Genomic DNA, 121,896 nt, shown 5'->3' on the forward strand with positions numbered 1-121,896 from the left:
TGGATTCCTTAGAGTTGCAGGCTAATTGTCTGGATTCCTTAGAGTTGCAGGTCATGTGGCTTCAGAACAGTGCAAATCCGTCCTGAGGTCTTCTCCAGCAGTTGAACAGGGACCTTGATGCTACTTTTGACTGAGGATAAAAATGGAGTCTCACCAATAAGGGTCATCTCCCTGAGGACACTCATGGGTTTGGTAGACTGTATTGAGGCTCAGATGCTACATTTCTAATCTCTTCCAGACCACCTCACATTTATAGTTATTGTGCCAGGCAAGTCCTCCTATGGCTGATTTGGGTTTGAAACAGTTCATGCCTGCAAGGCTTTGTGCATGATCGTAAATATGAAGGAGGATATGGTGGCCTGGACCCAAGTTATAGACAAAGGTGTTGTGATTTCCCTTTGATGGTCCACTAGATGGTGTCACTAGACCTTTGATATTACTTGGATATGCATCATTTTTGGTGTTTATTTCACTAGTGAGTGTTGTATAAAACTGTACCCCTGCCCAGCATTAGGAAATGAGATCATGTAGGACATAACATTTTTTGGACTATTTTCCTTTTTAGGTGGGATGTCTTTTTGTAGGTCAAACCAGCAAGATACAAAAAGCTGGTGTTTCTGTGTTATTGACACTCAGATGGTGAATCATGAAATAACCTAAACAGAAGGCTGGATGGCATGCATCTTTTTCTTATATTGCTTGTGTCTCATTGATCTTGACTAGGTCTTCTAGGTGCTACTCTAATGCAAATAAGAATGTAGTTGAGATTCTCCCCCGCCCAAGTTTTCTATTTGAAATCCTCCTTTCATGGTTTATATATCTAGCGACATCTTTAAATAAAATTACTTGTGGTGAAATTTGGCATGCCAAATCCCGGCTGGCGTGGGTGAGACTGGGAGTGGGGCAGAGAAAGTGGCAGAACTTAAAGTGTAAATAAATAGGAATGATTGAAACTGCCTTCTGAACAAGAGATGGGGTTTGTGATACTGAAAGGAATTATTCTCATTTAATTCCAAAGGTGTTTCTGGTTTGTTGTTGTCAGGTGTGTTTGTTTTTATACCTTGCAAGGGGTCACACAACTCGCCTGTACCTGACTGAGAGCTTTGCTTGTTCACCTGAGATCTGATTGCAGCCCCTGTCAACGAAGTGCTCTCATTGTGTGTTAGGGCAGGGAGTCTCAACCTTTTTCTTTCTGAGGCAGTGGGCCTTTGGCTTTCTGTCCTGGGCCCGAGCGAGTCTAATGCTGGCCCTGATTGGTGGACCCCCGGAAACCTGCTCATGACCCCCTAGGAGGCCCCAGACCCCTCGTTTACAACCACTGTGCTAAGGCATAGTACCAACATCTACAATTGTGAGTCACGCAATCAAGGTTATAGGGAACGCAATTCATGTTAAAAGAATTCAAGGCACATCATTTCGAAGCTCTTTTTTTACTGTGACCCTCTTACTGTGTCTGTTCACAAATTTTAATACCCATTGCTTTTGATGTGGTTGTGTGTTCATCACACATTTTATATAACATATGTGGGTGCTGAAAAGCCAAGAATGTCATGGGTAATTAAGCCATAATGAGAATCAGAACCGTCTCCTGGCTTGTTTTGGAGACACGAAATGTGCGATGCCCAAGAAGAACAATTTCTGAACAACCAGAAAGTTCTTTCTATATTATCATTTAGCTGCTTTTTTTCCTTTCCCCTCCCTACATCCAGAATTGCTCCTTGACTGTTCCAAACAACCATGTTGTGATAGCATTTGTTTTACAGTGACACCTAGCGGCTCCATTGTGGTAAGTGCTTAGGTGTATTACGGATGCAAAGTAACAGACAATCTAGTCCCCAAACAGCTAACAATCTACAGATGCAAGGGGGAGGAAATGACATACCCCCATCAGCTGCAGAGCCAGGAATGGAACCAAGGTCTATTGATCCCAGACCAGTTGCTCCAGCCATGAGCCCCCTGTATCTCTCCATGACCATCTCTTTCTGTCCTAGACATGGCATGACACTGAGTTTCTTTGTTCTTGTCCTTGTCTATCCAGACCATCAGCTGGAAAAATGACAGACAATGGGTTCTATGCCTCTCGTCACCATACGGCTCAGGACGGAGCAGCCGCATGCAAACACTGTCCGAATGTGACGTAAGGGCCCAGACTGGAGTAGCAGTCACATGATGCGCTCCCACAGCAAGGATCTGGCAGTGGCCTCCACATGCAAGCAACACACCATTGTGTCTCCACCCAGGGACAGGGCAGGCAAGAGGGAGACAGAGCCACTCTTAATGCTGTGCAAAGTAGCTTTAACCTCTGATCTGTGATGACTTCTAACTCCCCGCTGAACATTCATCCAGACACTGTGAGACCACTGGTAGCCCAGACACCACATCAACCTGGTTTCCAGAGATGGAGGGATGGGAGCACTGCCAAGGGACAAACACGCCATATCGCTGCTCTGAGAGCTGTAGCGTTGTGGCCAGGTTTTCCCTATGGTCTCCGGGGAGTCCCATAATTAGGGAAGCCCTTCCACATGCTCAATCTCATCACCACCTCGGGGAGGGCAAAAATGAGTTGGGGTTTCATCAGCCTTGTGCATTTTTTAATGTAACATTTCCCCTATTTGAGATCATTCTCCTACTTATTCTGTCCATTGGTGGTGGTTGCGGATGTCAGCAGGGTTATGGGTGAGGATTGATTCCAGATGTTCTTTCCACATTACAGTAGAACCTCATCGTTACGACCTAGGGAACGGAGGTTGTTCGTAACTCTGAAATGGTCATACCTCTGAACAAACTGTTCTGGTTGTTCTTTCAAAAGTTTGCAACTGAACATTGACTTAATACAGCTTTGAAACTTTACTATGCAGAAGAAAAATGCTGATTTTAATCATCTTAATTTAAATGAAACAAGCACAGAAACAGTATCCTTGCTTTGTCAAAAATGTTTTTTAACTTTCTCTTTCTTTCTTTCTTTCTGGGTAGTTTACGTTTAACACGGTACTTTACTGTATTTACTTTTTTTCCCCTTTGTCTCTGTTGCTGCCTCATTGGGTACTTCTGGTTCCAAATGAGGTGTGAGGTTGACTGGTCAGTTCGTAGCTGTGTTGTTCGTAACTCTGAGGTGCTACTGTATTTGTTTTCTTATATTTGAAAGATCCATTTTAAAAAGAAAAAATATGTAATTTCCCCCCTTCTGTGGGCTTTTCTACAGAAGGAGATGGATTCGGAGATGTTAGGTCAGAAGGACCCACAATGATCATGGCCTGCTGCATATCACAGGCCCTAGTGAAAGTATTGTGATTGGGGGATTAGGCTAGTACTTAAGAGAGCTAGGTTTCAACCCTTAATCTGCTATTGACTTCCTGTATGACTTTAGCTTAGTCACTTAGCGTGGCTGAAAAATGGGGATATTAGCAATTCTCTATTGTGTGGGATTGTTGTGAGGATAAATGCATTAAAGATTGTGCGGCGCTTAGATACTATGACGATACAGGCCACCTTACTACTTCATGCAGAATTTCACCATGTTGTTCGTGCCATGGAAGGAGTTATTCTTCCTTGAACATTCTGAAACCCAATAACTCACTGTTGAACTGTTTTAGAAAAACATTGTAGATACCTCGATTGTAAACTCTTGGGGGCAGAGACCATCTTTTTGTTCTGTGTTTGTACAGTGCCTAGCGCACCACAGGTTCTCGGTCTATGACTGTGGCCCCTTGGTGCTATCCAATAAAAATAATAAATAATAACATCCAATCGCTATTTAAATATTCCTTTCCATGTTTTGAGCCCATGCATTGTCTGTTGCCTGAGTGCTTTCCACCCATTTAAAAATATTACATTTATTACAGTTGTCATGCTGTCATGTTTGGGGAATGTAGCGAGGTGACGACTTCACCGGCGCGGTGCCTCCTGCTGGTCGTCTTGGGAATTAGCTCTCCAGCGTATGGAGTGCCCTCTGCAGGCTGGTGTCTTGCCTGCCGCTGGCCTTGTGTCCCTCCCGGAACCTGGTGGCCTTTACCTCAGGGTTCTGCCCCAGCAGTACCCCCACACTCTGGGTCTCCCCTCCCAGGAGATCCCCCACCCCGCTATACCCACCTTGCCTCAGTGACTACTGCCAGTCGTCATCTAGCCCCCGCTCACTGGGGCAGGCTGAACAAAGCTGCTCAACTTCAATCCATAAATGTTTCCACTTAGCGGAGTGACCTTTGATAGATCATGATAGAGTCTTCCAATAAATCAGTTATGCAACTGCTACAAAACCCTTAATTGGATCACTCTCTAACCATATATACTAACTCCGGGCAAAGGTTTTCTTTGGGCAAATATGAAATTTATGACCTTCCTGGTCATGGGAGTTCCACGCTAACTGCAGATGTAAGAGTGCAAACTACGAGTTCATGTTTTGTATGCGTGAGTGTTTCATTAAAGTACCTCATAAATTCATCCAGACTTTAATGTGTTTGTCTTTGCTTCTATGTTATACTGGGGTGGGTGTTGTTGGTTTTTGTCTTTCCAAAGCACCTCATTTTGATTGTCCATTTAAGCTCTGTTCCACGGCGATGGATACACAATATTTATGCTTGTGTGTGTTAAATAAGGGTAATTTCTTGTCATATAAGATGAGAAAAAATGCTCAGTGATGTGATATCCCTCACAGTAACATGATGGCCTATATCTTCAAAGGTGATGGGTGATTTTGCATGCCCCAGTCTTCAAAAAAAGTAAGGTTCTGGCACAGCCTTCCAATAAGCATGGGGGGGGGGGCGGGGGCAAAGAACCTACCTAGTTTTAAGATGGAATTGTGTCTCTGGCAGGCCAGGTGCCAGTTCATGCCAATGTCCCCATTTCTCAACTGGACACTAACAGAAACATTGCTGGAATCTGTCTGGCTCACTTGTGGGTTGATACTTATATTTCTAATCTGTATTTTATCAATAAGTGTTTAGTGTTAAGATGCTACTGCATGCTTGCGAGTTGCTTCCTGCATCAATCTTACTCACAATATCTGTGTTCTATACTGTAATGTGCTATTTGAGCAGTTGTATTGTGAGCCTCTGTGACCCAAAGGGTACGTCTACACTTACCGGAGGGTCCGGCGGCAGGCAATCGATGTTCTGGGATCGATTTATCGTGTCTGGTTAAGACGCGATAAATCGATCCCGGATCGATCCCGGAAGTGCTCGCCGTCAACGCTGGTACTCCAGCTCGGCGAGAGGAGTACGCGGCATCGACGGGGGAGCCTCCCTGCCGCGTCTGGACCCGCAGTAAGTTCGGACTAAGGTACTTCGAATTCAGCTACATTATTAACGTAGCTGAATTTGCGTACCTTAGTCCGAAGTGGGGGCTTAGTGGGGACCAGGCCTATTATGACTCACCCTACAGAAGAGGGACATTAATTAGCGTGAAGAACTGCTCTTCTACAGAAATTGTTATGCCCCTCCCAAAAGAGGAGACCCATCAATGCCAGAAGAGTTCTGGTTGGATCTTACAACTGGAAACGCTCTACATCTGGATTGAGGAATCGTCAACAAAAGGGCTACATACTTTTACTGTTCTGCTCTCCTCCCTGTGAAGATGAGTCATGCAAATGAACTCCTCCCAATATCTGAGTTTGCAGCTCAGAGCACATGGCAGGAGGGGGATAAAAAACCCGAAACAAGAGGAATTATGTGGCTGTATGATGCTTTGACACTGGAGGAGTAAGGTGTTTCTAGGCATAAGCAAAAGATTCTCCTCTGCTTAGCATGGGTTAGCCCTCAAGGACAAATGGAGCTTGCTGATTATAGAGGCCTATATTCACTTTTGAAACCTAAGACTGTAATTCATAGAATCATAGAAATGTAGGACTAGAAGGGACCTCGATAGGTCATATAGTCCAGTCCCGTGCACTGAGGCAGAACTAAGTATTATCTAGACCCTCCCTGGGAGATGTTTGTCTAAACGGTTCTTAAAAACCTCCAGTGACAGAAATTCCACAACCTCCCTAGGTACTGTATTTTCTGGCGTATAAGACTACTTTTTAACCCAGGAAAATCTTCTCAAAAGTCGGGGGTCGTCTTATACGCCGGGTGTCGTCTTATAGGGCGGGTGCTGAAACTTCCGAGCCGGACTGGAGAATCTGTGGTCGCCGCATATGGTGGGGGGAGCTCAAAAACGGCCGCGGCCGCATCCCCGCCCGATGACGAGGTGAGGGGGCGCCTCACCGGGAAGGTGTAAGTGAAGGGCGGAGCAAGCTGCAGGCGTCCAGGACGCCCGGGGTATGGAAAAAAGAGATAGAGCGGCGCTGTGCCCAGAAAAACACGCCTCTTTCACCCGTCTGGCCCGCCCTTGTATCCTATTACCGTACCTCCTTCTCTGCCTCTCAGATCTCGCTCCTGAGGACTGCAGTGAAGCGGCGCAGGCACGCATGTGCGAGATCTGAGAGGCAGAGAAGGAGGTAATAGGATACAAGGGCGGGCCAGATGGGTGAAAGAGGTGTGTTTGCGCTACCGCTCTGATAGTCTTGGAGACAGGGAGGGCTGGGCAGGCAGGGAGAGCTGACCAATCCAAGCAGGCTTTGTATACAACAACCAGCCAATCGCCGGTAAGGTACATCGCTTGCCGTGATTGGCTGATTGTTGTATACTGGGTACCACATACAGTACAGCACCAGTATCTGTACCTGTTCATATAGTATAGCACCAGTACATACAGTACAGTATACAAATGTCCAACAGTCAAAACCCCATCATGGCTCCACCAGCAAGAAGAAAGAAATATGAAGCCAGTTTCAAACTTAAAGTTGTAAACTTTGCCATGGAACATAATAACTGCGCTGCTGCAAGACAATATGGAGTAACAGAAAAGATGGTTCGGGACTGGAAAGCAAATGAAAAAGCATTAAAGAGTGTGCCAAGGGGTAAGTTTGCATTAAGAAGAGGCACTCCACATTGGCCAGAACTCGAAAAACATGTAGCAGACATGGTGAATGAGCATCGCCAAAACGGTTATGTAGTGACACGAAATAAAATACATTTGTTTGCACTTCAGTGGGCCAAATCTAACCCAGATCACAGCAACAGATTTAAGGCCACTGTATCCTGGTGTACTAGATTCATGGGAAGGCATAATATGGTACTGAGGCAAAAGATGAAAATTGCCCCAAAATTACCTGCAGATCTTGATAGCAAAGTAAATAGTTTCCATCGATACGTAATACAACAGCGCACTAAACATGGCTATGCGTTAAGTAGTATTGGAAATATGGATGAAACTCCAATGAATTTTGATATGGTTGGAAATAAAACTGTCCATCAAAAAGGTGAAAAAACAATTTTAATTAAAACAACAGGACATGAGAAGTCCAGTTTTACAGTGGTACTAGGATGCACAGCTGATGGCGCCAAACTGAGACCAATGATTATTTTTAAAAGAAAAACAATGCTGAAATTCAAGTTCCCTGTTGGTTGTTTTGTACATGTGAATGAAAAAGGCTGGATGGATGAAGAAGGGGTAAAGCTATGGCTTGATAATGTATGGAGCAGGCGACCAGGTGGACTTATTCAAAAATGTAGTCTACTGGTGTGGGATATGTTCAGGGCTCATTTAACTCCCAGCACCAAGCAAATGCTTGCAAGACTAAACACAGATGCGGCAGTTATTCCTGCAGGATTGACATCGTTGGTACAGCCACTGGATGTGTGCCTAAACAAGCCATTTAAAGATCGCATTCAAGAACAGTGGAATGAATGGATGGTTAGCGGCGAAAAGTCATTCACAAAAGGAGGAAACATGCGTGCTCCACAGTTGGATGTTTTGTGCAAGTTTGTCATAAAAGCCTGGAATGATATTGATGCAGAAACAGTAATCAAGTCTTTCAAGAAGTGTGGCATACCAAATTCATTAGATGGTATGGAGGACGACTACTTGTGGCAAGATGAAGAGGAAGCCGAAGCTGAGACCACACCATCTGATACGGAATTCGATCCATACGATGACTGCCTTACAAATGTATCACAAGATGTCATTGATGTACTTATGATATCAGATGACGAACAGGAGGATTTTGAAGGCTTTTAAAGGGAAACTGTCACGCCAGCAAAACCTGTAAAAATACCGTAGCTTGCAGTTATGATGGGCGTTGCTAACTCGCCAGGGACTTGCCCGGCACTTGCTCTCTCTCTCTTGTTTGTTATCTTCCTCCTATCATCATCAGTTCCAGTTTGGTTGACAGCTTAGAAAACAAACAGCATGGCAGCTCCCATGGGTTTATTGTCTTATCCTTCCTTTCAGCTTTAGAGTGAATTAGGAAAAGTTTAATCCACTTGCACTGTTTTATGTTTACATGTTTGATGACAAACAGCCTTATGTTTATAAGTGACAGTTTTCCTGCTAAGTACCTGCATGTCATAAGCATTTGAATTAAAATTACCATATTGAAATCAAATCTGATTTTTTTAAATTTTTTTTTGGTGTGCGTTGGAAGAGGGGTAGTCTTATACGGCGAGTATATCCCAAACTCTATATTTTAACTGGAAAAGTTGGGGGTCGTCTTATACGCCCAGTCGTCTTATACGCCGGAAAATACGGTAATTTGTTTCAATGCTTAACTACACTTCCAGTTAGGAAGTTTTTCCTAATGTCTAACCTAAATCTTCCTTGCTGCAATTTAAGCCCATTGCTTCTTGTCTTGTCGGCAATGGATAAGAACAACTTATCACCTTCTTCTTTATAACAACCTTTTATTGTCTCCCCTCAGTCTTCTCTTTTCCAGACTAAACAAACCCACTTTTTTCAATCTTTCCTCGTAGGTCATGTTTTCTAGACCTTTTATCATTTTTGTTGCTCTCCTTTGTACTTTCTCCAATTTGTCCACATCTTTCCCAAAGCGTGGTGCTCAGAACTGGACACAATACTCCAGTTCAGGCCTTACCAGCGCTGAGTAGAGTGACCTGTTTTCATCACTCCTTCTAATACATCCCAGAATGATGCTAGGTTTTTTTTTTTTGCAACAGTCTTACATTGTTGACTCATATTTTGTTTGTGACCCACTATAACCCCCACGCCCTTTTCTACAGTACTCCTTCCTAGGCAGTCATTTTCCATTTTGTATTTGTGCAACTGATTATTTCTTTCTAAGTGTAGTACTTTGCATTTGTCCTTATTGAATTTCATCCTGTTTATTTCAGACCATTTCTCCAGCTTGTCCAGATCATTTTGAATTCTAATCCAGTCTTCCAAAGCACTTGCAACCCCTCACAGCTTGGTATCATCCGCACACTTTATAAGTGTGGTTTCTATGCCATTGTCCAAATAATTTCTGAAGCTATTGAATAGAAGTAGGCCCAGGACAGATCCCTGCAGGATCACATTCAATATGCCCTTCCAGTTCAATTGTGAACCATTGAGAACTACTCTCTGAGTATGCTTGTCCAACCAGTTGTGCACCCACCTTACAGTAAGTCCATGTAGGGTAGGCTATATTTTTCTAGTTTGTTTATGAGATAGTCACGTGAGACTGTAACAAAAGCCTTACTAAAGTCAAGATATATCACATCTACCGCTTCCCCCCATCCACAAGGCTTGTTACCCTGTCAAAGAAGATATTTGGTTGGTTTGACATGATTGGTCCTTGACAAATCCATGCTGACTGTTACTTATCACCTTATTTTCTGCTAGATGCTTACCAGCTGAATGATTATTTGCACCATTATCTTTCCGGTTACCGAAGTTAACCTGACTGGCCTATAATTCTCTGGATTGTCCTTATTCCCATTTTTATAAATGGGCATTATATTTGCCCTTTTCCAGACCTCTGGGATCTCCCTTGTCCTCCACAAGTTCTCAGTGATACTTGCTAATGGCTCAGAGAACTCTTTAGCTAATTCCCTTGAAGACACCTAACATCTCTTTTAGGCTCCCTGGAAAATCCCACCTTAAACAAGCACTAGATGTTGTTATTATGACTAATTTTTATGATTAAAAATATCATTATAATTGACTATGAAATAGGAGGCTAAAACTGGAGAGCTACTCAGGAGACTGGATTTATCACATTGCATAAAACATTCATCAGCATGATAGAGCTTCCTGTTACCTCTTTACGGCTTGTTGGGTGAGCGCTGAGAGCAGACTTTGCCCGGGCTCTGAAACCCACAGAGGTAAAGGTGCTCCTGATTGTTATCGCTGTTCTCTAGACTTTAAGGAGTTAATTCCTGACTTGACTCTGTCTCCATCTCTCCCCTAGTGAATTTTATGGGCTCCTTTAACTCACAGCACAGAGATCTGACACTCTGGCCTTTTGTAATAATCCTCTCACTCATGTTATTTCTTCTGGAAACGTCTCTTGCTTGCCTGTGCCATAAAGCCCACATTCCAGTCCTCCCGGGCCAAGGTGGTTTGATCTGAGCCCTGTTTCCTTTTACTCTTAACTCTTAGCAAGAATGAGAGAGAGAAAAGAACTCTGGATTTTGTACCATGGTTTTCCACGTTTATTTTCCTAATACCCCTTCTCTCATCCCTCACCAACGTCTTTGATTATAGCCTAGCAGCAGGGCCCCAGCAGGAATAAACTGACATCACTCCAGGCCCAGACATTTTTATCTGTAACTTCAGTTTCCCACACACTCTTCTTGGAAGTAGCCACCAAGCCACGAGGGTTCATCAGCGGTTTGATCACACAGCATAATGGTGCTGGTGAGCCCTGTACTCTGATGAAGCATTTAGGTCCCCAGCCCAGTAAATACTTAAGCACATGTTTAACTTCATGCACATCAGTAATGCCATTGAAACCAATGAGACTACTTCATATGCTCAAAAACAAGCACACGGTTCACGACCTTAGTTCAGAAGAGGGTAGGATTGATGAAAAACACCTAGCTCTTATATAGACCTTTTCATCAGTAGATCTCAAAGCACTGCACATAGGAGGTCAGTGTCATTATCTCCATTTTACAGATAGGAAAACTGAGGCCCAGATCAGGGAAAGTAACTTGCCCACAGTCACTCAGCAGGCCAATGACAGAGGGAGAATAGAACCCCTGATCAGCACCTTATCCCACCATACCACACTGGCCACCTCTATTTCAGATCAAGCTATGTGTGTTTTAAGTGCACGAGAGCACGTTGCTTTAAATAAAACAAAATGTGTGGCTGAAATCAACTATTTCGGAACATTTTGATAGCTAGCTGCACACAGGCGTGCATGTGTTTTGCAGAGAATGTACCACCCGCCTAGAGTTTTAGAGAGGCTCTTTTCATTATATCAAAATAAATGAAGTCATTTAGTTCATCGATTAAATGGGAGCGTCATGAAAAGAAAAGATTAACTCCAACTTTTAGATCACTTGATTGTTGTGGCCGATTAGAAAAAAAAAAACACCTCAAGTTATTTTGACGGTTTCCTTTTAACTGCAAATAAAAGCAGTTTGCAAGAACAGAGTGCTGCATGGTAAATAAATACAAACCTTTCCCCTCCCCACTTTTGCAATCTTACAAACCCTTCCTCCACCACTGTAATTGAGCCCTGGCTTGGAGAGGGAAGCAAATGATAAGAGATATTTGACCAGTGTGCCTCAGTTCAGTTTTAATCAGAGACTGCCCCCTCCTGGACTCGGAAGGGAATTCATGTCCCACACTCTTGCAATCTCTCCAAATTCTTGGTTGTATCACCCTAAACCTCTCTCAGACAATGGAGAATTCACCAGCCTTATTGATAGTTTACCTTCCCTAGATGTGACCTGGGAAGAGATCACCCTCTGCTGGACTGAGAGGGTCCCCTACGGTCACATTTTACACTTGAGAACTGTGTTAAACCAAAAGTCCATTAGAGTCAGCCAGCGACACTGATCTTATGGAACTATTGATTACAATGAGATTGATGATACTCACATATGTCTCTGTCTTTGCCTCTGCCTCTCCCTCTCTGGCATTGTCTGCGCTAGAGATATTTAACACGTTAGCCACTGTTTAGTTGCCCTAGCACATTTGTAGCACACATTCAAAAGTTTGAAGCACATAGACGGTCCAACCACCACCATGCTGTGCTTACCAGCATGTGATTCTCCAGCATGCCAGTTTTCCACCACTCCAGTGCCAGCATCGATGGAGATCTCCGGTGCAATGGTCCCAACAGTGTGACTAGTCCTACAACAACAGTCTCACAGCCTCCTGGTGGCTGGTCTGAATTATGCTGATTATGATTCCTTCCTGGCTGTGCCACTAACTTGCTCCGTGCCTCAGTTTCCCCACCTGAATAGTGGAGGAGAGTAACATTTACCTACTTCACAGGGGGATTGTTAGGTGTGAATGAAGGTTCTTAACGTGATTTGAGCCCATCCATTGAAAGAGGCTATAGAAATGCAAAATGATATTCTTTAGGTGTTTGTTTATTATACTAGAAGCTGAAATCTCCATTTGGCCAGTGCCCTGGTGCCCTAGAGAGCTATTCTGATATGAAACAGATTTTTTAAATGTTGTTAGTTGTATATGGGCACCATCAGGAGAGATAGCCCATTTCTCTGCCTAATGGTGCTTCAAACACTCCTGTGACGTTGAATTAACACCACTAAAGGGAAAGATTAGAAGTCTCTTTAAAATGGCTCTTGGGAAAGTTTTCAACCCAATCTATCTGCACCCATGACACAGTATAAAGAGCCAGATAATGTGAGTGCAATAAAGCCGTAAACACAAGCAGCCTTGGTTTTAAATTAACAGGAGTGTTATTTACATCTGGGCAATTGGATACAATAGGGCTATTGCATAATTTCCATTATTTTAGAGAGGTGTTTTTTTTTTCCATGTGTGCAGGGAATGTTCAGGTTCGTTAATTAAAAAGGCAATCTAGAAACTTTAGTGGGGGAGGGGGCGATTTCCCCCTTTTCCTCTTTTTTTAATTGAGTGCTTCATTTTTATTAAGGTTGGTTGGTTTCTGTCTAGGTCAATACATAATACCAGCATTTAATTCTCAAAGGAGCAGCTGGATAGGAAGCTAATAACATTAAAATGATAATAAATCAGACCCATGGTAGGTTTTATCATCTCGTTTTGGTTCAATTTTCTTAATGAACAAGTCAGGCTTTCCACCCACCCAATAGCTTTTCAGTCAGAGGTTTCTTTACTGAAAGCTCTTTTGCCTTTTTTTGGCCTTTCTGGCCCAAATCCTCAGGTATTTAGGCTCCTAACTGCTACCAAAATCAGGGGCAGTTAGGAGCCTAAATATGTCTGAGGATCTGGGCCTTTCTCCTCTCTCCCCAGCTGCAGCCTGATCCAAACCCCATTGATGGCAATCGGAGTCTTTCCACTGACTTCAATAGACTTTGTATCAGGTCCTATATTAATTTCTCCTTCATGCCATATAGGAAATGTATCTGCCTGGATTAGTGCTTCATGTGAAGGAAGGGGTTAGTAGGAACATAGGAACTTCCATACAGTTCTCAACATTTTTCCTATTGGGGACCCCACTCCTGGCATCATCCTCCCACATAGCCGGGATTTAGCTGGGCCTGCCCTCCCATTAGCCATATGGGAAGGGAAGTGTGTGTTTGCAAGGCCCTGACACCTGTCTGTGACTCACCCATTGTTGCGGAGTATTGGGGGACTCAGGGCCCTGCACCCCCGGCTTCCTGCGATTCACCATGACTCTCAGCCAGCCAGTAAAGCAGAAGGTTTATTTGGATGACAGGAATACAGTTTAAGACAGGTCTTGCAGGCACAGACAACAGGGCCCCCCTCAGTTAGGTCCAGCTTGGGGTCCCAGGGCATGCCAGCCCACCCCCCTTTGGGGGGTCAGAGCCATCTCTGCCCCCCAGCCATCTCTCCAGCCTCCTTCTAGCCTGCTTTCAGCACTCTCCTTTTGCGACCCCTCCCACAGCCTTTGTTCAGTTTCCCGGGCTAAGGAGTCACCTCACCTTCAACCCCTTCCTGGGTTCTTATGTTACACACTCAGGTATGCGCCCTCGGGCGCCCTCGGGCAGATCCCATCCTGCAATGCAGACTATCCCAGCACACTCCCCTGTCAGCATTCACAGACCACCGTGAGAACAGGCCCAGTTCGTCACACCCATGTCATGTGCGCTACATCTACAGTGGGACCCATGTAGACCAGCCTCTTGCCACCAACCGTGACCAATGCCACTTACTTCACTGAAAGCTGCAAGAGGGCAACTATGGCATAACCTGTCCTTTAGGGAAGTTTCTTCCCAACAGACTAACTTGTTTTAGGGATTGGCTTATGCCCTGTGTCACTTACGGGGTTGGCTTATGCCCTGAAACAACTGACGAGCCAACTGATGAAAACAAATGACTGGGTCTACCTGCATTGCATTGCATATGAGGCTGGACCAAAACCCTTGCATTCCATTTTGGGGTGTTCTTTTATCATATTTATTAGTGGCTGGCAATTTCAAAAGTATACACAAGTTGATCTGGGACCTAACACCTGTAGCATCCCCCATAATGAGCCAGGGTAAACCTGCTATTACACACTATCTATTCACTCAGACCCAGTTCAGCAAAGGACTTATTATGCACTTTCCAAGGGATTTAAGCCTTTGCTTAAAGTTAAGCACATTCTTAGGCCATTTGCAAAACGGGGGCCTAAAAAAGGATGTGAAGGTAGATGGCCAGACCTAATAATGTGTTTGTGAAAGGCCTGGTGAACTACAACAAAATCTTGCCACTCACCTTGGGCCGTATATTTTTCCTGAAGTCTTCCCATTTACTTCAATGGGCTTGGGGTCTGGCCCAGACAGAGAGGTTAGACCACAAGGAATTTTTTGCATATACATTGTGGCAGGTGTGTGTATTCACTACTACGCCTGCTTATGCCTGTGTCATAGTTAATGGTTCTGTTGTGAAATGTTTGTTAGATCTCTTGCTTTCTTTTCTTTCATAGACACATTCCTCCAGAGACATTACAAATACATTTTGAAAGCCAATTTATGGGCCATTATTTTATCTGAATGCATCAAAGCAAAGAATCAAAAACGAGGCAGAGAAAAAAAATGGTTTTTGTGCCAGCCACTTAAACCAAATTGCCTTGACTAAGATTACAAGTGCACCGGGACATGGCCTTTGGAGTCCTTGGATTACTGTCGTTTGGATCCTATTGCTGCACAATCTTTTCATGTAAATCAAGATAAATTCAGCATGAAATCCTGATGAAAGCACTAGTAATCTTTTAGCTCTGATTTGTTTCCTTGCTCCAGGTTTGCGCTCTGGACTGGGAAACCTTTCTTATTAATTAAACTGAAACCAGGGCGCCCTCTAGCGTCGCCTCGCTCTCAATCTGCAGTTAGCAAAGACTTTGAACGCACTCAAGTTTTTGCATCCCCTTTCCACCCAATGGAAACCCGAGCCATAAAATGAAAGAAAATTATGGACCTAGTGTTAGGGAAACAGCTGAAAGGTGCCGCATTTCAGCAAAGGCAGCAATATGTATTTTTGGCTCTCACTGTTTACCACAGTCCAAAGAATTCAGTAACTGTTGGACCTGTCATGATTTGAGATGTACTGTGGCCAAAAGTTGTCTTTGTTTGCTTTCTGGTGTCACGTGTATGGTGGTACCCTTTCCCATGCACAAATCTTTATACCCAGACCCCAGCTGAAAGGGTCTCACTAGTAACTGCCCTGTAATGATAATAACTGGAACATACTTGCCTCTCCAAAGGATATAAGTAGGATTGGAAGGATTAGATTTTTGTAGGTAAATGTTTCATCGTACATACACAAACTGATGAATTTTTTCACCCCTCACTAAGGATCAAAATGTACAAGTGGTCAAAGTAAGAAAAATGTGGCTTGAGAGCGTATTAGAATTTGATTTAAGGCTATTACCTTAATATATTTTGACATGTGACATTGGCAATTTGTCTTTAAGTTATAAGCCTTTAACTCTTTGAATTTCAGTGTCTACTGTCATTGAGTAACTATTGTCTGATCCCTGGTGCAGGACGCCTGCCCCGTAATTTCCCACAATTCTGAAAATTTAAACTGATAAAAATTGGGGGGAAATGCTCAAAACCCATAATTTTGTGCAGCTGTGAAAATTTAAATAAATACAAATAAAAATTAAAAAAAATAAACATAAGCATTAGCCACTGAAATGATATATATATAAAAATAAACATTGGATTCTGACAAGCCTATATATAAAAGGTAAAGGAAAGAGAGAGACCAGAGGCTGACTACAAGAATTCTAAACAGACAAAGGAATAACAGGGTAATAGCAAAGCAGAAGATTGCCTGCAAATGTAGCAATAATTCACACAACATTTTGCACTGTGTAAATAATAAACACGGACAAAAATTCTCCTTACACGTATTTTCCTCCAGTTGTATCTGTAAAATCAATTTCTCCGAACAATAAAGAGAAGTAGAGGGACTGTGTGCTTGTATGCATGACTATATCTTTGTGTATCTAGGATGTATGTGCATCACTTAATACTTCATCGGGTCTCATTGCAGGGAGGCTGGACTAGATGACCTCTTGAGGTCCCTTCCAGCTATACATTTCTATGATTTCTGTGACTCTGTGTGTACGTAGGAACATAGGAATCGCCCTCCTGGCCAGACCAGTGACCTATTTTGCCCAGTAGCCTGTCCCCAAAGGGCCCAGTGCTAGATGCGTCAGAGGAAGGTGTAAAAACCCACAGTAGGCGGTTGTGGGGTAATCCTAAGGGTGGTGGAACCAAGGACAGTGCGGGCTGGCACCCTCACAATGGAAATACTATGAGGGGATGATCTATGTTTTCACCCCCACATGAGTTGTTTCAGAGGATCAGGCGAGGCGGGACTCTGCAGCTGCCGGGGGCAGAGGTGAGAGTGGGACCTGGATGGGTAGGGTGACTATACGTCCCATTTGGGCCAGGACAGTCCCCTTTTTAAGCTCTGTGCCAGACATCCTAAATTCTCTGGCAAAACTGGACATTTGTCCCATTTTCTCTTGCCTAGTGGGGGCACAGAGGAATTTTTCAGGCAAGAGCAAATGCGATAAATTCCCAGTTTTGCCAAAAAAAAGTCATGACAGCCATCCGTGATGTCAGCTCAGGCAAGCAGTGACGCCAGACGGCTCGGGCCAGCCCCGCGTGGCGGGGCTCAGGCTGTCAGCGATGCCAGGGGGGCCGAGGCTAGCCCTGTGTGGGGCTGGGCTGGCGTCGCCGCTTACCCAGTGTCCCGTTTTCAGTTGAGGGAAATATGATCACCCTACGGATGGGCTGAATCTAACCCCACAGCGTCCGGGAACAGGTAGGCACCAGGCTGACTAGGCCGAGCCTGGGAGCAGCTACCCGCAGTGTGAATCACTCGGAGCCTCTCTGCCACCCCTCGGCCCATACCTCCCCCTCCCAAGTGTCAGTGGTGGCTTCCCTCATTTCCCATGCTGAGCCCCCACTGCACTCCCCTTCCTATCCCTGACAGCCCTCCCTCTCGACCCCTGACTCACCCTGGTTCCCACTCCAACTTCCCCCAACACCCTGTCTTCCCCCCTCTGCCCCTGACTCACCCTGGTTCCCACCTCAATTTCCCCCAACACCCTGTCTTCCCCCCTCTATCCCTGACTCACCCTGGTTCCCACCCCAACTTCCCCCAACACCCTGTCTTCCCCCCTCTGCCCCTGACTTTTGGTCCTGCCATGCGGGCAGGGGACTGGACTCGATGACCTCTCGAGGTCCCTTCCAGTCCTATAATCTATGAATCTATGAATCTATGACTCACCCTGGTTCCCACCCCAACTTCCCCCTACACCCTGTTTTCCCCCCTCTATCCCTGACTCACCCTGGTTCCCACCCCAACTTCCCCCAACACCCTGTCTTCCTCCCTCTACCCCTGACTCACCCTGGTTCCCACCTCAATTTCCCCCAACAGCCTGTCTTCCCCCCTCTGCCCCGACTCACCCTGGTTCCCACCTCAACTTCCCGTCTTCCCCCTTCTGCCCCTCACTCTCCCTGCTCCTCATACTTCATACAGAACTTTAGCATGTTTAGGCTTCAGTATGCACCTCTGCCCCTCACATCCCCCATTCAAAGCGAGTTTCGTTAGGCCCCTAATAGAGATTGGTTTAAACCATAAAGCACATGCAGTTTAATAGCCGACTCAAAGAGTTTTTGTTAGCTGTAGCCGCGATAGCCCTGGATATACTTGTTATCCATACAGATGTCCAATCCCATTTTTAGACGTGCTAAATTCTTTCCTCATGTGTATGGATGACTACATGTGTGTGTGTGTGCGTGTAGCATGTGTATGCATGACATGATTTTGTGTGTGTGTGTTGCTGACTGTCTGCCTTCACCGGTCTAATCTCTGGAGGTCACAGCTACCAGGGCGTCCTTCAAAAGAAAGGAGAGTGACATTAACTTTTTCAAATATTTTTCCTCAGTTGATACCTGTAAGTAACCAGCTGTAGTGTTCTGAATGATCTTTGGAAGCATAGTTCCTAGCGTTCCTCTCCTTGCCTTGATAAACTCCTTGGTCAACCCAGTGATGTCAATGGAGCTACCCTGATTTACATCATCTGAGGGACTGGCCAAGTCAGTTCTGGTTTACTGCAATTTTCAGGTGTACTGAACGCCCGTCCTCTGAAAGCAGCATATTATCTGTCGCTAAACAAGAAGCAAACCCACCATTTCTTCTTCAAATAATCCAGTGTGCAGTGTGAATAAAGGTGAGTGCACAGTGCCAGTTAGCATCTGCTGCCGTTAAAGATCTGACAATAGCTACCTCAGATATTTATACCTCAATATCTACCTGCACTTATGTTGAAATACAGGGAGACAGTTCTATGCAATTCATCAGGCCCCTAGTTCTTCAAATATGTATGCATGTGTTTAATTTTAATGCAGTTGAACACAGTGGGAATACTCGCCTGCATAAAATTAAGCAGCTACTTAACTAATTGCAGGACTGGGGCCAAATGGCTTGATTTTCAAATGTGCTGAGATTCGGCAGCTCCCAGGGACTTTAGTGATATACACTGGTGCTCAGCTCTCCTGAAAATCAGACCATAACATTATAAAATTACTTGTTTTTCAAAGAGTACATTAAGGCCCTGGTCCTGCATGCACTCAAGCACCCGAGTAACTTCAGCTTATGTGAGTAGCCCCATTGAACTTGATAGAACTCCTCACCTGTACAAAGCTAAGCATATGTGTAACAGTCTATAGGACAGGGGTCGGCAACCTTTCAGAAGTGCTGTGCCGAGTCTTCATTTATTCACTCTAATTTAAGGTTTCGCGGGCCAGTCACACATTTTAACGTTTTTAGAAGGTCTCTTTCTCTAAGTCTATAATATATAACTAAACTATTGTTGTATGTAAAGTAAAGAAGGTTTTTAAAATGTTGAAGAAGCTTCTTTTAAAATTAGATTAAAATGCAGAGCCCCCCGGACCAGTGGCCAGGACCCGGGCACTGTGAGTGCCACTGAAAATCAGCTCATGTACCGCCTTTGGCACGCGTGCCATAGGTTGCCTACCCCTGGTATAGGATGTGGACTTGGTGAACGGTGCCTAATTAAACAACCCTGGAGAGTGAAGTCCTCTTTGTCCTCAAACTGGTACCATTCAGATGACTCAGCCATTAAATATATTCCATTCCTGATTTGGAGGGACCATCTCTAGGGATGCCTATAGAGAATTCAGGTTTCAGAGTAGTGTTAGTCTGTATCCGCAAAAAGAACAGGAGGACTTGTGGCACCTTAGAGACTAACAAATTTATTTGAGCACAAGCTTTCGTGGGCTACAGCCCACTTCTTCGGATGCATAGAATGGACATTGGCCCACTCACTCCCTTGGCCTCTTTGCTGAGACAACATAAGAACAGTAATTTCTAATTGTGATTTGTACACAAGAATTCCTCTCCAAACTGGACTGGCATTGCCAGTTCATTTTCACATAAACAACCTACCAATCATGAACTGGTATCAATTTTTGGTCCTATATGTTTCATGTCTCTGTAACTCTTACCAGTCACCTAAACCATTGGAACTCATGGAAAGGTCATCACTGCTGAATGAAGTAGTTTTGTGTTGTTTAATATAGGGCTTTAATCATTGAATATCTGTGACATCCACCTCTCTCCACTTGGGAATGTTTATGATACTTGTAATACTTCCATATACAGACCTAGCATCATTTGCAAACATGAATGAAGTTTCACAAGAATGCTATAAAGGAGGCATGTATTATTATCATCATTTCACAGGTGAGGAAACTGAGGCACAGAATGGTGATGTGATTTGCCTAGGGCAGCACAATAATCCCATAGTCCAATGAGAAGAGAAGAAACGTGTTTGTGTACTGAGGCCATTGGACAGGGATTTAGGAGGCATGGACTCCGCTCCTGGCTCTGCCACAAACTTCCCGTGGGATCTTGGGTGCATCACTTCATCTTTCTTGCCCTCTATAAAATGGGGATAATGATGCTTCCTTTCCCTTAGCAGTGTATTTAGAATAAAATCCATGTCAGTTAGGCACCTCAATATCTTTGAGGATCTGGGCCTAAACTCTGTGGGCAGAATTCTCTTTCTCTGTGTTTGTACCTAACCCAATGAGACCCTCTTCTCAGCTGTAGCCACTGGGCCCTCCCAGAACACAAATAATAAATAATAAGATCTTGTGGCTCCAGCCTTCTTTCCCTTTCCCCTCGCACCCCCCAGCAAATGTGTCAACATGTTTATTTTGCTTTATCTGCAGGTATCTGATCACCTTGAGGAGGTCCATAATTCTTGAGGGAGGAGTCTGGTTCTAGTTCCAAACAAAAGGCGTTCTTTTTGTTGGACGCCTGACTTGTCCAACTTAGTCTTCTGTAAGAGTCTGTTCCTTATTCAAGACCATGACCTGTGACCTCCAAGGTCAGACATTTCTAATCCCCAAAACAACTATCCTTGGTCAACTGGGGATTCTGTCTCCAAATTCCTAGCAATGGAAGGAGCTGCCTATACAAATCCCACCCCCTACACCAGAGAGAACAACCTCAGATTAGCCCAAATAATATATGAGAGCCAGTGGCGTTTGGGGAGAGAGGAGGGGGGGGGAAGAGTCTTTTAAAAGACCCCATTTCAGAGGGATGCTTGTTAAATAGTTTCAGGGTGATGTAGTGGATTGAAGGAGACAACCAGGCAGCGTGGAACTCTTGGAGGTTCTTTGTGCCTATTGATTTTTGGGTCCGCCTTTTTATTTTATTTTATTTTATTTTATGTTTAATGGAGGAAAAGAGGAAATCCATACGCCTTCCTGAACTAGAGAGCGGAAGAGATTGAGAAACTAGATATGGCCAAGTTTAGCCGCCTGTCTGCTCCGTACGCAGCTCTGAAGTAACAAGGGCCCATCACAACGAGGAATCATAAAAACTCCCAGGGAAGGTCCTCAGACGAAGGGGAGGGGGGCAAAAGAGGGCTCAAATCTCTTCACTTTAAAGTGGACTTTAGCTATGACTTTTTTTTTTATGGCATGGGCCTTAAAGGGAAGGATCAAAGACACCTTTTGCAGAAGTCATGGCGTCTGAGCCACAGGAGGAAAAAAAAAATCTGATTACTTTCCTGCTCGAGGTGTTGAAACTGTTGCTGGTTGAGGTGTTCTTCTGGTTATTATTTTCCTCCTCCTTTTCCCTGCCTTGAGGTGATTCGAGTGGCAAGTTAAAGGCTGAAAATCCACCCAGCTGAGAGCAGATTCAACGCCAGACGTGCTGACAATACTGCGGTTTCAGACCAAGTCGCGAGTCAACTCCCGTTGCAAGGTTTGAGTGTTTAAATTCATGCTAAATCCCTAGGCATCTGAGTGAAAAAAAATCAAACGCACAAAGAGAGAAAAAGTTAAATGAACGAGTGATATGAAACTGGGTCCTGTAACTTGGGTCATAAAATAATTGTTACCTTGTAGTTTTCGGGGTAAAACTCAGGTAACGTGACTTTTTACAAGAAAGATGTGTGAGTTTGTTTTTTTTGTTTTTTGTTTTTTTTTAAATAGGCCTCTATCTTTAAAGAGTACACCCCTTTAGTGAAAGCAGTGGCTATGATAGATAGATAGATAGATAGATAGATAGATAGATAGTGGGGTGTGTATGTGGATAGATAGATAGATAGATAGATAGATAGGATATTTCCAATATAGGCAAGATATTTTAATACTTTAGTTACCGTCATTGTTTGCCAATGAAAGCAGTCTAAGGACTTACATTTTAGGCTGGGAATGAAGTCTTTGTCAGAAGCAACTTCGTCAACATCTGTTTTCTGATTATCATGTGGCATCATTTTCAAAACCCTGCATTTTCCATGGCTTCAGAGCAGCTTAGCAGACCGTTGGAAAGGGGGGCGGGGAAGGGTTTACTTAAAAAAAACACCAAAGAAAATCAAGGAGGATATTTAAAATGTTACCTAAACAACGTCAAACAAATAGTTTCAACATATCATATACGATATAATCTCCTGTGCTTGATCAAGTAACAAGTCTAGCATGGGAGATAATATAATATAATCCGGATCACATGAATATCTGTCGATTCTCAGAAGTGTGAAGCCATGGTGTGTGGGGGGGGGGGAGAGGGAGATTAAAGACTATGGAATTAATGGGTGATTAAATGGCCGGGTGCAATCGGAATACGGCCCATTGTGTATTGTACAGTGTGTAGATTTAGCAATGGCCATCACGTGACTAGACTCTACAGTCTGCTTCACTGAATGTTACTCGGTAGATTTGCCAAGGTTTCGATTTTCGTCGTCAAATGCTTAGTTTAAAAGGGGAGGGGAAGACTGCTTTTAAAATAAAATTACCTCTCTCTCTCCTTCTACTACTGAAATACATGCCTTTTTAGTAATATTGATCCGCCCCCACGTCTTTCAAATTATAGATTTTTTGGTGAACTTGAAGGGGATAACTAAATTATAAGGCGAGATGGTTTTCTTCTTCTAATAAGGCCAATAACAATGCTATGTTATAGATTTCCCCATGCTAGCCCCTTTCCTGGATCTTATCCAATTACCTTCCTCTCTCCCCCTCCAGAAAAATTAACTGCTGAAAATGTTTGCAACAGTAACAGTTTTGTACGGGTCATTCGGAAAACACATCGAGTTGAATACGCTATGAAAAATTGGCAACACTTATCCACCACGTATAAACATATCTGGTGGCACCAGTGTACTTAATGCTGAGGGATACTCTAATTCTCTTGATCATCTTGCTACCCTTCAACCAGATTGAGATGATATTTTGAAACACAAAGTAAGCCTGCAAAGTAACTCAAAACTTTGTTAGCAGCAAAGGCCCGATCCCGAAGGCAAAACTCTCACTGAACTAGAGTCCAGCATCCGAGTGTTCTGATGGGGATGGGTGTTTGGCAAGGTCCGACCATTAGAAAAAATGTTTTCTATATGTTTGCAAAATCCCATATAGACAGCAAAGGCGGAGATATTTTTGACACAGGAACGCCTAAAAAGTAAACACTGTAGTGGGCGCGGGGGGGGGGGGGACGGGGACTTCGACGGGGAGTGTATATTTTGCAGCCACGATTTAAATATATTTATCAGAGACAGTTACTAATTATCCTTAATTTAAGACTATTTTAAATTCTTCTGATTGCCAGAGGTCTGTTATCTAAGTAGGAATGTCTCACCCACGAATGCCTTCTCCACATTCCATGTCCAATGTATTAATACAACATTCAGTGTCGATATTAACAAAATATCTCATATGCAATCTGGTCAGTTTGAAACATTTAAAAATTACACTTTAGAGACGAAAGACGACTAGAGGTTTCTATGCAGAGGCACGGCTAGTTTATAACCAGTGCTTTGTTTCTCTGGGAAGTTTTGTTAAACAGTTTTTAGCGTTCTCAAACAGCTGTGAAGATTGTCTTTCTTTGAGTGAATTAGCCACTGTGGTTTACTAATCTGTTACTTTTTAAAAGACTCAAATAAAATAACACTATGTGTGTGTGTGGGAGAGAGAGAAAGTAAGACATCACATGTTATCGCAAGATTAGCTGCAATCAATCTGTGGCGAAATATCTTCCCTGCCTGCTTATTCCTTAGAGGGCGGCTGTATTTCAAGACGAAATTGGATACGCAGTTTCCAAAGATTGCCTCCATCCTGCAGTTTATAACTCTCTGATCCAAACTGCTGCGTTGGGAAAGTGGCCATTCAACCACCTGAAAACCTAAAGGTTTTTCAATGAGAGGATTTTGTCACAGATAACATCTTTTTTTTTTCTCAATAGCAGAGTTAGGATTCATTCCGAATGTTTTTAAAAATGTCCTGTGCGGCCCCTCGTCGAAACCTGCATATAATTCATTCCAAAAAAATGCACATGTATAATACATACTGAGGTGGGAAGTGCAGAACTTGGCTTCTTTGTTCTTCCAAAGGAAGATTTTCTATTTTTTTTTTAAGGAAAGGTGCAATCTAAAACAGTTTATGCAATAAATGCGTTTCTCACAGGGGCTGGTTCTGATCCAGTGTTAGTGGGTTTACACCTCCATGACTCCATTTATTTCATCGGGGTTATTGCTGATTTACACACATCGGAGGTCAGAATCAGGCCCGCAGCGTTTGCCGTTGCTAGAGCATTGAACTTTTCTTATGAAGACAATGTTCTTATTCCGCTATGTGTTGGACAATCGGCCAAGACCTTGAATTTCTGTGGGGGGAAGTTAATTAAGAAAGTTAGCCTATTACAAAAACCAATGGGAACAAATATATGTACATACCAAGTGAGACCATTTCTCTGTGGGACTAAAATCTACGTACTGTCACCACAAATATTTATACTGGAATTTAACACTTGTTTCATTTCACAGTCCAGAGATCGTAAATACATAATGGCCTGCCCCAAAAGTATTAGTGTTGTTTTTTTTTTTTGCTGACATGCTCAATTCCAGCTGCTCATGACTAACAACGGTGGAAAAACCAGCGAGGTGATCCAGAAAAAAGGCAACATCATGGAATGCCGGACGAGTCACCCCGCCTTTTCTACAGTGAAAAACTTTCCGAAGGGGAATTAGTTTTTAAAATACAATTATTTACTTATTGGTTCATGTATATAGTCCCCATCAGTATGAAAATTGAAAAAATAGAAGACAAATTCAGAGTAGGAGGCCAGGTCATCTTGTCTTTAATGTGCTAGGTACCGTTTGTATGTGCCATATGAGTATATATTTAATGTATGTTCCAGTTGTATATATATTTTAATAGCTATACCATAGGTGTATGTATATTTGTCTCTTTGTATGTGTGGATAAAGCTAATGGATTGGTTAGGTTACCTTCTCCATTCAGTTCCTTTAACCCTAAACTTCCAAAGGCAGGGTTAAAAACGTGTAATTGTGAAATCAACTTCTTGTTAAGATTTAGTTCTGTGTACAGGGAAGAGGTCTGCTGTCCATGATCATATACATCCCCGCCCTCTTCACGGCTCAGATCCCTTCTCCCTTGCCCATCAAAGATTTCACGCAGTAAGCCTTTCCTAAAAAACCCTCACTAACATCCCATAATATTATTGGGGAGGTTAATAATAATGGTATTGGAGTCACGGGCTTGGAGGGAGAGACAAGGAGAAGCTCAACTTTAGCTACAAATGTTTGCTTTTGGGGAGGGGAAACACCCCAGTCCTCTGAAAAAAACCCAGTAAAGTTTCCCATTAAAATTGACACCATGGGGATGGCCCTAGCGGTCATGTCCACCTCGGATTGGCTCGCTCACCGGAAGTTGCTCGCAGACGCCTTTTCTAACAGATAAGTCAACTGCCAGAGACCCTTTTCCCCTTCCCCCAAAAGTATATTTTGTCACAGCTTCAGCCCCACAGCTCCCGGTGCAGCTCCTGGTGCAGGCTACCCTCCCCTCGGTGCTAGTCCCCATAGCAATCAGTGACAGCTGGTTCTCGGCCCCCATCTTCCCCCCCTCCACCCTCCCCTTCTTCCCATTGCAAACTGGGGGGAAACATTTCCCTTACCTCCTTTGGGAGTGAGATGAGTCACCACCAGCCAGGACTGCTGCGGTACCTTCCTCCTCCCTTCCACCCAGGTTGGGGGGACCCGGCAGGGCACGGTGGTCCCCAGCACAGAGATCCTTGTGGGTGCGCACCCAGAGGCAAAGACGAGGCGTCCAGTTTGGGATTTGATGCTAAAAACTATCCAGCCCCCCAGCCAGAGCGGTCCACCTTCTCCAGGCTTGAGTCCACCACCAGCCCCGGGACTGGACCTTGTCAAAGCATCGACAGCTCGTCACAGCCTCAGGTAGGCATCAAGCCGGCAGGTTCCCAGGTGCTTTCGTTGCCTACTGATTTCACCCCCCCTGCTGCTCATGGGCGAGAAAGTAGCCCTGCGTCATCTTGCTCGGACACTGTCAAGGGGGATTATGAAGCGTCCATTAGACTGAAACCCGGCTCTGGGTCATCTGGGAAGGATAAAACGGAAGAGCAGCGTTTTTTTCTTCAGGAGGCTCCACTGTTACACAGGCCTACAGACAACCAAACGTCGCAAGAAATACAAGGTGGGTACGGAAAGAAAAGAAAAGCAACTGTATAGGTAAAAAGCAGGTTTGCAGTCAAAACAAGGTGATTTTTAGCCAGACTTCCAAGGAGCTGGGGGTGGGGTGGGGGAAGGGGGGCGGGGTGGGGGAAGGGGGGCGCCCCCCCTCACTAACACAATGACCCTTTAGTTAAAAATTAATTTACAGCACCCAAGCATGCATGCCAGACTCAATTACAGCCCTCATTCCTGAGTGGGCCCATAGGAAAGATTTAAAAATAAAATAACCCAGAGCTTGGAAAGATTAATTTTTTTCGCGATGGCTAAGAGGTACCTGAACGAAAAAAAAAAATTCTTTTTAGCTATTCTTCTAGCTAAGAGGTCCAAAGTCATAGACAGACAGGTAAGTCAGTTTGGAATAAAGGTGGGTAGGCGACCGGAGAACTAATTTGGAGAATTTCTTTCATAACCTGCTGAGCGCTGGTCATTTCCCATGTGTAGAGTCCAAAAAATGTTGCATTCTTCTCATCAGACTTTCAGACACCTGTGTAGGAAACTCCAAGGCAGTTTAGCCACGTGCTCTGTCAGATAGACCTGTTTTTTTTTAATTATCATTTCATTCCAATCCTCTGAAATATTTACCTAAAGCCAGCCTTGCCTTCCTTTCCCGCCAATGTCAGGATCTGAGGCAAAATCCCCACCCCATGTTTGTCTCCCTTAGCGCGTCTGTATTTGGGGGAAAGGGAGGTTATCGTTCCAGTCCATAATCAAACATGGCTTTAAAAAAAAAACACAACTATCTCTTTCGACCCTAGAAATCGAATTAAAATGAAATAACCAAGGCTATGCAAAAATGTGGACTCGTCCCAACTATTTAAATGCCACTTTTCTACGGCGGGGTGTATGTGAGGGTGGGGATTTCTTAAACTGTAACCAGGATCTTCAGAATAAAAATACCAAATTAGAAATTGTGAGGTTGCACTTTTAATGAGGTACCTAGCTTTAACGAAGTTACCTTTTTTATTTTCACAAAGCCATCCTAATATCTTTGCTTCCTGATATATTTTTAACGACGCTATTTATAGTGGTTATTTAATTGCTATCATTTTAGTGGTCAAGAAGGGCTGTCTCTTAGTTTAGACTTGAAACTGTGCGGTCATTTCAACAGGACTGCCAAGTCCACTTACTTCGGGAGAACTAGTCCGGTTTATGTTCCTCTCCACGTCTATAGTGCCGCTTCTCCATAAAGCTTAGATAGATCGATATACATTTGCTTCATAATTATTGTAACTTTAAATTCAATTTCCTGGCAGTTCCCTACTTTTTATAGTTTTCTACTAAGTGTTGAAAACCGTGAAAAAGACCTATTAGTGCAACCGGTTTATTTAAACACATTAATCTATGAATTTTTAACTGTATTCCCCTCTGAAACTAACCTGATATGGGCAATTTGAATGTTTTATTGAAATCAGAGCATAGTTTTGTATGTTTCCTTGACTGCCTTTGCCAGTCAGCATTTCTAATTCTTGACAACGGGGAATTATTAGAAAGATTTAAACCTCTTTAAAAAATATCCCTGGAATCAATGTAACTGGATGAAAGTAATAGAAGCAAAAAACCCAACCCTGAAAATAGGTAATGCTGTGATCTTTCGAAAAAAAAATTTGTTTTGGTAGGTGAATGCCTGGAAAAAAAGGGTCTACACTATGATCCCTTGAGGCTATATGTGAAGCAACTAGACTAAAAGTTTAATTTGGTAAAGTTAAATGTGCATATACAGATTGACTGCTCATTGGATCATAAAATAAGTTTGTTTAAAACATTTTGGTAATTTCCATTATTTAATGGCAATCAACCTAATGTTTCCTATATTATGCTGTACCTGCTGCTAAATTACTTTTTAAGGCTTAGCCACTCTGCCAAAATACTCTACTACTAATTAAAGAACATTTCAATTGACTGAGTCAGTAACTTTGCAGCATCTGCAGAGACCAATAAAGATTTAAAAATAAAGTTTGGTTGCTTTTTTTTTTCCACACTGAGAGCTCGATCCTGCCAAGCACATGAAAGACTTTACTCACTTGAGTTGTCTAAGGGATTGTTCATGCGACTAAAGTTAGGTGCTGAATTTAAGGATTGGAGTTCATATGATAATCCATTTAACCCCAACTGTATTTAAAACTCAATTATTGTGTTTAAATATGTCCATATTAGCCACAGAAGCAAGGCTATTGACCTCTAATACATTAAAAAGAAAGCAGCAAACAAAACCTGAAGTTTAGTGTTTGTGCCTTGCTACAGAGGAATATTTTTGGTTTTTTATCTTCCTTACAAAGCGTTCACTTATATTTAGCGTCTGCAGACAGTAAGAGATGTATTTTGAGAAAACTTTTAACTGTAATGGAACCACGTCCATAGTTTTTTTTTATATATTTCTTAGTGTCTGAAAAATTCCCCTCCGCAGTTGGGAGACTTGATTCTGCTCTTAAGTACAAGGCTCTATATCACGGAGAGCAGAATTTGCTCCTACATTTCGATTTGCTTAATTCTTTAGATACTGGGGGGACGTGATCATGCTATCGTGACATATAAAGTATGGGTCGGATTCTAGGATTTTCTATCCAGAAAATGACTCAGTCTAGAAATGATTTTAGTCCCTGGAAAGATATTTACTGACAGCTGTTTTTCAATATGTTCAGGTGTATGCCGGACGGACCAAAATGGCGTGTCGAATGGCTTCCTATTGAGTTCTTTGACTCACTTAAATGGACACCGTCGATTTTGTTTTTTAAATCACTCTTTTCTCTGAATCATGTTGACTTTCTATTGTTGCACCTATCTCCTAAAATGACTGAAAGAGATTAGACTGAGAATTTTTTTTTTTAACTGGGCGCATTTGACAGCACCAACTTGTGTCTAGTCAGGTTCACTTTTCATAGTCAATTTCTCCTTTGCTTTGTGGGAAACTTTCCCACCACAGGAGGGATATTACAAATATTATTATTGTTAATACTAATACTAAATAATAAATTGTTAACATGTAATTGTAAAACCACAAAAAAATTGGCAGGGGAATTCAGGAGTAGGTCTAATACCTGAAGCTACCTTTAGCTTTTTTAAAAAAAAATTGACCATAAATTACAAATTGATGGTGTCTCTTTCATATGATGATATTGTATCTTTTTCCCCCTTAATTTTTTTCCACCACTCTTTTATTCTGGTACATGCTCACATAAAGGTGGGATATGACATTTTATACTGGATATGATTTTCACTGGTCCTTGGAGTCTTACATAGCCTGTGGACATTTCCAGCCAATCGCTTTCTCTTCTAAATTTCGGAGATGAAGGCTGTGTCGCGTCATTATCTCTGATCATGGTTATTTCACTGCGCACCTTGTATTCATTTGCTAATCGCCATTTGTGATGCTGCGGCGTTAGTCTTTGAGTCTGTTTTTTAAGCCTGGCCCTCGCAAAATGTGATGCATGTGCTTACTTTATGTACGTCTGAACATCAGTGAATAATAATATAATAAAGTGGGTTGCGCTGGTAATAAGAACAAGGTAAAACTATGCAGTTGTGTAATATAAAGGCTTCTGGTTTTAATGTCATTCCTGGGTTGCTGTCTCATGTAAAACTGCTCGTGACTGGAAAATCTTGGTTATTCCATGCCTTACAGAAACTTTTTTTAAAAGCATAATTCAATTTCGTTTATCTTGGATTTACAACAGATACCTGAGTTCAGTGAAAAAGGAGCGAACAGACTGTTACTGGCAGTCTAAATTCAAGAACCTTCCTCTGAATTAGGTCCACAGAGAACTAGTTTTGATTTTTAAGTGGACAAATTAGTTGCTTTTTCTGTTTTTTTTTTAATGAATAGAAAATTAATCTAATTTTGTCCAATTCTTTCTTTCTTTCTTTCTTTCTTTCCATCAAAACACAGTTACAAATGTTTGTCTTATCCTTGGCAGAGGATACAAAAGCTGAACCTATAACTGGCAGCTGGCTGACTGCAAAGGGTGGAAAGAAAAAACAGAAGCCCTTATACTAAATACCAGACGCTAGAGCTGGGAAAGAAATTCTTCTTTATGTATTTAACCAGAGAGCGCCGCCTAGAGGTCAGACGAAGTGTCAACTTCACAGATTAGGCAAATCAAAATCTGGTTCCAAAACCGCAGGATGAAACTGAAAAAAAACGACTAGAGATAATAGGGTACTACCAGAATTTAACTGCTCAGTTCTCATTGTGACAAGTGACTAAATAAAACCAACGCAAATCAATTTGGGGGGGAAGAAAAGGAGGGGTAATATTTATTTTGTTCTTTGTTACCGCGGCTGTAACAATGTTAAGGGGTTTCAAATATATATTTTATTATCTTCTAAACCACGTGGTTCAGAAATATTCCGACGTAGGGTTTTTTTGTTTGTGATATATCCTTTAGGCTCAAACAGAGTTAAAAAGAATTCACTCTAAAGTAATAGCCCCGCTGACATTTCTTTGGAATGGAGCTCGTGCAACGCTAGACTGTAAGGGTTTTTTAAGCCAACTTTTTAATCTTATCCATATAAATGCGATAAGCGCCTTCCATATGTAACACATTCTGGTTGAAAATATTTCACCACTCTTACGGAACTGATGACAAATACTCCCAGAGGCTATTTCTGATGGATGGGAACCCTGACAAACAGCTGTTATAACAATATTTTAATAAAAACATAGCGTTGTGAAGGTCTAAATAAAGCACAAGGAAACCCATAATGAGAACTTGAGAGTCAAAAGCATATATATATAATAGATACATACACAGATATACATATATTGATATATACGCAGACACTTTCATTTCCCCTTGCCTATTAATTTTACCACGTATCTCTTGATGAGTGGAAGTTGTCCTATAGCTAAGATATCCATTAACTATATAAGAGCACTAGCTGGTCTGTGACGCCTAAATTTAAAACATTTTGAAGACCTTTCGCAACAGCCAGAAAGGGGGGAGGGGAGAGTCCCATTACTGTAAAATGTTATTGCAGATCAAGGATTAAACCCAATATATAGTTTATGTAGCTTTATTATGATTATTATTAAACTCTGCCTTATTTATTTTAAACCTGGCCTTGAAATTATATGGCACACGAAGCTTTGTATTTCACACTTATCTAGGTCGTCTAATTAATGTTTCAGTCTGTCATTTAATGGGGGGGGTCTTTAATTTCCAAATGTGAGCAGCGAAAGCTCAATTATAAACATATTCTTCCAGTTTGTTGTTTTGTATAAGTGGATGAGCTCTCAATACCAAAGTCACTCTAGTGCTGGAAGCTCCGAAGAAGGGGAATGAAAATGTCTGACCTCGTGGTTTCAATTTTTAAAAAGTCTGTGTAGCAGATAGAATTCAATATAAGACGTTTTGACACGTGTGGGGTGTGGATTATTTGTCAATGAAACGCAAATAAAGTTTGATAGTAATATAGCCTTTTGATTTTGTTCCCCCAGAGTTTGATTTAAACTTGAACCTGCCCCTTCTCTGGTGCACAGTCATGACTGTGGTCAAAAGTGAAATGATGCATTTGAAATAAAAAAAGTACATCTTGATTTTAAATCGCAGTCGCCCCAAACAAAGATGTTTACTAATATTTGTTCCTCTGTCTTGTAATTTTCAAAAAGAGGTCTAATATTACACAAAAATAAAAACCTAGCATGCTTGATATTCGGATCCTAAGTTATTTCTCCTTTTATAATGTATGGTTGGATGGTGGTGGTGTGGTGTTTTCTTTTAAATCTGTGTTTTCTTTCTCTTCACCGCCTGATGTGATGTAAACTGTTTGAAGTTCAACAACAGGGCTAAGTTTTATTGTATTTCCGGTACAATCGATTTATATGCCATCCCGTCCAGTCTTTTAAAGGCTTTGCTAATGAAATCAAACTAAGTTATAGTCAAGTTTCAGGCTCCTCCCTGCGTCTCTTGAACTCGGACTCGTTGTTGTGGTGCGTTTGGTTTGTTTGGTTTTTCTTCTAATGAACTTTTAAACGCTAGGAAACTTGCCCTTTAGAAACACGGCTATCTTTGCTTTATTGCCTTTCGAGTGAGTTGATTTATTTAATCCACTTATAAAAGTATACAGCACACGAGGTAAGACATTTAATTTATATTTTATGACATTTCAAAATGATGGCAGCGGGAAAACTGAAGTAGAAAATCTCAGTGTTATATATTTTTAAAGGAATCTAAATTTAAATCGTTTCATGTGCTTGAAAAGTTCTAAAAGTCTTCTAAGAATTAAGGAAATCTCACAGAACCTTGAACCTCAGCAAAAACTCCGTTTGGGGCTGTTATCCAACCATCTTTCCTCACCCTCTCCTCAGCTTGCTAGGTTTAATACTTCCCCTTTATAAAATTGGTAATTATTTTATATTAACACATCATTTATATATTCAATGCAAAAAAGGGACGAGTTCCTTAGAGTTGCTAAATTATAGCGATAGAATAGATGTGGCGGTGCTTTTCCTATTGTTCCCATCGATTCAAACTTTGAAAAGCTTGGATCAAGTTATACTTACTTTTTTTGGGGGGGGGTGAGAGAGAAATTAATTATGATTTTCTGATTTCCAGAATTCACTGGTTTTATTTTAATGTTATTGTCAAAAGGAAGTTATCCAAATACTTGGGTTTTTTTAAACAAAAATCAGATTATTCAAAAAAACATTTTCACATGGAAAAAGATGCTTTCAATTGCTTTTATTAAAAGCTTGAGAAATTTTTGTGCTCTATTTATAGCTGAGATAATCGTTTGTTTCTCAAAATCAATAGTATTTTACTGTTTCCTCTAGTCTATTTGTAAACTATTTGTAAACTCCTGCAGGAGAGATCCGTTCTAGACACTGTACATAGGAAATAATCTGAATAGATATTTCGTGAAATCGTAGGGGTTTTTTGTCTTTGAAAAGATCCTTTTGTTGCTTTTGTTTCCTAGCAACTGTTTTCTTTTATAAAAGTTCAGATTGCAAGTGATGTCAAACAAAATGGCCGCCCAGGCGCCTTTCTTGGTAATTTTAGCCTTTGACCCAGGAATGAACTAGAACTGCTTTGTGAATTAGGTAGTTTCATGTTGTTGGGGTTTTATTTTTAAACACAAGAACATAAAACTACCTGATTTACTCCAGTTATTCTCCTCGATTTTGTTTATTCAGGGCAGTTGGATCAGAGGAAAATGATAGGTACGTTTGTTTGTTTGTTTGTTTGTTTATTTATTTATTTTCAGCTCAAGCCATATTAACGAATTTTTAGCACCTAGGGGCTAAGCAAGTTGGCAAGGATCCCTATTAGTTTTGCAAAAAATAATAATAAAAACCAGAGATTATGTATGTAGGGTTGTTGTTTTTTCCCCAAAAATTCTATTTTATCAGTGCCATTTTGCAAGAATGTATAACGACGCACAAAACAATTAACAACTTATGAAGGGTTCCATCCTGCTCCTGCTAAATTCAATGGGATCAGGATCAGTTCCCGACGGGAGACTTCTTACAAAGATATTCTCTAATTCCTTTATGTATATAAAGGGAAGGAAGTTTTTTATTTTTGGAATAAGAAATCCACACCTATGCTTAAATTATAAAATATTAGTTCAGGGAACACACTAAAATTCCTTCCAGGTTTTTTCAGTTGCCCCATATTATTAAGTTATGTCCATTATAAACCCTATTGCAAAAATGCATACAACTATAACTTTCTATTTCAGTTATTTCACTATGATCATACATAGTTCGAATGATAACGTGCAGTCGGTTGTCTGTGAGTTCTCCTGTTTCTTCTCTACCTAAATTCGAAATAGACATGATAGCTACTATATCAGTTTAACACAATATGGAATATATAAGATGCTACTTATGTACTCCAGATGCTATACAACACACTGGTGTTTTCGATACTGGTAAATGAAAAATATTGATACAGGTGGGTACACACGCGCCTCCATGTGTGGCTGTAGATAATTTGCTTTCATTTTAGTAGTAAAACAAAAGTTTATCGTTTAACTTAAAACATGTGATCTTCAAATGAAGCCCACCAAGAACAATGCATGCAAAAGTCTGTAAATACAAGCCTTCCACTGGGGTAGAAATATTGATCAAAGTTATTTCTCGGTAACCTAAGATATTCCACGTTAGTAGGCTCCTAAAAACTATATCTATACTATGTAATGATATCAAAGAAGGGAAATACCTTTCTGCATGTCAGATTATGAAATGAGCATAAAAGTAAATATTATATCGTCTGGGACGAGATTTATTTTTTAGTTGTGCTTGCTTCACACTTTGAGTTTCGAATGACTAAAGATAGAGGTGATATCCAAGCTTAGAATATCCTCTGCTATTTCTTCTGTAGCTGAGGGATTGCTGTGAATTCAGTTTATTCTAGGGTCGGAATGGTAAAAAACTGTTTTATAGCCTTTAACCGGGGGCATGCTTTATCCCTGCAACTAGTGATTGTTGTAGGCAATGTGCCCATCTTCCCTATTAAACCAGCAGCCATTGAGAGAAAAAAAAAAGGGGGGGGGGGGAGTCAGCATAAAACGATCTGCAGTCCATACTTTTAACAAGTTCTGTGAGTCTTTATAATAGAAACAAGGTGATATTTATATTATCACCAGAACATCGCGCCGGAAATGAACAATCTTGCAAAGTTAATAATCAACGATTAGGTAATAGTATCCCCATAAGGCGAACACTAACCTGTCTTGTAAACGCATGGCCTCCAGATTTTGATCTCACTTGTACCAATGTAAAGACAGCAGCAAGTTTCATTGCAGCTGATGCAGTTACAGTGCTGTAACTGAGATCAGAATCTGCTCTCCCCCCCCCCCACCCCAACTTGGTTGAAAACAGAACTGAGTCTATTTTCCAAAGGGCGGTGGGAAGGAAAAAGGGGAAACATCCTATTTGTGAATTAAAAACTAGTTGCCATGATGCATCTGATTTGCCTGGCTTATATCTGAAGCGATTTGTTTTCTTTTCATTCCAAATCAGAAGGATAAGAGCGACTTCACCTGAAGAAGCAGCGATGTTGGGATTGCTACAGAAAGCTCCGTATAATAACTGATTCGTTTCCAAAATAACATCAACTCCTGCTCTCCACCTCCCACCCACCCCGCCACAAACACGAATGACAATGAACAACTCTTGTTTAAATGCAACAATAAACCCCAACTTCTTATTCTTTCGCAGCGTTCCAGCCTGCCTAAAATTCTCTCAACTCCATTCACTATGAGTCTAAGCTGTTGGCAAAGTGCTGTAAAAATAGCTATTTGAAAGACGCCCCCCCCTTTTTTTTTTTTTTTGCAAGGTCTCATGCCATAGATTTTATTGAAGCAATTATTTAACGACCTAATTCTAGTGTGCTTTTCTTTTCCTTCTGTCCCTGGGTGGAAGCCACCGGCCTTCTCTCACTACCACGGCTTGTTAATTCCATTTCCCTCTTCCCCTCCAATAATATGTCTGGGTCCCAATTATATCCCAAGACCCAATTCGGATCCCACTAACCCAGCAGCCACTCTACTGAAGTCAATGGAGTTCCATGCGTGTGAAAATCCGTATGCAACCAGAGGAGACGCAGACCCCCACTTATTTCAAACAATTTATAATATTATTTCAAAGGGCGAAAGACTCTAGCATCCACACTACTGGTTCAAAGCAACAATGCCACTTTATTTTAATTTTCTTTCCCACAGCTTGTCCTTTAAAAGGCACACAAGGTTTTACTGTACCCGGGGTCTAAATGCGTTATTAACTGCTAAGATTACAAACCTCATTTCGGATTGTGTTTTTAGCCAGAGTAAAGTTTCGTTTCTTGGAAAATTGCCCACATGTGTAAGTTGTTTTGCTTCTCTTCAGACCAGGAATTTTTTCCCCCCCTCTCACCACTTGCGGATTTTGAACAGACGGCGGTATTCAGACTCAGAGGCAGCACAGGAAATGGTAAAGGTAGATCCTTCTGCTTTTAGGCTACAGAAACTTATTTCACTTTTTTAAAGAAACGTTTTACTCTTCGGGACCTTTTTGATGATGATGATGATGATGGTTATTCGCCCTCCTCATCAGTTTTGCAAGCACCCCTGACTGAATTTCCTTTCATAACCTCTTAGACTTGTGTAAATGTAAACATCCTGTTTGTTTCATGCTGAGTTTTGATTTCTGTTTCCTGTCTCTTTTTATGCCTTTTCAATCAGTCATTAGCTTGGTTATTATTATTTAATGCTGAATGTTCTTCACAGCTGCAGAATGAACGCTAGGATATTTGGGATTTGGGCTTATCTTGGAATCTCGCCCTTCAATCTCTCGATAGCTATGAAGTTCACTCCCAACTTTTTATTCACTCTAGATTGCCCTTATCTATTGAAAAGAAAAACTGCATGGCACAGTGAATTTCTCTTAAATGACAATATAGGATACATATTGTGCACAGACGCCATATTGGCCTCTTGGCTCAGAAATCCTGGATCAAATCCTACAATCCTTACTCAATTCTGGCTTAAGATAAAACTGCTATTGAGGTCAATGTTTTTTTTTTTTCTTTTTTTTGCCGGAGAAAGGAATACCGGATCAGAGCTTTTGTGTTCGCAAAACTTTTCCATCTTCTTCAAGTGGATGATAAGGAAGAAAAATCTCATGGAAAAAGGTGCCATTTCTAATAAATGACAACAATAGTTTTTTTTCTTTAAAAAAAAAAGTGGTTAAATATGTTTCCGGTAAGCAATGGATCATCTGTTTTTTCTTGTGCCAGATCTTATAAATCAGTAAAATGTGACTGTTACACAGAGTTACAATCTGCGTATTTAAAACACACTTTATATGTGCCTGTTTTCAGCATAGAACTTTCTGCCCAAGTAGCTGATTGTTCAGGGTGAAATTTGGCAAATGTGTATTTCAATGGGAAGAGCTATTTAGAAATTATTTCTTCCCCTCCCGCAAACAATAAATATTATTTATAAATAGCATCTGGGTTCAAAAAGCTTTGGCTTTCCAGTTCAAGCACAAAATATTTCGCATTTTTCCTCACAGCCAAAAGTATTTGGAAAGTTTGGCAGGGATGCTGAAAACAAAACAAAACAAACAAAAAAAAAAGCTACTCTTCTAGATTTCTGGGAAATAACTGTTCCCAGTTCCGCTTCCTGTATCCAGTTCATAAATGCAGAGCTCTAAAATGAATCCAACTAGTACATAAATCAAGCAGAACTTGTACGTCATCTGTGCAAATATACCAAAGTTGCACCCATGCAATTTACATTGAGAATCTCGAATGAGGTCAATTTCTTTTTTGCTTTGCCTGGTCCAAGTTATTTGCAAAGCACTTAACTTTTCGTGCTGTTTCTGGTGTATGTCGTTATTATTATTCAATTCTCTCAAATGTACACCAAACAAAACAGTACACACATAAAAGTGCATCCTCACAACAGATAGATCTGGTATTAAAATATAGCTGTGAAGAAGACCTCAGACCATCCTCCAACCCTCCTGCCCCCAAAAAAGGATACAAGAAGATGAAATATGGTGGTGTAAATTAAAAATAAACCACTGGACAAACAGAAACCTCCAAAGTAGCCAAAATAGATTAATTCTGCAGATCTCCTTGTGTGGTTTCCATTCACTAGGGATCGCAAGACCTTTGGATTCTGTTTCAGAGTTACACTCTTGCAGTCTTTTGGGTTTTAATTTATATACTACAGAAAAGTATCTACTCAGCAGCTGACATGCGTCATAATTATTTATAGGAGGTGCACTAGGATTTTTCCAAGAATATATTTATTACAGGTAAGACATGTCCAATTTATCTTGCAAACCCAGAACAGGTGTTTGGCTTCAATTAATGTTCAATAGTTCCATACACACTTATTCACCATCACCACCACCGCCGTGGCTGTTTATCCATCATTTATATCATAAACACACTCCCACCAGCCAACCAAGTTTGAGCGCCACAATGCACTTAAATCTGCTCACTCCTTTTCAAGCTATCATAACATTTGGAGAGTTCCTCCGAATCCGTTATGAGAGAGACTGAGTTTTGGAAATCATTCCTGGAAGGCAATAAAGCTGAGAAAGATGACAAGTACGCAGCAAGCTCCTATTTCACTTTTAATAACATGGGGGTATTTTCATGTCGGAGCCTCTTCGACTCTTAGGGAAGTTTAAAAAAAAGTTAGAAAACGCAAGGATTACCCAAGGCGTTTCACACAAACCCTTTTTGTTACTGGTACACACTGGGGATTGTTCCTGAAGGAGTCGGTCCCCCACACTTACCCAAGAGAATAACTATGATTAGATGAGTAGCCCCATGGAACTCAGTGGATCAGAATTCTGTTCTTCCATCGATTTATATCCAATTGGAAATGGAGTTACTTTGGATTCACCCTGATGTGAGGGCAGAATCCGAACCAGTGGGACTCCTCACCTGTGTAAATGTATTCAGGGCACTATTTCAAGATCCCAGACCGGTAGATATGAAAATATTATAAAAGGGTCTGCAAACCGTGAAAGAAATTGCGCTTTTGTTGTTATCGCCAGATGTATGTATCGATGTGATTAAAAATATGAAATACAGGATTGAATATTTACTATCCTTACACACCCACCAGCCCGATTTATTTTAGAGAAGAGCCTATTTACTAACAAGAACTCATCTAGAAGAAGACACATCCAGGAGATTTAGACATATGTCATTCTACACATTCTGTAGCTGACTTGCTTGCATACGACACATTTTGTAGGAATTAAGGGAAAATGTAAAGGCTTGGAGGTTGGTTTTTAAGTGCCTTTAACATTTTCCACTAGTAAAATGCCTTTGTCTTAGGGATATTTCACGCACATCTATAGCTATATCTCTATCAATATAGTAAGAGAGAGAGAGGAGAAAGATTTGTTTTGTTTTCTCTTAATTTGAAGATGGTCACTTAATACCCAATATCTGATGATTAGTCCGCTCCTAAAGACATATCAAATATACATCAGAGCCAATTTAGAAAATATTCTTAATGGGTAATATTAGCCAGTTATAGTCTATTAACTTTAAAAATAATTCTGTGTTAGGAGAAGAACTCTAGCGAGATACAAGGAGGCAAATCCAGCCAGATTGTAGCTCACATGAAGCCCGGGGATAATTTAGCACATAGTCACAGTAGAATTTAACCGACATTTAAAATCTTAGTGTAACCCTCTTGGAAAGAATGCATCTCACATAATTTGGCTGGACGGTCGCTGTTTCCTCTGCGCTCCAGACTAGTTAGTAGCTGTTTCTCGTTAAAGCCTGTTACTCATTTCCTGAGCTATTAGCAAAAAGAAATGCACCCCATTTTAAAAAATCATGTTTACATACAAGTGGGATATTTTTTCATATATGTGCATGTAGGAGTGGGGTAGGGTGGCGAGCCATAAACTGCAGCCTAAAATGTGAAAGACTCCTTCCCCTACCCCCCCCCCCCCCCGTTTCTTTTCCACAGGCAATAAATTCGAGGCTATAAAAATCAAAGAAAGCTAATGTAAGTGTTATTAAACTATTTAACCGTCACAAGTATAACGCGTTCTGTAACAAAGCAGGATCCGTGCCACACTGTATTTTACTAGCCTTGTAAAGTTAAAGGAAGGCTTCTAGTTTCAAGCGGCGTATGCGACCATTTCAGCCCTAGCAACGCAATCCTAGGCTTATACTGGGGAAGTCCAGAGACATGCATTCTGACTTTTTCCATCTTAGACAAACCCAGCTATAGACAATGGAGGTATTATGGTCCGCCCGACAAAGTTATGATGTCAGAGACATGACAATGACATTTGAAATTTCAAATATACTCCGGTTAGTTTCCTGTGTTAAGAATCCAATTTTTGACCCATTCCAGGAGGGTTAGTGCTTTATAACCAGCCCCTTCCCTAGTTTAACAGCGCATGAATCTCTCTGGCTAATAACTAACTTTTTGGGCGAATTGTACATATTCTCCGGCTTGTTACAATTGCACATGGATAATTGAATGGCAAAGAATTGCTTCCCCCTCTCTCTCTCTTCCCCGCCACACGGCGGTTATTAAAGCCAGAGAGATCCGCGAGTTGTGCTTTTCCCCCCTTTATGTTTCAGAAGCAAATGTATGAAGGCGTATTAGCCCCACACTGTATGTTTCGTGGCTTTCTAAACTACTGACGTTTTGCAACATTGCATAAACATAAAACAATCCATCCTTGATATGGAATGCAAGGGCGAATGACAGCGCTGTTCAGCCCCCCTCGCTTTCGATTGATTTACGCCTCTACTGACGCTTTATCAGGCGCACGAAAAAAGTTTGACCAATCATTTTGCTAGGAGCTCACAACACAGCAGCCCAACTGTACTTTGTTGGCTAGGAAGTTGGAGAAGGGGGTAGAGTACAAATCCTAGATCTGTCCTATATATATATATATCTATATATATTTATATATATTATTTTTTTCCCTTCATTGAACCGTGCTTTGTATGATGTCTGAGAATGTCCATTTCTGGGACGCTTAGCAATTATTATGTCGACTCTATTATAAGTCATGACAGTGAAGATTCGCCTTCAGCTAAATTTTCAACTGGGCAATATACAAGTTCCAGGCAAGCTGGACATAATGATCATCTAGAATTCCCCTCTTGTAGTTTCCAGCCAAAACCTCCAGTTTTCAGCGCCTCCTGGACTCCTTTGAATCCACATTCTTCTGGTACCCTTCCTTCGGTCTATCATCCATATATTCAACATCAAAGCGTCCCTTCTGATAGCAGGTATCTACGAAGCTGGCTGGATCCAGTGCCCAGAACAGAGAACATACCCGGGCAGGGATCAGTTAAATCAGAGCCTCTGCTGGGGCACCCCGGGGAAGTCCATAAACCAGGAGCACAGGAGTACAATTTAGAAACTTCTGCTGGAAGGGAAGCGATCGTTTCCAATCAAAGGCCCAGCTTCGAGGACAATAAAGTTTGTGAAGGAAGCGAGGACAAAGACAGGACAGATCAAAGTAAGTTATAAAAGTGAGGAAGTAAACAGCATAAAAGCTGAGGCGGTACAATAAAACGGGACAATGCAAAGGAAAGTTAAAAATCATGTCTGAAAGAAAACGCTCAGATTACTGGTGCCAACCTAAAGGACAGGAGAGGGTGGCGGTGGAAAGAGGTGGTGGTGGTGGGGAAGAGAATGGCATTGCTTTGATTAAATCTCCTTAAGCAGTGTAGAGCCCAGAGCAAATGCAAAAGGCTTCATCAAACCTTCCTCTTTGCTGGCATGCATTCTTCCCTGACTTATTCAAAACTCCAAAACCGTCGCTTTCCTAGCAAAGGGTGATGTTTGTGGGGAGGGGGTGGGGAACGTAAATATTGGGAGGAAAGGGAATGGAGGCTGAAAAGTGGAATAAAGTCGAGGGAGGGGGTGAGAAAAGAAAAAGGTGGAAGAGTTCACGTGGAGAAGTAAACAGCAACAATGTCTATTTCATGCTAGCTGCTCTTATTTACCTTGAGAGATCCGAAGTTGACGGTCTGCCTCGTTGTTTCATCTGTCACGTTGCCTCTTTTTTTGTTTGTTTATGAAATGTAACGGTAGGGTCTGGATACTTCAGAACCACGCTTCCAAACAGGAAAGGGGGTCTGAACTTAATTAGGTCTTTATTTGTACTGTAGCAGATTGGTGAACTGTTAAACCTAATCATGTGCCTCTTTCGTGAATTGTTTTCGGAAAAGTGGAGCAAACGCTTGCATTTCTAATACATGCATATCCATATATATATATAAAGCTGTGCCTTTATATGCCTACACACACACAGCTTTAGATACAAAACAAGGACATTCGAGCAAAATATCACGCGTGTTAGCTTCTCGTTAGCTCCTGCTTCTTTATTGTACCTGAAAGGTAAAACAGGGCTCTTCTCAGTCTAGAAAGAGGAGGGTGAACCAGTCAAGATTCAGCACCGTTATTAATATTTTGTATGGAATGCACAAGTTTTTAAAAACGAACTTGACAGCCCAATTCATAGTGTATCCAGGACCAATATTCGCCGAAGGAATATCTCTCCAGCACGTTTAGCATGTGTAATTACACATTGATTTCTCCCCTCTCTTAAATTATCGTTATTATTATTATTATTATTTTGCAACGTGTAACACATTTTGCAATTGCAACTACGTGATTACAAATAAAACTATACGTTTTCCCGGTGTGCAGTGGTGGCGTTATGTCTATCATTTAACTTACCCAGTGCACAAAAAGAAAGTCCTATTCTATTGTACTGGGCAGAGATCCAGAACAAACTGCGGGTGAGGTGAATGATTTGGGAGAATTACAGAGCCAGGCTCGGTGCTCAATGTCCCTGAAACGGACTAAATACAAATCTTGTCTAGGACAGCGTTATGAAGGTGCAGGTATTCACGCTAATACTCTGTGGTTTCTACGGTACGTGGTTAAGACGCAAAATTTGTTTCAAAGAACCGTTTGATTTTGGTGGAGGTTGATAGAATGCCAGCAAAAAAATCTGTAACAGGACTGGAAGAGGGAGCTGTTTTTCAGAGGGCATTCCCACCACTCCCACGGGCTGTTTCGCTTTTTTGAAAATATTACATAATAAGGAAGCTAGTGCCGCCACAAGATTTTCGTGCATTTGTTGGATTTTAAAAGAACGACCTGCCCCAAAAATCATTTCTCATTGGCTTTCCTGGTTAAAGGGTAGTATAGAGTCACTAGATCAACCTCTTTTCCTGTATAAAATGTCATGTTTTTTCCAAGAAGATCTTTTATGAAGAAGAGCCTCTTCGTTGCCATTAAAAGATAGGTAGCAGGACTAACGGTATCAATTATTAACAGCTTTCTTCCTCTTTAATATTTAATTCTGCATATTAGATCAAGTCAATTACATTAAGGAAATAGCCGTGCAAATTTGTAAGATGCAGTACTTACATTGGAAGATTAACAGGATTATTTTTAAAATATTCAATACATTTCCTTTTACGTAGAGGAAACATTCTGTTGGGGTGTTGTTGTTTTTTTAATATAATACTCCATTTAATTTATGTTAAGGTTTATGGCTTTATCTATAATTTCAGAAGAGGCAAAGGAAGTAAAACAGAAGAATGTGATCTGGTCATAATCTTTTCATTTTATTCCCCCAAGTTAACTAGCGGTCAGTCAGTTTAATGTTTATATGTAATTAGTAGAAGTGTGCAAAGCATTTCTCCCCCCAAAAAATGTTCAGCACACCTTCTTGGTGACAAATTCACCAGCATACCTTTGGCACCTAAAGCTAGTGTTCATCCTTTTTTGCTGATCTTTGTTTCAAAGTCTTTTTGTCTCCACCTGGATTAGATGAAATTATTGGAACGTGTTTATAGAATGTTCTTATTTCCAATGCCATGTTAAACGGGGAGGGGGATTATGCGTATGGAACTTTGCTCTTTTCTATTGCATTACTTACATTTATAATACAACAGCAAATGCAATTGTATTTCTGGAGAACATTGACCAGAGCCCACCGAAGTGATGTTTATTGTATTACGACTATTGCTTGGCACTTAGCAAAAAATAGGCATGATTTATTGATGCCTTATTCAGAAGTAATCTATATATTTTCTTAAGTACAATGCAGATGGGAATGGATATAGTCATATGTATACACACATATCTGCAAAATATGCCTATAGATGCTTAAAGTACTCTCTGTCCATCTACAGACACACGTGTGTGTGGATTTATGCACATGTACACATACATGCATCTATACACGTATAGGTCCCGATCCTGCAAACACTTTAGCGCGTGCTTAATTGTACTACCTTGGAAAACAATGGGGCCACTCCAGGTGGTCAAGTTAAGCACGTGCGTAATTGTTTCCAGGATCGGGGTCCTATACATCAACCATACGCACAGGTGTGTGGATATACTTTTGTGAACATATAATCTTTTCACGTAGCCTTTTCCCGGTAACTCATAACTCAGTGGACATTTATTCATATATATATACATTTGATGGTATTATTGATTAAGACCATTCTGAGAAACGAACAGGATACAGAGTATTGATTTTGCTGCTTGTCTTTCAGCCAACCCAGCGGCCAACTGGCTCCATGCCCGCTCCTCCAGAAAAAAAAGATGCCCTTACACCAAATACCAGACCCTGGAGCTAGAGAAGGAGTTTTTGTTCAATATGTACCTCACCAGGGACCGTAGACACGAAGTGGCCAGACTCCTCAACCTGAGTGAAAGACAAGTCAAAATCTGGTTTCAGAACCGAAGGATGAAAATGAAGAAAATGAACAAGGAACAGGGCAAAGAATAAGATACAGAAGGCAAATGCCATGCTCTGTCTCGCAGTTTACTCTATATTTATGGGTGATAGCTTCCGAACTATAAAACATGGGAGGGGGGGGGGAGTTGGTTCCATCTTCACAAGCCGGAAGTTTGTAATTTTTTTCTTATTGATGCCAGTTAGAAAGCTACTTATGTGAAGGTGCAAATCCTGATTTAGGACATATGCTGGGTTTTGTTTTTATTCCTTGTTTTTTTTGTTTTCATACAGTGTAGACATAGGAGGTCCATAGGCTGTGTTGCCATCAGGATATGATGCCTCTATTTTTTAAATGAAAGACAAACAAAAAATCCAATAACAACCACCACCTTGTCACAAATAAACATAGTCCATGCCCACGACACATCCCATTGTCTTTCTGTAACCACGTTAAGGAGAATGACTGTGTCGCTTAACTGATCCCCACCGCACACCCACATACATAAGTTGAAGTGGCAAAGAAACCAGACCATTTACTAGACGACAGACACATTCTTAAGATTTGAGTTTAGTTGAATACAACAAACCATTTTCAATTCACCAACTTTATAGCAGTGTATTCGGATTAATGACAGTCAAATATCCCACTGTGCCTCTGTTTTTATTTTTGTATTTTTTATTGTTTTAATCGCTCTGTGGTGGATCAGTGACGTTGACCAGAGAATTTAGTATAATCTTAGAAATAATCCTCCCAACCTGGTAGTTTTATATGGGATCATTTGAAAAGTCTATCAGAACAAAAGTGTTAATTGTTTAGCAAAAAACCCCAAACAAACAAAAAAAACAAAACAAAACCCACAAACAAATAAAAATAAAAAAGAAAAACAAAAAAGAACCCCCTTCCAACTTATTCCTAACTTTTAGAGGAGAAAAAATGACATTTTTCTAGTTAAAAACAAACAAAAAACAAAAAAAAACCTACCTAAGTAGATCTATAAGAGAAGGTAAACTTGTGTTCTTAGTGTTAGAGTATTTATAATTTATTGTGAAATGAATTTTCCTAAAGAATTAGATTGTTTCAGAGGTAAAGTGCCAAGGCTGTTGGTTGTACATTGCTTTCCCCTGATATTTCAGATGAGAAGTTTATACTTGAATATTTCCTTCTGATCTGTTAGAAATGAGTTTTACATTTATACCGTGTTTACATTACATTATAATACGTGCTGTTGCATTTTAACACGAAAAAGAACACTGTTACTGGTTGTGTGACATAAAAGAATTGTGATTGTCTTGTGGTTGCCTTTTTTTGGGGGGAGGGTGTTGCATTTAATGTAACAAATATGTATCCTAATTGTTTACAAAAGAGGTCTCATTTCATGCTGGAAGGAATTGAATTCTCATCTGAAAGATCTCCTGGAAGTTTCTCTATACCAGTCCAACCAGGACGGTGATTCCCTTATCTCTCTGTAAGATTTAACTTTTTTGGGGGGGAGGGGGGAGGGGATAAGGGTGGGAGAGGAGAGGGAGGGAGATAGGGAGGTGGGGGAGTAACTTTAGTACAAGTTGACTATATGGTGGGTATTGTAAAATGTGTCTGTGATTGTGTTTCTGTGAACGTTGACGCTTGTTTTATGTTTCCAGTGTGGCTTTTTGAGTATACGTTGAGATCTTAAATTGTTACTTTTCAAAGAATGATGACGAATATCAAAATAAACCTATCTTTTTTTTTCCCCGTGTGCACATTTGTATGCCGAGCTACCAAAAGTCTTTCTAGGAATAACAGAGTGTATGGTGGCAAGTTTTAATAGAGAAAAAAAAAGTAAAAGAAAGAAAAAGAAATATATTTCTGGTGATGTGTGAGCAAAACAGTACAAATCTAATTTCATAGACAAGAAAACTGCTTGTACTTTTAGGAGAAGATTTTTATACTACTTTTATCTGCTGATAAGCGATTGCTCTGTAGAGATTCCAGAGTGATATTTTCATTTTCGGAGAGTGCGCCTGCTTTTCAGATTATCCGAAGATCAGAGGCAATGGCGGTGATTTTCTGCACACTGCAATTTACACAAGTTTAGTTTTCCCCCATTAAAAAAAAAACCTTTCAGTCGACTAGAAACCAGATCTGAAAATGTTTAAGCCCAAATCTTCAAACGCTTTTTAAGCCTAGACTTTCTCACGTAAAACTTTCCAACTTTAACTGCTGGGGAGCTACAGTGGGTTAAATCTAACCTAACTTCACGTTGTATGGAAATTTGCCTTCTCAAAAGAAATTCCAAAAACCAGGATTTCCCCCTATTTTGAACTGAAAAAAGGGGGAAAGGATCATTATTCTAAATATGGGTTTACTTTCAAAATCATCTGAAATGAAAAGCAACGATTGGGCCTGTTAAAGTTTGGGGTTCTGTATTTTATATTTTGTTTTCTGTCTCTCTCTTCATTTAATGAATGACAAATGAATCTAACGTCTAGTTTTAACGAACTGAATATACCGCCTAAATCTAACATATGGCTCCAAACTGATCCGAAACAGGCTTATCTAAACACTTACCATTTAAAAACAAACAAACGATCAAATACTACCCATAACTTAATTCACTTGTTCAACCTACTGGACTCTAGGATATAACATCCCTTTTCATTTTCCTTAGCATTGTGGTAATGAGCGGATATCTTTAAGGCAACCATGAAATAAGCTTTTTAAATATGGTAAAAAATGTTACTTCGTTTTAGTAGAGGATTTGGTTTTTTTAAAGAACAAATTGTTGGAAAACCTGTTTTCTGTTGCACAAGCCCAAATGTATTTTCCACAGATGTTTAATGCTCCAGAATAAAAATCGATTTTAGAACAACAATACCTATATCTCATTGTGTTATACTGCTTCAACTAAAATTTCAGAAATATTTTCAGTGTGTTTCCCTGAGTTCTACAGTGGCTCGTTAAGTGTATTATAAAGATCAATTTGTTGCCTTTGTTGGGAAAAAAAGTGTCCATGGAAGAAATGAAATGAATTAATTTCCATGGTATTAAGTGTTTCCTGCCTTCCACTTTAACCTACTCCGTTTCTAACTCAATTTTGTAAAGTATTTCTGAGACCTCCCTTCTTGGGTTAGATGCACCGTTATTTTAAATCCAGATAGGCTACAATGGCCGTAAGGTGAGTGGGGAGTCAAAAAAAATCTTTGCAAACGAAATAAAATATTCCCACCTTTAGTAGGAATGATCAGAATATATATAACATAGGATTCCTTTCCCCTAGGACTTGATAAGTAACTCCCGATTTAGAAGTCGTTTTACACTTTATGTCTCGTGCAGAAACATATGTGCCTGGAAAGTAAAACAAACAAACAAAAAATTAGACCCTAAAGTTCAGATCAGCAGGAAACAATGAGAAATACAGCCAAGATTCTCTTTCCCCTAATTTTGTTAGCATAAAGAAAGAGTGCTCTAAAAGGCAACATTTTGCTTTAAAAAGCTGGAGGAAAAAATCCTCTTTCTATGGGGTAGCCCAAAGAAAACAAAAGAAGTTAAAAGATTTTTGGAGCTTACTGGAGAAAGAGAGGAAGGGAAGTAACTTGTCATAAAAAAAAATACGTGCAGTGCGCTGCAATAAAAGAATATGACCGCTATAAAACTTTACAGGGTATAAATTTCTGAAGGTTAAAGAACTAAACGGCTGTAAAGCAAACAGTGCAAGAAAACTTTCAGGAGCTCCTAAATTACTACAACGACTTGGGGATGTGGGGAAACCCAACACGTAAATACTCTTTTTTCAGCCTCAATCACATACAAAGTTTTTGTTTAAGGGTTGTTTTTTTTAAAGGGGTGGAGGTGGGGGGAAGGGAGTATGGTAATTTATTCTTCTTTATTCTTTTCTTGCAGATGCCGTGAAAATCCAGCATTCTGGATGCTTCCCTTTGTTCTTTCTTTCTTAGCAATTCCAGGCTGCCAGAATCCCGAGCCATAAACTCACAACAACAACAACACACATACACACACACACATATACACAGAAGTTCTGGCGAGACGTCTGGGCTTGGGAAGCTCTTTATCTGTTTACAGCCCTAGCCTTCCTCCTCCAGAGGAGAATGCCCAATTGTTTAGTCTCGGAATTTGAAACAATAGAGGTTTTCAGAAGCAAAATCATTTCCCCTACTTTATTGCTACTAAAACGACTGGATGGTAGGGATACTTTGCAGAAAACTCTGGGGCTTGCTTTTACTTTTTTATAACCATCTATCCGCAAAATTTCATGAACCGTTTCCTGATTTCCATGCTTCACCCCTCCCCCAACAAATAAGTTTTCTCTCCCCCTTCCTCCCCCTCCCGCCCCATCCCTCCACCTTTCCCCTAGTCTATTTTTATTGGATTCATCTGTTTGTGTGGCTAGGGGGATTTTTAATTCGGATGGTCGCTAGATGGCGCTGTTGCTCCATGTTAAAAATCAAAGGCGAGCCAATGCCTTAGCATTAAGGTTATTTAATAACACCTTGATTTCATTAGAAACAACAAACTGGGTATTGCAGAAGAGTATGAATAATCCTGAGAGATAAAATATAGGGTTAATTATAGCTATTTTGCCGATTTTATAGGCTACATCTATTTTTTCCCTGCCTGTGTAAATTATATGAGATTTAAAAGAAGGTAAATCTGGGAATCTGGTTGCTAGGAGGATTTGGGATGAAACACGCATCTATTTTAAACGTTCATCTGAAAAAACAGCTATTTTGTCTTCTACGCGGTTAGTTCGGTTTGTTAGATGACAATATTTTAATTATGCTAAAATCTAAGATGTACATTTTCAGAAATGAAAAAGAATGAATCAAAGATTGGGGGGGCGTGTTTTTTCCTTTTAAAAATGCTTCTACGTGTACTTTCTCATTTGTTTATTTAAAATTGTTTACAGTCATAGACATTAAATTATTTATCCATAACACATGTTTTATGGGTATTGAACCACTGTATTTTTGTATTTTTGCCCAACGGTTCGATTACATTGCTGATTGCTTGCTCATTTGATGCCCATAGATATTTAAGAAAATATAAGAAAGGAGCCTAACCTCCGTGTAAAGTTAATAAAAAATAGTAAATTTACCGTGCTGAAATATTTAGAAAGATTCCACTGGTCCAGCAACAACAACGATATAAAGTTTTGTATCTGTAAATTCATTTTCCTTCTGATCTTTCCCCCCTCCAAATTATGAAGCAATAATGGTTAAAATATAGTCTCACACATATAGCTAAGGAAGAAGCAAAACAAGGAAACACAAAAATACAATTTTAATATAAGATTTCTTTTAAACTTTTGTATCAAAACATTTTCTGGATAAATACTTCTCTTCACAGATACAACAAATTTATGACTTTTCATATAGAATTTTCTGGAACGGAATATAACAAAAGTAAAAGGATACATTACCTAAAGCAATAATTTTCCATGCAGAATTTAATATGTTGCTTACAAATCCAAAATTTAAATAGCTCTAAATTGTATTTAAATACGCTAAAAACCCCAATACATATTTAAATAGAAATACCTGTAAAATTAATAGAAGTCCATTTTATACACTCAATAAAATGCAAAATAATGAAAAGTTATGTTTTCCGTAGTATGCTTTTTCTCTCTCTGTTATTTCCTAATAAATCTTTCCTCTACTGGGTATTTATAAATTATCTTCTCTCTCTCTTGTTTTTTCTTATAATAGAAACATTTTCCTTTCATCAGGAATCACCAGTACAGTATATGAATGATTTAAGGTCGGCCATTGATTTCTGATGCATTGATGAGTTAGTACCACATGATGACTATAAAATTCTACTGCACTTGATAAAAATGTTAACTTCCAAGAACAACTGAAGTGTCTCCTTCTCTGTCTCTATCTATACCAACAGCTGAGTTTATAATATGTTTTATTTTATATAAATATATACAGACATACAAGAACGTAAGTTCCTTTCTGAAAATACTTTTGTCTTTTTATTTGGGATTTTTGTTTGTTTGTTTGTTGCTGAAAATAATCATCCTAATTTTTCTAACAAAACACACACACACACAAAACCCTGAGATGTTTTGCTGTTTACTCAGGTGATCTATCTATCTATCTATCTATCTATCTATCTATCTATCTTCAACGATGAAAACAAACTGTACTCAATCGATAGTAAAATTGTCTAGAAAAATAAAATCTTAACTCGTTTTTTAGGGGAGAAAAAATCGTATTTATGCTTCTGCAAACACTCCAACAACAATCATTACTTGAAAAGGATTTTGGAATAGGATAAAATTATCCCTTTGCAAAATAGAGGAAAAGAAATACTAAGGATGGTTTACAACTTTTATTCTCTGATCCTAACTTTCTTTCTTTCTTTCTTTCTTTCGTAAAATGTTTCTACTGTCAGTTTTTAATGTAGGTTTTTACGCAAAACAATAGAAAGAGTGACTGTCTAGAAGGAAAATTTTAACTTTTTCTTATTAGCGTTTTGGAAGCAGATGATTGAAAATTGTCCCCCAGGTTGAGGATGGGCACGAAATAATGTTTCATTCACCTTTTGTGTGTAAGTATAAGGTAGTTGGATGGAACGGAAAACAATTTACATGTAGGCAGGGCGGAAAGAAAGATACAGTAGTGTCTCTTTACGTCCTACTGAAGGTTGAAAGATTGAAAAATATATCTGGAAGTATATGGGGGATGTCAGGAGAGAGGGTGTTAGGGACACTGGGAAGCGTTTAAGTTGGGAGGGTTTTGTGTAGTTATTATCTGAAATATGTTTCAGCAATATTTGCTGACTGCGATAAATGAATTTCAAAATCTACCCCCTGTGTGTTTATATTGTGGAAAACTGCAGTGTTGGCATGTTAGAGGTAACTTTGCTCGGTTGTTACCAAATGTCAATAAAATAGAAAGTCTTTCTATTTCATCCCCCCCATCCCACCCCCTCTTCTTCCCAGCTTCCGTAAGCACCATGTTAAAAAAAATAAAAGTTTAAGTTGGTGGGGGGTGGAGATGGGGGACCATGCATCAGTTAATGTCCATAAAGGTTCTGTTTTGGATGTGATAAGCGAAACAATTCTTTAGTTTGCCATCATGCCCTGCCACATCTTTAACAAATCCTCTACCGTGGGAGGGAGGGAGGGGAAGATGGGATGGGGAGGGGGGAGCCACAAAAAGTCAATGTTATATATGAAAAACTATAATCATTTTAATTCAATATTGACACCCCAACATCTTGCAATAATGCGAAAGGTTCCAATCGAAACCTCTGTTTTATAGCAGTAGAGGAAGGAACTCGTAAAACCCTAACAGCTTTTATGTAGTGCGGTATAAACAACAACAACATCCCTGGCTTTATTGCGTTTTATAGTTTGTTAAACAGTTTACAGCCTTTTTTGGGGCTATTACAAATGCAATTCCCTTCATGTGATAGTTAAACCTTTATCAATAATAAGGAAATTGATCATTAAAATGTTAAATATGACTACCTCGTTTGTTTTAAAATATGTTTAGGATAAGAAGCTGTATGATTTGATAACTTGTATTAAAATACCAATTACATTTATAGGACCTTTTAAAACTGGTAGCAATTAAATCGTGTTCTTTTACAGTTTTCCAAAGCGACCCTGACATTTAAAAAGGCTAAAACTGCCTCGTTAAAATTTTGAAATTAACGACTGAGCGCGCCTCTCTTTGATTTTCCAACACTCCCCAAAAATCAATCTTTTGGGTGGTCTAGGTATTTGATTTGTTGTGAGGCGAGAGATATCTCATTAATGTAGGTAGTTAAACATATTTAATCCGTATATTCACCCCACCTCTCTCTCTCTCTCTCTCTCTCTCTCCCTCTCTCTCTCCCTCCCTCTCTCCCTCTCTGGCTTTTCCTTCTTTATTCTCTCACACTCTTCTTTTCACAATCATGCAGTGCACAGTCCGTGTGGAGTAAGGAGAAGCCAATGGGATGAGGTTTTGGTAATAGATGCAAATGATCATGAAAAGACACTGCAAAATATGAAACAACTCATTTGCGCCGAAGTAAATCACTGAAAACTGTTTATGAACTGGCATCTCTTCTTGGAAATGTAAAGCGAGAACTCTATAAGTGGCGATTTTTTTTAGGGGGGGGGAAGCAAGAATTCAATATCATGCAGGCTTAGAGTTTTGATTATATCCTCCTTTTATATTCCTGGAAACCACAAACTGTTGTTGCTTAGCATCTTAGCTCTTTCTGCTCTAATAGATTCCCGTGGTTTAAAAAAAAAAAATTAAAATGAGCTCTTATTTTGTCAACTCACTGTTCTCCAAATACAAAACCGGGGACTCTCTGCGCCCCAACTATTATGACTGTGGCTTTGCGCAGGATCTTGGAGGTAGACCCACAGTTGTGTATGGACCCAGCACTGGTGGTACCTTCCAGCATCCGACCCAAATTCAGGAGTTTTACCACGGAGCATCCTCTCTCTCCAGCTCCCCTTACCAACAGAATCCCTGCGCTGTAGCGTGCCATGGGGACCCAAGCAACTTCTATGGATACGACCCATTGCAAAGACAAAGCCTGTTCGGTGCACAGGAATCGGACCTGGTGCAGTACACGGATTGCAAGCTAGCTTCCAGCGGCCTGGGGGAAGAGGCGGAGAATTCAGAACAGAGCCCTTCTCCTACACAGCTTTTCCCTTGGATGCGACCGCAAGGTGAGGCGAAATAGAAAGGGCAGAGAGGAGGTATTTCCTGAACCCATAAAGTATCCCCTTTCCACAGTTACTTTTTACTGCTTTATGGGGGTAAACTTTTGCACTTGTAAATTGCTTTATCGTTTAATTACCCTGAAGGAGACCTTTTCTTCTCCTTGTGGAGAGCTGGGCTTTCAATGTGGGGCGCTTCCCCTAAAGTTTATTGCACTTTTATAGCCTGAAAGCGCCTTCATTTGAGGGTGTTTTTTTGTGTTTTGTTTTGGTTTTGGTCTTCGCCCGGGCTCTCGCTATACACTGGGCTTTGACTACAAAGGAGTGGGGAGAGATTTTTTGTTTTTGCAAGTGAACCCATTTTGTGATTTTTCCACCCCCACACGCTTTCCTTGAGAGTCACCCCCCCCCACCCCCTTTGTAATATTATAGAAGAGTCGGGTCTGTCTCTGTGTTTGTTTCCTGCCTTTGCTTCTCTCTCCTCTCTCCTCCCCCCCCCCTTCGCTTTCTATTCCGGAGCCTGGTTTATGTATCTTTCAACCTCCTTCTCTTCTCCCCCATCCTTTTGCCACCCCCCAGCAGCCGCTGGACGCAGAAGGGGGCGGCAGACCTACAGCCGTTACCAAACCCTGGAGCTGGAGAAGGAATTTCTCTTTAATCCCTACCTGACCCGCAAGCGGAGGATCGAGGTGTCGCACGCCCTGGGACTGACAGAAAGGCAGGTCAAAATCTGGTTCCAGAACAGAAGGATGAAATGGAAAAAGGAAAACAACAAAGACAAGTTTCCCAGCAGCAAATGCGAGCAGGAAGAACTGGAAAAACAGAAAATGGAAAGAGACCAGGAGGTGGACGAGGAAGGGGACGGACAGAAGGGGGACAAGAAATAAGATTTTTAAGAACTGAGAGGCAAGCACTAAGGGTCTGATGGGATCCTGACTCTTACATTAATGGCAGTTAATGTAAGGGGGGGGGAGGGAACAATGCATAGAAAAGAGAAGAAGAAAAAACCTTTTATTGCTGTAAAACAATATAGCTCTAAGCACCCACTTTTCCTGATTGTCCTTTGGTACAATGAACAGTATGCAAAAGAGATCCGGAGGTCTTTCTAGCCTTTCGCCAGTTATTAACTAGTGGTAGTGTATCGCAATAGCTTATGTAAAACATGACTGTGAATTTTCTCTCTCTCTCTCTCTCTTCTTTATTGGGGGGGTTGGTTAACTCTGCTTTCAATGCTATAGGAGTTTATGTGAAATTATATTGTGCACTTTTGAATCCTCCTCCTTTTTGTTGTGGTTCACTGTATGTACTGGAGGTAGCTATTGAAACAGACATCCCGACAACATGAAACTGCCTATTTATGCTGTAGTTATCTCTTCCTACTCTCTCGCTCTTCTCCCTCTCTTTTATGTTGATTATTTTGTCACGTTCCTTGCTTCTGTTCTTGGGTTTTGGTTTGGGTATTTTTTTTTTTTACAGTTTTGTGTCTCTTCCAAAAGCCTTTTTTTCCCCTCCTCCCCCCTCTCTCTCCTTTAGTTAGCATGCGCACAGTGGAGCAAGTTGTAAAGTGATCCTTAGGTTTACTGTGAAAAAGAATGTGCACTGTATACGTGAATTACTTTATGGGGGAACTAATGATATATTTTGTTGTTCTTTCATCACTTTGTTCTATTGTCTAAACCTGGAAGCGGCGGAAGAAAGTTACAATAAAGTTTACAAGCGAGAATCCCGTGACATCATTCATTTGCCCTGCTTCATTTCCTCCAGGACTACTTTGATAGAAAGGAAATAAAAGCCAATTGTGTCAGAATTGCAGACCTTGCAGCCAAAGGAGTGTTTAGCCTTTAGCGAGACTGAAGAGTTTAGGTTGCTGTTAAGACTGGAGGAGGCAGTGGTTGAAGTATGCTCCTAGGGTTTTTCGTCTTTCGGGGTGCGGGGAGAGGGGGGGCAACGCATTGTTTTGTTGTTGTTTTTTAACAGTTCATAGATGTTGACAGATTAGGTGGCTGTGTGGAAATCCTTCCTCAAGGTAAATTTTTCTTTCATTGGTTACTCCCGGTTTCCCCGAGATGAATCCCGACCACTCAGAAATGAATCACTCCCCCCCCCCCAATCTGTTTGCAGAATTGTCAGTTGTGCAATTGAGTGGCTGACATGCTAACCCTCCCGACGCTTTGCCTGATATCTTCCACCATGGAACTACTGGAGTGTATGTGCGTGAGGTTTGTTTTCCCTTTCAACATAACCTTGGGCAGGCGGAACAGCGAAAATCTGAGATGCAGATGAATCATCATCTTCTCATTTGCCAGTAAGGCTTTGATTTAAAAAATGAGAAGGGGAGAGAGAGAGCGAGACAGAGAGACAGGTTACGCTAAGCAACCAGCTAGTAACGCTTTACTTATAGCTGTAATTGGCTGCCCTAGAACCGCTGACAAGCTAAACAAGGGATCTGTGTAATCTTTATTTTTCGCAACAAGGAAAGCAAATGCCATCTCAGTGCGCAGCCCAACGCCTGTGGCACGAGAAGGAATTAAATATACAGATGAATAGCATTTTTTTTTTTACAAAAACCCTAAAGGATGAGGTATCAATGAGGCATTTGTCTTTGCAGGGCTACAGATAAGGGGTGGGGGGAAGGGTGTACAGTCGCCCGAAAAACGATGACAAAGACAGTGGAGAGCTTATGGGGCGAAGGAAGGAATTTTAGACAGACTCAATACAGGAATAAATAGAACTCCGTTCATTTATTTCTCCCAGCAAAGAGAGAGAGAGAGATGTTGTTTTATAACCAACGTTTTTCTACCCTTCCCCCCCCCGCTTTCATCCTCTTCCTTCGTCTCAGTTGAAAACTGATTACAGGTTGCTTATCGACTCCGGCACAATTCCACCCCATTCTCGCATAGATCTTGGAGGGTTTATATCACATACATTATTTATCATATTTTATAAATCCAACAGTACTCCAATTTTTTTTTTCCACATTACCAGGAGCCAGTGGGGAAGCTGGCTGCTGATTGGAGCGGGCAAAATCACGTGCCCCGGAGTCACATGGTCAGGGAGGAAAAAGGGGGTCCTTTTTGGTGTAAATCTGGACTCTAATTCCGTAATATATCACGGTACCTCGTAAAACCGACACTAAAACGTCCCGGCCTACAAATCACCCGGCCAAATTATGAGTTCATTGTATTATGCGAATGCTTTATTTTCTAAATATCAAGCCGCAAGTTCAGTTTTCCCATCCGGCGTCTTTCCTGAGCAAACTTCTTGCGCTTTTGCCTCCAATACCCAACGAACGGGGTATGGGTCTGGTTCCAGCGCCCCGTTCGCTGCTTCCATGCCTGGACTGTACGCCAATGGGAGCAGCATGCACCCCCAAACCTCTAGCATGTATTCCACCAGCTACGGCCTGGAAACCAGTTCTTTCAACATGCACTGTTCTCCGTTTGAGCAAAACCTCTCGCTGATGTGCCCGGGAGATGCCTCCAAGCAGACGTGCAGCAAAACGGATCAGAGGGACTCAGACTTGCAAAGCGAAAGCAACTTCCGGATCTATCCCTGGATGAGGAGTACAGGTAAGTCAGAAGCCTCCTTCAAGAAAGACGCCTTAGGGGGGGGAAAAATGTAAATTATTTTATGGCGTGCGGGAAAGGGTGGGGGGAAGGGGAGGGGGAATTGTCCCCAACTCCTTTTATGACGTTTCGCCGAAAATGAAGCGCTCTTTCGCTCTGCCTTCGAGAGAGAGAGAGAGAGAGGGAGAGAGAGACCCCCCCCATAAAGCCACCCTTTTAGCTTTAAATATTTATTAGAGCTGCTGGTGCTGCGTATATGCGATGCAAGAGGCAGTTTGTCTTAGTGAGGAAAGGCAGGGCTGCAAAATCATACCCATTAGCTTCTTGTCCCCATACTTAACTCTATTTAAAAAAAACCCAATGTTTTTGTTGGCTTGTTCTTAAATAAACGCTGTAGAGGCGGCTCGCAGGTTTGTTATTTTTTATTTATTTATTTGCTGGCTTGTTTAAAATTGCCAGAGTCTTAGCATAACGTCCCAGACAGCGCAATTAAGCCCTGAATGTGACCATTAGTCTAATAGAAACGGCAACACATAATCCCTGCTTTCAAACCTGTGAAATTTCGGAAGGGGAATAAATAAAGAAACAACTAAACAAATGCGGGTCTCGTGTCAATAACGCAGCGGCTAGAATCCCTGGTTAATCAAGGTCGGCGTGTTTATGCTTTTCCAGTGCCTGTTGGAGAAGCTCTGGGTAAGGTGTAATGGAACGGCATTGGGTTTATTAGACAAAGTGCCTGGACCAGCTTCCAAAAGTTGTTAGACCCACATGATGCTGTCAGAGTGATGAACAAACACGGGCCGTGGAAGTGTGGATTCTGTTTCCTCACCACAAGATAAGGGGAGAGGGACAGGGTCTCATTAAGCGAAGATGCCTACTTAGCATATGTATTTAAAATACAAATCTGTCTAATGCACCCATCCCGGCTGGCATACGTATCTTTCATTCACAAACACGCTTCCTCTCAGCATATTAGTGTCAATTAACATTTAATAAATATCCTTATTCATTGCAAGAGATAGTGTTCTGACATAGCCTTAGTTTCCCAATAAACTGAATTCATTTCAAGAATTAAGAAATGCACGGGTTATAAGGCGTGAAAACGCTGGCCTGTCTCTTTGTTTGTTGTTGGACGAAATCACTTCTAATTCTTATCTGGTCTTTCTCAGATCACTACCTAGGTAATCGAAATATTAATATCTTATTTTTACTCTAAATTGAGGTTTAAAAAGAAAGATTGCTGCCCCATTGAAAGCAGTGTGGAACATGTGAGCTCATTTCGCTGCTACTCCTAAGATCTGGTTTTCCTATGATTTGCCAGATTGCAACTTGATAGCCTTCGGACTAATGAGTTAACTTTAAGCCAGAACGTGTGTTGGTAGGAAACTTTAGGGGAGAACAAACTCCTGCCCAATGTATGTGCCAATTGAAGGAAGCCCAATGCAGGCGCTTGTACAAGCAGGAGGTTACCCTACACTTATTTGTGGTCAGTATTTTCCATTACCTACTCCATAATTCATTCACTTTTACAGTTGATGTATCAAAGACCAAATATTTCTGGTTGTGAACACTTCATCTCTGCCTTTCGATTTAAGGATCCCCCCACTCCTTCTTTCTAACATGTGCCACTGGATAACAACAAGACTAGGGAGGATTTTGGAGTAGTGCGAATATGCTGGATTCCTGCGAAGACAAGCCCTCCAAGATGCATATTTTGTGGTTTGCAGTGCCTACAACTAAAACACTACCTGCTCCTAGAGATCCCCCCCCACCTTTGCCCACTGTGTAATTGGGTTTGTGGAATTTCATCAGCGATGAAAAGATAGTAGAGCCATTCCCATTCAACAACCGTTTATGGCTTTTCCCTCCACGGATTTTACAACCCCACATTCCACAGAACTGCAGATTTTACTTCCTTGCTATCTCTTTTACAGCTAGCCTGGCCATTTTCCTTTTCCTTTCTTCAATAACCGTCTTTTCTTCCTTAAAAAAAAAAAATCCACTGGAATGTTTTGGATGGATGTTGAGGGCTTGTACTGGCCATCCTGGGTATCAACTGAATAGAAAAAAATAGAAACCACAAACATCATGTTGCTCCATAATTATTTCCAATTGAATTCCAACAAATGGCACGAAAATGTGCTCTGGTTTCATTCCAGTCCCTTTCACAGACAACTAAATAGTTGCGGGTAATGCCGGATGACTGCCGAGTCTTTGTGTCAGCCTGTTCCCATGTAGATAAAAATATTCCTCTTCAAAAACTTCTGGTTATGCAGCCCCATCTTTCTGACAGATTTAAAAAAAAAATACCCCACTTTCATCTGAGGAAGTAACATTATCCATGTCAACCACTGACTGCGCGTTTCCAGTAGACCAGAGCAATGTAATACAGAAAATATTCCGTTAAATAATTAAGACCATTGCGCAGTTTACAAACAGGGCTTAATGATGACAGCTTTAACAGAGGACAAATAATTGAAATGGTATATGTAGCAGATGCTTCTATCTAGTTAGGGAATGTATTTATTAATTTATTTATTCCCTTGTTAATGGGAAATGTCCTAGGTTAAAAAAAAATAAAAACATGCTTTCATATGAAAGTGGCAGCAAACTTGCTGAAGTTCTCTCCCGCACAAACGCAATCAGAAAATAGGGAACACCCCCCCCCCCGATTAAAAAATAATTCAATGTGTGATATGTGTGTGTGTGTTCTGTTAAAATGATATATTCTTCCAAAATAAAAGGATCAGATTCAAAGCCGATGTAAAATTGTCAGTGCTCTATTAAGAAAACAACTGGGGAATCTGCCGTTGGTGGATTAAATAGCTATGCTATTATGGACAATGTCTAGAATATGTTCGAACAAAAAACAAAAAAAAGCAACCCAACAACCACCCCGAGTTCATTTGATTCTAATTTATTGTTTCACAGGGACTGACAGAAAAAGAGGACGTCAGACCTACACCAGGTACCAAACCCTGGAACTGGAGAAAGAATTCCACTATAACCGCTATTTGACCAGAAGAAGACGCATCGAAATCGCTCATGCTTTGTGCCTGACAGAGAGGCAGATCAAAATCTGGTTCCAGAACAGACGCATGAAGTGGAAAAAAGAAAATAAATCTGCATGCACCGGTTCAAATAGCCAGGAAAAACCAGACGCTGAAGATGATGAAGAAGAATGAAAGGGATGGGGTTTGGATGAAGGGGACTTTAGTCCAGAAAGCTACTCCAGGAAACGTGAAATCTAAACATAAGGGACTATATATAAAAAATAAATGAAATCAAAATAAAAACAAGCCTAAGAATGATGCATTCTGTTTCCTGATACTGAAAAATATACTACCTATATTACAGGTTTTTTTTTGTACAATAGAATGGATAATAATATCTACCTATTAAATGTGGCTTTAGAGTCAGATAGATACATTTTTCTATGTGGGTCTTCCTATAGTACAAGTATTTGTAAATCTCCCTGTTTGTATTTCCTTGTGTACTTTTTTTGGTATGAAGTAATGTGGTCGTGTTAGCACCTTTAATTAGAAAATGTGATCTGAAAGTATGAGGGGAAATTATACATAACGTATGTAGTACTCTGTACATAATATGAATTATCATTACCGCTTGTTCTGTTGTAACCTCTGTGGTTCTTTTCTGGTTGCGATGCTGTTTTGTCTGTGTATATTTTTACCTGGACCACTTCCTTGTTCAAGTCATTAGAAAAAAAAAATGAATTAATATTGTGCTGAGTAAAGCGGTGTATATCAAGGTAGAAGATTATTTAATAGCGGCGCGTTTCTTTTTCCTGGTTTTGTGATTATTATTCTTCAAAATAATAATAATAAAAACACCCACCAATAGTCTAAAACTGTCTTCAGTTCGTTGCACTTTTCTTACGTGTTTGCCTTATTATAATTCCGTTGTTTATTTCAGGTTATAAAGAAAATATCCCTTTTAATTTCCCCTGATACGTCATCTTATTCGTGCCCGATAATTTTCAGCATAACAGTCGTATTTAACATTTTAATGACATTTCTACAGATGTTAATGCTTTAAACCATTTAGCGAAATAAAACTCATAGTCGGGTATAAAAAACAATTGCCAAGAATATGGATTTGCAGATTTCACTCTTTTCCCTTCCTCCAAATATCTGCACAGATTAGTCTACTGGGAAAAAAGATGGGAAAGGTAAATGCAGAGAAGCAAGAAACAATAAAAAACTATCTATATATTATATATAGATACGTGTGACTAATCTGACCCTTTCCCAAGGACACAAGATATTCTGCGATGGTTTGGGTTTGTTGCCCCCCCCCCTTTCGATTGCTTTATTGTGGACTGTAACTATTTCATTAGCATCAAATAATGTTTAACATCAAAGCACACATAAAATAAATTAAACCAATTAAACTCAGGAAAATCAACAATGCAAAACAATGGTAACTAATTTTAAGCACTTGCGAGCATCTCTCTCTCTTTCTCTTTTTAACATTTCCAGTGTGCGCAATAAACGACCGTATTCTTCAAGTGGGAGATGTACGCAGTTCTAGAAATGTGTGCGTAACAGGAATACCAATAAAGCAGACCGCGTGGAATTAGGTGTAGTTGTTAAATGGCTTCTTTCTTTCTTTCTTTCTTTCTCATCTCATCACGGAAGCTGAAACATTTAATAAAAGATCTGTCTTTCATTTTACCCCCAGTACACACTTATTGATAGAGAAGCGTGGGATGCCGAAAAAAGAATATAAAAACTTTTAGATAAAATAATGTAGCCCATTACTAAAAAAAAAAAAATCATGATTGTAGGCCACTTATTATATGTATCATATATTATGGCGTTTACACAGAAATCCCACTTGATCAGAGAATAAAAGAAGGTGAAAACTAAAATTTTCCTTATCAAATTCCCCCATTGTCATTTGTTTTCATACGCACTCTTTCCAGAGCGAAAACTGAGTTCCAGAAAATTCCTATTGCTCGTGAAACGTGTTTTGCTGCATTGGGCCAGATCTATTGTCCCTGTGACATGTACTTCTGCAGCGCCTGGCATCTCTGAATTAAGGATTTAAAAAAAAAATTCTTTATTCTGCTCAATCTATTGAAGCACATCTTATCAGCGTAGTATCAAACCTTACAGCCCGCTGGTGATTTTCACACACAAAAATTACCTAGTGTCAGGGTTGCCAATTAATGTTCTGAGTGTGTGGGGTGTTTGATCCTAAATACGTAGTGAAACATAAATACATAGGTTTAGATTATGCTATAAATACAGACAGCATTTCTCTTTCAATATATTTATCTTGATCTATTTCTAAATTCTCCGACGCCCGCAATGGCTAATCTTCTATTTTAGCAGAAGGATTCATAATTACACAGCTAAATAATGTGAACATAAAACGCACTGCTTCAACATCGCTTATCCTTTAAAAATCTTTTTTTAGCCTTATAGGTAAGGTGTGATTGAGACACCTCCATTAAAACCCCCACCAGGAAAAAAAAAAGATCTTTGCATATTCTTTTATTTTTGTTTAAAATATAAAAGATGGCGGCTGAGGAAAAGACTGCTGTTAAAGCAGTCATGAAGAAATGCAATAAATTCCTTGTTGTTTTATGAAAATTTACAACTTTGTGATAGAACTTTATGAGTGGCTGGGTTCTGGGATTGGCCAGAGCCGGTCATGTGGACTGCTAACCGTGAACATGAACTTTTTATGATTTCCCATGTGGTTATATTGCACCATTCTTTTGGCCGCTGTACCTTGGGTCGGATCAGTGTCCTCTATAGGGCTCTTGCTTCTTTAGATTTTTTTACTTTCGTGTATAAACTCGATAGGGCTAAAAGGGGGAGGAGGTGGTGGAGGGGGGTAAACACATACACACACACTCTCACCCCCCAAAAGAGAGCGAGAGCGAGTTAAAAGATTTTTGTTTTTAATTCCTGTGTTAATTTGCCTGCTGATTTTGGAATCTCAGTAGTAATGGAGGGGAAGTGGAGATTCTGTGCCGAGTGGAGGCTGATATTTTTCAAAGAGGGAAGTTACTCCATTTTCTATGCAAATGACAGCAATGCAAGAAGCTATCACAAGTCAGAGAGACAATCGACGGCTATCAGGTTGGGACAATATTTGTCAGCTAAAAGATAAACAAACGCTATTTGCCTTTTAAAAAACGTATACCACAGAAATGGACGTCAAAAGGTAAGGGAATAATATATGTTTCTCTTCATTTGATTTTTTTTCTTTTTGCTTTGAGAAAATGCAGTTATAAAACTCCCTCTCTCCCTCCCCCTCCCCCAAAAAGAAAGAAAGAAAGAAAGAAAGAAAGAAAGAAAAAGAATAACAGAGGCAGTAAGACAGTAATATCACCTGGATGTAGTAGATATCTGACTTGGAAACAAGGCTGCTATGGACTTTGATGACGGTGTCTTTTAGATACTGCCTTTAAAAAAAAAAAAGCCAAACCCTATGTGGGTTGTTGCAGCGGATATATTTTATTTTTTACCCCTCCCGAGCAGAATTATCTTGCTAGTTTGCCTATCTTCAGGCGAGCCCAGTAATTTGGCGAAGTTTGCATGGAAGCCAGTTGGGTTTTGTTTTGCTCTCCGGGGTCATTATTACGTGGGTGGTTTCTTCAAAGAGGGCAGTCCACCGCAGTCCTGGAGAATAAGGTTCTGGAAACTAGAAAACATAATAAGAATAATAGCAACTACCGGGCTGCAACGTTATGATTACATTTATTTTTTAAAGTGAAAGTCCCAAATGAAAGAGGACGCTGTGAGGGAATGAAGGTGGGTGGGTTTCATTGCGTTCTGCAATGCTCCTGTAAATGTAACATGTCTGTGGAGCTGTAGGTCCCTACATATCGTTTATTGTTTATTTATGTCTTCCTTTTCCTTCACTTGCTACCGTGTGGTGTGAAAATATCCTTTTATTTGAATATCTTCTCCTCTAAACGAAATGGTTGCTTTGGTTTTAAGAAAATACTTCTTCGGGGATGCACGGCATTTTGAATGTTCCTTTTCATTATCGCAGGACTAAAAAAAGACACGTTGCTACTGTTTTCTGAGGCTTTTCAAATAACACTGTATGCGAGGTTTATGCATGTAAAGGGATATTGATGAAGGAAGGCACCCATGAGTTAACCATTAAGAATAGATGACAAGGCGACTTGTATCACCCGGCTTGACTATTCCTGAATATTGGGCGGCCAAGAGTCAATTATAGCAATGGTGGAAATAGCAAACAAAAAATAATTTTCAAACGATATTTTTGAAGGAGCTATTACGTGTTCAGACATAACAGGGGACAAGTTCTTTTAGGTCCATAAATGTTATAGAATCCGGGGTTAGTGCTGTTCTTAAAACAAGGCAAATGATTATTTTATTTCATTTAAATAACATAATTCTAGAATCTATTTCTGCTGAATTTTTAAAATGCGGTGTGAGAAACCACTTGTAGAACCCAAGAGATAAATGTCACTCCAAGTAAGTCTTTTTAATCACTTTACTCCGGGCACCCTTTAATGTCTGATTGTCTATGAAATCTAAATGTTTTCGCTAGAACATAGATAAGTTGCTAATTAAGGAATTCCTGTAGTTTAAACATCACCTAGTTGTTTATTTTTAAAAACGGAAGGTCTATTTCTCTTTATGTCTTTTCTGTTATAAATTGCTTTCCAGCCCATTTTATGCTGTCTGCTGCCATCTACCGTCCAATGCAAGAAAACTTCGGTTTGCTTAAATATTTCTCGGTGATTAATATCCCTTGAAACTGGTTAACAAATTCCATTTTCTACATTTTTTTCGAGTAATGGATTATAAATGCATTGCACGTTTGTGTATCTCTGGAAATGGAACAAATGTGACCTCCCATTTGCTACAGGAACCTCAGACCAGATCCATTTCTATTCTGAGGCCTGCTGCGTTGCCGAGGATTTCAAGTTATATATGTTCATTATCGATAAGTTATCAATTATGTAGTACAAAACCAAAAGAGGAAAGAAAGCTGGTTATTTCTTGACAGCCAACACAGCAAGTGAGCTTGTGAAATGAGAGCCATAATTAGACGAGGAGACTAAGAAGTCAGGAGTTTTGAGCTAATTATAGAGTCAATGAACTATTTCTGTGTTTGTTTGTTTCTTGTTTCGAATGATCATTTTGCAGTGGTCTGTAAAAGGTAGGTCTAGTGGTGTGCACAAAGCTGAGGTGGTGGTTGGGGCGGGGAGGAGAGGAATCCCTTTTAAGATACAGTAGGCTTTGAAAGGACAATGCACGCCTGTTATTTTAAAAGCTCTCTCTCTCTCTCCCTCGTTTTCTCCTACTACCACACAGTTTCCTGGCAACTGTTTATGTCTAGACTAGTGACATTCCCCTATATGAAAGTGAGATGCCCAGAGACTATGTTAAAATAAATAAAAAGTTTCTCCTTTTGACTAATAACAGCCATGATTAACTTGTTCCATTCTGTAACTGCTCACACTCACTAGCATTCTCCAGGCAACCTACATGCTTCATGCTTTGATTTCTCTTCCACCCGTTTCTGTTCCCCTATTTTTAGTTTCCCTAGCAAGATTTCTTTCCCCTAAACCCTCTCAGGGTTTCCTTTAGCGGAAATAAGGTAATATAGATACATTTTTAGAATCCCAAGATCCTTCCCGCAACCCCCCTCTCACTTTTTTTTTGTTAATTATTAGCTGCTCTCTTTAATGGAACAATGGTAGATTATTATTGCTTCTTTTCAAAGATCCCATTAACGAGGTTATTATGCACTGCACGGGAAGTCAGGTAAATTAAACTTAAATTGCTGGAAATTAAGTTTCAAATGGTTATGTGAGGATGGAGAGAGAATTATTTTTTAAACACCTTCAGGGGTCATTGTTTTAAATATGCCAACAATGTAGAGAAAAGAATCCTTGTGCCGCTTTTCTAATAGGAATTTGAGTGAGGATGTATATTACAAGAGCAATCTTCTCTGCTGTTAATAGCGTTATATGTCTAAATACAGTAACAAGGCTTTTCAAATGTTGTCTTAGTGTTAGCTTGACTTTATGGCTGCAATAAGCCCCCTGATTGGGAAGGTCCTTCTCTGTTGTCACTTCAGAAGGCTTGAGAATTCCAGCTCTACACGAAAAAAGCGACCCCTTTTTTTTTTATTGGAACCAGCTCCACTTAACTTTCCACAAAGTTCTTAACTAGCTTAGCTTTTACACAAGCAATGCTCTGTTCTGTTTGCATTTCGAAATATCTGTGTGCTGTTTTAATCCCCTCATTTATCTGCCTCTCTCTGCTTTGTGGAGTTGGCATTTGCTAGCAGAAGAGCAAAAATGGAGAAAAAGGCGCAACCGGCACTCTCTAAGCTAGAGAGCTGCGAATGTACATGCTGTAAATAAATCCCTTTAATCTTTATTTATACCCTGCCAGTAGAGTTATGTCAATCAGTAGGGAAAGATGGATTCTCAGTGCTAAATGAAACATTTGATACCTCCTTATGTTGTCTCTAGCAACTCCACCGACCAGTGGTTTCTCTTCTTTTTAATAAAACCAAAGACTTCTTAAGTAAACCGAGACCCAGTTCTGAATGAAAATATGCAAAGAAAATACGGTGGAAGACACAGTGACGACACTGCAAGCTGTATCAGCAACCGTTATGTTTAGGTCTCTGTGTCCCACTCCCCATGCCTGCTCCCCTTTAGAAACCTCCTTAGACCAAATATTTTCCACAAAAACCCGGCATAGATTTATCTTAAAAGTTTAGCAAGCAACTCAGGGTATAGCCCAAGCATCTTTTTAAACAAAATGAAGATACCTTTTGAAAAAGCTATTAAAATGATATGAGAGACCGGCTCGACACTAAACACATAATGCTATCTGTGATCGAATGCATTCTGAATACTCTGCTACAGATGGTAAACATGCCATCCTGCAGGTCTCAGTATATGGATGATGGACACTTCAAGATCTATGTATTTTTTCCAAAATGGAACAAAAGCTTAATGCATGTTTTATACCAAGTTTTCTTCTTTTATTTTTCTCCCACTAAAAGTCCATACATATTAAGTGAAGCGCTTTCTTCCTTTAGCAGGGCACAGCATATTATTCCAGTCTCAATAACCGTCTAAATAACCAACAATAAGCAATTAGCAAGAGGCGAGTTTCAATTAGTGAATTTTATTTTTTTTCTTTCACAATAAAAATAAAAATGACTACAGCCAAAAGGTAGGACGAGTTAGCCTTAGCCACAAGCATGCTAAATAGAGCTGCGTTTCATAGAAATGCTACATCACCATGTGTTGGGGAAACAGTCTTTAAACATACTTCGGGAGGAACATTTTCACAACTATCATCATTAAAAAGAAGTAAAGAAAACGTTTTCAGCGATTTTACTCACTCATTTAATTATCAGGAATTCATACTTCATAGCCCAGATTCCGCATGCTGTGCAAATCATCCCAGATGTTCCTGGTTTTACTCTTATACACATTTTGCGTAACTTTCTAATCAAATGTCTGTTTGCCTCCTGCAAAGCAACTAACTTCATTGTGTTCAATGGAGGTTTTCTCCCCCCAATAGACAGTCAAGTTTCTCTTTTAATCTCACGTTCCCATGCCAATAAAACAGATCTGCGTAGGTTTGGGTCCACTCCATACACAAAGGAAAACTCTGCAAGAACAAATATAATAGATTTCAGTCAGAAAGGAGGGGAGAAAAACTACTTCCTTTACATGTTATTTCCTTGAATTATACAGATTACGTTCAGTCGAATGCCCATTGCAGTGATGGCATGAAATAGTCTTAGCTTTGCTGCTGTAAACATGATGTTTAAAATAAATTAGCTCCTAATAAGATAACAGTTTCGTAAATACTTAACCCCCATCAGGGAAAATAGGCATTGGCAATTCTGCAGCGATCATGTAATTATGTGTAATTCTAGACCAGGAGCAAACGTGTATTCATACATATAGGTGTGTACCTTGTGTGGTGTATAAATTTCATTGCATATGATAGATAGATAGATAGATAGATTAGATAGATGGGTGTGTATGGAAATAGATAGATAGATAGATAGATAGATAGATAGATAGATAGATAGATAGATAGATAGATAGATATGAGTTTAGAAATGCACCTTAAACCAATCAATTTTCAATTTTATTGTGGAGGAAGTTTCTGAAGGACATGACACGTTCCCACAGCTAAAATGCATGGCAAAATATTTAAATCCAACCAGATCTTCCGCGTAGAGAAATCTGAAGAGGAGGTGACTAGCCATTGTGAAACACACCTACAGCTAATGAATAAAAGCAGAAACATGAGCCACTAAGCCCAGACCAAACTCATTTCATTTGGTCTTTCGCCCCAGTTGGAAAAAAAAATGACTCAGAATTTCGAGTTTATTCCTTAAGAGGTTTAAACTTTTTTTTTATTTTTTAAATAGGTACCTTGTAGTGGGGCCAGACACAAATGGAAAGGGTGATAAAATATGAAAGCAGGATCATCGCTCACCTTATAGGCAATAGACACGCCAAACAACAGCCTTTAAAAAAAAGCTTGATCAGTGACAATCAATAAAGACACTTCTTGACCGTAACCGAATGTTGCCTTTAACTGCGAAGGGTCGGACATAGATTTGGTATTAACAACAAAACGCAAGAGGGCACAATTCGGTACATATATCTATATCTCTACAAGTATTTAGTCCGGGATAAAGGTAATACTTCGATTCCCATTCATCTTATAGATTTATAACTCTTTCACAAAATATATAGGAAGCATAGAATCTGATGAGGCGGGCGAGTGACACTTTAAAAGGAAGCCTCTTCTCTGTCAATCTATGATAATTAGATAACCATGAGAAATAAGTTACCAACATTGACTTCTCTTCTCCCCCCCCCCACACTTCCCATCCTAAACCCAAGCTAATTAAACAAATGAGATCTATTTACCCCACCCCTCAATGAAAAAAAAACAAATAAACTAAAAGTTTCTTTTTTTATGTAAAAAAAACCAATCATAGCAATATTACCCAAATGGTCTGCAATCAATAACAGGCACCAGGGGTTAAACTTTTCAGAATAAAGAGATTTAACTTTTTTTTTCTCCGTGTGTATGTATATCTCTATATACAGATCTATCTCTCTGTCTCTCTCTGTGTGTTTGGTGTATTTTTTAATTATTGTTTTAAAGACTCCAAACGTTTGGGGATTTATCTTTCGCAGATAATACGTATTTGGTGAAGGGGGTGAGTTTTGTTGTTTAAAAGGGAGGAAAAAGAGGGGCTGGGTGGTTTGTTCTGGGGGTCCCTAGTGCAATGCAAGCCCCTCATGGGTGCTATTTTGTAATCTCAGACTCTTGCTATTGGTCAGTCCATGATCAGATGGTTCTATTTCCTTGTGTCCCTCGCTGGCACCCAGCCATCCCCCTTCAGCTAAAACCCAATCTCCGATATACTACTAATAGCTAAACCACTTGGACTATAAAACACAACAAATCATAAAGCCAGGAAAGGACGGCTGCCTCCTCCCAATGAGTTCTTATTTTGTCAACTCTACCTTCCCGGTGAGCCTGGCTGCTGGGCAGGAGCCCTTCCTGGGACAAATCCCGTTATATGCCTCAGGATATGCGGATCCTTTAAGACACTACCCCGCTACCTATGGAACCACTAGCGTCCAAGATAAGGGTTATCCCTCCTCTTCTTATTACCAGCAAGCTAACGGAGCTTACAGCCGGACCACAGCCTGTGACTATGGGACAGTTGGTTTTTACAGAGAGAAGGACCCTGTCTGTGCCACCTCCAACCTAGATGACCATGTTCAGTTTGCCCCAGATCAGCGGAAGTCAGACTGCGCACAGACCAAAACTGTTTTCGGGGAAAGCGATGACCAGAAGTGCTCTACTCCTGTCTACCCCTGGATGCAGCGGATGAACTCTTGCAACAGTGAGTTACTCTTTTTTAATCTCTCTTTATTTATGTATTTGTTCCCCCCTCCCCGCCCTTCCCCCTTTTCTTCTTTGCAAAAGAAACAGGAAAAGCTTAGTTAAGATCCAACTTCCAGCGGACGAGTCAGGCAAAGCACGAGACTGAAAGTTGTTTCTGACACAACCCCAAACTTTATGGCAGTCTTTTTCCTCTATCGCAGTTCTTTAGCCAGATCCTTTAAAAAACAAAAGTTGGTGCCATGCTTAGGCGCGTATCTTCTTTCCTTTTGCACGCTCTGATTCGTATGTCACTCCGTTACAATGATTTATCTATCTCTGTGTCTTCTACACATACAGAGAGATATCTATTCACAAAAAAAGAAGAGGATGACTTCACACACACACACACACACACACACACACACACACACACACACACCCTTTCTGGAGTTAAATAATGTAAAAGTGTTTAAATATTTGAAAGGAGAGAACTACATTTTTAATGAAACTCAACACATAATGAAAAGTCTGCCTGGGGAGAATTTTTTCCCTCTGTGATGTATAGCTGGTTTAAGTGCTATCTCTTCAATCCACAAAGAAGAAGAAGAAGTCACAGTGCTTCCATGTTTACATTCATTATTTGTTGCCATTTAAGTTCCAAATTGATGTCCATTAGTGCAGGGACATGAAGCGTTGTATCCCCTTTAATGCACAGAGTTTGTCTAGATCGATACACTTCATTATTGCTTAAATGCCCAGATCTATTACTGCTGCCGGTGGGGAGGAACAATTGAAAGGTGTGTGTGGGGGGGGCACCATGAGATTTTACATAATGGAATAAGACAGGTCTAGCAATCTCTTCAAAGCACGGTCCTGGAATATCTGGCAAGTTCTGCATTAACCCTTCTGCCCAGGTACCAGTGGAACTTTATTGCCTTTGAGTTAAGCAGCAGGCATTACAGAAACCCAAGACAAATTAGCAACTCTTTCCAAGGCGATCTAGCAAGTCAGGAGGTTTGCTAGAGGGCTGGCTTTGGGGGGGGAAAAAAGGAGCCCTGGGCACTTTGGCTAGATGATTTTTGGTTGGTAAAAGTATTTAGCGGGGAAGGCAAAGGAAGCAAAAGACGCCACCACCCCTAAACACACACCTTTTATCAGAATGCTAAGTGGCCGGCTCCCTGGTATTATTACTCTTAACTAGAATAAACCTCTGGGTATTTTCTCCCCCTCCTTTCCTTGCCTAACAGGTTCATCTTTCGGGCCAAGTGGCAGGAGAGGCCGGCAAACCTACACCCGCTACCAAACCCTGGAACTGGAGAAGGAGTTCCACTTTAACCGCTACTTGACCAGGCGTCGCCGGATCGAAATCGCACACGCACTTTGCCTGACAGAACGCCAGATCAAAATCTGGTTCCAGAACCGGAGGATGAAATGGAAAAAGGAAAACAAACTGCTCAACTCCACGCAGCTGAGCGCGGAGGAGGAGGAGGAGAAAGCAGCGGAGTGAAAGAATTATTTAAGAGAAAGAGAGAAATATCCCAACAGTCGGAGGAGGTAGAGGGTGGGGGGAAAGGGTTGGAGTGGAAGAGAAAATGCACCCCAAGTGGTGCACGCTTTGTAAAATACCCGAGACGGTTTGAAGGTGGCGAGCCACCAACATAAATTTGCACCGTTGGACTCGTGTTCAGTTAATCTGTCGTGTCAAAACAAAAATCAGGCTTCTAGTTGAGTTTTTTTTCCTTTCTATTCCTCCAAATATAATATAAAATAAAATAATAATAATAATTTGGAACTCTTACCTGTGTTTCTGCCCTTCGTGTCACTGTTAGTAACCCGCTAACTCTTGTATTTAATGGAGGTGCTGCAATATGTGTCATTTTTGGTGTTTATTGTCTTAATTTTGTAAAATGTTTCATGCACGATTGACTTATAGATTCCCCCCTCCCCGGTTGTTTATCTTTTGGTAAATTAATCAAACCCTGGGGTCTTTGTAATTAGTTTCTTTTTTTTTTTAAAGAGAAAACCTACTGAAGGAACAAGTACTACCTAAAAGGATGCAAAAGCAACAACAAAAAAAAAATATATTTTATTAATTTTTGTACGTGTTGTGTTTGTAGTTTGTCTTAGGTATGGCCATGGAATACTCTAATAAAAGTAAAGTATTCGGACTCATCCACACCCCTTTGGTATTATTATCATTATTATTATTCCTGTCTATGAAAATATGCCATTCATGTGGAGCTGAGGGGTTGTTAGCAAAGCGGGCGCTGCTGCTGTCTATGTGTGACACTGTCTTCTAATCAGCCAGGACAAGCAACACCCAGCATACGGAAGTTACAGTTGAGAGATAAATCCGCTTTCCCTCCCTTTTGCCTAATCTTAAATGCAGGACCTTTCACCAACGATATCTCCGAGCTGACATTCTGCTTGAAGATCGCTCTTTTTTATTGTTACAGTCAAAAGAGTTATGAGGAAAAGCCCTCCATATACATAATATATCAAAGAAAGAGGCAAAAATATGGTCTCATCTATCTACCAAAGATACATAACGTTTGTCTAGCATCTTTCAAACATCTGGTCCCTTATTTCACTTTCCAAAATCAGGGAGATGTGCATTGTAGACATAGCTAGGTTTCAGACTTGCTGGGTTTTTGTTATTTTTTAGTCGAAACTTTTTTTCACTCCAGGACGATGGGAATTATTTAAGCACGGGGGGGAAACCAAAACCAAAAAACAGTAAGCTAAGCACAGTTAGATTGTTTCATGTCTATGTACACACACACCTTTCAAATGGCTCTTTTTACAGTGCCATTTGACTCGGAACTGGGCGAATGTCTCTTCTGCGCTAAAGAACTCAGAGGTGCCTGGTAGTTGCAATGAAGTCAACTTTTCTTTGATTTTTTTTTTATTAAAAAAATGAACGAAAAGAAGTGCTTTTCTTCTTGGGAGCAGCAGATTTAAAACAAAAAAATTGCTCAGGTCAATGCTAATAAAATGTCTGAAGCTTCACGAGAGGAAAAAAATGCCTTTAAAAAGAACTACTCCCTTCCCCCCACCACCCACCCCAAAATACCTATGTACGAATGCATTCCCTCATGTCACAAGCTGTTTTAATGCCAGTCACTTTTAAAATCAATTCATGCAGACGCTCCACAGCTGTAGAACATTTACTATTATTGCCACTCTTTTCATTGCCCGTAATTATTATAATTATATGTCACTTTCAATATGGCGCATAATTTCCAATGAGTTGCAGACAAGCAGTTGAAATTCCTAAACTGCCTTGGAAAAAAAATAGCAGCCTTGAACAAAGCAAAACCCTGGTCAAATTTCAGGTTTTCATGGCTACCTAATATTTCTTGCAGGTTTGCAATGGGTTAGAGGGGAATAGAACAATGCTCTATTTAAAGGGAGTGTGTGTGTGTGGGGGGGGATATTCATGATCAAGAATATCTTAAAAGCAACATTGTCAACCAGTTTCAACGGCTGATCTCCCTTCCCGTCTCTTTTTTTCCCCCTCCAGAATTACAAGGTGTTACTGTGTATTTGATAATATGATGAGAAGGTGAAGAAAGCCAAACTTTCATTGTGCCAATGAAAATAAATAAATTAAATAAATAAAGCACACAGGTTTTTCTTTCAGCAGGCTCGGTTTTTTCTAAGATATTCAAACACAGAACCTCCAGATGCAAAGGTGACTTATTCCCCCTCACCACCAATGTCATTATTATAAAAGAGTGGCAATAATTTAATGAAGATAACAACCCCCATGCAAAGACCACACAACTAAAACAGAATGTTGACAATCATTCGAGCTGGGTCTGATAAGCGTTTTTTCCTCCATTTGCAGAATAAAATTAAAACTGAAAGGAGCTTCCCGGGATGAAAATGGGGTAGTTGTGCATTATTATTTTTTAAAAAGTACAAATATATGAAGAGTGCAAATTGCCACTAAATGACTTTTAAAAAAAATTAAAGGTGGGTAGTCACCCTCCATGCCTGCTAAGTCACCCTGTCCCCAGTAGGTGGCGCAGTCCGCCAACATGGCGCAATCTCTGTCTTCTGATTTTTTTTTTAAGCCTTGCATTGACTTGGGCCTAACGATTCTCAGATCGTCATTATTTGTAACCATAGAGCATGAATTACCTCTTGAGGTCATCAGTGAGAATTTACGACTGGTCAACAAAAGCACGTGATTACCAAACGCCCCCCCACCCCCCATATTTGGCCGCATACATAGCAAAAACGAAGTACAGTGCATTGCTATAATTCATTAATACATCATAAATCGTCAAGCACAGGGTTATAACGACCACGAGCCACAAATCAAGCCCTCCAAAATAACCCAAATGAGCTCTTACTTTGTAAACTCGTTCTCAGGGCGCTATCCAAATGGCCCCGACTATCAGTTGCTAAATTATGGGACCAGCAGTTCTATGAACGGTTCGTACAGAGATTCAAGCACCATGCATTCCAGCTCTTATGGCTACAACTACAATGGGATGGACCTTAGCATCAACCGCTCAACCTCCTCTAGCCACTTTGGGGCTGTGGGAGAAAGCTCCCGCAGCTTCCCTTCGCCCGCTCAGGAGAGCAGGTTTAGGCAAGCGTCTAGCTGTTCCTTGTCCTCTCCCGAGTCCCTTCCCTGCTCCAACAGCGACAACCATGGAGGCAAACCCGCCCCGTCCCCCTCCGACCAGGCTACTTCTGCCAGCACCAACACAAATTTCACAGAAATAGACGAGACCAGCGCGTCTTCGGGAACCGAAGAGGGCACCCAAATAAACAGCAGCAATATTCCCCGGGCACAGGCAGAGCCCGTCGCTACATCCACAGCTGCAACAGAAGGGCAGACACCACAGATATTCCCTTGGATGAGGAAGCTTCACATTAGCCATGGTACAGATACTTTTTTATTTTTTTTCCTCCCCCCCTTTTTTTCCCTCCCTTCTTCTTTTTTCTTCCTTCCTTCCCCTGGCTTTATTTGAAGGCGCCTGATAAGTAATCCAGCTATTTATCGCATTGTATTTATTTATCTGCTCGCTGATTTAAAACAGAAAACTGCCTTTGATGCTTGTTTTGAGGGGTGATAGATTTGTAACCCCTGTCGCTAAATCTGAGGTTATTTAATATATATATATATAGAGAGAGAGAAGGTCATTTAAAACTGCGGGGTTATTTGCGGATGGGGGAGGGAAGGGGGGGTGAGGAAAAGGAAAGGGAAGAACTGATCATTAAAACAGGCTCTCTATGCACAGATGGGGCTCCCAATCCTTTATTATTATTTTTGGTGTGTGTGTTCTTGACAATCTGCTAATTACAAAATAAAAAACCAAGAGTCGATCCATTGCACCAGGAACAGTGGTGGTTTTGTTTGTTTGTTTGTTTGTTTAAATGACAATATTTAACAGATCCAAACACACACACGTAGCTGGAATTATTAGAGGTTTAGGCTGCGAGGTTAAATTGTGAATATTGAATTGTATATGCCGGAACTGGGGGATGGAGGGAGGGGGATCTACACGTGGGGGAGGGGGTGTTATTTTAAAATAACCGAGTGAACGTTCGTGATTGTCCTGGGAAGATTAATAATTTGCCTTTTTTATAAAAACAAAACCAAACACCAATGTTGTCCATATTATTCAGACATGACTGGACCAGACGGTAAAAGGGCAAGAACCGCCTATACTCGCTACCAGACCCTAGAATTGGAAAAGGAATTTCACTTCAATAGATATCTCACCCGCAGGAGGAGAATAGAAATCGCCCATGCTCTGTGCCTCTCCGAAAGGCAAATTAAAATCTGGTTCCAAAACAGAAGAATGAAGTGGAAGAAAGATAATAAACTGAAAAGCATGAGTGTAGCCTCCGCGGGCAGCGCCTTCCAGCCATAAATTATAGAAAAGGAATATCAAGGAAAGAAAGAAGAGAAGAAAGGGGGGTGGGAGAAACAGCACCATATCTTAGTTTCAGAGTACTGTACAGTAAGGCACCTTTTTTCGGCATGTTGTTGATATTTTAAACAACTCCTATGGTACTGTTATCCCAGGACTGCGCTCCTGTTGTGTTTTTATTTTTGTTTTAATTTTATTTTTTAATTATTATTATTATTTTTTAATTTCCCAGATGCTCCTCCACGCTCTTGATGTTCTAATAAATGTTTGTGCCAGTGCTATCTTGATGCTTTCTGGAAAGCTAGCATGTTTTATGTGAGCCCTTTAAATGTTATAACTTATTTATAAATTGATAACAGATACGGTGGTTTGTTTGTTTTTATCTGAGTTTACAGCTATGGGGAGGGGGGGAGATTTATTCTCTGCCTAAGCTAAAGTTGGGATTCCTGCACTAAAATAGCAGAAAAAAAATCAAAAAACTGTAAAGAAAAAAATAAAAAAGCAAAAAAGCTCTTGTATCTTTTTGTCTTCAAATTGTCGAATCTGTGGTTTAGTTCAAATGTAAGGCCATGCTTTCTAGTTCCCAGGCTAATTCTGAGACGTGTTCTTAGACGTGGGTAAACTTCACTATTAAAAACATGTATAAAATTGGACCAACCATAAAGTGTTCCAATGTCTGTAAATACTAGAAATATTTCTGATGTGACTAATAGACAGTTGGTAGTGGGCAGAGTGAATGCAGTGTTATGTGTAAAATGGCATCTGTCATGTCTAGCTGCCTGTTAGTATTTTGCCAATACGCTTTTTGTATTTGTTTGTAGCTTTACTTCAAGTCAAATAAACATTTCTCCTATTCACAAAGGCTCCCATTCGTATTTTCTACCCATCGCTTGAGTCTTAACGCTGATAGTTCGCAGTACATTCTAAACACATGGGTGGCATAGAGCTTGTGCTGTGTTAGGAGCATTTGCCAAACGCTACCCACCCTTCGCTCTCCTGCATAGCACTTTGGAAACTCTCAGAAGCCAAAAAATGCAAAGTTCACATAATAGAATCTCATCGCTGAGGAGGAAAGCAAATGCATTCTACAGAGGAAATGCGACCTGTCATAGTTTCCAAACTTTGTTTCGTCAATAGAAAAGAAAAAAAAAGTCCGAATATCAAATAACACAAGCTGTTTTAAAGTAGCTTAAGTTACAATAACAAGATATAAATGCTTTGCGAAATATATTTATGTGCATTTGAGGAACGGGCCTATATTACTTTTTGAAAAATAAAGAGATCTATCTATCTATCCATGCGCTCGCTGATCTATAAACACCCCTCCACCCCTCACCCTCAATCTCCTGAGCATACTGGTTTTATATCCTACTTTCTGGCTCAACATGTAAATAACAGTTCTGTGACTACTCATACTCACTACAAAGCCTATTTTCGCTGCAAATAACTAACATAATCAAAGGTGGCAAATGTTTCTATTTTGCTATCCAGGATTTCTTATAAGGCACAAGATACTTCAGTTAAAGTCTCTCTGCTGGCAAAATGCGACTGACATATTTACAATATAGTTCAGGTTTTTGTTCGTATTAAGTAAAGTTGGATCTTATAAACTTACCAAACTTAATCTCCCACTGTTTAGGTACTTCTTAAGTGATTTTGAGAAGAATGTGAGGTGGACTGTCAGCTCCAAAACCATTTGCTCGCCTTCCCCTGATATATAGTTCTCTCTCTATATATTTTACCAATAGCAAACTATACCAAAAGTAGGTATGACATTTAGATGTCAAATGGATAGGGTTTTATCTAGAAGTTAGATCGTAAAAATCGCCCAGACCTCAGACAGATACCCCTCACTGGCTCTCAAAAGTCACGTGAGGTCCATAAAGTTAGTTTTATGGTTTTGGGGAGTTGACAAAGTACAATATATTTCACATTCTCTAGAATGTTAAGTGACACTTTAACTGCTTGGTTTGGCTTGTAAGGGGCAGAAATGGGTGAGCACTTTTCCAGATGAGATAAACCCTTGCAATTGCTGGTATCATGCTTTGCTGGTCCAGTGTTCAGTCCAGAGGACCAATAGTTTGGGCTCCTGAAAGTAAGTCCTTCTGAAATATTATCTGATTAAACTATTTTAAGGGTTATATTGCTAAAGATTGAGCGGGGTGAAGAAGGGGGGTATCTCTCTCTCTCTCTCTCTCTCTTTCTTTCCAAAGCTTTATTTCTCACTTTTAAAAGGTCCAAATTCTTACACTCCCCAGATTTGTTTCATTAGGTCTCAGCAAAGCTCTGAGGCCCATATGCAAGCAACGTAAACTTTGTGGAATGAGGGGAAATAGAATTCCGTAAAGATTAATTACGATTGCATTGCAAACGCCATCCAATCTTTGCCTAGGGGCATATGTACTTCAGACAAACTTTGTTTTATTCTTAGCCATGTCAATAGAGACTCAGTTATTGGAGGTTGCTTTGGTGAGTTTTATACTGATCACAGTCACGAGCAAATATGGGTCAGGCTTTGGCATTTCAAGGTTCCTGTTGTATATTTATATTCTTGGTTTCATTCACACCCTTTAAGAATTTTAATTCTTTTTTTATCCTGAGTTGCAAGGAACATTTTTAGCCTTTTCCTTGGCCTGGGTATAGACCAAAATATTCGTTCTGGGCGTTTTTCTTTCTGTAGACAGTATCCTAACAGTTCCCTGGTTTGTTTGTACAATATGTGGACACTGGATTACTGCCGTTATGTCTTTCTTCAGTTTGCCTTTAAGTGACTACAAAAATAATAAAAATCAAAAAATCAAACATGCTGCTGTTTGCAGAATGGGGGTGGATTCGATTAACTTTAAACCCTATATATGTCGAGTATATGTATTCCTAAGGTATTGTTTTTGCTTCTATAAAGAAGGGACAGTTCTGGGGAAAAAAAACTAATTAAAACCGCTTTTTCTTTGAGAAAATAAGCAAGTTATCAGAGAAGGGCGAAAAAGAGAGATGCACTGAGTATTTACCATGACTGGGACATCAGCTAGCAGTGGTAAAGTCCTGGTGAGGTGTCTATTTTCCTTTATGTTTATAAGGCTACAGCCCAAAACGCCTGTCACAAAGTCGCGTTCAGGAATCTTAACATGAAACACTCTATCCAACGCATCGAGCCTCGCTAAACTTACATTGAAAAGATTTTTAACTAACGGGTTTCCCCCGTGCCCCCTCCCCCCCATCAGACTGATTTTTTTTTTACCAGCACAAACAAATCCTCAGAGAAGTGAGGGCTGCTTTTTAATATATTTTTTTTAACTCTAGGTGTTTAAATTTTCATTGGGGAAAAAGAATCTGTATCTGCCCACTCACATTTGTAATTCTGTTCCTGTAGCTTTAAAAAGCTTTAAAAGAAAATATACTGTGAGGAGAGATGTTTTTTTCCTTGGGTCCCAGAATGTTGCAGCAGCCATTAAACGTTCCATTTCCCCTTTTAAGCAGGATTTTTTTTAATGGCAGAGCAACATTTGGTGGACACATGTCCGTCTCTTTCACACAGAGCAAAAGAACGCCACCATCTTGCGCAGTTTGGGGATAGTTTTTCCTTCCTTGGGCTGTTTTTCCTGTCCTAGTCCATGTGTCTGATGTTCTCTTTATTGGCACAATTTCAACTTCTAGATTCTATTTGACCCAATTGACTGACTATCCTAGAACTCGTGACTAATATTCTGATACAAAATCAAAATTCTGGCCAGGGAGACTTGGGGTGATGGGGGGCGGGAGAGTGATAGGTAGTTGAGTCATTTTCATTTTAACATCCTAATCTGATTATCTGACCGAGTCGTATGCTTCTTTATCAGCTCATAATAAAGACATTCGCTGGCTTCTAGACACGTGAATGGAATGGGTCTAAAGTGTGAAGTTTGCAACCAACACACCACAGATTACAGAAATCTTGCCTACACAGCAAGAGAAATATTTACTGAAGGTAAATAGGGTGTAGGTATGATGGGGTGGTACCAAATTACTGACCTGAACATTCTTTAGCCATCTGGTTTGTATTGATGTTAAGAAATAATGTTGACTGATGCAAATTACCACCACCAAGCTAGGTGAGTATTGTCATTCACCTACCGTAGTACCGGAATGACAATGTAACTGCAAGGAAATATATATTTGACAATGACAGTGTAACTGCAGGGGAATATATATATATATATATTACATTAATCCAAAACTTTTACTCTATCTATCTAAATTTGGATTGATGTCATTTTCCCATATCCTGATTCAAAAGGCAAAAAGGTTGCACATTAGGGTTTCAGTATTTGTATATTATCCCAGTCAAACTTTCCTTTAAAATCAGGTCTAATGACCCAAAGCATACAATATATCAACCACCATTTTTAATTACATGGAATATGCAACATGTTAATGGGATGGAAAGAACAATCAAAGACAGATAGGATACATAGAAAGTCCATCTTCACTTAGAAATGCAGACTGAACCCCAGGTCGGTTTATTCTTTCTGCATAATCTTCTACATCACTACACTGATATTAAGGAGTTTATTTAACACAGTTTAAAGCAGAATGGAAACAATGCTTGTATGATTTCCATTTTTATCCCAGTCAGTCTTTGCTACAGTACCAGATAACCTCATTTATTTCAGGAATCTCAACCTTTTACAAAAGTTTGTAGTAGGTATGGAACTGGGCCTTATTACATCACCTAAGCATGTTTTAGAAATTATATTCCTGCCATATTAAAATCCTGTCCCCTTCTTGTGCACTTTAAAAACTCCTGCTTTTTACCTATATTGCTTTCTCTGTCTCTTACAGGCTGGGTTTATTTGTGTTGTTCTAGTCTCCCCAGCTTCCTGTGTGGCTAATGTGTACAACTGGCTACCACTTTAAAGCAAGGAAAGATTCACAGGCTCAAAATCTTTCTCTCCCCACTCCCCACCACCCCGCCCCTACGTCCTTAAAAAAAAAAACACCTCCCTTTGCTGGTGAACTGAGGAAGTATAAGAAGAGGAAACAGGAAAACAGAACTCTGACCGTTCAGATAGGCGAGGGTTCCCATTGCATTTTTCATCCTTTCCCTCCCTTTAATGGTAGACATCAGACAGTGGAACAATTAGTTCTTCAGCAGCTGTAGAAGATAGAATACATATGAGATATTTTACTACTAGGTGTGTGTGTGTGTTTCTCATGGAAATGACAATTGATTTTAAACTTCCCTTGAGGTTCTTTCTATTCCTTTTTACAGACCTACCACAGCTGCATTTATATATGAGGAATATATACATGTAAAGAATCTGGTTTAAAAAAAATATATATGGAAGGTAGTATGCTTATCAGGAAATAAATATTTGTCTGTTTGACCAACAACATACAGGATCAGACCCAAAGCCCACTGATTCAGTGAATCCGGTTGGGCCTATAAGAAGCCCATTAATTTACCAAATCCACTGGAAATGCGATGACTAATAAAAATAGGCATATGGGTATAATTTTTTTTTTATGGACAGCTTTAGAATTTCTTTCCACTCATGAAGGATCTCAATGGAGTTGGGTAAACAAAGTAAAAGTGTTTCCTGCTCTTGAAATAAAAATATTCCTCATATATGGCAGATTAGTGGAGGATCTAGCGCATGATAATATATCTATACCAGTGTCCATCTTCTGAGATGGCAATGTTGAACATCTATACTAATTAACATAGCCATTCCCCTCATACACACCCTCTCAAAAGTGACTTTTTGAACATATAGTGAATGTTCAGAATTCTATGCTTCTACATCCTCTGTATAAACAACATCGACAGCAGTCAGACAACCCTTATCTCAGAAAGTATCTGCTCTATCCACTCAGCAGATCAATCAGCTATATAAAAGAGACATGTCAAAGAAAAAATAGACAGTAAAGTGAAAATTCAATATTAAAATAACCTTCTGGCTTTGGTAAAGCAATACGTGGAAGACCCTGGTAGAAACAACCCTCATTAGATGTATAGATAGATATAGCAATAGAAACCGTTCAAACAAAAGGCAATTCAGTATCACTGTGTCCTTTCCAGACTACCTAGACTATCATGGCATAGAAGGCTGGATTGCTTTAAAAAAAATAATAACAACCACCAAGCAAATTCTAAACTAAACGTTTTGTATGGCTTTTTAGCGTTTTCCTGTAGGCGTTTTTTATTTGGATGTAAAACGGAAGCAATCGAGATGAAATAATTTTATTTCACCCTTGTTTCAAAAACAAACAAACTTAGAAACCAAACCAAACTTCCCCAAGGTAACCCAGTTACCGATGTGTATGAGGTCTTATTTTATTCAACAAAAAGTGATTAAAATCTGTTAAAAGGATTTAATTAAGAGAATGAAATGAAAAGGAAGGGGGCACAAATGGGTTGGGGGAAAAAAAAGCAAAGCTATTCTAAACGATTAAATCGCCATTTTAACAGTATAATGGGGTTTGCATACTGAAAAGAGAAATCAGAGCTCATATCTCATCAATAATTCATAGGAACCCGGGATCATTGCGAGGTCAGCAGACTAGTCAGAGCGGCTTCCATCGAGGAGCGCTAAGACACCCTATCAAAATACAATCGTTGTATCTCACACGTACACGGGGGTCTGCAGGTCACAGTTTTAAGAACAACCTAAACTGCTTTTTTTTTTTTTTTTGGAAAGAAAAAAAGCCCGACAACAACTCACGAATCAAATGGATTGGTTGTTCGAATACCAAAAAGGTTTGGGGGGAAAAAAAGCCATCACGTTGGAGATGGTCATATTGCTCCAAGCTAGCGAGAACAACAATAACAAACGGGACAAATACTTTTTTTTTTTTTGGCAAGCCAAACGGGTCATTTTGCAATACACCCCCCCAAATTCTCCCTTTCTTTATTAAAAAAAAAAAGGTTGGAATAATATTGTTTCTATTTATCTGGGCAAAGATAATCTGGAGGGGAGAGGGATGAGTAGCTGTAATTCACTGATTTTTTTAAACTAATTAGCTATTTGTTTGTAATAGTCTTGTGAGTCATCCTCACCTACACAAAAATACCCTATATCTGAGGGTTTCACATCACTGTTTCACAGAAGCCAACTCCCTTTCCTACAAGCACTCTCCAGAAAACGCAACAATAGAATTGCAGTTTCAGACAAATTTCTCATGTCTTCCCCCCATTTTAAAAAATACAATTATTATTGTTGTTATTATTATTATTATTCGTTAGAACTGAAAGGAGTTAAGTTACCTAATTATTTAAAATTCACGTGATAAAAGATCGTCCCGCAATTAGGAAACCCAAGAATTGTTGAAGTGATTTATTTCGGCTTGTATCTTCCTCTGGGGTCTCTGTCCACTCATGGATTTAATTTAAGACTAAAACTTTCTCTAAGAATACTGAACGTTCTGAATATTTATATCGAATATCTGAGTCACCCTCTATCATCTTTTCTCCCATCGTGGTAAATAAATGGCAGTTTAAAGGGGGCATGGAAAACTTAGCTCTAGAGGTGTCTACCCTTTGCAGTTTCCCCATGTTCCTTTACCCTAACTAGCTTTAAAAAGAAACTGTTTTGACAGGAAGCGTTGAAAGAGTAAGACTGTCTGAGTTTTCTTTTCTCTCTTCCTCTCTTTTGATGAATGTCTTTTTAACATATATAGATATACATACATATATTAGCCCTTCGTGTCAAAACAAATTACAGCATTTTTTTAAAGGGAAGATGTAGTTAGCTTAGTGGCAAATTAATTAAAAAAAATCTTTAATTTTTTGGAAGATTTAAAACAGTATAAATCGGAGGGAAACTGATTTGGGGAGAAAAATTGGTGAAATCTTTGAGCCTGTAACGTCCCCAAGCAACCAGCAGAGCTCGCTTCAGACCAAGTTCACAGTCATGACAGGGTCTCTGAGTTGCTCGCTAAAGTAGCTAGAGCTTGGTTTTTGGTCTCTGTCGGTTCTTTTTGTGCCACAGCAGATTCCGCTCCCCCCATTCCCGCCCCAAGACCTCCCCACACAAACTTATCTCTCAGACCTCCAGTCCCCCACAGATAACCAAAAGCTCCTCTAATCACCCAGTCCTCCAGCGCGGGGGGAAAAAATTAGAACAGGCTAATTAGTGCAGTCAACAACTCACCTAGTCAACAACTCACCTATTTGACATCCCATTAGGCAAATAAAACAGAAATAATTCAAAATGAGATGAATCCAGCTGTGGTTTAAGGGACTTTTTTTTTCTCTTGTTCTTCTAAACACACAGAGATAAAAGAAAAGTGTAAAGGGGGGGGGGAAATCCGACAGCCTATGAACCTGATGACTTGATGTAGAGAAACACATCTAATGTTTGCAAAGCCTGGACATTTTGTCCCCCCCCTTGACAAAGAAGGAACCCAGAAATGTTAAGAGGGTTTTAAAAAATAGGGAAATCTGTACAGCTTTACTTTCTGAAGACGTAGAAGGTGACTATGGTCTTTGGGGGGCTTGTTAATACAGCATTATAGCGCAAGGGGTCAAAAAGTTGAGGGTCAAAAGTTTACGCTGTGCGTGACTCAGTCTTCTGTATAGCCGGATAGACTGGATGTCAGTGTTTAAAAAAAAAAAAAAAAAAAAAAGGGTAGTGGTTTGGCGAAGGGGGTGGGGTGGAGAGAGGAAAGATCCTTTTCTTATGGGCAGAGATGAGAGAAAATGATAGCGAGGTAAGAGAGAGACGGGTAACAAGCTGCCAACCTAGAGAGAGAGAAACAGGCAGTGGGGGCTGGCAATTCAAAATGAGACGCCGGGAGAAAATAAGGTGGATGAATTAGGTTGGGTCTCCAGTGAGGAAATGTGTAGTGACTTCTAAATACTTTGCTAAAAAAGATAACCTTTGAAACACCATATAGAATCCAATTAAAAGAATACAAGGGCAAAATACATTTATTAAATCCAATTACATGGAAGTCCCTATAGGATATTAACATGAGCTGTTATGCATATATACATATATATGACTTTAGAATGAATATTCTTTTATATATCTATGAGCTGTTATGCATATATGTGTGTGTGTGTGTGTGTGTGTGTGTGTGTGACTTTAGAATGAACATTCTTATATATATAAACTTTCATTCTATAGTCACGTATATATTACATGTAAACAAATATATAAAGAATGTTCATTTTACAGGCGTTTTCATCATGTTAACCTCCAGACTGAATGTTCTAACACTTGGAATATATACTAATGAAAATACTGTTTAAAAAAGATCTAAAGGACAAAATAAACATTATTTATAGTGTATACAATAAGCGATGGTCTTTACACCTCAACTGTATATAATCCACAATGCCGCCTCCTATACACAATAAATAGGGTGATGGTTAACAAAATATTAAATGCACATGAAGGCTTTTTGAAAAAGTATCCATTATGCCCTTTGGTCCAGTTTAACCATCTCATTTTGCCCTTCCCTATTCTTTCCTTCGGAATTTGAATTAAATGTGTTATATTTATTGCTAGAAATGTGAATCCATTCTGGCCAGTTGCAACAGTTTAATGAACTGATATAATAAATATTTCCCTTGGCATTTCACAGTTATTTCAACATACACTGCTATACTTTGCATCCCCAAACTTCAAATATTATTTTTATCGAGGCTGGGGGTGCAGAAAGCTACTTTTCAATAGAGTCTAAAGCAAATATTTGAAGCTATGCCGACTCTTTAAAAAAATCGCAAATTTGCTTTTGTTCTCCCTTTTAAATATCTGCAGTGACTAAATACTTATAACACGCATCATTTTTCTTGGAAAAAGAGAGGGAGAGAGAATGTTAGAATCCTGGGAAAGGCATCCTGGATAACCCATTTGCTTTGCCGATTTGAGTATGTTCATACAGTGGGTGAAATTCGAGAGAATGTGAAGCGTTTTGTTTCGCGTGATAAGGCTGGGGGTTAATTAATTACCACGAATTTGCTTGGTATTTATAAAATATCACTATACAAGAGCTACCGTTTAGTGCTAACTTGGGCCATCCATCTTTTCGCTCTTGTAATTACTATACTTATCTCTATAGAACAGTCATTTCAACTCCAGGTTTATATAACAGGTAATAGATAACAACTGTCATTTGTTGTCGGGATATTAACACAAGCAGGTATAATTTCGAGGCCATCCTAATAATAATAACAACGTTTAACTTTCAGTTTAGGAATGCAAATCTCTACGGTTCTCTGGAAGATTCACTTGAAGTAACAAGTTTTTTTAAAAAAACCAAACCAAACCAAAAAAAAAAAAAAAAAAAAAAAAAAAACGAGGAGACGAAATGAACATATTATTTGCAAGGATATTTCTAGTTTATCTACCTTGTTTTCCCCCGTTCCTCTGTGTCTGAGTGCGTGGATTTGTATATAACATAAAAGCGGTCGAAATAAAATTAAAGAATGAGATTTCTTCAAAAACAATAGATTAAAGGTGCTTCTAATCCCAATTTACTTTTCAAATTACTTGTTCTATCACCGGAACAAGCACGATGCTACAGTGTGTGTGGTTGTGTGTGTGTGTATATATATATTAACGATAGATAGATAGATAGATAGATAGATAGATAGATAGATAGATAGATAGATAGATCTGTAAACTCCGTGCAGGCGGCTTTAAAAAGATATGTAGCTTATATGACTCAGATATCCTAGAGATTATTAACCTTTATCCCCTTAGTAATGCATACTACACCTATCATTTGGGTATTTAAAGGATGGGGGGGGGAATGTTGCAGTTCCTTCTTTCAAGTACAGATCTTTGTAAATTTTTGTAAAGCGTTTAAAATATAGTGATACGCAGAAGTGAGGTTTTTACTCACAAAAGCTTATGCCCAAATAAATCTGTTAGTCTTTAAGGTGCCACCAGACTCCTTGTTGTTTTTGTAGATACAGACTAACACGGCTACCCCCTGATAAGTGATACGCACAGTCGATCAGAAAACAGACGATTCAAACCTTCTATGAATCGTTTGCTTAGAGAGGAAAAACTGGGGTGACCTGTTTTCCATCTAAACGTACATTCACCCGATTTTTTTATTATTAATTTTTAACTGTGATCTAGATCAAGTTGACTCTTATTAAAAGTCCCATCCTAGAGAATCATCTCAGGCTTCGTGTTATGTAGAGGAAGTCCCTGCTTATTACGAGACACCAAAACGTTGATGCTTTCGATTGCAAAGAAAGCAAGACTGGCAGTCATAATTATTGGATGACTAGGACTCCTTCAAAAAAAATCTTCAAAGGGAAATTTACAAACAAAATGATGTGCACTAAGCTCACTTGGAATTTCAAGCAATCGAGGAAAGGTCTGAATAAAATTCTTTGCCCTGCCATTTTTCTCCAAAGTAATGACCTGGGTAAAATTCAATATGACCGAGAGAACTATGCAAGCGTATTATAGACCAGTGGGAGCGGCCCCCGGAGTGGGGTGAAACTCAGGTCAGAGCGTCTAACAAATATTAAAATGTTCAAGGGACTCGGGACACGCCTAGCTGTTTAACAAAGACTGACAAAGTATGAGATTAATACGAAAACTTGCCAGTAGCAGTTTTTTGTTTGTCTTTAAAGACAATAGTGGTGTATGCTGGGGGGAGGAAGGGGGGCGAAAGAGGGGTTCTTATCGAGAAATAATCCCTCTTCAGGGGGAAGATAGCAGAGAGGAACTCGGCTCTTGGGTTGGGGGTTCTTTTATTTGTTTGTTTTGTGCCCGGAAAGCTTTACGAACTTTTGTGGGAGCTTCCTCGAGTGCCATAGGAGATTGTTTTGAGCTGGGGACTGGGGGGAGGGGGGCTTTTATTTTTTTAAAGGTATGTATTGTTGCTTTTTTTTTTGGCGTTGCACCTAGAGAGAGCGGGAATGGGCAGGAAAAGGGGTCGCTTTCAGAGGTCATGCACTCAACCTGTAGAACTGAAAGGTAAGAAAAGCGTCTGATGCAATCAGGGGGACAAGTGGTGTGGGGGTGGGGGGAGGAGAGATCGGATACAATTCTAGATGTCTTCTTGATCTTTTTTTTTTCAAGGTAGGAGGCTATGGATAGGAGTGGGTCAGAAAAGGGGCTGTTTAGGCAGGGAATTAAGGGTGCATTTGGGGGGATTTTGCCTTGGCAGGTGTCTCATCACTCCAGCGATCCTCTCCTCTTAAGCTCCTTCTCTCGGAGCCTTTTTTAATAGTCTTAATGGTTCCTCCCGCCTGCTTTCCTTTTATTGTATAATATAAATAAACAGCGAGACGGCAGGCCGACCCTGCTAACAGTCGAAAGGGAGAGAGGTAGGTTTGGATGGCGGCTAAGCGGCTTCCCCCCTTTGAAATGGAGAGAGAACATTAGCTAGATCTATCTTTCTAAACTTCCGAAACGTTAGACGTTTTTATGAGCGGAATAGAAAGTGTGAAAAAAGTGCAGGCGTGTGTGTGTGTGTGTGTGTGTGTGTGTGTGTGTGTGTGTGTGTGTTGGGGCTGGGGGGAGTACAGGGCAGTATCGTTTTCTTTTTAATTCGGGATCTGAAGCTGTTATGTGAGACTTCTGGAGGGAAAAAAAAAGATTTCTGGCAAACACTAGGGGTGCTGGTGCTGCTAAAACCCCTTTGTCATTGCAAAGGGAAATTAAAACGGGATGTTTTGGGGAGGGGGCTATAAGGGAGGGGGTATCAATCCAGAATAGGCCCTACCTAACTGTTTATGTTTAAGGTATAGGATTTACCGGTGTTGGTTAGGGTATTGCAGCTGTGGGGAAATTAACAAAAGGACGCAGAGGCAGATGGAATCAAAATACAAAAGTGTAGTCGGAGTGGACTGTTTTGCTAGAATTGGTTTATTATAGTTTCAGTCTTTACTTTGTTCTAGCATATTTTATTTGAATTCTTATTTAATTATAGCACACTGAATAGAAGGCGGTCTATTTCTGAATCACTGTCTGTTCCCCGGTACACTTGAGGTTTTTTTGTGCAGACTTGGGACATCCTTGTCCTGTGTGAAAGGCATTATAAAGCAACCTCCGAGGTCTGCTTGGTGTGCAAGAAACTTTTTGTGAGTGTTAGACGCTTGGGAGCCTGCAAAGGGTAGATTTTACCAGTTCTCGTTGAGAAGTGCTCTCAATTGTCTTACCTTGGCGATAGATATTGCGAGCGATACAGTCGACTCACCTTTAAGCAGCCGGAAAAACTTAACGCATGATGTGTCCCAAACAAGCGGTGTTCATTCATTCTCTGCCTTATAAGGTTTTTTTTTTTTTTAAGCAGTGCTATTTGAAATATATTTCGATTTGAGGGGAGGGGGAAAACAGTATTTCCAGCCAATGAAGGGGGAAATGTAGCATCTTTATGGCATCGTCTGTGACTGGGTGCTGTTAAAATATGATTAAATCGGAGATATTCAAACAAAAACGTGTGTTGCTCCCTTCTGATTTTTTTTGGTGGGGTTGGGGTGGAGGAGCGTGTTATACTTTTAATCTCTGGAGCTACTGGGATTTTAAACGAAGTCTCAAAATGATGCTATTCTCATTCGTTCCGAATGAAGGTTCATTAGCTAGACAGTATGAATATTTTATTACTTTCGGAAATGAAACTCCTTTGATCTTTTTCTCGGGTTATAAAAAGAATTGCCTGTCATAAAAAAAAAAGAAGATCATCCCATCTGCCTTTATATTCTGTATTTATTTTCATCTGTTTCTCTTTCCCCACCCCCACCCCGTAATTTACTTTTATAACAAAACAACTTTGGATGACCTTCAGAAACTCAAAAAAAAAAATTTCTGAAATGCTTGTCTCTGTGGATCAGTGGATGATATTGAAACGACCACATTTGGAGTGAAAATTAACGATTACATTTAAATTTGAAATGAATGATAATTTGGGACTCTACTTATGCTTTTAGATATAGTCGAGGATTATTTTTTGGAACATAATGCTAAACTAATGTTCAGTGTATCAATGAATAGGTAGGAACGTACTGTATTACTTTTATAGCCGAACCATTACTCGCTCTGTATTTCGAATGGGTGAATTTCATTATTTGTTTTTCCTCTGGAAAGTGGAAATTTTAACCATATTTATTCATAGATGAATTCTTTTAGTAGCAAAGCTCTTGTATGAAAAATAATAACACTAATAATAAATTAAATCGAAGAGAATTATTACAGTTAAGTGAAGTTAGAAGATTTCTGACCAAGAAAGATGCATCTGTCTTCTATATGTACCCTGTAGATCCGAATTTGTGTAAAGGAAATTGTGTCACAAATTCGTATCTAGGGGAATATGTAGTTGACACAAACACTACAGTCATTCTCCCCGAAGAAAAAAAAAACCTAAATAAAAGGATGAAAAGAAGCCTTGGCCAGAAGATCGTTTTTATAACCGAAAAGACATATTTGGGTATTTACCTAAACTCCCAACTCTAGTACTCCTGTGGTAAACTTCATCACCTTGTTCTAATAAACATCTGAGCTGCAATGGGTGTCAGAAGTATTACGTCACTGAATGCAGGCGGAAAAACGCTGGTGCTTTAAACTGTATAATTGCTTAAATTACACTAGGTATAAATAATCCAGCCAAACGCTGCCCTGTTTCCTGATTTTTATGACGGGATTATTAGGTGCTTCGATTTTAAACACCCGTCCAAATGTTGCTTTTTTAATCATGTTTATTACAATGGGGGAGAAGGGAACAGCACTGAGACTAGTTAATTTTATCTTTAATTGTCCATAAAGCCCTTTATTTCGTGTTCAGAGGAAGGGCTGTCCCTTCCACCCATGGCTGGAAAATGGTCAATCGAATACCGAAGCTAAATGTGATTTAGGAGCCTCGGTACCCCGAATTAGCTGATGAATTTTCTATCGATCCAAAACAAGCCCTATTTATCTCTGCCAGTATCTCAGCGCAGAGTCGCTGCTCAAACCGCTTCATATCACCTACATTAAGAACGAAATTTAAACACCAGCCAGAGGGATCTCAATGTATCATCTGCCAGGGCATTCATTTTGATCCGGAGCGGACTTCCCTCCCTCCCCCTCAAATTACTGAAAATAATCTTTCCCCCCCCCTGTAACACACAACTAAGCCAAGACACACCTACTGAAGGGAGTGGGGATTTGTTATCACGAGGGGTTAAGTGGTGACATTAGGGGTTTAGAACTCGAGATGCTAATCTGGGTAAGTAGCCTTGTGCAGGAGCACGAAATTTCACCCTGGCTGAAAATATGTAAATATTGGTGGTTTAAAAAAAAAAAATCCTACAGGAGTAAGAATGCCCCTGTGTGAGGATATTTCCTTATCCGGGAATCGCAGGGAACCTCGCCATTGGCCGCCGGTGTCACATGGATTCCTAACTTTGTTCACTTGACAGTCTGTAGGAGGGTTTTACGAAACAGGAAAACGAGTAGGGGGGGATAGGAATAAATTTTAGTATTTTTTTTTGTGTGTGTGTGTGTGTGCAAATCAAAGAAATTAATGGCCATGAGTTCGTTTTTGATCAACTCCAACTATGTGGATCCCAAGTTCCCACCCTGCGAAGAATATTCTCAGAATGATTACCTTCCCAATCACTCTCCGGGATATTACAGCAGCCAGAGGCGAGAGACCACTTTCCAACATGAGGCGATGTACCAGCCACGGTCAGCCTGCAACGAGCCGCCCTACCCAGCTTGTCAGGGCTCCGGCCACCAGCCAGCGGTGCTCTCCCCCAGGGATCATGTTCATCCTTCTGCCGGACTTCAGAGCCACCTCTCCGAGCCAAATCACCACTGTGAGTCGGTCACCCCCAGCCCTCCTCCGCCCTCCTGTAGCCAAAACTCTATGAACCAAAGCCCATCTAATTCTTCTTGCAAAGAGCCAGTAGTTTATCCCTGGATGAAAAAAGTCCATGTAAGCACGGGTAAGTGAACTAAAGTGGCTTTTGCTTTATACTAACTAGCACCTCAAAGTCTTGTGGAAAGCCTATTGCACCAGTTGTAAAATAACCATTCGTGGAGATTTACGATCGCCTGTTTGCAGAGCAGTATAATTACATCCTCCATAAATTTTTATGGCTCTACTTGGCCAAGTGCCTTTGAAGTCTCTGTTACCATCCTCCTCCAATTTCTTGCAGGCTACTTTTTTATGGCTGTTGAATCTTCATAAGTTACGTTTTATGTTTTTGTAATTTGTATTTAAGTGATGGGTTGAGTAAACTTTTACTATTTTTCCTCTCACTTTTTTTTGACGTGTTATTGAAAAGAGAGGGTGTATGAATGGGGGAGAGGGGATTTTATGGATTTTAAGGAGCATAGATGGTGTGTATATATAAACTATAATTGCACCATCTATGTTATCAAGGAGAGTATGTTGTAAAATATGTCTAGGGAAGTTTAAAACACATCTAGACATGGATGTACGTCGTGCAATCAGGCTGGAGTGAGGGGGTTGGAGATGGGTTAAGTGTATATTTCTGGAAGATCGGGGTGCATCTTTCTGCTTCGAGTAGTCTCCCAGCAAAACAGTGTGTGACACTTAACAAAATTTAAAGGGGCAGCTCAGTAATTCTTTTTTTTCTCTTCTCCCCCACTCCCTCCTTTGTGTTTGTTCAGTAAACCCCAGTTGCACAGGAGGGGAACCGAAGCGCTCCCGGACAGCGTATACCAGGCAGCAAGTCCTGGAACTGGAGAAAGAATTCCACTATAATCGCTATCTCACGCGGAGGCGCAGAGTAGAAATTGCCCATTCTCTTTGCCTGTCCGAGCGCCAGATCAAAATATGGTTCCAGAACAGGAGGATGAAATGGAAAAAAGATAATAAATTACCAAATACCAAGATCAGGTCTAATTCTTCCAACGCTTCTGCAAGCCTGCAGATACAAGGAGGTTCTCAGAACCGAGCCAATGTACCAGCCACCGGCCTATAATTGTTTCGTGTGTGTGTGTGTGTGTGTGTGTATGTGTGTGTGTGTGTGTGTGTGTAGGAGACACATGATAATTTTTTTATGTTCCCAGGGGCGTAACGGGGGCATACTCTTTATTTATAAAGGAGGGAAACTCAGCTACAAAACAAACAAACAAACAACAGAGATGTGCTTTTGTGCTCTCTCCCATTAAAAGAAGGCTGTAGATAGTAGTTTTCAAATTTGGCTAAGATGAATCCTTGTTTCATCTTTAATCACGCCAAACTCTGCCCCATTTGTCATGTTTACTCTCCCGTACAAAGGATGGACCTTATGCTTGCGATTACCTCGACAACCAGTGTTCACTTTAATAAATGAGGCACAGTTTCTTCGAGAGAAACTGAATTTTCTTTTCTTTTCTTTTGCTTCCTACCAGCCACAAAGCGAAAGTTTCTATTCAGATCCCCAAGGGCACAGCAGTTCTGGCAACTGTAACACAGCCCTATAGACCAAAAACAAACAAACAACAACGACCCCTACTCCATGCGGTATGAGGAACGGGGGGCCAGAATAGATGTTGAGTATTGTAATGATCAGGGTCATACAGATGGAGAAAGAAGAGACTGGCACAATTTAAAACAAACCGAGTGAAATCTGGGGTGGGGGGTTGGGAAGGAGACCAACATAATGAAGACTTCTGTAAGAAACCCCCTGCCATTTTTGAGTCCAGCAGGTTAATTACCTCACTTGAAAATCTGGAGGGGGGGGGCAACGTATTTAGTTTAGAAACTTGATGATCAAATAATGCCACCTGAATTTAAACCTTCGTCAAAGGCGGTGTGGGGAGGGAGGGTTCTTTGCTTCTCCACTAAGATTCAGTCCATTTTTGTACTGAGCATATGAATAAAAAATGGAAGGTGGGGATCCCCTTCTTTCTTGATGGAAAAGGGGTTATGAACTTCGTACAGATTTTTTTTCCTTTCCATGTTCTATAGTACTTGACATTCCGAGCTGATGTGATTTCAAAGAACTTTTGGGATCTTGGGTCCCCCTTCCAGTTGTTCATTTGAATTACCTCCTATTGTTCTTTGTGATATTCATGATAACTTGTACATAGCCGAATTAAAGCGACTAGAAATAAAAGTTTCGTTGTGACTATCAACCGTGTGTGTTTAAAAAAATAAGTGTTTTTTTAATTGAAAATGTGTTAGTTTTATAAGGATTTCTGTCAATTACACCTCGCTAATGAAAACAAAATATGTTTGACTATAGGATATCTCAGCCTTAAGTACTGCTCAGCCTTACATATTGTGATTTATTTATTCTAAGCACATATTAATATGGTTGCATGATATGTTCACAAACTGGTTTCAGCAGTGTTGGTCATTAAAGCGCTACATTGTATTAAGGAATTAAAACAGCAGTGTATTCCTCAGGAGAGGCTACTTCATTTTAAAAAATCTCCTTCTCCAAGGTATTTAATGCATTAATGAGTATAATTTTTGCACAGATGTTTCTCGGTGTTTGCAGGTTTTCTGTGTATTTTTATATTACAAAGGAGCTGGCTACTGTCATAGCTCAAACCCTGACAAGCAAATAGATAATCAAGAAGACAAATGGCTTCTTTTGTGAGCCACAGCTCTTGTATTAATTTTCATTTTCTTGCTCATAGAAAGTATCGAAAATACTGTTCAGGGCGAAATAACATTCCAGTTCTAAGTTACAATTTTTTTTAAAGGGGGTGGGGTTGGGGGAAGGAGGCCTCTAGACCATACAAAGAAAATCATAATGTTCTGAATCATTCCCTATACGAAAATGGTTTTCGCTTATTTATGAGATTTTATTAATTTCTCTAAGTAATGATTAAAATACCCCACAACATTATTAAGAACAAAGACTTGGCTTGGAACATTTAAAGTGGAAGAATGGCTATTTGTGTTCTTAGGGTACTTAGCAATTTAACTCAGACCTGGCAAATAAACTGCGTTCAAAACTTGTCCCTTCCTCCCCCACCTCAATAAATCGTCCATTACGTCTTTTATTCTATTGACTTTGTAACAGTTTGTAAGAAATATTTATATGGTCATGTGATACAGAGCCGCTACACGTCTTGTGTTGGAAAAATGGAGTTGTGTATGTATTTGATTAACTTTTGCCCCTTTAAAGGCAAAAAGAGCAAACCTTCAGAGTTTTTATTCCGACGAGGGGTGGTGGGGACTGCATTTATTTTGATGGCTGATTTTTTCCCCCTTTGATCTGCTTCCTATGTAAAGGCGATGCAATTTTCAGATAGAAGCTATGCTCTTAAGGGTACCAAAACAGTTCTTAAAAAGCATATGCTGTTAGGAATGCAACTTCTATAGAACAAAATCAAAGCTGGAAAGTATGAATAGAATTGAAGGGGGAGAAAAGAAGATTTCTATAGGACCTAAAAGTTCACAGCCATTATAAGCAGACAGAAGCCAAGAAAAATGCGAGAATTATACAGAAAATCATTAATCACTTCTTTTCTTTAAATACTTATCCTTTCCCCATTGTTATTCAACAGCAAATCTCCGCAGACCGTCTGTTGGGAAAAAAGTACCCGGAGTCCTACAAAAATCTTCAAGGGGAATAATAACAATAAAAAAATCTGGATCATAAAGTTGAAAACTTTTTTTTTTTTTTTTTGGAAAACAAAACGAAACAAACAACAACTCTCACTTGGGAAGAATCCACTCAAACCATGAATACCGTCTATGGGGCGTTGGAAAAAGGATGTGGGAATGCACAAGGTAAAAGAACCGACTGCTTGACATGCATTTTTGATCGTTTTATTGCCTCTTTTCAAGAGTAAGTTTTTTTGAGGGGGGGGCATGAATCTTTTACGGGATTTTCCTCGGTTTCCTCATTTTATTTTGTCTAAGGGGGAGAGAGAAAAGAAAGATATCAAACAGATTACATATAAAGGGGATGGCTAAAAACCCGTATTTTTCCATTTTATGGTGTGAATCCTATACAGCTTGGCTTTGCTAGGATAACTCTTCTATCTAATGGAATACAGAGGAAAAGCGGATAGCTAAGAAATTAGCCTTTTTGTGACCAAGGCAGTTTTGCTCTTTCAAATTATATTCCTCCATGTTCTATTTTGCCTTCTTGAAGCGTTGAAACCTAAGTTAAAAGGCTTTGTACAAACGTCACGTGTGACTATGGCAAGATCAATCTGCTAGATGATTTCTTTTTTAGTGTGTCAGATGTTCCTTTGAGGAATAACAGTGTTCGACTCCTTTAGCCAAATCAGACTTTGGGGTTTCTCGTTTCTGGTTAGAAGAGTTGTTTTGTGGAAAGTGTTGGCCTTTATAGACTGTGTTTGGGTGAGCCGGGCTTGTCTGATTGCTGTACGTTTCAAGACTTTCTGCATTTTACTGGGGAGACTGAATTGAAAGGCAAAATAAACAAATAAATTGAGGCAAAATTCTGAGCTGCCGAGCACAGATCGCGTATAGGGTTCACCCAGAGGACACGTTTTCTAACCGATTAGCTGAGTATTATAGCCAAGGACTGACCTCTCAAACCCCTTGACCTTTCCAAGACTGGACATTGTGCTGTGTAACATTTCCAGCGTCGAACTGGACAGGGCTAAGGCAAACTTTGCACCTCCGGAAAGAATCTTTTAAACCACTCGTGTTCATGGTTGTTTCTTAATGTTGCCATTGCTGGGCCATCGCGGGGAATGCAGATGAAAGGCGTCCCAGGACGATCGGATTCTGTGTGTGTGTGTTTGGTTGGCTTTTAGTGTCTTAGTCATTCTATATTCAAATCTGGTCACGATGCATTGTTTATCTTCTTGGCTTTGGGTTTCAACTCAAAGCACCGAGGGTCTCCAGTGTAACAGACAAAGGGCAGCTGATTTTTTAGAGTCGGGAAGCTTGCGATCAGTGCAAGGGGAAAGATCTTTGGGCTGGCTCGGCCACTTGGGTTTGTTTTGTTTTGTTACCTCTCAGGAGGGCTTTCAAAAAAGGACCCCTACACTACCCCAGCCAAACGCCTCTCACTTTTCCCTCAAACCTCAGCTATCTTCTCCTTTCCAGAAAATCCTTTGTTTCGAAGGGTCTCCTCTCCCCCCCGCCCTTGCTCCTAGCCCACAACACTCTCAAAAGCCCTTCACAGCTCGTCTGTATCTGCTAAAGGGGTGTGATATTTGCTTTTGCAGCCAAGGATTTCTTTTTGATGGTGGTGGTTGGGAGGGGAGGGGGGGCTACAGGAGGGCAGGCGGTAAGGGTGTTTATCGGTGCGTGTTGTTGAAGCCACCTCGCTCCTTTTAAAATTGTGGCCTTCTCCTGGATCTCGCGACGGCCCTTAGTCCTGGTAGCGACCAACACTTATATTGACACGGCGTTTACACAGCCACTCCGGGGGTATGAGACATTCTAAACGGCGAAGGATGAACCATTCCTTTTGGAGTGACGTGCTCCGTCAGACATTTGGTAGCCGTCTCCCGACCTCGCTGTATTAAAGCCAGAGACCCAGTCATAGAGAGCCCGGGTGTCTTTTGGAGTCTCCGTTTAGATGTCTATATGACACCTGATGTCTCCAAGCACCTTTAAAGAAGTGAGGTTCTTACCCACGAAAGCTTATGCTCCCAACACTTCTGTTGGTCTTAAAGGTGCCACAAGACTCTCTGTTGCTTTTTACAGATTCAGACTAACACGGCTACCCCTCTGATACCTGATGTCTCGAGTCATCGCTCGGAGATTTTTACTCCTCCGACCTAGTTCCTGATGGAAGAATGTAAATATTTTTAATCAGCATGAGTCTGAAAGGTGTCTCCTTGGGACATGCCCTTTCTGTCCCATGCACTTCTTTGTTCGCTTCGCCTGCGTCCTGAAACCGAAGCCGGACCAAAAGTGTATTGCATCAAACCAACTGGAATAGCTTGTCTAATTGCCACTACGATCTGAGATTTATTTATTTGGAAGCCAGAGCAATATATATATATATCTAACGCGCGAGATTGTCTCTGTATAATATAAAAATACTTTCAAACACACACCCGGAATATTTCTATATTATAGGTGTATCGACACCTTGTTGCCGTGTTCGGTTTCCTTCAAATGCTCCTCTCTGAGTGAGGATCTCGCTGGGGAGAACAGTTTGGGAGTTTCTCAGCGTGAACACCTTCCCCCTGACAGATTTATGATCTCCAATAAAAACGGCGTGTTTAAATTCGTAAATCAATCTCCCCTTCTCACTATATAAACGTTCATTTTATCTCTCCAAAGAAAGCCGCTTTGATGATCGCCCCTCGGAGGCGGAGGGTGCTGTTGATGGCCGCAGTTTCCATTCTTTGAACTTTCAGCGAAAGTTGCTCTTCTTTAAAAAAAAAAATGCCACCGGATTTTTTTCTTTTTCGTTTGCTTATTTTGGGGCGGCGGGGAGGGAGGGGGAGAGGTTGACAAGCAAAATTCGGATACGGGACAGTGTGCTTTTTCAAACAAGGGCTTTACTGAAGGAAAATGTGTGGCTTTTCCATGTACCCCCTCCTATTCTGATAATGTCCCAACTTGAAAAATCATCTAGTTCAACGGATAAAGGAAGTTTGCTTTATTAGGTAACAGCTCCTCTATCACCACACAAGGTCACAGAAAGGATTTTTAAAAAAAAACCCTGAATAAATTCACTTTTCATTTTCTGAGTTACCCCCTCTCGGTATTATACCTTCACCCAGAATTTTTAGCCGAAGGTTTTATTATTATTATTTTTTAAGCAATTTCGCACAATAAGGTCTGTGCTTTGAAAACAAGTATACTTTCTCGGGCAATTGGCTTCAGTATTCATTTCCCCAAGCTTTAAACGGCCCTTTCCTCTGTCACAGCCCCTTCAAAATGTTGCCTGGATTGAACGTTGGGTCTGAATGTTCTAACCTTTTATTAATCAGGTTTAAAAATGTGCTCTTTCAGGTAGCTGCTTTCCTAGAGAGTGGATTATTATTAAACTCCGGACAACTCTCGCTAAACATCCATGCTTATCTTTATTTTATCTATGTTTATAGGTATTCCGAGGCTTGCAAAAATAGAGCTTTTCTATTCAAACGCATTCCACCTGGTTTGTTACTAGAGGTCTCACACCGTCCTATTGTTTGATCTTCGGTGGCTCCTTATGCATTGTATCCGTTCTATTGTTTGAGGACGTGAGACAGTCATCCTTAGCACCTGAAAAATAAGGATGCGGCACACCTACGCTAGATTTGTAAAAAAAAAAAAACTCTTAGATTCCTTGTAGGGCTGAAAGGAAACCAGTGCCATGGCTAAGTCTGTACATGCGTGTGCCTGTGTTTATGTAAACATATGTAAGTATGTTGATACATACAGACGTGTGCACATTGTTGTGTGTCAGTGAGGCATTTGCCTACTTGGTATTTGTTCCACAGGCAGCTCCTTGTACATTCACTATAAGCAGCTTCCTTTGTTGGCCAGCCTTTCGCAGGAGTCCGTTTTGGGGCATCTCAGCTCAGAGCCAAAAAGGACTTCATAAATGCAATAAAGATTCACAAAACAATAACAGCAGAAGCCACACGCTCTGGCCCTGTATCCTAATGGGAAATTCTTTTTTTTTTTTAATCTGAATCCATGAGCATAAATATTGTCAGAGGGCTTTGGAGCCTAAAACAGTTGTTCTACTCAGGGGAAGGCTGTAATAAAATGTCAGGGAGAAAAGCATTATGTGTCTAGCAGGGCAAAGAGGCATCAGGGTTTGGGGAAAGTGTTTAAATATTCTAAACTTCGAGGGGAGTGGGGGTGGACACCCTAACGTTGCGTCCTTTAACAGACGTATGTATATTACAGTATAGTGTGCTGTGCATACACTCATCCCACGTTCACACGCCTCTGTAAGTATGCATATGTGTTTATAGAAATAAGTAGGTAGCCAGAGTATCTCTGTAGATCTAGAATGTTACATTCAATTCTAAACTTATTTTTTTTGGGGGGGTGGGGGGGAACACTGTTCCAGTGGAAGGTCACAGTGGTCCTTTGAGTATGAAACTGAGAGACCCCCTTCCCCCCTTCCAGATCACGTGATTCATTAAATAATTAATGCAGAGGTTGCAGAATAGATATGTATTCGTCAGGAACATCGCAGACATGGTCTCCTTGTGTCTGACGTGAAATTCAACTGTCCTTTAAAAAACAAGCCTATAGCAGAGGGGGGGAAAAGAGAGAGAGGGAGAGAAAGGGAGAGAGAGGGAGAGAGAGAGAGAGAGAAAAGTCTGCAATAAAACAATTCTCAGGAAGAAAGAAGCCACGCCGAGGGTTGGATTGTTGTGAGTAGCAGGGTCTTCCCAATTCCTAGCGTGTCTATATGTCCATGTAAATTTATTGTTTGTTATTAATGTTATTGTCGTAAAATGTGACAAATAGCCGTCTTCATTTCCTCCCATTTCTCTTCACATGGTGGTATGTGTGTTAATACCCATCGAGGCATTTCATTGATATTTTTAGGAATATTCCCTTCTCTCTCTCTCTCCTCAAAACCTTTCTCTCTCCCTCTCTCTTTTTTAAACCCCCTTTCTTGATTTATTACAATAAGCATGTCAGCAGCAGTGCGGCTGCCATTGTGCGTGTGTGTGTGTGTGTTTGTGAGAGAGTTGTGTTGTTTATGGCGGTGTCCAAGATAAATCATTTCTCAAGTGAAAATGATGTGCAAGCGATGATATTTTAGAGCGAGAATTTCTCTCTGCCCCACTCCCTGGAGTTGATTATTTCAGACGATTTACAATAATAGATCAGCGGCTAATATGAAAGCTCTATAGCTGGGGGTCTTAAATTACAGCATCTGTGATTACCAATTAAGGAGAGATTTGTATAAATTTGGTAAACCGGGAACGCCTCATTGGCATATAAACCTAGTAAAAGACCACGACCTTAATATCAAAATTACAGCTAGGAGTCTTGTATTGAAGCATCACTTTACTAGCTATTCCTCATTTTTCACCATCTTGTCCCCTCTCCCTCTCTAATAAGGACTTTATTGCACTATAAACACAGGTTGTTGAGGTGTGTTTATGTTTGTTTGGGGCTTTTTTATTTATTTGGGGTTGGGTTGGGTTATTTTGTTTGTTTGATTTTTAAGGCTGGATGTGTCCCATTGTATGCCAGCTGATCAGAAAAAAAAATTCAGATAAATAACTAAATTTGAAAATGAAAATCAAATTGCTTCAGGGAGTCAAAATGTACGGCTGCCTCTTAAATAGGGATAGCGTTTGATCATAAGCAAAGAATGAAGTGACTTTGTCAATGGAGGACAGAACAATAGGTGAGCTTCCTTGTCTTCCAAACTAACTACACGGGTTCTAAGGTAATGGATCAGTGTTGTGGGTTTCGTTCCGAAACCTGAGCATTTGACCCATTTATAATTCCCAAAGACTGTTAACAAAAAGGAAGTGAATTCATCCCCAAATAATTCGTTATTCTCTTTATGCAAAGAGGAAATAGTTTGCATCGCTTCCTTGCTGCAAGATCTTGCTATGATGGGTAGGTAGGTAAATAATGTCCTTAGGATAAAAGTTTCAGAAGTTTAGATAACAAAGGGCATTTCGTTAGGAACGAAGAGCCTGATTTCTGTGATTTAGACTGGTGCAAATTAGAAGTAAACCTATCGAGGTCAATGGAGTTACACGGATATAAAACTAGTGTACATGAGAGTAGAAGCTGGCCCTACGTCCTCAAGAAATTAAGATAGGCATAGGCTGCCAACAGATATTCGCTTTTCACTGGCACTTGATATACAGAATATAGATGAAATATAATAAAGTAAATCCCTTTCAACCAATTGAGGCAGCGCGGTAAAGTTAAGACTTTGGGGAGCAGATTATTCTTCTAAAGAGCAGAGTTGATGGGTGAAAGACATAATGTTACCTGTTTAAAAAGCAAAAGTGTACAGAGACCGAGAATTTGCATCCTTGATAGGAAAGGGAAGGTCAGAAGTCAACCACTGAGAATTTCCATTTTAAAACTTGACCAAATAGGTTAAAACCGTGAGTGTTGAAAGGGAAGGAGGAAGCGGGAAATAGCATTTTTAGATGTAACATGCAAGGAGTCAGTAAAACTGACAACAGAGCTGAAGATTAAATGTTCACACCGGATTCTCAAAAGTGAATCCAACCACATTTTCTGCACTCCCTTTAGCCCCCGTGAGCCAAGTTTAACACCATCATGAGGGGTGATATTTAACTCTGTCTGCTAGGGTAAACCTTTGTGTAGTAAAATTAGAGCAACTCAGCGACTTTCATTAAATATTAAGGGAGATCCAGGGACGGTGAATAAGCCAGGAATGCAACATCCTTCTTTGTCAGGCATATATTAATTTAAATCGTTGGCTTCCAATTGATTTTGACCACTTGTTTTTTAGGTTTGAGATCCTGAGCATGAAAAATTAGCCCGCTGAGGAAGGCTCCTGTAGTTACGGAGTTGGAAGGAGCGAAAATATTAATTTCGCTTTCATTAAGGTTATTATTACGGCTCCTTTGCTGTCATTAAAGCTTCAGACAGTGCACCACATATAACTCTATCGTCCAGCCCCATGCATTAGTCGCATAAAACAGAGGGATTAATCAATAGGAGGAGTGTTATTCGGTTCTGGTTCCAGACGCCATTGTGCAAACGTCTCCCTTAAATAAGTCAGATGTCAGGAAGAGCTTCGTTTTCTGCAGGATGTTGAATCGGACAAGGTGGCAAACATGTGTGCTTTTGACACCCTTGGCTATAATGAATCCCATTTTCCCATTCACCTGGCATCATGTACTCTCCAAATCCATTACTGATATCTCTATCTCTAGCCTTTTGATTTAAGGTGGGGGAGGAGGGAAAGATGCCTATTTCAGATAACACCTACATGTCTGCCTTGCCTTTCTAGCTGGTTTCTATTGAAAGGGGAGGTAGCACAGAATTGTGATTTATCTGATGAAAAATTTTTGGCTTGAGATAAACCTAGCTATAGGATCTAATCTTATTGGTAATGCTGCCTCAGATCTTATTGGCTTCTACACTTCAAGTCAAAGACTTAGATTTTTATCAATGAGCTGTTTAAATAAACAAGGCGAAAGTTTCACACTTCTTTCTTTCTTTCTTTCTTTCTCCTACTAGAAATTTGCCACCGTTGTATCAAGCTGATGTTTACTAAGAACGGTTTCATTCTGCCTGGAACCTTCTCAATAAATAGACTCTGTGTTTTTTCTCTCTCTGTCCCTCCGATGGCTACCGATTCTGTAGCATCGGATGACGTAATACAATGAAAAGGGTTTCGTTTCGTCCAGATTTGGGCAACCAAAGGACTTCTCATTGTTCCCTTTGGTTGGTCAAACAATAACAGCCAAAACTCCTCTTACCCACCCATGATCTTTGTAACTCCCTGCCATACCTACCTCATTAAATCACACATATTTTCTCATTTGTGTTCATTATTGGTTTATTTATCGATTAGGTAATATAACTTCGCTGATTAGCTCTCTCCTATGGACTAAAACTATGTGTAGATCGTTCATTTTTATTTATTTATTTATTTATTTAATTTATTTATATATTGCGATATTTCTTTATTAACTCAGTTAAACTGAATACATCAGAAAGCAGCGGGCGGAATATTCTTCCTTGTGTTATAGTTATAAATGATCTGAATAATATTCAAAATACTTGATGAGCTATTGATCTTGTCATTAAAATAGTTCAGGTTATTATTGTTTCGTTCATTTCTTTGCAACAGCCAGTTCTTCTTGCCGACTACCGTTTCAGAAAAGTTTGATCCACCAACATGAAGAATCAATATTTACTTTATCATATACCATCTCCAAAGGAAGCACTTCTCCCCCCATCACACCCACCCTCCCATACATATACACACACCATTCCTTTCCCAGAGAGGCAGCTATTAAGGTGGAAAATATAAGTCCAACAGCACCTTAGTTCATAATTTATTGCAGGCTGTAAAAGAGTGTTATGTAAGATTAAAGAATTATGGAAGGATAGGACTCTTTGAAACTACTATATAAGGAGGCCAGTAGGTAATACAGAACAGGGTAATACCTGCAGTCAATACATAAGCCTGTAGACTCAATAGATGAGGTCTCAATATATGAACAATGTATTTCCAGTATGCAGTATTATAACTCGTATTCCTTATACATTGTCCATTTTCTGTTTAAAAATACGTAAGATTCAGGAATCATTCATGGGTCATACATTTATTCCGGTTGGTCATTTAAAAACAAAAGGATTTAAAAAGAGATTGATATTACATTGTAAATACAAGATGACCATTGTTTGTTAAAATAACTGCCAGCCACACCGATAACAGTAGCCCTGTCAAAGCGAATGAATTATTTTAACAAATCGTATTGTCTAAAGGAAGAAAAAGAAACAACAAACAAACAAACATACAAGCGGGGGGGGGGAATTAATGTCCGAAATAAGTACATGCTATACAGGCCTTAAAAACTGCCGATCACCATAGCGCACTCCAGTGCAACTCAGCTGATACATTTCTGTTTAAAAAGGAATTGGAACGAGATTTATTTCGAGAAAAGACAAAGGGAAAGGAGCCCTTTGCTTTCTGTTAAATAGGCAAAAGGTTGGATATAATGATGGTGTCCTTTGAAGTTCCGGGTGTTTTTTTTGTTTTTTTTTTTTTTGGAGGGGCTAATAACCACATTTCAACACTTGTCTGCGATAAACCAAATCAGGTGCTATTTCAGTAAACCAGAGCCATAAATCAGAAGGGGTTGATTCCTTTTTTGTTTAAAGACAGAGAGGGGTTAAATAAGGAATTTTCATTTCATATTTTGGGTTAAATCCAAGACGTCAGCCCTTATTGGCAGAAGTATCTATAGCGCTCGGAAGAGAAAGCGACCAAAAACCAGGGTTACATTCTCTCCAAGCCCAATTGCACCAATAGGAGTTGCCAGCTCTCAGCCAGCAGTTTCTGAAGGAAGACTCTGGCCAGTCAAGTGGCCAGCTGTGTCATGACATTTTAATAGGCAACTTTTGTCCTTTCCTGAAAATCAACCCAGGCCTTTCCATTCTCAACAGCCGTAACACATCAACATTCAGTGATCCCCAAAAGCCGGATCCAAACCCCACTGAAGTCAATGGATGTTTTCCCATTCCTGTCCACGGGAGTGATTCCATTAGGCCAATAGGACTTCAGTGATGGCAGGCTTAGAATCTTCATGATTTTAAAACAACACAAAACAATCGGTAAGGAGAATTCCCCCCCCCCCCACACACACACTTTGGCAAATCTTACCCTTCTCATCCTTCAGACAGATTTTTGTTCACGCTTCAATTTTAGGTCAGGTTAAAAATAAGTTACAGGATCATGTCCATTGACTCCTATTACTTCGCAGTCTCTGTGATTAAACTCAAAAGTTGACAGGCTAAGTTGCAATTCACAAATATTTAAAAGGATCGCAATGACACATCTCTATTTTTTTAAATGCCGAATGTATTGCTTAACTTTTTGTGTGTCTGTGTGTGTGTGTGTGTATGTCGAGACATATGGAATCAATTTTGAATCTTGACATTGAAGACTAGCCAATTCCTACTGGCCTCTAAAACCAGAATCCATTTGGTTCTCCTCTCTCCGGCACCTCTTGTCACTCAGTATTATGCCCGTCTTGCAACATTTTAAGTCTTTATAAAGAGAAATAGCTTTTCAGGGAAGTGCCAGGGATTTTTTTCCCCCTACAGCGGGGAAAATAAGTACACGACCCGCACTCCCCCACCCCTCCCAGTATCTCTGGGCATCCTGGAAAGGGGTCTGCCTCCTTGCGACACTTAACGCGGTTTTGGAAGGTTTTTCTTCAGTCAAGGCAATTCCGTTCGAAACGAGTGAGTCCAAAAATCAAAGCATCTTTGGGGGGGGAGGGGAGAGGAAGGGAGAGAAATCCGTCCGACAAAGCTGTCAGCAAGATCCACTGGGGTACAATAAAGTAGTTTCTTTTCTTCTCTTTAATTTGCTTGCTTCAGTTCAGATACTTGCAGCAGCCGATTTCCCCCCTTCTCTCCTTCTTCCTGAAGTCCTTGGTGGGCGAACTAACACAGGTAAGAGGTAAAGAGGGGGGGAAAATTGATGCAACTTTGCCTTTCCGTACTCTGTGAATTCCAGCGCTCTGAGATATAATTAATCGCTCCCAAAGCTTTGACAGGTTAGAGACTTCTCCATTGGTCAACGTGAACTATAGCTGACTTTCCCTAGTATCAATTTAAGACTGATCTCTCGGAAACATAGCCAGGGAAGTAAAAGATGAGCAAATATATATATATATAAATTATCTTGCGTGGTTCATACCTAGACGGGATACAGAAGCTTTCTTTAAAGTACGTGTTTCCCAGCTTGGTTTCCCTGGGACACATTTGTTAAAGCATTAGCACCTCTCCGCTGTTTGAAAAAGAAACTACAAACGCTGCTCTGGAAAAGAGGGGTGTTAAACTGAAGAATGTATGTGAGCATGATTTATGGCCCTCAGAAGTTTTGTTTACTTGGAGCAGCTCCTAATTACAAGTCTTTTCCTGGAAGCCCATGTCTTCTAAAAATTCCACTATGCGGATAGTGGATTCCCTCCCCACGCCCCTCAAATTCTGCTTTTATTTGCCAGATGTGATTAACAAACATCTGGTTAGTTTACTTGTTTTTCCCGTTAGCTGACCAATTTATTTTGGTGGGCTGGGTAAGTAGAAGAGGCTTCAGCCTTTTATATAAGAATAGTTAAAATGTTTTCAGACCATGAAAGGAGTTCCCAATCTGTTCGGGGTTTTGGAGAATCCATAATAAAGATTTATTTTTGAAATGTAATTTCTTCAATGACCTCCATTTGAAAAGGAGGGGCGGGAAAAGAAAATGATTCATGTTGGAATATATGACACAATATTTACTAGTGCTGTTTCATCATTCATTCTGGGGCTAGCAGTCGGAAGAATTGGTCTCTTTGTTAAGGTCCGATGTGTATTTTAGGAGGGAGTTGCAACAAAACGAAGTTTATGTGGAAGACAGGAAGACAAATCGGATTAAATTTGAAATTCATTTTTAGAAAAAATGTGCTCCCTGTTCAGTGTGGCTGGTTTTTGTTTGTGTCCTTTTGTACTTTGATAATAACTCAGTTCCTGGGACAATTTGTTAGCTATAAAAATGCCCCCGTACATTGTAAAACCGGAAAAGTTTAGACTCAATGTCTAATATTTCCCGAGGCAAACTCCTGTATATTGGCAGAGAGCTACACAAGCGCCTGATTTTTTGCTGAAAATTGCTTTGCATTAAATTTCCTCAGTTCCAGAATTATCTTTACTCGCCTCCAGCTAAACTTGAAATGTTTTTTGTTTTTTTTTACCAAGCGCGTGGTCTGTTGGCGAATAAAATCTGAGGGGAACCACGAGGCCCTAAATGACTGTAATTTAATTGATTTGATCATAAAGCATCAACTTCATGAAGAACCAAAGTTTTCATTGAAGTAAATTGATATTAATGGCCGGTTTTTTGAAATTCCAACTCTCTCTCTGTAGTTGAAATAGATGTATTGGGGCGACGGTATCTGCTGATTTGGATTTCATTCCCGCCACCACTCTCACGACAAACTCATTACAAATTTGGGGGGGCCTTATTTTTCTTGCTTTTGTAAGGATCAAATCTTAATGAGTCATCGGGGCAATTTTCAGTCACAGAAACACCACCGGTCGGATTATTCTCGTTTGAGGGTCCCTCAGAAGGGAAATGGGTTTCTTCAGAGAGCCGTCCTTAAAGTATGGTTTTGTCTGGATAGTGTGTGTGTGTGTGTGTGTGTGTGTGTGTGTGTGTGTGTGTGTGTGTGTGTGTGTGTGAGTGAGAGAGAGAGAGATTATAGCCAGATCCAATGGCCTTACATTGGTGCTAAACATCACTGGGAGTGACATTGTTGCATTCCAAATTACAAGTGTTTGTACTCATTTCATTGCTAAGCATGCATGAGCGAGAGTAGATTTTAAAATAGAACTAGAATCTACAGCGCCGGTTCCATCTAAGTATCTCCCACAATAACGACATTGAAACCCTGTTAAGCATTGTCGTTCCGAATTCTTTCTCCTCTAATTAAAAATTAACTATTTACTGCACTAAGAGACTGTTATGGATGCTAGCCTTTTGATATGCTGATGAATATGAGAGACCAAAGACCCTTACAATATTACAGTATTTTAGCACAGCCAGTGATCGATTGAGATATCTATATGGGTCACTGGTCATGCTATGTGTGTACATCCATATATATGCATGTTAATGTGTATATTTACATGCTATGTGTCTACTATGTGTGCTTATATAGTGTATTTGTAGTATATAATAAATACACTATGCAATGAGAATGTACAATGAAAATATGTTCTCATTGTATCTAATTATATAACATCTATAGTATGCTATACAAGTCAGTGTATTTATATAGTGCATTTGTAGTATGCAATAAAAACATTATAACATGAGATTGCAAAACGAGAATGTATTCTCATTGTATCTAGTTAGACAACACACTATACAAACACGTAGAGAACCAGAAATCTGATTCCTGAACATAACTCTCTCTCTCTCTCTCTGACATTCCTCCTTCAGAAATTGTTACCTATCTGTATGTGACATCAAATGAAGGCAGGTAAAATGGATCCCTTGTGCATCCCTCCTTCCCACCCATCCCCCGCCCCGCATCACTCTTTATTAATTATATTATTATTATTATTATTATTCAGAGGAATGTAGCTATAAAGTAACGGAATGCCTTCATTTTATAACAGAAACTGCCAAGTCAATAGATATTGGATGCTATCCAGGAATCCTTTCGAGAGGGAAAAATATATATATATCCTTATTTTCCCTCCAGATTTTTTTTTAAGTGACGTGAAATCTGGATAGCCCATAAGCAGCAGATCACGCGGGCAGCCAGTGGTGAATCTACCGCAATGGAACACGCGTCCTCTTCCCAGGGGGTCGAGAAAAGCTTTAACTGTAAATCCACTCGGTTAAAAGAGGGAGCGTGGGTGGTTAACTGCTCCAGCCGCCACCCCAGCCCACAGTGTCTCTCTCTAGTAAAGTGCAGGAGCAGGTTAGCAGCAGCAGATTCAAAGCGGAGGTCTTCGGAGATTTCTGCTGCTGTTGCTCGGAGCGGAGCCATCCTCTTTCTTTCTTTCTTTCTTTCCCCTCTAGTTCCTTCCACCTCTTCTGGCATTTGGCTCGGGAGCTGAGACTTTGCAAGCTTGTGGTTTTGGCAAAGACTTCGCACCTCCGTTTTCCTCCTCTGCTTAGAGGACCGAACAACAACAACAACCAACAGCAACAAAACAAAATCAAAACCAAATATCTGAGGGGAATGACTGAGGAGGTGGGGAAAAAGAAAGCGACTGCTGGCAACTAAGTTTAGAGAATTCACTGGAAGGGGGGGGACGCTGGGTGGGGGGAAGTTCATTTAACAATTCTGTATAAAATGGGTAAAAGGTTGACGTCTACCAGTCACGTGAGCGCATAATTCAAGTCATTATTTTGGCATTTAGAAAGGGGGGGTGTATGTGGGGAGGGCTCCTGTCCAATCTAGTCTCGCTGGTCACTGGCTTCCTAAATAACTATTTACAGCGCTCTGGTACCCTAACCCTTCCCCCACTCCTAAAGGGGAAAAAATGACAGTATAGCAACATGTGTGGACGAAAGACTTTTGGCGACCAGAGCATTTATAGAAGAGGAGAGGGCTTCAGGGGGTGAAAAAAGCAGCCAGAATTGGGGGAGCCCGGGTTTTGTTGTTGTTTTGTATTTAGGAGGTAATTCAAAAGCACTTCCGCTGGTTGATCATTAACCCGGTGAGTTATTACTCTTGTAAGCAAAGGTCATGGAGAGAAAGAGAGCTAATCTCTCAAAGACACCGCACACTCCGTTTCATTTTGATTTCTTATCCGGAGCTGGCTTCTGTTTAGACTTTGTGTGTGTGTGTGTGTGTGTGTGTGTGTGTGTGTGTGTGTGTGTGTGTGTGTGTGAGAGAGAGAGAGAGAGAGAGAGAGAGAGAGAGACTTTTTCGAGTCTCCCTAATCCATCCCTCCTCAATTTTAGCATTCCTACCCCTCACCGTCTTATGAGAGGAGATGGGTTGGCCTCCATAATTCGGATACTGACATCCTAACTGTTACAAAGTAAATAAAAGGAAGCGGAAGTGGATAGTGACCAGTCTTGCACGCTTGCTTATCTATCTATCTATCTATCCCCATACACACCCCACTATCTAGCTATCTATCGAGAAAGATAAATGTTCCTATTAAGAGTACAGTGCCTAATTTGAAAATACCCATAATTCACCACTAATATCTTTTAATAATGATACATAATGCATGAGCCTATTGTTGGCAGTGAGGGAAAGAGGGGAGGAGTGGAGGGTAATGATTTTATTTTTAATCCGGATCCCTCCAAATGTAGCAAAAACCCCTTTTGCTGGCTTCACTGACAATCTTTCTCGGAGCCTTTATTTATTTTGTTTCTATTTTCCCCTGCCTTCTCTAGTCACGCCAAATAAATGCTACTTTCCGCCTCTCTCCACCTCCTTTTGTTCAGTCCCCACCTCCACTCCCCCTTTCTTCCAGGCCCTAATGTGGGGGAACTTTTATAGAGACATATTTGGTGCGCTGGGGTTCATACCACATCAAGGGCGGTGGGGTTTTCTTTATCTTTATTTATAATCTACAGAGGGAATTAAAAACCCAAGTTAACCCGGTAAGGCTGTGATGTAAATGGAATATAGCCAATGTTGTGTATTAAAATGTGTGTGTGTGTAATCATCATCATCATCATAAATTATGACTATAGGCCGCAGACCAGAGAGAGGTCAGCCTGATGTGTGATTTATGTTCCAGGAATGTTGTCACAGAAAGGGTAGGGTGCGGGAAGAACATTTGATTTGAGATTAATAACATCAACAGACAGAACGGAAACAAGATTATTAAAGCGAGTGAATGTTTCCCAAAACGAAAATAATTTTAAATGAGATTTTCCCCCCTCTTTCTTTCTGAATCAAATCGTGTCAAGGTTTCAGTGATAAATCTCCGTGTAGTTTTAAAGAGGTTTAAACTGGTGTCGTTAATCCTTTTATCGAATAACTTTTGTGTAACTGTTACCTACATATAACATAAAACATCTACTTTTTTTTATGGGGATCATTCAAGACTGTGAGCAAATTGGCTACATAGGAAAAGATGAGCTGTAAATATTTAAGCTTTCGTTGTCTTCCAGTAAAATCGCCTGGCGGTTTCCACAAAGCTTTCCTACCGCCTTACCTAATTAACACGATACATTTCATTTTTAAAATGCACTTAACCCGGAATTACCAACCGCCTTTAACTAAAAACAATAAAAGGAGGTAAATGATGGATTGCAAAACAGCTCACGGTTTTTTTATTATTATTATTCTTTATTTAAAACCAAAATTCACCAATTCAATTCACGGTTGTATTTTACTACAGATAATTTCTACTGATAACTATTCTAATGCAAAGCTTGAATAGATACAACTGATAAATAATTTCCTTCAAAGACCATTTCCAATGAGCAAGTGATATCCAAATGTTTGAGAACCATATATATGAGTCCAATTATTTTTAAAAAATACTTATCTGCATGTCTGCATGATCATCTTGATGGTACTTGTGTGTGTGTGTGTGTGTGTGTGTGTGTGTGTGTGTGTGTGTGTGTGTGTAAACAACTTTCGGAAAATGCTAAAACTCTGATGAAATGTCATCTTTAGTTACATTGTTGAGAAAATACCTCAGATTTTTTTTTTTATTTAATTTTTGTCCATTAGAAACGTTTTCCCACCATTACCACTGGAAGAGTTCTCTGTATGATAAGTCCGATTTCCCATGCCGTTGTGATGGAAGTTTTGTCACTTTTCTGTTTTACAGTTCTCTTTCTTTCTCAAACTGCTGCGCTGTTTCACTTGTGCTGGACCAGACAACGGAGAATTGGTGAGTGTTATTAAACATGATGCCTGGTCGTTAAAAAATAAACATCTTAGAACCAGAAACCACTATTTTTTTTAAAGAGACAACTTGTTTTCCTTCCACTACATTTATAAGGACGATTCTTGCCTTAACTTTTCTGTGAAGTGTCTTCGTTTTGCTACTGGCTTGTCTTTAAACTTTGTGATTTATGGTTATAATTTTGGGTGGACATTTTAAATGGGAAATATTTTCTGTATTCCCTTTGAAGGGACGTCTAAAATGACCAGGACTGCACAATTTGGGCTAATACAGTCACTTTTAAAAACAACACAAAACGTATAAGCGGAAATACAAGGTGATATGGAACCTAATATCTACTTACAAGACACTCAGTGTGTAGAAATGCAGCTATGTTTTTATGATTTTTTTTAATTCTCCAGTCATTTAAAAAAGAACACAAAGTTGGTACTTCAGAAAAGTTCTTTGCAGAGTCCACGGTACCTCTGATAGTCTAGATATTCGATCACAAGCCCTTGAGGTCCCATTTGCGAAAATCTATTGAGTATTGCAAGGGTTTTTTTAAAAAGAATAATCCATGAATCCTATTCGTGTCTCCTCCATGCCGCTCTGTAACCCTGGTGTTCCACCATCGCCTGTAGTTGAAGATGTGTGTCCAAGTAGCTCATAAAAAGTCAGAAGGAAAAACAATCTCGGTGAAAAATGAGACGATATTTCAATTACACGGTGGAACCCCCTCACGACACAGGTTTGAAAACTGATGTTAGAGCAGTAGGTGGAAACACTATGCCACAAGTACTCCTGTTCTTTATGCCCCCTAGTAAGTCTCTAGCCAGCACCTTGCAAGTCTTTCCCACCAGACACATCCCGAAAGTAAGAGGTTGCAAAAGTAAACTCTTTATTTTCAATGGACACTCATCAAAAGGTGCGGAAGAGTGATGCAAACAGCACCAGTGGACACACCTTCCAAGCGGGATCCAAAGAGCTTTTGTGTCCACGCCTTTCCTTCGCGGGCTACAGTTAAATTCCCCAGTCAGCACTTAACCCAAAGGGCTTGTGGGCAAGAATTAAAGGCGAGAAAAATCATTGCAATCTGGAACAATAACAGCAGGGGAGAAGGAAAAAAAAGTGCAGACACCTAAATTCTTTGCCCTGTCTTCCTCCCACGCTCCCTTTGCAACGCTTCCGTATCCCTGCACCTTCACCAAAACGCACCGGGGAAAGTTTCCGCTAACAGCGGTAGTGTGCGCGCGCCAGGAGTCATAACTCTTGCCTGGCGCTGGCAGCAGCGTCTGGCATCATCATCATCATCATCATATTAATACAAATCTTTATTGTTCAACCCCCTCCCTGAATTTGCCTTTCCTATGTGATTTTACTCTCTGTCCCCTTTAGAAGTGCGAATTCCACCTCCTCCCCTCCACCAACCTACAGTAGGTGGGGAATCATGTAGCCACCAGCCAGAGAACTTTGACACGCAGACTTAATATTAAAGTTCCCCACGGCTGTAGGCTTTGAGTTGCATCAACACAACGGGTTCGTCCTTTTGTCACCCGCCCTCCACCTCCCTTCCCCCCACCGGTCTCGACTCCCTTAAAAAAAATAAAAATCAGTCCCTGGCTGGCTGGTCGATCAGACCCCCCTCTTCTCCCCCACCCCTCCCCTCAAAAGTATATTTCATAATTATTTCATATTAGGAACTCTTAACAGGAGACAAATCCGGTTGGAGGGAGAGACAAAATATATGCAGCGGTTATTGAAAGAAAGACGATTCTAACTGTGAGGGGGCGGGGGGGAAGGAGTATGACTATGTTGAAAGGGTTTATTAACATAAATTGACACCTAATTGTTAAACACGTGAATCAAAGGAAAGCTTTGCTATCTTTCTGTCTAGGCCTCGGTCCACCACGTCTGCAATTAGCATAATTTTTCACTAGTGACGCTGTTTGGAAGGCTGTTGGCTTTGCCCAGCGCTCCAAAGCAAATCTTGATTATATTTTTTTAAATACCACCTAGCTTTATTTCAAAGCCCCCCCCCGCTTCCCTACCCCCCACCCCTCTCTACCCTGACTCATTATTATTACTATTATTATTTTTAATCCTAGCCAAGCCGTGCCTAGTTAAAGGTTTCGCGTTCAGCTTTTTCTTTCTTTCCTTTTTTTCCCTCCTTCCCTTCTTCCCCTCTGCCGTGGCCATTGTTATCAGTGAGCAGGGCGTACCAGTCTATAGGGCAACTAGAATCTCAGGGTTTGTCCATTCAAAGCCCTGAGCTTTTCTACACATCTTGGAAGCTGTAAAGCATCTTGCTTTCTTTTTTTTTCTTCTTCCCCAAACGAAGAGAGGGAGAGAGAGAGAGAGAGAGAATTTGAGCAGACGTAACCGAAAGCTACACTGGTTTAGTCCCCCTCCTTTGGCTTTATTACTGGATTTCTCTTTTTTTTTTCCTCCACGCACACTCACACACTTCTATCTATCTATCTATTCCTTTAACATTTTTTTAAAGGAAGAGGGTGGCATTCCTTGCTTATTGATTGCTTTGGTGCTGGATGTGAAAATATATTATGTCTGCCTGTGCTTTGCTCGTCAGAGACTAAGGTAAGCTGGACTCAAATAGGCTATCACTTTGTGAATGGCGGAGTCTATGTCCCAATGATTTATGACCATATGACTCCAATCTCGGTTCAAGAAGAGTTCACAAGCTTTAAGCTTCCTTCCACGCAGCGAGTGTTTTGCAGCCCTCATCCAGGGGCCTTTCTTTCCCCCCTGCTTTTCAACTGGGGGGTTCTGCTTGGGGGTGATGATGGGGGGGGAGGGAAATTTTAGGAATGTGTCTCTATTTTCCACGCATATTCACCGCAAGGCAGTCGCTGGAATTTGAGGTGCCTCTCAGCACCAGCCCATTGTTAAGGGCCATGTCGATAGCTTGCTTATTTTAAACTAAAAACGGGTTTATTCTGTCTTTTGCTTGGTCTGTGAAATATACCTTAGGCGGGGGAGAGGACAAATGAGCCGCTCTTCTTCCTAAACAGAGGCAGGTTGTGAATTTAGGATTTCCAACATGGAGGGAATCGCTTTAAAGGGAAATAAATAGGCTTAGATCTGTTCCCATCCTCTCACCCAATCTTCCTATGAACCTTTTGACATAGATCCTTTTTCCTTCTCCATCTCGATATTCACTGGATTTTTTTTCAGTCTCCTCTAAATCTTTCGCAGTAAAAGTTCCCAGGCAGGGTGTTGTGTCTTTAATGTTGTTATCCTTCGCAAAGTGAAACTTGGAAGGTGGGGAAACATACCAGAGTTGATCCGGCGATAGTTAATTGGAACCTGATATAATCTAATATTTATTATTCTGCCTGAGATTAAAAAAAAAAAACACAATTCCTTGGAGTAAATAATTAGGATTCCGGCCGTCTTCGGGAAGATAAATGACCGGCATTTGTGATGCGTTGAGAGATGACCTACAAAAGCAAATCTCTTCTGTTGAAGCTCCAAACCATCTAGCTTCGTTTTTTGGGTAGAGAAGGCGATACAATTATTTTATGTATTTTTTGAAAATCATCGCTGTTCTTTTTAGCTGCTTTTGATACGCCTCTCGGGCATTTAAAAGAGAGACAAAAAAGAAGAAAAAGAAGATTAAGAAAGAAGAAGGAAAGCCGTGTAAAACAGGCCTGGGAGAGATTTCCATCTCTTTGCACTCCTAGTCAGTTTCAGCCACCCTATTCATAATAAATGTACTACTGGTTGTTAATTAATTCACAGCTCTTCAGCTCGGGTAGGGGAGTATACTTTTTAATATTTATCATGACGAGGAAATAAAACCCGAGTACTCCCTCCAATAATTCTCCGCAAAATTATTCCAGCCTCTTTGTCGACAAAATAAATAAATAATATATCTCCGTGGAAGCTATCGCACAGATTTGGGAATGTAGAAGGGATTGAGTTGATGTATAAAAGCTAAATCAACCTTACATGTGTATATTGGCGAAGAGTATGTTGTTTGAAGTGCAGTTTGACATAACCACAAACACACAAAAGTCGGGGGAGGAAAAATCGGAGTATTATTTATTGTATATCTGTGCATTGTGTTAAAGCTTTAGTATTTGAAAACATCTCGTTGGCCTTTATTTACGTACAGATTATTTTTAAAAGTGAGAACATTACATTTTAAAATGGATATAAATATCAAAACAAATCCATCCTCGCAAAATGTGAGTAGTAATGGGGAAAATCCACCGGGTTTTTAAAGTAAGTTTGCTGCTTGGTTGATCCCCAGACACCAAATTATTTTCTGATCAGTGTCTATTCTTCTTGTTTTTTTACCCCCCCATCCCATGTACAGAAAGTTCATGCTTTGGGCAAAAGGAGGTACTGAAGGCTGGTTTTTCCGGTTTTGTGGAACTTTTGGGCTTGGATTGGAAAGCAAACCTAAACAGAAGGGGGGGGGGGATGATGAAAAGTCAAAGGGATAGAAAGCTAGAACCAAATGGCCTGGTGACAAAATTGGTTGTTGTTGTTGTTGTTGTTGTTTTTAAGAAAACAAACCAAACCAAAACACAATGAAACTGGGTTTGGAAGCAATTCTTTTCAATGGCAGTTCCAGATTCAAGATTTTAAAGAAATGGGACTGAGGAGTGAAAAGGTATGTGTCCTAAACACAATAGGCAAATAGGCCAAAGGAAAAACGTGTTTTTTTGTTTTTTTTTAATGGGTGGACCAATAGCTGTTTAAAATATTTTCTCCAGAATTGCAAAGACAACGTGTGTTACTGTGGAAGCAGCAAAACAAGCTAAATGAGTCAAGAAACCCTTACCTGGATAAAATAGAGAGACTATTTGCCATTCTTGGTTTAAAATCAAACATTCCGTGAAGCAGTCCTACCATAAAGCAACAGAACTCTAGAGTATCTGATCCTCCAAACTTTCGTTTCTGGGCACATCATAACCTTCTTTCTTTTATTCTTGGGAACTGCTTATTGCATGGACTGGATTATGATGGGGGTAAAAAGACATGAGTTATATTCGGTTCATGTTTGTGGTTAGCAGTGATCCATTCTGTGTTCTTGTTCTTATTATATTAATGTGTGTGCATTTATACGTATATATGCATATGGAATCACCTGTGCTTAGACATATTTATACATACATGGTGCAGTGCTGTTCAGAAAAATGCATTGACCTTAAAAAATAAACTTTAAAATAGTTGATGAGCCTAGGGAGGAGAAACACAGGACAAATCTGTTCAAGGCATCTGTTAGCCCTGTTCTGTAGGACCCTATTCATGTCATGTGCTTTTCACGACCTAAGATGGATTCATAGCCAGGCCACTATCATTGTGTGTTTCTTCTAACCTTTCAGGTCAGCTTCCAATAGACAACTGGAAACGGATTGTCACGTGACCTTGGGGTGCCAATGTTCTTCCGTAAGGGTCTCAAGACCCTGGTAGTCGGTAAAAATATTTTTGGGGAATCCCAGAGATGCAGAAAACTACATACTACGACAGTTCAACGCTGTTTGGAGGCTATTCCTACCAGGGTGCTAATGGGTTTGGTTATGATGGCCCTCAACAGCCTTTCCAGCCTTCTTCTCACGTGGAGAATGACTACCAGAGGTCTGCCTGCTCCCTCCAATCTCTGGGCAACACTGCCCCACATGCAAAAAGTAAAGACCTGAATGGAAGCTGCATGCGTCCAAGTTTGCCCCGGGAGAATCATCAAGCCCCACCTGTCTCACCACCCCCAAACTCTGTCACCAACAGCAACAGTAGCAACAGCACTAGCCAGTCAGGGAGCAGTAAAACTGCCCCCAGCAAATCAAATCTCAGTTCAAACGCAACTCTCACCAAACAGATTTTCCCCTGGATGAAAGAATCGAGACAAAACTCCAAACAGAAAAACAGCTCCCCTACCACAGGTATAAAGTTCTGCTTTTGTAACCAACCACTTTCCTAAACAGCGAGGTAATGAAGCCACCAGCCTGAATGTTCTTGTCTGAAAGTGGGAAAATACATGCATTGAAAATACTGCTATTGTTGGAGTAGCCAAGCCATTCAACCTCTATTCAAGCAAACCTCCTGGTGATTTCAATGGGAGTTTGGCCTGAATAAAGCCTACCGGATTTGGCCCATTGTGAAGATTTAGCTGTATTTATTTATTTTAAATGCCATAATATTGTAGTAAAATGCACCAAAGAAATTGTACATAGCTAAAAGTGGCTGAAGCATTGAATGCATGTAGTTACTAATAAATGAATATGTATATCCATTGCAGCATATTTATCAATATTAAAGAAATTCCATAGTATATTACTTATCCATCTATTTATCGATTAACAGATAGCTAGCTAGCTAGCTAGATAGATAGATAGAAGAACACCATGGAATTGCTCTTATATATAATATAATCGTATATAGTTGTACATACATGCACATAAACAGATATACACGTGTCTGTTTATTTTATATATGTGTGTGTGTGTTTTATTATAGTATTTGTGTTATATATGCATATATATTCTATAAGTGCAATTATATATATGCATGTACACTAAAGGCACAAACATACGTGGCCACATGTGTGGCTATGCGTGCGTGTGATCACAGCTATTAAATACACACCCGCATTTATACAAAACACACACCTATGCCTGTGAGTATGAAGTATACACACATGAAAACACAATACACACATCGCTGGCACCCGTGTTTATATTAATTTGCTTTTCAAAACACTGCCCCCTGCCAAATTTTATTGTCTCAAAATTAGCTGCTGAAAATAATCGACTCCTAAATAAATGGCCCTGGAATCCTTTTCTGCGTGACATGATCAAATTTTCATAAAGCAGGGGCAGCATTGGAGAACAGAACTCTTAATAAATGACATGATTATAGAGTGCAGACTAATGTGAAAGGGGTGGGGGTTGGGGTGGTTGAAGTCCGCGTGCCTGTTACAGGATTTATTAGGAACCGGTGCATTCAATTTCTGCATGTAAGTAATTATCTTTTATTTCATTTCGGGCCGGTAGAAAGCTGCAGCGGCGAGAGAAGCCCTCCAGGGTCTTCTGCCTCCAAACGAGCCCGCACTGCCTACACCAGCGCGCAGCTGGTGGAGCTGGAGAAGGAATTCCACTTCAACCGCTACCTTTGCAGGCCCCGCCGAGTGGAGATGGCCAATTTGCTCAATCTCAGCGAAAGGCAGATCAAGATCTGGTTCCAGAACCGGAGGATGAAGTATAAAAAAGATCAGAAGTCGAAAGGCATGGGGTCTTCTTCGGGGGGGCCATCCCCAACGGGCAGCCCGCCCCAACCCATGCAATCTTCAGCAGGGTTTATGAATGCCTTGCACACCATGACTAGTAACTACGATGACCCATCGCCTCCTTCCTTCAATAAGCCCCACCAGAATGCCTATACCATGTCAACTAACTACCAAAACCCCATCAAAGGGTGCCCCTCGCAACAGAAGTATGCCAACACCGCGCCGGAGTACGATCCCCACATATTACAGGGCAATGGGAGCACATATGGGACTCCCAATATGCAAGGCAGCCCTGTATACGTTGGAAGCGGCTATGTGGATTCTATGCCTGCTTCGGGCCCCTCCCTTTACGGCCTCAATCACCTGCCACACCACCAGTCTGCCAGCATGGACTACAACGGGGCCCCACAGATGCCAACCAGCCAGCACCATGGACCATGTGAGACCCACCCAACCTACACAGACCTTTCCACGCACCACGCCTCTTCTCAGGGCCGAATCCAAGAGGCGCCCAAACTCACCCACCTGTGATAGGGTGGGGGCAGGGTGGGTTGGGGGGAGGGCAGGACAGACTCGTGAAGATGTTGTGGAGCACTGGAGTGGGGTAGTGAATCCGTAGTGGGATTTGGTTCAGAAACATTTGTGTTGAGCCCTTAAGATATTTGTTTGGTGGCCTGTCTTGTTAGCCCTTCAAGTGGAGACATTTTCGGCTTTTTCTGGTTTTATTAAGCCCGTTAGGCACAACTTCTGATGATTAATTCTATTTATTTGCAAGATTCATCTAATCTATTTATCTATCTGTCTATCTATCTATCCCCATACACATCTATCTATCTATCTAAACTCTAGATAGATATACCTTCTAATGCTTCAACACAAATGCTTTTGAATATATTTGGGGTAGTTTTATGGAAATCTAGCAAGATACAAAACCAAAACCACCTGATATATTTAAAGAAGGTACGAATAAGTACAAAGATTCCTCGGACATTGATAATGGCAGCATACTGTCAACCCACCAAATCTATACAATTGGCCTATCAATAACAAATAATTTTTTTTTATCTAAACAGATTCACAGAAAACTACACCCTCCAAATCTCCCCCCAAAGAACCTTACCTTTTCCTTTCCAGTCTAACTCTTGAGATGAAGAACATCTTTTTTTTGCTGAGTAATTCCTCCCCCCACCCCATAGCTGAAAATATACATATCTGCCAACATTTGGAAATATAACCTTTCTTCCTCCTCCTCTTCACACAGTCCCCAAATAGGTTTAAGAGATGCAAAGGTTCTGGAAATACATTTCTGCAACAAAGCTGATTTTTATATTTTTTTTTTTTTAAAGAGGCCAAAGAGAGGAAGAGAAAGTTGACAGGTCTGGATATTTTTAACCTTTGCCTCTTATGAAGTGAAGTCTCCATTCGGTTACATGTTTTTTGTTTTAGGGTTCATGAACAAAAAAGCAATCTTAAGACTTAGAAATCCTACATTTTGTTCCTCCTTCTCTCTTGACTTAACGTGAAAACAGGGTATTTTTGAACAAACGGTATGTCCTCCAAAAGAAGCAGAAGTGAATGGACCTTTGGTATTTGCTAATGCTTTCTTGTCTGGACATCTTTGTTGCACTTAGAGTTTACATTGAATGGGTATAAAACAACTTTGAAGGGCGTTCGTCCACTCAATCCTGACGTCTTTCAAAAGCTGTGTGTTCTGGTGAACATTCATATATATTTATTGGTTATAGCCAGTTTAAAATATTTTTCCTTTTTTTGTATTATTTATCCCCAACATCATGTATTTATATGAGAAAAAGAATCAAATTGTACTTTTTTAGTATTTACTTGTTATAAAGGACATTGTGTTTCCTTGTCATTGTACAACAAGCTTATTTTAGTTATTGTAATTTAGAAAGACCAGTAGTTTTATGTTACCCTCGTACTTATGAATAATGTAATTAGTTCTACTGGAGGCATGAGAGCAGAACCAGACTGTAATTGTATAGTCCTGAATTAGAAGAACTATAGCTAATCCCCCTCCCACGTCACCCCTCCTCTTTGGAGATCTTTCTTTGTTTCTATAGTAGTTATTTTATTTCCTTGCTTAAGGGTTGTCTGTTGAACAATTCTTGAATAAACTTTCTGTTATCAATTTGGATCTTGTCCTATTAGTCGGATCTAAAAGCAAAAATAAAATAAAGACCAAGTAGTCAAAACACAAGCTTAAATATCCCAGAGACTAAAGACAGATAGATGGATATCTATATTCTCTCCTCCATGGCGCACCCCTCAGGTTATAATCCTATTTGTTTTACAGCTCAGGTTATAAACCGTTGACACGTTCCTAGACTACAATATTTAATTAAAAAGTTAATAGCTAGTCTCTCTTTCCCTCACCTCACCCCACCCCACCCATTCGCCCCTTGGAAGCCTGTTTAAAATTCTCCCAAGCAGACTAAAGTTCACAGTCCTCTTCTGAGGTTACAAAGAGAGGCGATCACGTGTCATCCGAACGACACAGCCATTGGGCCTAAAATGAAAACAAAGGAAAATGATTAATCACAAAAAGGCAAAGAGGAATTTTAATACTGAAGTGAAATTAAATCACTGAAAAAGCAGACGAATAAGACCTTGGTGCTGGGAGAGAGATGCTGTGATAGGGTTAAACTGCTAGGGAAAGGGAAAGGGAGGGAAAGATGTGCAGAAGCAAAAGCAAATATAAGATAATGCTCTGGATAATTTGTCTTTTATGCTCCAGTGCCTTAAGAAAACTTGTGTGGGTCAATAAAAGTTTTATGATGCTAGAACTGGATACAAACTGTCTGTCCAACACAAAATCGCACCATTTGCATTGCTGTAACCAATAAGCAAGGAGAACGATCTGAGAGGCAAGGTGATACTGAAATGCTGACACTGTTCTTGAAGAAAAAAAAGATGGAAAGGCACTAAATACTCACATCATTTCGGTTGGAAACAAAGGCTTAAATTTATAAATTAGCGGCGTGTAGTGCCTGTATGTACAGTCTTCTTGATTAGGCCACACACACACACATACACACACTTTATGTGTATGTGTATGTACATATGGT

General features: G+C 40.3%; 8 protein-coding genes and 3 long non-coding RNA genes across 25 annotated transcripts; 9 read left to right on the forward strand and 2 right to left on the reverse strand.

Annotated features, from left to right (window-relative positions):
- Positions 1 to 19,660: 19,660 nt before the first annotated feature.
- On the reverse strand, positions 19,661 to 42,021 carry LOC128829274 (uncharacterized). 3 transcript variants are annotated; one of them, XR_008443315.1, is made up of 4 exons: positions 25,905 to 25,993; positions 24,394 to 24,594; positions 22,138 to 22,288; positions 19,661 to 21,736 (listed from the first exon to the last, which is right to left on the reverse strand). It is a non-coding gene; the product is annotated as an uncharacterized LOC128829274 (long non-coding RNA). The 3 variants fall into 3 exon arrangements; XR_008443313.1 differs by having other exon boundaries at positions 24,280 to 24,594; XR_008443314.1 differs by lacking the exons at positions 24,394 to 24,594; positions 25,905 to 25,993 and adding an exon at positions 41,919 to 42,021.
- On the forward strand, positions 25,766 to 30,654 carry LOC128829273 (uncharacterized). Its single transcript, XM_054014612.1, has 2 exons — positions 25,766 to 26,443; positions 29,121 to 30,654. The coding sequence occupies exons 1-2, from the start codon at positions 25,921 to 25,923 to the stop codon at positions 29,228 to 29,230; spliced, it is 633 nt and encodes a 210-aa protein (XP_053870587.1). The 5' UTR covers positions 25,766 to 25,920; the 3' UTR covers positions 29,231 to 30,654.
- On the forward strand, positions 32,443 to 37,408 carry LOC128829275 (uncharacterized). Its single transcript, XR_008443316.1, has 2 exons — positions 32,443 to 32,552; positions 35,444 to 37,408. It is a non-coding gene; the product is annotated as an uncharacterized LOC128829275 (long non-coding RNA).
- Positions 40,796 to 46,155, forward strand: HOXB9 (homeobox B9). The gene is made up of 2 exons (XM_054014610.1): positions 40,796 to 41,428; positions 44,493 to 46,155. Exons 1-2 carry the CDS (start codon positions 40,921 to 40,923, stop codon positions 44,726 to 44,728), a joined length of 744 nt encoding a protein of 247 aa, XP_053870585.1. The 5' UTR covers positions 40,796 to 40,920; the 3' UTR covers positions 44,729 to 46,155.
- Positions 46,156 to 52,597: 6,442 nt separating this feature from the next.
- HOXB8 (homeobox B8) lies at positions 52,598 to 55,072 on the forward strand. Of its 2 annotated transcripts, none has more exons than XM_054014139.1 (2): positions 52,598 to 53,358; positions 53,929 to 55,072. In XM_054014139.1, exons 1-2 carry the CDS (start codon positions 52,938 to 52,940, stop codon positions 54,234 to 54,236), a joined length of 729 nt encoding a protein of 242 aa, XP_053870114.1. In that variant the 5' UTR covers positions 52,598 to 52,937; the 3' UTR covers positions 54,237 to 55,072. The 2 variants fall into 2 exon arrangements, with proteins under 2 accessions (XP_053870114.1, XP_053870115.1); XM_054014140.1 differs by having other exon boundaries at positions 53,932 to 55,072.
- A 235-nt stretch (positions 55,073 to 55,307) lies between these two features.
- On the forward strand, positions 55,308 to 60,786 carry HOXB7 (homeobox B7). Of its 5 annotated transcripts, XM_054014144.1 has the most exons (4): positions 55,308 to 55,375; positions 55,471 to 55,568; positions 56,746 to 56,918; positions 59,847 to 60,786. In XM_054014144.1, the coding sequence occupies exons 2-4, from the start codon at positions 55,501 to 55,503 to the stop codon at positions 60,098 to 60,100; spliced, it is 495 nt and encodes a 164-aa protein (XP_053870119.1). In that variant the 5' UTR covers positions 55,308 to 55,375; positions 55,471 to 55,500; the 3' UTR covers positions 60,101 to 60,786. The 5 variants fall into 5 exon arrangements, with proteins under 5 accessions (XP_053870119.1, XP_053870118.1, XP_053870120.1 ...); XM_054014143.1 differs by lacking the exon at positions 55,308 to 55,375 and having other exon boundaries at positions 55,424 to 55,568; XM_054014145.1 differs by lacking the exon at positions 55,308 to 55,375 and having other exon boundaries at positions 55,425 to 55,559.
- A 1,890-nt stretch (positions 60,787 to 62,676) lies between these two features.
- HOXB3 (homeobox B3) lies at positions 62,677 to 120,965 on the forward strand. Of its 8 annotated transcripts, none has more exons than XM_054014127.1 (5): positions 62,677 to 63,113; positions 95,127 to 95,352; positions 111,502 to 111,564; positions 116,913 to 117,467; positions 118,578 to 120,965. In XM_054014127.1, the coding sequence occupies exons 4-5, from the start codon at positions 117,032 to 117,034 to the stop codon at positions 119,339 to 119,341; spliced, it is 1,200 nt and encodes a 399-aa protein (XP_053870102.1). In that variant the 5' UTR covers positions 62,677 to 63,113; positions 95,127 to 95,352; positions 111,502 to 111,564; positions 116,913 to 117,031; the 3' UTR covers positions 119,342 to 120,965. The 8 variants fall into 8 exon arrangements, with proteins under 8 accessions (XP_053870102.1, XP_053870110.1, XP_053870104.1 ...); XM_054014129.1 differs by lacking the exon at positions 62,677 to 63,113 and adding an exon at positions 77,744 to 77,818; XM_054014130.1 differs by lacking the exon at positions 62,677 to 63,113 and adding an exon at positions 79,647 to 79,687.
- On the reverse strand, positions 67,063 to 77,517 carry LOC128829035 (uncharacterized). The gene is made up of 2 exons (XR_008443275.1): positions 77,339 to 77,517; positions 67,063 to 67,573 (listed from the first exon to the last, which is right to left on the reverse strand). It is a non-coding gene; the product is annotated as an uncharacterized LOC128829035 (long non-coding RNA).
- Positions 68,035 to 72,007, forward strand: HOXB6 (homeobox B6). Its single transcript, XM_054014141.1, has 2 exons — positions 68,035 to 69,848; positions 71,077 to 72,007. The coding sequence occupies exons 1-2, from the start codon at positions 69,437 to 69,439 to the stop codon at positions 71,334 to 71,336; spliced, it is 672 nt and encodes a 223-aa protein (XP_053870116.1). The 5' UTR covers positions 68,035 to 69,436; the 3' UTR covers positions 71,337 to 72,007.
- Positions 74,121 to 76,609, forward strand: HOXB5 (homeobox B5). The gene is made up of 2 exons (XM_054014136.1): positions 74,121 to 74,728; positions 75,476 to 76,609. The coding sequence occupies exons 1-2, from the start codon at positions 74,179 to 74,181 to the stop codon at positions 75,721 to 75,723; spliced, it is 798 nt and encodes a 265-aa protein (XP_053870111.1). The 5' UTR covers positions 74,121 to 74,178; the 3' UTR covers positions 75,724 to 76,609.
- On the forward strand, positions 91,087 to 93,991 carry HOXB4 (homeobox B4). The gene is made up of 2 exons (XM_054014137.1): positions 91,087 to 91,597; positions 92,289 to 93,991. Exons 1-2 carry the CDS (start codon positions 91,174 to 91,176, stop codon positions 92,600 to 92,602), a joined length of 738 nt encoding a protein of 245 aa, XP_053870112.1. The 5' UTR covers positions 91,087 to 91,173; the 3' UTR covers positions 92,603 to 93,991.
- Positions 120,966 to 121,896: the final 931 nt, after the last annotated feature.

Source organism: Malaclemys terrapin, chromosome 25 (genome assembly GCF_027887155.1).
Source record: "Malaclemys terrapin pileata isolate rMalTer1 chromosome 25, rMalTer1.hap1, whole genome shotgun sequence".
NCBI lineage: Eukaryota > Metazoa > Chordata > Testudines > Emydidae > Malaclemys > Malaclemys terrapin.

Bases quoted from the DNA above. Each gene is read 5' to 3' on its own strand.
- HOXB9 (XM_054014610.1), top strand. From the start codon at position 40,921: ATGTCCATTTCTGGGACGCTTAGCAATTATTATGTCGACTCTATTATA. The intron at 41,429-44,492 runs GTAAGTTATAAA...CTTGTCTTTCAG, and splicing joins CAAAGACAGGACAGATCAAA to CCAACCCAGCGGCCAACTGG.
- HOXB5 (XM_054014136.1), top strand. From the start codon at position 74,179: ATGAGCTCTTACTTTGTAAACTCGTTCTCAGGGCGCTATCCAAATGGC. The intron at 74,729-75,475 runs GTACAGATACTT...CATATTATTCAG, and splicing joins GAAGCTTCACATTAGCCATG to ACATGACTGGACCAGACGGT.
- HOXB8 (XM_054014139.1), top strand. From the start codon at position 52,938: ATGAGCTCTTATTTTGTCAACTCACTGTTCTCCAAATACAAAACCGGG. The intron at 53,359-53,928 runs GTGAGGCGAAAT...GCCACCCCCCAG, and splicing joins CCCTTGGATGCGACCGCAAG to CAGCCGCTGGACGCAGAAGG.
- LOC128829273 (XM_054014612.1), top strand. From the start codon at position 25,921: ATGAGTCACCACCAGCCAGGACTGCTGCGGTACCTTCCTCCTCCCTTC. The intron at 26,444-29,120 runs GTGGGTACGGAA...CAATATGTTCAG, and splicing joins AACGTCGCAAGAAATACAAG to GTGTATGCCGGACGGACCAA.
- HOXB6 (XM_054014141.1), top strand. From the start codon at position 69,437: ATGAGTTCTTATTTTGTCAACTCTACCTTCCCGGTGAGCCTGGCTGCT. The intron at 69,849-71,076 runs GTGAGTTACTCT...CTTGCCTAACAG, and splicing joins GCGGATGAACTCTTGCAACA to GTTCATCTTTCGGGCCAAGT.
- HOXB3 (XM_054014127.1), top strand. From the start codon at position 117,032: ATGCAGAAAACTACATACTACGACAGTTCAACGCTGTTTGGAGGCTAT. The intron at 117,468-118,577 runs GTATAAAGTTCT...TCGGGCCGGTAG, and splicing joins AAACAGCTCCCCTACCACAG to AAAGCTGCAGCGGCGAGAGA.
- HOXB7 (XM_054014142.1), top strand. From the start codon at position 56,519: ATGAGTTCATTGTATTATGCGAATGCTTTATTTTCTAAATATCAAGCC. The intron at 56,919-59,846 runs GTAAGTCAGAAG...ATTGTTTCACAG, and splicing joins TCCCTGGATGAGGAGTACAG to GGACTGACAGAAAAAGAGGA.
- HOXB4 (XM_054014137.1), top strand. From the start codon at position 91,174: ATGGCCATGAGTTCGTTTTTGATCAACTCCAACTATGTGGATCCCAAG. The intron at 91,598-92,288 runs GTAAGTGAACTA...GTGTTTGTTCAG, and splicing joins AAAAGTCCATGTAAGCACGG to TAAACCCCAGTTGCACAGGA.